This window comes from Sander lucioperca, chromosome 7 (assembly GCF_008315115.2).
Source record: "Sander lucioperca isolate FBNREF2018 chromosome 7, SLUC_FBN_1.2, whole genome shotgun sequence".
NCBI classification, from domain to species: domain Eukaryota; kingdom Metazoa; phylum Chordata; class Actinopteri; order Perciformes; family Percidae; genus Sander; species Sander lucioperca.
In genome coordinates, this window is record NC_050179.1 from 9,535,712 (window position 1) to 9,679,890 (window position 144,179).

Sequence of the window (144,179 nt, forward strand, 5' to 3'; positions counted from 1 at the left end):
TCTTTTTGTATTTATATAATTTAACTGAATCATGATGGCTACATCTTTGCATTGTGTTTTGCGTTTTAAAAATATAGTGTAAGTCCTTACAGGGGCGATAGAGCAACATTATAAACTAATAATAATACAGTTATAGGTTATTCATGTAGTTCTCCCCATGATTTGTATGTGCGAGACCGGAAGATGTCTGTGGTGTCTTGAAAGTAATACGGGATTGGCCAAAAGTTTGGCATGACACAGAAATAAAATTGAACTAACTAACTAATTTTAATCTACAGCGTAAAGTTATAAATAAATGTAGTGGAGTAAAATGTACAATACAGTGGTGCTCATAAGTTTATGAACCCATGCGGTGACTAAAAAGAGGAATAAAAAAAATCATCTTTTGGAACTTAATCTTGATGCCTTAATTAAAAAAAAATTGAAAAAATCCAACCTTTAAGGACATCAATTTTCTTTGTGAATGAATAATGTATTGTAAATAAAGAAATGTTCTTCCTTAAAAGACAGGGGGCAAGTAAGCACATGTTAAATTCCCATAGAGGCAGGCAGATTTTTATTTTTAAAGGCCAGTTATTTTATGGATCCAGGATACATCCTGATAAAGGAATTAAAATAGCCCCACATCATCACATACCCTTCACCATATCTAGAGATTGGCATGGGGTACTTTCCATAAAATAACATGAAATAACTGGCCTTTAAAAATAAAAATCTGCCTGCCTCTATGGGAATTTAACATAGGGGTGTACTTACTTATGCCCCCTGTATTTTAAGGACGAACATTTATTTATTTTTCCTAATTTTTTTAATTAAGGCATTAAGATCAATTTCCAAAAGATGATATTTTTATTCCTCTTTTTAGTCAACTTTAGCATGGGTTCATAAACTTATGAGCACCACTGTATTTCCCTCTTACATGTAGTTGATGCTCAACATTCTGTAGGCTATAGCCTACTTGGGTAAATGTAATTAGTTACTTTCCAACACTGCTACTAGGCTATAACTCAATGAGAGCTTGTAAAATCAGTCAGGATATTGTTTCCACATGGAGAGAGAGAGAGAGAGAGAGAGAGAGAGAGAGAGAGAGAGAGAGAGAGAGAGAGAGAGACACACACACACACACACACACACACACACACACACACACACATCTCCCCGGTGAAGCCTCCATGTCGTCGCTCTCGATGTGTGATCATCAGTTGGTGATTTCTCGTCAGTCTCTTTCTTTTTCTCGGAATATCGTGATTGCTTATTGTTTTCTGCCTGCTCCATTTCCACACACCGTCTGCTGTCTTCTTCTCACCACAGTTGAAAAGGCTTTGTTGGTTATTAAGACGAGTGCATCCCTCTCTGGTGATTTTTTTTTATTAAGGAGGATAACAGCGTTAAAATCTGCGGAATGTATAGGTATTTGAAATAAATGACAGGATACATGGAGACAACACAAGACTGCGCTTGTCACAAACTTGTTCAAGGTAAGAAAGCACAATTTATTTTTTACCCTAAACAAAGGCTTTTGAAATGAAGTAACTCCACATCTTGCTAAGGTTACACTCCCAGCTTTGTGTTTCTCACCTGGGATCTTTTGCTAAGGAGACACCGTTCACCAGGGAGTCACCTGCTGCTGCTGCAGCTGCTGACACCAATAGTTTAATTAATGTTGCTCCTCTGAACAGAAAAGAAACAAGACACCACTTTGCTTTGTGTCTTAACTCAGATGTTATTACACACACACACACACACACACACACACACACACACACACACACACGCACACACACAATCTTCTACATTCACTCCCAGCACCAACTACTTTTTCATAGTAGAGATGGTTAATGATGGTTTCTTTCAGTGTTGGAGAATATATTCATGTTCTTCACTTTAAGTAAAAGTAGCAATTTAAAAATACATTACAAGTAAAACCCCTGCATTTAACAAAATTATGAAGAAAAAAACATATAAACAAAATGTACTTAAAAATCAAAAGTAAAAGTACTCATAACAGAAAGGGCTATTATGTTATATATACTATTATATATCATATTACTGGATTCTTTTTTTACTGATGCATTCATGTGTAACTAGCATTTTATTGTTGTATTTAGTTGAGCTAATTTGATCACTTGTATATAGGCTACATTTGGATATATTAAACTAACAATCCATCAAATTTCATAGGCTCAGTATGTTTTGTATATAAACTCTTCATCTGTAAAGTGACTAAAACTGATTAAAACTGTCAAATAAATGTAGTAGGATAGAAAGTAGCTTGAAATATTTCAGTCAAGTAAATTGTACAGTAGTTACTAAATGCAGTGGTTGAGATCTTTTACTTCAGTAAAAGATGCAATACCACAGTGTAAGTATAAAAGTAGCATCACAATATACTCAAAGTACAAGTAAAAGTATCATTATGCAGCATGACCCATTTCAGAAAAATGTGTATTATATTATTGTATTATAGTTATTGTTGCATTAATCATCACTTTAATATTGCCCAGGATACATTTTATCTTAACATATGATAATACATCAACATCATAATTTATTTGTTGATTTTATTTTGTATTAATAATCTTAATCTGAAAAGTAACTATAGCTGTCAAAGATATGGAGGAGATAAGTGGAGTTAAAAAGTACATATTTGCCTCTGACGTAGTAAAGAATAAAGCAGCAGAAAAAGGAAATACTAGGTAAAGTATAAGTACCTCAAAATTGTACTTAAGTACAGTACTTGAGTAAATGTAGGAATTATATTCCACCTCTGATTTCTTCACATGACATTTAGGAAACCAGGGGGTCCCTGGAAAAGATGGCATTCTGGAGGAGAGATACTCACATTGGTAAGATTTCTTTTTCTCATAGATCCAAAATGATGTAGAGAAGAACAACAGAAAAAAAATGATTAAATAAATTAAATGAAACATTAAATAAAACTATACTCTAGTGTCTCTCTCTTTCTCTCTCTCTTTCTCTCTCTCTCTCTCTCTCTCTCTCTCTCTCTCTCTCTCTCTCTCTCTCTCTGTGCATGTGTATTATGCATATGTGTGTGTGTGTGTGTGTGTGTGTGTGTGTGTGTGTGTGTGTGTGTGTGGTGTGCATTTGTTTGTGATTTGTAAATCCACTGCCTCACACACATACTCAGATATTTCCATGTGTTTGAATGGAATTTGAGTATATTTAAATATTTTAAATTTCCTTAAAAGAACTGAGATGGAAGTACAGTTATTGTGTTGTCATCATTTTGAGATTTTTTTTTCTGTAGCTACAGAAACTGAGCATGTAAAAGCTTCCTGTATGGATGTTGCTCTCAGGAGGGTCTGAATTATTTCCTGAAGCATTTCTGAATCATTTCACTGTAAGCTGCCCAAACTTGCAGTCTTACTCAAGAAAAGAAAAAGCTCCTCCAGAAATCAGTCTGTTAAAAAAAAAAACGAGATACAACTTTGTGCTATAGAAAAACAATATTACATTTACACATCTTCTAATTAAATGTTTAAATAGACCAACGCCCTTCTTAATAATAAATTGTCATAGTAACTGATAGCAGGACGTGGCCAGTCTGTTGTGTGAGAAGGTATATCCTGTTGCAGCTCTGTGAATGTGCATTATGCATAATTCAACATAATGATTTAACCTCGTTTGGAAACAACAGATCTAGCAGCTGCTTTGGGCATTGCTCCAAGTTTAGAGTGCTTTGATAAGTTTCGTCATCTTGTAGATGACTGGCATTGTGTTGTGTGCAAGTGAATATATTACCTATTTTTTTGTTAAAAAAGCAATGACCGAGATTAATAATGAGCCTGAATGCATCACCTTGACGCATGAGCCATGAGAGGAATGCCAAAGCATGTAAGGGCAAGGGCAAGCTCAGACAGAGCTTACACATAGGCGTCGGGTGAGGTGGAGGTTTGGGTAGGCTATGGGAGGGAGGTAGATTCGGATAGCCGGCCGCATACACATGATCCGTGGTAAAACCAGAGACTGTTTAGAAAGGATCTTTGTTAAAACCGCTCTGAGGATGCGCTCATTGGGTATTCCTACTCAAGCCTACATTACCCTCCGCCCCTGCTCTTACATCTGAATCATACAAAACCTTCCAGACCTTTCTTCAAAGCGCTGCGGAGGATGGTCTGGCTAGTCCAACATTCCTGGATGGGAGAAAAACATGCTCTGGTTTATTGGCATTTCTTTAAACCAATCACAATTGCCGGACAAAGCAACGGTGCCTCTGCAAAATAGCCTAGAGAAGGAACTTGTTTTGGTGGAACGTGCTCGTTCAAAAGTTGTTTTAGTCATGCAAGAGAAAACTTTGATTGGACAGATTGTCAAGCTAGCTGTCTCGATTTACCCTGCAGAGCTCTGAGAGGCAGTTAATCCAAATATGGGAAAAGAAATGGAGCATGGATGGAGCTGAGGTGGGCCTTATGAAGCTTATAGTCTAGGCTAGCCTCCCTTGACAGCAGCCACCTTTCACTCAAAGCGACACACCCTTAATTATACATAACTTTAAGCCTTAATATAATTAAAACGGTTGTCATGAAGGGAAAAATTAGCTATAGAGACCAAAGCCGTTCTTTGTACCAGGCTTTAAACATGTTTAATTCTGCTGTAAAGTTGGGCATTTTAACATGGGGGTGTGTATGATATGGGGATTGACTTCCTTTTTGAGCCAGCCTCAAGTGGACATTCGATGAACTGCAGTGTTTGGCACGTCTGCATTGGCTTTATCGTTCAGCACCAGAGGTTGCCGCTTGGTCTGTCCACTGAATGTGATACTACAGCGAGGCGACATTAGCATGGCATAAAGACTGGAAACAGGGAGAAACAGCTAGCCTGGCTTTATCCAAAGGTATAACAAAATCTTCCAACCAGCACCAGCTCATGTTATAACACCTGGCAACCAATTTTGATCTGCTGAGTGAAATTTTAGATGTATGTCAAAGAACAGTCAACAAGTCCAAAAAGGCATACAAGGGTCATAACAAGACCGGATGGATACACTGTAAGAAAAGATACACCATATCTACTCAATAACAATGAGGCAACAGATTACAAACAATATTATTAATTAAATTTCACATGGTTTGGTATTGAGTATGAATTAAATGAGACCCTTAATAGTTATCCATTTAATATGAGTATATTCGAATAGAAAACAGTACAGAATTAATTATAACCTAAACAAAAATATTGAGTTGATTTGAAAAAGATAAACTCCCTAATGTGTAAATAGTACTAATAAAAATTAATTTATCAATGATATATAATTGAGTAATAATCATCTACATTAATCTGCACATCGATTTGAATTTAATCAATGCAATGAATTAAATCTAAATATTCTTTCTTAGGAATAACTAGTCTATGGCCCAGAAAGTACAGAACTTAACAAATACTCAAATAAGAATTTTATTAGCAATTCACTTTTGTGCTTTCAACTCACTGTAGTAGTGCTGGGCAGTATACAGATATTAATATCCCATACGATATGAATTTTTCACATACCGTAATACCAGTGCTATACCGCAGAGAACGCTATGGCAGAATTGATCTGTGAGTGATTTCAGAACGGGAGCTCTGTTAACTTCGTAGCCTTCTCACTCATGGTTGTAAATTTACAACGACAATTAACCCACAACTAACTCTCTTTAATAGGATAAAACACCATAGCACACAACTATTTGTGACTTTAACAATTTCTAACACTAATAATTTTACATTTAGCCTACAAATTTACACAGCCGAACGGCATGCTGGGTAACATTATAGCTGTTAGCTAGCTAGGTTGACAGGAAGTGCTTTTCAATTAACATTAGCCTGATTACATTGATTTGAATTAACTCAATATTTTCTCTATTTGGGATTAGATAAATATAATGCTTATGTTTTATTTAACTACAATGGTTGGGTTTTATTCCAAACATTTTTATTTGAAATTTAATTAAATATTTGCCTCAAAATCAAAAACACAATCATATTGAATATATTTTACCTAATACATTAATTCAAATCTACATGACCACAGAATCATTTCTTACAGTGTAGGAGAAAAGATGGGCTGGCAGGGAACAATGGCTAAAGAGCAGGTAGCCTACATATACTGTAGGACAGGAAGGGAATGGCAGGTGCTGACATGACAAGAGGTAGACCTACTCAAAGCCCGTCTACGGAAAGCCTTTTCACTCCCTATTTAGCCCCATTGTACCAAATTTGGTTGCAGTTCCACCAGAGTTCCACTGGGGGTGATCACGGTCCAATGCAAAATGAATGGGACTCTATGGAGCTATACGGCTAAATTTATCTCTTTCGCCTGATTGTCGTTGAGAAATCTCAGATTTGATTGTAGTTTTTGCAAGTTCAACATGGATTATAGGTTGAAAGTTGAATGAACAAGTACTTATGTCCTTTCAATTTCTCACAGATTGAGTCGTTGTTGCCCATAACACGCTAGCATTCTGCTAATGAATGCTGATTGGTCAGTGAAGGACTGATTACGACCAGAGATCCCGCTTGACGGCATCCGAAGCAGAACCAGAATGTCAGAGTGAATATTTCGGCGTGGTCTTTAAAACAATTAGCAAACCTCTTTGTAGCACGTGTATTGACAGGGAGAGTCTAATCTGTCAGCTGTGTTGTCGATGCCTCGAGAGGAAAAAGGAAGTGACTCAGAGCTTGCCGTAAAGCAGTATCTCTGGCTGTACAATGTGTATGACGTCATTGACATTTTAAAAGGCTTTTTAGAACAAAAAAGTGACTTTAAAAAAATCTAACACCCAGCAGTGTGTATTTTCTTTCCCTCCCCTTTCGAATACAACATTCAAATTACTAGACAAAAAATTATATCCTGAGAAAAGTGGATTTTGAGGGGTAATAGCTCCATAGACCACCATTCATTCTGCACTGGCCTGTGAGCGCCCTATAGTGGAACCAGAGTGGGACTGCAACCAGTTCAGAAGCCGGAAGCATCGAGAGAGTGGAACTTCCCTTATTAGAAATTCTTTGGCCTATTTTAAAATGTATGATTAATTCCAAACACCATTTTCATTGTATGTAAAACCCACTTATTAAAAGGTACTGGAAGAAAGGAAGAAACTTCATGCCATCTTCACATAAAGGTTAAAATTCAACTTGTGATGTTTCTGTTGAGACCCTCGGATTTCACCCCATAGTAAACAAAGCTGCTTCCTTTACCGACGACACTCTCTACTTCAGTGGATTCAGAGAAAAACCTTCTACTATATTGCAGTGGTAATTTTACAGTCTATGGTTTACAGTTTAAGGTTTTCTCAATGGCAAGTCTCACTGCTACTTTATACATAATAGTCTATATGTAAATAAATACTCAAAGACCAAATTTTGGTTTAATCCTCAAATCGTCCTTATTTGTTTCATCTGGTGTTTTTGATACGCACTCCTGCTGCTAACAAGAAAAACTTCCACTACAATAAATTATTAAATATTTTTATGAATGTGTGTCTTTTATTAACTTGTCTCTGGATAATGACCATGTGTTGTCTGTATGTAGAGAAGGAACGCCATGTGAAAGCCAACGCGCAGGACTACAATGACAAGTTCTCTTATGCAGTAAGTAGGCCTCAAAATGACACCAGGTTTGCTTTATTCACAAGTGTAGGCTGTGGTTATTTCATCAGTGCTGTTTCTGAATGTGTGATTCTTCAGGACAATCACATCAAAACCTCAAAGTACAACATCCTCACCTTCCTGCCCATGAACTTGTTTGAGCAGTTCCAGAGGGTGGCAAACGCTTACTTCTTAGTGCTGTTGATACTGCAGGTAGAAGAAACTGCATTTGTGTGGATATATTTGCTTTTTTGGGAGTTAAAGTGAAACTGAGTGAGCTAACAACCTGCTTTTCTTTTCTTTAGTTAATTCCAGAAATTTCTTCTCTGTCCTGGTTCACAACCATCGTGCCTTTGGTGTTAGTGCTGGTAATCACGGCTGTCAAGGACGCCACAGATGATTATGTAAGTGTAACTGTTCTTCTAACCCATCTTCTAAATGCTCCTCTTTTATCTCCCATGGTAAAATGATTACTCCTTTTTTTAAATTTCAGTTCAGACATAAAAGCGACCAGCAAGTCAACAACCGCCAGTCTCAGGTTCTCATCAGGGGAAGGTAATTTATCCTCTGTCTTTCTCATTTAGATGCTTTTTGTAACTGCTGAAAAGCCATACTACATATGACTATAGACTGTGTGTTCAAGGGCATTTATGTGGTTTAATTATGAGTTGTTTTTAATTCCAAGTATGCAGAGTGAGAAGTGGATGAACATTCGAGTGGGCGATATCATCAAACTAGAGAATAATCAGTTTGTTGCTGTGAGTAAAAATTCTGTAATTCAGTTTTTCCATTTTGTTGCCTCTGTGTCTCTCACGTTCACGTATAAGAGAGGTTGAGGTCAACAGTTAAAGGACTGACTTCTCTTGCAGGCTCAGTTGTGCATTTATTGCCTTTTCTCACCACTGACTGTTTCATATTGGTTTTACACACAGGCAGACATCCTCCTCCTCTGTAGTAGTGAGCCCTATGGACTGTGCTATATTGAGACTGCAGAGCTAGATGGGTAAGTGCTGCACTGGTTATGTAAAGTAAAGCTGAAGAAATCTGAACCGCAATCGGCCACTGTATCACATGTGTGAGGAAAGAAACTGTGAGATTATGATTGTTCTAGTTCATTGTTTTTGCAGAAATTTAAAGTGTATGTGACTTTGTTTTTTTAAGTAAACTGGTTTACTGTTACTTTTATACATTTATACATTTATACGTCATCATAGAAGACAAATTAGTTATTTCTATTTCTCCCCAAACAGAGAGACGAATCTGAAAGTTCGTCAGTCTTTGACCGCCACCTCAGATATGGGAGATATTACAAAGCTGATGGACTTTGATGGTGAGATGGCGCGAGAATTAGTTTATTCTTCCATTTGTGTAAATAAATCACTTGTGGACACTTCAGGCTTTCTATACTTTTTGTGTGAATGCATGTTTATGAATTCTCTCCTGAAATGATGACTCATGTTGGTAAGACTGTATTTGCTTTGTTCCTCAGGAGAGGTCATTTGTGAGCCACCAAACAACAAGCTGGATCGATTCACAGGCACTTTATACTGGAGAGACAATAAATACCCTCTGGATAATGAGAAAATGCTGCTGCGAGGCTGTGTACTCAGAAACACTGAGTGGTGCTTTGGGATGGTCATCTTTGCTGGTATGATTTATATTTTTATTTTGATGCTTTCGATCTCCAGATCCATTAGCCATAAACCCCTTTAATTGTTAATGTTCTTTCAACACTGATAGTTGTTTCCTCATGCCAACAGGTTTGCAAACCAAACTCATGCAGAACTGTGGAGGGACTAAATTTAAAAAAACAAGTATCGATAAACTGATGAACACTTTGGTTTTGTGGGTAAGTTGTTATGCATGGACACTATTATTAAACCAAAAACATTTTTTTACAGAACATAATATTATGATCTATATTTCAGATCTTTGCCTTCCTCATTTGTATGGGAGTTATTTTGGCCATTGGAAACACTATTTGGGAGAGCTGGATTGGCAGAAACTTCCAGGTGTTTTTGCCATGGAATGCACTTCAGAGCAGTGCAGTTTTCTCTGGCTTCCTTACCTTCTGGTCCTACATCATCATACTCAATACTGTTGTGCCCATCTCACTCTATGTCAGGTAAGGATAAAGTTTATTTCCAAAATGCTATATAACTATTCTGAAAACAGTTTATATTGTTGCTCTGCCAAGGTCTAATATTTCTTTCATGAAATCTAAAAGTACAACCAGTTAATAGTAATGAAATGTTTGGTTAAACCTTCTTTCAGTGTGGAGGTTCTGCGGCTCGGCCACAGTTACTTCATTAACTGGGACCGCAGGATGTACTGCAGTCGGACGGACACTGCGGCGGAAGCTCGCACCACCACCCTGAATGAGGAGCTGGGTCAAGTGGAGTTCATCTTCTCTGACAAGACGGGCACCCTCACCCAGAACATCATGGTCTTCAGCAAGTGCTCCATTAATGGACAGACGTACGGTATGATCTTTTATGAAAAATTACCTTTCAATTTAGAAATAATAAGAAATATTACTGAATATTTAAACAAATTAATGAAATAGACAGAGACAACTATATCAACTGACATCTCCATCATACCACTTAAAGACCACACTGATTGGTTGATGTCCTTCCAAAGAATATTGAATGACTTTACCAAAACAATTTTGTCAGTTTAAGTGAACTGGTTTATGATAGTTATATAATTCACTGATCATTAAAAAAAACATGACATTACATAAATAGGCCTCTAGCTCTAGAAAAAGGGAAATTACTATAATGATGTTTGCCATGAAAATTGTCATATTGAATGTATTAGATTTCTGGGCAAAACTTTTAGCAATCAGCGGTTTCTCTCTAAAGAAATGGTGTTAGTTTGAGCTTCAAAACACCCACTTTGTTCCCCAGTATAGAACTAATAACATATCACAGTGCTACATGTCTGATATCTAAGTCATTACTTTACCTTTTCTTTCTCTTAGGTGACGTCTATGATGAATTTAAGCAGAGGGTTGAAATTACAGAAGTAAGTGAGGTGTAACAATCACAAATTCTTAACTCTTAATAATAAAATAATAACTATAATAACTAACACTTGGTGGTTTCATGTGCCCTCAGAAAACAGCCTGTGTGGACTTTTCCTTCAACGCTCTCTGTGACACAAGGTTTAAGTTTTATGATGGCAGCCTGGTTGAAGCCATTAAACTGGAGGATCCTGCAGTACAGGAGTTCTTTAGACTGCTGGCTTTGTGCCACACTGTCATGCCAGAGGAGAAGAGTGAAGGTAAACTGTGCACACGGTCCAGAAGTAGCAGTAATAACAGAAATAACTGAATATATTGAAGTGGTTCTGATTGATGTTTCTGTTAACATGAAGGAAATTTGGTGTACCAGGCCCAGTCACCTGACGAGGGAGCCCTGGTCACTGCGGCACGAAACTTTGGGTTTGTCTTCCGGTCCCGAACCCCCGAGACCATCACACTGTGTGAGATGGGACGAGCCGTCACATACCAGCTACTGGCCATACTGGACTTCAACAACGTGCGCAAGAGAATGAGCGTCATTGGTTAGGTCTTCACTTATAACAGCACAACAACGCTCCCTTTGGTTAGGGTTAGGGTTAGGGTTAGTAGTCATCATGACATATTTAACATTTTTAAATAATACCTGTGACAATTAGTAATAAATCTTTATTTTCTAAGAATAGAATGAAGTTAACAGTCTTGATGTACATGCTTTGATCAGAAAAGTTATGTTGTGTTCTCTTGCTCATGTTTTATAGTAAGAAACCCACAGGGCCAGATTAAACTATACTCCAAAGGAGCTGACTCTATTATCTTTGAGCGTCTGGATCCATCCAGTGAAGACCTCATGCACACTACCTCAGAACATCTCAGTGTAAGTGTTGTCCGATTGGATAACATCCCTCAGTGACTATATTTTTAAATAAATGCACTATGCAGTACACTATGCACCTGTATTTAAAGTCTCATAAAAATCGATAAACCAGACAATGTACTAAAAACATCAGTATGCTTACATAGTACTGATGACTGCTGCAGCTTGTGGTGCAGGTAATGTTTGACAAAATTTCAGAAGTAGCTGGTTTGAGATTATATTTGTGTCTCTACTGAAAATATACTATTTAAGTTTTTAATTGTGTGTCCTTTGACACAGCAATGAATGGTCATAAAAAACTCTGTTCTTTCTCAGTGCAGTAAATAATTCATCCCACTTTTGACAACACGCACCGTGCACTGGTACAACTGTTACAGGTGTTTGTTTTTCAATCATGTTCTCTACAGGAATTTGCTGGAGAAGGGCTTCGAACATTAGCTCTGGCCTACAAAGATCTTGATGAAGATTATTTTGATGTTTGGACGAAAAAGCTTATGTTCGCCAGCACTGTAATTGAGAACCGCGAGGATCAGCTGGCTGTTCTCTACGAGGAGATCGAGCAGGGCTTGAAGGTAACATTGACATCTTTTTGTTGACATCCTTGAAGCAATCAAGCTCATTTAGCCTCTGCATACTGACTGCTGTCATCGTTGAAGCTTCTAGGAGCCACAGCAATCGAGGACAAACTTCAGGAGGGAGTCCCAGAAACAATCACCTGTCTAAATCTAGCTGACATAAAGATCTGGGTCCTCACAGGAGACAAACTAGGTAGCATAATTCACCTAAATGACCTTTTTGAACAGGACAACTGATGCTGTGAAAAGCTATCGAGATGTAAATTGTGTAAAACATTTCAGAGACAGCAATGAACATCGGCTACTCCTGCAACATTCTGCGAGACAACATGAATGAGGTGTTTGTTATCTCTGGCCACACACTGCTGGAGGTGCAGCAGCAGCTCAGGTGAGTTTATGGCCCCATGTGTGGAACATCTTGAAAATTCAGTGCCTATAAGTAATATTTTATCCAGTTGACAAAAAATATTCTGTCATTGAGTACAAGCTCGATAGAGCTTTTATTAACATGCTAAAAATGTATGTTTTTTCCTGGCTTTCCTCTCTCCTCAGGAATGCTAAAGAGCACATTCTTGGCCTGAGTCGAGTTGGCAGTGCAGGAGATGTTGAGAAGTCAGATATGTTTGCAGAAAACTCTGTGTTTGAAGAAAGCATCATTGCAGAGTATGCATTAGTCATCAATGGACACAGTTTGGTGAGATACTCAAATGTGTTGCATTATATAACATGGTCCACTGTTTGAATGATAATTTTATCCTCTGCTTGTTTTTATTTTGGTACTGATGCTTGCAGGTTTGTTAAACAGTGGCTGTGTTGCTATCTGCTGAGTCTGTACCTGCTGTTGTGACTGTGCCGAGTCTTTAATGAGCCGCTGTGCTGCTTAGGGCCCTCGGCTCTATTACAGGTTTTCATTAACATCCATTTCCTCACACAGGAGCTGCTCCCTCGCTGCGCCTTGAGCAGCACGCATGATGCAGCAGCAGCTCGGTGGAAATGTTATATTGAGCTGTGGCACGGTGTTGCCTCTGCAGGGGGTTGACGTTGTAGGATGGTAATGATAGGTCTAACAGGTGTGATGTACAGTATGTCTTCTCCCTGCAGGTTCATGCTCTGGAACCACAGCTGGAGCACGTCTTCCTGGACTTGGCCTGTTTGTGTAAAACAGTCATCTGCTGCCGGGTCACTCCGATGCAGAAAGCCCAGGTGGTAGAGCTGGTGAAGAGGCACAAGAGGGCCGTCACTCTTGCCATTGGAGATGGAGCCAATGATGTCAGCATGATCAAGAGTAAGTGTCAGTCATAGACCCAAAGCTACATAAACATTAGCTATGATAAGAAACATTTTTACAGCATCATAAAATGTTAGTAGCTTGATTTTGTTTTATTTTAAAGTGACATTTGGAGTACAGTTTGCACTTTTAATACACTTTGTGTATGTTTAAACAATGTTTAAATATTTATTTAATACTTAGTTTCAAAGGGAAGTACTGCGTGTTTCTTCCTCAGCTGCTCACATCGGTGTCGGCATCAGCGGTCAGGAGGGGATGCAGGCGGTTCTGGCATCAGATTACTCTTTTGCTCAGTTTCGGTTCCTGCGGCGGCTCCTGCTGGTGCACGGACGCTGGTCCTACTTCCGCATGTGTAATTTCCTGTGCTATTTCTTCTACAAGAACTTTGCCTTCACGCTGGTACACTTCTGGTATGGCTTCTTCTGTGGTTTCTCAGCTCAGGTAAGAATACTGTGATATATCATTAAAGAAAGTTGTTCCTGTATGTGCTGAGTTAATTGTGTACATCAACAGCTTTTGCAGCTTACCTCTCTTCTCCTCATTGGTCATAGCGGTTAGTCTGTAAGCCATCTCTAGAATTACGTGTTCTGTAGGTTCTGCTGACATTAGTCCTTTGACCGAAACATTCACTTAATGTCACAATTTTCACATTGTGTTACCTTTTTCTTTTTGCATCTTAACAGCCTTGTCTACTTTTTGTCAGTGTGCGGGTAATTTTACTCTAAAATGGGACACTATCCCTTGAAAAGCCTGGATTTAAAGGCACAAACCCTTTCACATTTTTATAAATTATGTATATAACTGTCCTCTCTCCACAGACTGTGTATGACCAGTGGTTCATTACCCTCTTTAATATAGTCTATACATCTTTACCAGTCCTGGCAATGGGACTTTTTGATCAGGTAATAATTATACGCTCAATATCAAATTACCTGAATCTTTTTAAAGAAACTCTTTATTTCTTAATTTATTTTTCCAGCAGTCTCCAATGGCAACATCCTGAGCCAACCCTTTAGTTTCCTTTTTGTTTTTCTTTTCAAGATACTGTCAAGTCACACACTGTTACTATAGACCTCTCTTTCACTGTGCCATGATATCTAACCCTACACTAGGTAAATTATGTGTGTCTAGAACCCTGAACCTGATTAACACATATCAATTTACAATATTGTATATTGTTCATCTATCATACTTTATATACTGTCTGTTATACAACTACCATTAAGCCCCCAATACTTCAACCTATCCCTACCCTTATACATATTAATCTCACATGACACACATTATATCTGTTTCCTACAGGATGTCAATGACCAGAACAGCCTTCGCTACCCAAGCCTTTACAAACCTGGCCAGCAAAACCTTCTCTTCAACAAACGCCAGTTTTTCCTGTGCACACTGCAGGGGATGGGTACATCATTCCTGCTTTTCTTTATTCCCTACGGAGCCTTCACTGTCATTGTGAAAGAGGATGGCTCCCACTTTTCTGACCAACAATCATTTGCTGTTACCATAGCAACATCCTTGGTCATCATCGTAAGTGTTCAGGTAAGAGTTCAAACAGACAAAAATAGCCATTGTTTAAAAAAATAAACACATGTTTATGATGCATGTATCTGCTCCTAGATTGGACTTGACACACACTACTGGACAGCTGTCAATCACTTGTTCATATGGGGGAGCCTGACAGTGTACTTTGCCACATTATTTGCAATGCAAAGTAATGGCATATTTGGCATCTTTCCAAGTAATTTCCCGTTCATAGGTAAGTTTAGTTCAGTTGGATACATGAAGAAATAATACTGATGCATGGAAATTAAATATAAATACCATGTGTGTCCTCCTCAGGCACGGCACGTAACTGTCTATCAGAGAAGAGTGTGTGGTTGGTCATTCTGCTCACCGCTGTGGTGTGTGTTGTGCCCGGCTTAGCAGTCAGCTTCCTGAGAGTAGACCTCTTTCCAACTCTTACAGATAAGGTACAATAACTTTGATGCATCTACAGCATTGGTGGAAGCAATGAACACTTAATTAAAATGTCTCCATGGCTGTATTTCAGTGGTGGTACATTTACTCAATCCCAGTGTTGAAGTAGTTGTACTTTACTTGAGTATTTCAATGTTACGCTACTTTATACTTCTACTCCATTACTCCACTCCACAAACAATCTATATTGTTTTTTAATAAAAGAACACATTGTTAAAGATTAAACCAGGGATTCCCAACCTTTTTGACTTGTGACCCCTTACAAAAAATGGCATAGAGTTGGGATTCCTTCTCACCTTTCAGATATCTGAGAGTTGTTAGCAGTTTCACCTGAGACATTTCCCCTCTAAACTTCCCAGATGATTTCATTAAAATGACTTTTTGAGACCTAAAGAGGTCAAATTATCAAATAGTCCACAAAAGAAGCAAACATCTGAAAAATCAAAATAACAGATCTGCGTAGCAGAACTTTATTTTTCCTTCTTTCCTGCCCCTTTAATCATCGTACGACCCCTCAGATGTATCCCGTGGCACTTTGGAGGGGCCTGACCCCTAGGTTGGGAGCCACTGAATTGAACTACCTACCTGTGCTGTATATAAAGCAGTTAAAACTATCTCCACCTCGACGGCTACTTTGATGCATCAGTATTAACAATCTAATAATGTTATATATTTTATCAGTCACAGGGGCTACTTTATGCAGAACATGTACTTTGTCTGCTTTAAGGACATTTTGCTGATAATACTTTTAAATGCAAAGTATTGACTTGTAATGGAGTATAAGTAAAGGATCTAAGTACTTCTTCCTCCATTGCTGTATTTTGACAGGTTCGTCATCTCCAACAGTCAAGGAAGAGACAAGGACCTCAGGAGCAGAACCTGAGGCGAGTACGCAGGACGAGCTCCCGCCGCTCTGCGTATGCCTTCTCTCACCAACAAGGCTACGGCGAGCTGATTACCTCAGGCAAAAACATGAGGATGAGCACAGTTTCCTCTGCTCGCTCCCCTGAAAGAACACCACAAAGCCCTACCTGGATAGAAAATATTTTACAGAAAAAGAACGAAGTCTCTGATGAAATCACAGGAGCAAAACAGACTCAACAGCAGCAGCACACTGACTGAACTCAACCTCTGACTAACAGATAGTGTATTCACTACAGGATACCATATGCGTGGTTCTCACAGACAAAGCACAATGTATGGGTGTCCTTTTCGGGCAAAGTTATGTTCAAATCCAACTACATAGGCGTACCTCATTTTTCTTTATTAGTGTGGATGATGTGGTCTCTGTTTATGTTAAAGGTCAATCAAAACATGATTATCTAGAGGAACCATTTACAAAAAAAGGCCAGCTGGTTAAAAAATTATAATGGACAAATGTTCTAATCTTCATCATGTAAGGTGTTCAATATGCAAACTCAGTCTGACAACAGCCAGTATATTTTAGGACATTATGCATTAGTTGCCAAAATTAAAGAAATATGTGTCTCCTGTTTTAACTGATCCAATTTGATCTGGTTGGTGCATTTATTCGATATCATTTTAATGGCATGTCCTATTTTGATTAATAAAGAAAGGTTGGGACATTTCAGCCTTTAGCTGTCACAAACATAATAAATGACAAAAAGAAAGGTAGCCCCGAGCACCAGTACAAAAGTCCGTCTATAAAGCCTATGCACTAAAAATCTCCTCTCAAATATCCAAAGTGCTAAACTACAAATGTTTCTGTAAATACTGATGTAAAGCTGCTGAATATGATAGGCACAACTTAATTATTGATTTAAATACATTTTACTGACTCCATGTTTTGCCAATATATATTTGTTTTCCCTGTGCTGTGCCTTGTATGGTTCCTGTTAAAGATAATCATTCTTTTTTTAATTTGATATTCAACGGTTCATTGGCTTTAGTTTGTTCAAAGCAATTGAATGCATGGCTTGAATCTGATATCCTCTTTATAATACCGATTTATCCCTTGTTTTAAACATTGTACAGTTGCTACAGAACATTTGACACACAACACATTTGAATAATCATCAAACTCCAAACTAGTGTCAGTTTTGGTTCTGAGGCTGCTTCTTAACATAAATTGAATAAAACATAAAAAAACATTGTTTAGTTAAAAAAAACTTCCAAGTATTTAAACTGACAACAAATATCCTCTTTTATCTATCTGGTTTTTATTCAATATTAGACCAGAAAGAGTGAAAAGGAAAACTGTGATTATAAAAACTCTGATCAGATTTTAATGCAGAATGCTGCAGTTGCATTAAGTACAATACAGTGTGCCTTAGACCGCCGAGCCTCCACCATCACTGCTCTCTAATGAAGTTAAAATTGCTCCTGTGCAGAAGCTCAAGCCCAGTGTGTGATCGTGTAATCAGGACTTCACTACCATGATTTCCCCATGGCTCTCTCAACACAAACCCGAAACATTTTACCAGCCAGAAGAAAGGTCTGAGTGATGCTGCTCCAAAGATAACTACTTCAACTGCCCATGTAACGCCTGAAAATATTCGGTTTATTTAATTCTTAAGGATTTTTTTGCCCTTGTTAAATTATGTTCATGTATAAAATGTAAACAAAAAGGATGGATGGATTTTATACAGCAGCACAAATTAAACAAGATTGCTGTTATTTTCTCATCTTTTCTTTTCCGAGTTAAACAGTGAGACAGTGAATTAGCTGCACAAAATCAATTTATTACAAAAACCTTCATGATTTAAAAACACAAAAAAACATATTCCCTTTGTAAGAAATAATTCACCACTGTCGTCAATTTTTGGCCCTTCTATTCCAGAATAATCTTAATAGAGTAAAGTAAGGTTTACATTTTGGATTAACTTGTCATTTGTAAGTGCCTTCTGAATCAAGTGTAAGCAATTATCATTTATTCCACTGCAGTAGTGTATTTGAATAAATGATTACATAAACAGATAACGGATGATGCATTTTACTCATCAAGGAAAATTGCAGCTCCCCCGCCCGGCTTTGACACAAACAAACTCTGTTTTTCCATCGCTGCTCTGCGTGGATCAGGGAGGTAGTAGGCCTCGCTCACTGCTTGTAAGAAAGACTCCACCTTCTCATCAGGAACCATGGAGACAGCACAGCCGCCCCAACCTGCTCCTGTCAGCCGGGATCCCACTGCCCCCGACTTCCTGTAACCAAGAGAAACAAGAAAAATCTGTTAAGTAATTAGTAGTTTAGTAAAGACAATATTTCTGAATCCACTGTATACAGTACACAGGGCTATATTTATTACTGACCAACTAGCACTAAATATACACATGAGGATAAAAGGTCCACACACAACATTCACTGCCAAGTTTCTTCTTATTTTCATCCAACTTGCTTTTCAATTAAAACAGCCATGCTGCTCCTGTGAGGCTGTGCTTTGGCACAGTGGTGTTTTGAGCTAAATGCTAACATCAACATGCTCCCATGCTGTTGTTAAGCAGGTATATTATTGCTGCGCTAATTAGCAATAAACACAAAGTACAGATGAGGCTGATGAGAATGTAAAAAAACCACAACTTATTTTTGAGTGTGCTGTTTGTGTACGATTCTCCCATAATACAATGCACAAAGGAAATGGAGGAGCTGCTGACGGAAAATTAAACTGAAAAAGGAAAATTTGTACGCTAATTTAACAGTCTTTGTTCTTTTTAGAGTTACAGTTTGATGTATGTCTGACAGTGCAAGTATTGTATCACTTTCTGTTAGTATACAGTAGTTTCATATGTTGATTTCTTGTTTACCAACAGCAAAAAACAGTATACTCTAAAGTTCAGTATATTAATACTTGGTAAGATTAGAATGTAGGATGGATTTTGAGCCAGCAAGCACAATACCTAAACCCTCAGTCTAAAGTAGCTAAATGGAATTCAGCCACACAACTTGAATAACACGTTGTTATTCACTTTTTTATAATTTAAGTCTCTAAAACGACATTGGATAATATTTCATTTTATCCCATTCTGTTCTGAGTCTAAATCTGTGATAGCAGTGAGTGAAGGGAGACGTTGCTGTACTCACAGACAGATGTCCACCAGTTGATCCAGTTCAGGGCAGCTGCACTCATACAGGTCTCTGCAGCTGGCATGGCTCTGGTTCATCAGGTCTCCCAGTAGCTGTACGGATTCGACAGGTTCGGAGTCACACACGCTCTTAAACCGCAGCACCCGTGCAGCTTCACCGTACACGTGCTTGGCTCGCTGGTGCAGCTTGAAATGTTTTACTAAGAGAGAGGAGAAGAGGCAGATGGCTGTCAAGTCATTCATCTGCTTGGTTGGGATGAGGTCCACATAGAGCTGGGTTACACAAACCAATTCAGACATCATGGTAGTTGAGTCATTTGTTGCTCTTAAGAGGATGTTTATATTACATATATATATTACATTATACATATATTACATTTTACTGAGCTAGAACAGATTAATATGGTTGAAAAGTTGTGTTGCATATAATTAGTATAAAGTATAATTAAGTCCAGCAAAATACAGATATCACAATATGACAATAGGTAAAATTCCAGATAATATTTACTCTCATATCACAATACTCTATTAATATTAAAAAATGTATTGCCCAGTTCTATGTCAAAGTAATAATGGCTGCAACTACCTATTATTTTTATTATTGATTCATTCGTTAATCATTTTTTTATTTTCACCTATAAAATGTCAAAAATGACAAAAACCCCACAATACATTACATTTAGAATGATATTAAAAAGAGAAAACAAACAAGTCTTCACATTGCAAAAGTTCATATTTGAGTTTGAGGAATATTATGAGATAACTGACTTCAAACAGCTTATCGATCAAAATAGTCATTGTTTAACCTTTCAATCCACTACTCGACTACTCAACTGTTGTTTCCATATTAGACATGATTCAGTTCTGACATATAAAAATTCACAGAGGTTTCTGTGTACTGTTGCTCACCATGCTGAGTGTTGGCGCTCAGCAGCTCTGTGGAAAACTGCTCCGAGGTGATGCCCAGCGCCTTGCAGATTTCCTCTCGGCTGTATGGCTCAGGATGCAACACCTCGACCACCAGAGCCAGCATCTCCTCCAGGGAGGCCTGCAGCTCCATCTGAACCTGCACCAGCTTCATAAACCTGCTCGAGTCCAGACCTCGTGCCTGGGCCAGCATCTGAGTTCACACCCGACAAGACATTGAAATGTGAGATTATTTACCTTCTCTTGATTCAAACTATATTGATATTTACACATATTTGCTGAAGGTCTATCATAAGGATTGCTGGTAAGAAAACAACATACTTTCCTGTTTCTAAGTAGTACATTGCTTCACTACTTGCAAAATCCTTAAATACATAGTAATTGTAACGTTAAAAGCAGCTAAAAGTGTTGTGAAATACAGTTGCAGGTGTTTACTTAATTAAGTCCAATATTGCAACAAGGAAAGTCTATGAGAAATGTTTATTCATGCCAGATGATGCTAAAGTTCCACTATAATCTGTTTTATAATATTTCTGTATTCAATTCTCGTTGATCTCTCCACTCGAGAAGATCTGCACCAAATCTTAATGCTTAGAAACCGCATTGAAATCGGAGAATTTTCATCGTGTTCATGGACAAAATATTTATGTTGAAAGGTTCTTGTATGAAAATTCAAAGAGCACAAGGTCCTACAGATTACTGTTTCTAAGCCTTTTTAAAAGACTACCATGAACATACCATATCATGACCATATCATGAAGTGTAATAAAAGGTACCAGCAAGTAATTATTTTACCTTTTCAGTTTGTTTGATTTGATTAATTGAGTGTTTAAGATTTGTGTTTAAGAAGCATTTCTAAACAGCAAACAAATCTGAATACAGAGACATTGTCATAAACTCTGTATCTTAAATTTATTTTGTGAAATTCTTAAATATTGTTCCTGCTCACTGGACTGGGCAGGATCACCGTACCTTTGTGGCGATTCGACACTCCACCACACGGATGTTGAAGTGAGAAGAAGCAGCTTTGTTCATCTCCATGCAGCAGTTGGAGATCACAAACACGGCTCCATCTGGAAGTTTGACATCAGTGGCCCGCAGAGGCTGGAACTCTATCAGCTTGGCCTGACAGACAATTAAGAAAATAAAGGTCAAGAAACAGGTCATAAAACAAGTGGTAACTGATGACTAGATGAATTTTTTTTAGCATTATTCAAGTGAAGTCATTACTTATAAGGTACTTTACACCTATCAAACATCTTGCATTCTTTCAGACATCTGTTCAGTGTATTAATAGTTTGGATGAATAAATGACCCTGATCAACTTGTTCCACTTGTTTGACCAAAAGTACTTAAAAGGAAAGTGACATACAGTTCCTCTCTCTGCCAGGAATGAGATGGACTGGTCCATGCCGCCTCCCTCTGTGCCAATGTAGCGCTCACTTTTGGCACATATCTCAGCCAATGCCACCTGGAGGATTAAAGAGTATAATAATGAGAAAAAGATGAAATAGAACATTTGAAAATGACAAATACAATCCTATATTGAGGAGTGGCATAAAAGACGAGCCCATTGAAGGCTATTTGCTTGTAAGATCGTTTATATTCTGCTGATGTTTATATTTTTCAATTTCATTTTTAAAATTTTTACTTTGTGAATTACATAGTGGAAATGGTAACACTCATTAATCCTTAATACATGGTAAATTGATAGTTACAAAACAAAACAATTACAAAACAATTATTAGCCACTGACAAAAGATTAAGTATCTAAATGTAACTAATTATTTTTATTTTACACTAAACTAATGATAAAATAAAATAAATTATAACATTACTTATAACAAGTAAACATTATAAATTATATTTTCCTTGTGTGTTAACAGAAAAATAACTAACTGAAGTTTAATTAACTATCAATCTACCATTTATTAATGTTGGTTATTATAAAGTGTTACTGTGAACATTGATTTGTAAAGCATTTTACCTTGGAGAGGGACTTTTGATTTGCCTCCATTGTTACGAGCCCGGCACAACAAACTAAGGCACTAGAACTGGACAGGCCGGAGCTCGGAGGAATGGTTCCATCTACAACACACGACATCCCTGCTAAATGAGCAAGCCCACATTTCTCCTATGAAGAAAACACAGCAGGAAGGTTAATTAAGTTGGGGGAAGTATCACTTTACTACGGTATTGAATACTAAATTGCCATGAATGAAGAAAATGTAGCTCTTACCTGAATACCTTTGACTCCACAGAGAAAATAATAATGCCACTTTGGATTCTCCCTGTCGATGGCAATGTCCTCTGAACACGACACAGTGAAATCCCTGCAAACAGATACTGTACATGCATTGCAAGCACAATGTAAATAGTCACCAATAATCATAGTTTCAAGCCTTACTTGTACTGTTGATTTGTGTTGGCCAGTGTGATTGTCCCTGACTTGTTCACTGAGACGGCTGCGAGGATATTCGGTTCAATGGCCATTGGCAGAACAGAATAGCCACAGTAATCGATATGCTCTCCTGTTAAATATCAGAAATTAACAAAGGCAGAAGCCATTCATCTACCAATTAATACAAACATGTTTTAGCATTGAACAAATGGTAAAAATGAGTGTGAAAAAAAAAAATGTCATCGCAGATTTGAAGAACTTAACATTTGTTTTCATAATATAACTTTGTTCTTGTACATAGACTGTAAAAATAATGGACATAGCAGCAGTGACCATTGGTTTGTGGACTGACGTTTTTTTCTGTTTAGTTATTCATTCACAATCAAAAAGACACATCATATTCTAGAGAATACAGGTTACAAAATTACAGGTTATGGAAAAAAAAAATCAAATATCACAATATTCTTGACCAAATACCTCGATATCGACGTCGGACAATATTGTAAGATTGACTATTGGTGCTTTCACAAAATATTCCCTCCATAAGATTTTTTTTTTTTATAGACATGTATTTATTGAATTATAACAGTATACAAAAATACATGTTGATACATTTAACAAAGCATATAACAGTCAAACTATAAAATAATCCACTCCCCCCACCCCAAAGGAAAAAAATAAAAAAAAATAACGACATTACATAATCATACACAGCTTGGCATCACACGGTTAAGGAGGTATCGATAGTTAGGGATATATCACCTTCAAGTTTCCAGAGTTTCCTCAACTTCACAGTTCTCCAAGAATGCAAGAAAGGGATTCCAGATCTCTTTGAATTCGGCAGATTTCTTTTTCATTGTGTATGTTAACTTTTCAAGGACAAGGCATGCTGATAGTTCTTTCAGCCAGCGACCAACAGAAGGGCTCTTGACATCTTTCCAACAGAGAGAAATCAAGCGTCTAGCTTGTACTAAACATAAGTCTGTAATTTTCCTCTCTTTGCTGTTTAACATACAGTCCTTGGGATACAAATTAAGAATGCAAAGTGCAGGATTGTCAGGTACTGGATTTAAAGTCATCTGAGAAATACATTTTATAACTTCATTCCAGAACTTCCGTATCTCAGGGCAGTCCCACAGACAATGAAATAAAGTGCCCTTTTCAACATTGCATTTAACACAGATATCAGGAATATTTGGATTCATTTTATTCAGTCTTTCCGGAGTAACATAAATTCTCATAATCCAATTATATTGAATCTGTTTGAGATGGGTATTTATTGTTAGGAGTTGTGCTCTAGAGCACACCTCTCTCCAGTCCTCCTCTGAGATATATTTTTGTAAGTCATTTATCCATTGAGTTTTCTTATGCTCAGTAGTGTCTTTATGGTTTTTCACCAGAATGTTATAGAGTAAGGATATCTGTCCCTTGCCAGTACAATTATTCACTTCTAGATTTTCTAACATGGACAAGTGGGGTTGCATATAGGAGTGTCTCTGTGCATAAACAAAGCTCCTTAACTGTAAATATTTAAATAAGTGTGTCCGAGGTATATCATATTCATTTCTAAGTTCCTCAAATGAAGCTAGTTTGCTTTCCTTATATAGATCCATAACATTACAGATGCCCTTTGTTGCCCACATTTTAAAACCTTGGTCTTTTTTTCCAGGAGAGAAGTTATCATTCCCCCATATTGGTGAAAAGCCTGAAAACAAAGTAGATTCACCAAGAAATTATTATACATTGTGCCAGACATTAATTGTGTTTCTCGCAAAGGGGTTATCAGTGAGCCGCTTCAGTTTTTTGACAGATGCAGAGTATAAATAAGTGTCAAGTCGCTGGCCTTTAGTGCAGATACTTTCAATTTGCACCCATGGTAAGTAAGGTTCAGGCGAAAACCAGTACATTGCAGCTCTAATTTGAGCAGCCCAAAAGTACCATTGTAAATTGGGTAATTGTAACCCTCCTCTCTTTTAAGGCAGGTAAAGAAGTGACAGTCTCAACCTTGACCTCCTGTTATTCCAAATAAACTTAGTAAATAATTGCTTCATTTTGGAGAAGAACTGTGGCGGCGGGGGTAAAGGGATGGATTGAAATAGGTATAAAAACTTTGGTAGTATATTCATCTTGATTATATTGTTACACCCTAATAGGGAGATTGGCATTGATGACCAGCTATTCATGGATTCAGTTGCTGTAGAAATCATAGGATCATAGTTACAGGATACTAAATCTTTAATGGTTGGGGTAATGGTGATACCGAGATATTTAAATCTATTTACCGCATTATTGAAAGGGTGGTTTATCACCGAATTTATTCGCTCCCGCTTATTCAAGAACATAATAGAGGATTTTGTTTCGTTTACCTTAAAGCCTGAAAATTTCCCAAATGTGTCAATTAAATTAGTCAGATTAAGAATTGAGTTACTTAGGTCTGTTAGAAGTAAAAGGGTGTCATCGGCATACATTACAATGCGATGTTCGGTGTCCGATACTTTTATACCTGAAATTGAGGGGTGCGATATCACCGCAATTGCAAGCAGTTCCATTGCCAAAACAAATAGCATTGGCGAGAGAGGGCACCCCTGACGAGTACCTCTTGTGAGTTTGAAAGGAGATGATAGTATATAGTTGGTGGAGACCTCTGCCATTGGGTCAGTATAAAGTGTCTCAATCCATTTTCGAAAGTAGTTACCAAAGCCAAAGCGAGATCCTCCATAAGATTTTTGATAAATAATCATCAGTAATGTGGATATAATGATTAAGTGGATAAAGAACAGCTAGAACAGTTCAGAAACATTTAAAACCAGGAAAAGACAACACTTATGCCATATTACGATATTACAATATACAAAATCTAAGATATCTAGTCTCATATCACGATTTTGATAGATATAATATTGATAAATTGCCCAGCTCTAGAAGTTTCGTCCATTATTTTTACAGTCTGTTCTTGTAGGTCCATTGTATAAAGCAACATCAGCCCAATATGCTAAAATTGACAACTGATCAACTAAATCCTACGCTATATAAAGTGAAATTACCTATTAGATTGACCCTTCCAGGTGCACATGCATAGAAGTGAGGAGACTGTCCATACTTTGTTTCAAAAGTATTTTTCAAGTTTTGCAGCCTGTAAAGAATTATAAATGAAGAAATAAAGTGAGTATCACATTTCTTTCCTCGTCCCTCTGTCTCACTGACAATCAGCATGGCTTCCTGTTACTCACCTTTCATTGGCAGTAATCGCAGTCTTTAACTTTGGTGGGTTTGTGGCCATTTCTACCCGTATAGAAAAACAATGAATGTACTTCTTGTCGTCAGACAGGAGAGCTCAAAGCTTTCTGCAGATCCTGGCCGCGATCAGCTGACTGTCACAAGAGGATCCCGGATGCCAAAACGCTGACCTGTGGTCAGTTCTAAAACGCGAATTCAGCTCTGTTAATAGATGTTAAGTTCCTGTTTGTAACAGAGGAGCTGACTCTGAAACAGTTGTTTGAGTCTGCAGGAGCAAAAAACACGGAAGTTGTCTGGAGGACAGGAGGCGTGGTTGGCACGCAGGACGATGACGTAACAATATACTCTTTCAGTTCAGGGTAAATTAAAAAAACTCCCAAACCTGATTTTATTATTTTATTGTCAAACTCCCGCAGACTGGTACCGTCATTAAATATTGAACGAACATAATTAAGCTTAGAAACATTTTTCATACTTTAGAATATGGTTTAATCTGAATTAATGGACCTTACAGGTGGTAATGACGGACCATATGGACCCATAAATGTAACGAATTACTTGATATTAACTGGCTTGCACAGAATTCACAGATGTAACCTATTTTGGTATTATGCTGTTAATACAGACGTTAAAAGAAATTGTATAGCAAATGTATTGCTATACATTGACCCAGGTGTTGTTTCCAAGACAAAATTTGTGTACAACATCTACACTACTTTGAGAAGAGAACCAAAGCAATGTAATATATTTCCCTCAATTAGAGAACATGTTTATGCACATATAGCTACTGCTTCTCTGATTATGGATGAACATGAACACACACAATGTCATATTTGTTTTACTTGCAATAATCACATTTTGTGATTTCATGTATCTGCAATTTGTATGGTCAAACATACGGATTGTACTTTTGACAAAACCTATGCAAGATCTATGCAGCATATGCTGTTTACACATTATTTTAAATAGGCCTCTCAGTTTTTTAGTAATAACCATTAGCCTATGTTTATAGTATATAACCATGAGAGATTGTTGCTCTGTTTTCTTCTTCTTTGTTCTTCTTGTTCTTTTCTTATTAATCAATGTTTGAAGAAACAGGCTACTTCTTTGAGTTTTGTCAGGTAAAAGCATGATTCATAACACTCGAAATGTTCTTTGAGGCCTGATCGCATGAGCAATAGGTCGTCTCCGCTTCGTTTACAAGCAAACACGGCGACTACATTTCCCACAATTCTAGAGACGCTGTTACCATGGAGGCGTGGATAGCTTTAGTTTAGTTCTGGGGTTGGGTCGGCTGTAGCAACAACAATAATGTTTAGGAAATTACTTTCTACCATGCATGTTTTGTTATAGCGAATGGTAGCTATATAAACTTGTATATGCCTACGTTAGTGAAATAATGTGGGCTAAGTTATATATTGTGTATATGAATGTGTTGTGTTCTGCCCGCAGTGGTTTGGCGCTGGTAATGCGCGCGAGTTTTCAAAGTGGGCGAGTCTGCGCCTCTTAAAAAGAGGACGTCCAACCGGCTAACCGGAGTTAGCTTCATTATACCTCACATTCTGGGCCAGATTACACGCCAACTGGTACTAAACGTTGTATCGGCTAAGGAATCTAATGTTACACCCTTGATCAAACGTATTCGGTGGAGGTTTTTCAAAGCACGACCAGGTCGTTTTTATTTTATTGCCGGGCTTGTTGTTGCTAAGGCAAGCTAAAATGGACAAGTTAACGCTACTGGCTAAGCTAGCATCTCTGCTTTGTAATGTAAACAGTCGTGTGGTTAGCAGTTAATAACGTCTCTTAAATAAAAGAATACTCAACTCACCAAAAGACACGTCTGTCCCATTTATGCCAACAGGTAAGCCAACGCTATGTGTCTGTTTTGGCTGGTTCATATCAGTGCTTTTAACTTTTATGCTAGCTAACTTGTAACAATGTTAGCTAGCTAAGTTAACAGTGACCATCCAATGCCAACGTCGCACGTAACAAATACTTTCCCTGGTTGTTTGTGATGTTTTGCACCTCTTTTCGCAGACCACCCTACAGGCTCTGCATCATGTCTATTGATTTTGACAGTGCTGCTCTTCAAACCCAGCATGATGAAGAAGAATACGACCAGGAGGACTATGCAAGAGAGCAAGAGGTATAACGCATAGCTGCAGCATCGTAAAGTTGTTGGAATAACGTTTGTGTTACAGTAACGTTTGTGTCTAGTTGTTGAACCTTCTTGCGTCACTTGCCACTGGGATTTTGTCAAACCGTAACGCACTGTGATTGCTTGAGCTCATGCTGGTTTCTTGATTGTCCATATTTTAAAACATCAGTTATCTAACATATCAGACGACAGCATATATCCAGTTGTTGTCATGTTTCAATTATAAAACAAAAACCTGTTGCATGTGCAGTGATGTAGCTAGGCATTACCTGTCTCTCCTTCAGTTATTACGCAATTACTATCACCATTGCAGCTTATCATGTTGACATATTTACAAAAATATGTATGCTCCTTTTTTTAGCATTACTTTTGCCGTCTGTATTTGTAGTTTTTCTTAGTTAGCTAATGTTGTTTATTTGCTAAAGCATTTGAGGTATGAATTTCACAAGCACTATCAGCTTCACAGCTAGACAGTCATGCTGTGTTATTACTCACGCCTACAATCTGTTGCACCATTAACCTGAGCTGTTATTGGCTCAAGGAAAAAGCCTCCTTCCAGGTGTGTCACACAGAAACTAGCTCTGCCCTAGGTTTCCCTACTTTCTCTCTATAGCTACCTTGTTTCTGTGCTTGGCCCCACTTGTACTTGCAAGCATGAAGAAACTGTCACTGAATGTCTTACCAGTGGGTTTCAATACTCGGAAGAATGTGACTTTAAATATTAATTGTCAAATGGATTTTTTTCCTTTGGTATAGTCTAATTAGTATACACAAGTTGGTCAAGTGGAAAATTCTGCCATCAGTAATTGGAATGTTTCTGCTCCAGTTAACCTTGCTATATGTTTTGTCTAAACGGAGAATGGAGTTCTTTGGGAGCAAACCACAGCAATAACGCAGAGAGCCTACAACATGCCAGGCACTTTTTGGATGTTTCACACAGAACGTCTTCTCTGCAGAAAGATTAGGCTAGGAGGTTATCATGTGGCTTCACAGCTGAAGCAGAAGTGCCTCTTCAATCTTTGTTAAAGGTGTAAGCGAGATAATATGGGTCCTTTGGTTGTGGACACAGTGGAGGATTTGAGGAATATTCAGCGGTCCTTGTGGGAAGTAAGTCCAGCTGGCTCTGCTTGTTCCATCACACATGGCAGGTTGTAAAGCAAGTCTGGTCAGTCTCTTTCTAACGAAGAGGTGGATGTGACTTGTTTTTGTTTCATTAAGAGCTAAGATGTTTTGTCAGAAAATACATTGTTATTTGTCAGTGTTGTGTTTCTCAGTTTGATTGTATGGACCAAAAGAGTAATCTGTGCATTCCATACAAAGCAGTACAAATATTAGGGCTGCAACTAACAATTACCTTCATTACTGATTAATCTAAAAACCTAAATGCGGCAAATCCTCACGGTTAAACCACAGAACAGATAATGTTGCTTGATAAATGACTTAAATGATTTATTGATATGATTACTAGCAAAACTCTAAAAATGTACCCCTGGCCCTGACACATTCTTTCCCTCAGACTGTCAGTAATTGTTTATCTGTGCTGTTTTTTTTTCTTCTATCTGCATTACTTTATAACTCAGTTGTGTAGCAACCTTGGTGACTCATTTCCATGTGCTATTTTTCCGCAGCTGCACAAATTGCTCACTGACCTGCCCGATGACATGCTGGAGGACAGCAGAGACTCCTCCTCCCCAGAGCTAGAGTACTCTCCCTGCAACAATAAAAACACTGGCAACAGGTAACACACATATTGCTGTTGACACTAGTAATCTCAGATTTGGAGAACTCTGGGTGTGGTTCCAAACAATCAGACATACCTGATTGCATTTTGATATAATTGTGCTTTTTTACTCTCTCCACTCAGTCCACAGTCCACATGGACTCAGCAATGGTCAGATCACCCAAGACCAACTACTCATGAACAGGTAGGTTGTTAGTTTTTTTTTCCACTGATAGATTTTTGTCTTCTGAACTTCCAAAAAAAAATACCACATCACTATCACTGTCAATGTCTCTCTGAAGAACTGTGAAGTTGACTATGATCAACGCTCCCATGATGAGTACGCTTATGAGGATGGAGCTGTTCAGATCAATGGATATCACCCTCAAAGTCAACCTCTGCCTCACACCTGGAGCCAGGATCATCCTTTCACCCAGGGAGATTATATATACACCAGCATAGGCACAGAAAAATCTACAGAGACTTCTCTCACAGACGAGTATGAGTCCAAACCCTACCCTCAAGTCACTAATACCGCTGTTTATAATGGAGAAGGAGAACACGGAGACAATCAAAACCATGGGGACCACAACAAGGGCAGAAAGAATTTTCAAGTGAGTAGAGTATGTTTGGTCTATTTTGTCATTGCAGGTGTTTTTATATTATATCATACATGTGACTTAAATGTATGTCATTGTGCATGAAATATTGTACATTTTCCTTTTTAATAATTTGAAATAAACATATTGATATCTGGCCGTCCACTGTGTGTGTGTGTGTGTGTGTGTGTGTGTGTGTGTATGTAAAGGTTTATTTGTGTAACTTTGACTTGGTTTATTTTTGAGTTATTGAACACAGTACTATTTTTATTTCTAACATACTGTGTTACTTGTGTTTTGATTTTCATAATTTAAAGTCTGGAGCATTGGACAGAGTGGATCAGCACAAGGCCAGCTACAATCCTCACCATCCTGCCCATCAGCCAAAGATGTTTAACTCACAGGCCGTCCACCAAGAAGGTCAATTTGACCATCTACAAAGAGAATTCCTTGACTCGACACAACGTGAGTCTTACAGTCTTGATTTAGTTGCCTGATTAATAGCACAGTACAGTGACATGTAAACCACAGTTATAGTTGAAAAGTGATCTTGTTACCATAAATGTCAATTTAGGAATTTATCAAATTTAAACAAATTTATCCCAAGTGAATAATCAGTAAGTGTTGTTTTGTTGTCACACTGCCATTGAGCAATCGATGAACTCTGAGCTGCTCCACTTGTTCTGTGGACAATAGTACATAACATTGGGTTGTTTTGACTGAGACGGACTGAGAAAGGGGAATTAATTAGAACATATTGAACAGTGTTTCCTTTAGGATTTTTTTTAGCAGTGGGGGCAGGTCTGTCCGAACAACAACCCCCCTGCTGGCTTCAGTATATTGTTTCTAAAGTGACTTATTTAAAAACAAAAACAAATAACAACTATCTTACATTATGTCTATTCTATGTCTGTGTCATAAAAAGATGTATTCAGCCAGACTGCATGTACTTTTAATTGCCAACTTCTGCCAACTTTTAATTGCCATTAGGAAGTAGCTTTAATAGCCTTAATTAGATGCCCTTATTATATAAAATAACCCCTCTCAAATGACATTGCTGAGAAATTAAAATGTCTTCACACAGTTTAAAGGGGTAAGTGATTGATGTGTTGAATATACATGTGCTGTGTTACAGAAACCGCTGATAGAGAGCAGCTTGCTCAGCTGCAGATTTTACACAGAGCTCAGCAGAGGCAAATCGAAGACTTGGAGCAAAAACTAGAGGATTCAAGGCGTAATATGAGATACATCGAGCATCAGTTTGCAATTGCCAAAGGTATGTTTCACAAACTGGGGGGGTGGGAATTGTTGTTCACTTTATTGCAGTACATAGTCCATGTAAAGTAATGTGATTATACTTAGATATTCAAGGTTTTGTTGCATGTTATGATTTATTGATCTCTTTTCAAACATGTATTTTAAGCTAAAATGTAAGCTGTTGTAGAAATTAAACAAACCGTTCGAACTTGGAAAGAATAAATAATAGAGCCCGACCGATAAAGGATTTTTAAGGCCGATATTGATACAAATATTTGGTGATTTAAAAATCCGATATATCGGCCAATATACACTACTGGTCAAAAGTTTGGGGTCACTTAGAAATTTCCATTCCACTCCATTATAGACAGAATACCAGATGAGATCAGTTGCATTGTTTTTTTAACCAGGGCAGCAGTTTTCAGATTACATTATGTGCTTACATAATTGCAAAAGGGTTCTCCAATGTTTTCTCAGTTAGCCTTTTAAAATGATATCAGATCAGTAAACAGAATGTGCCTTTGGAACAATGGATTAATGGTTGCTGATAATGGGCAATGTAGATATTGCATTAAGGATCAGCCACTTCTTTCTACAACTGTCGAGAACCCTTGCAATTATGTAAGCACATAATGTAATCTGAAAACTGCTGCCCTGGTTAAAAAAAACAATGACCCCAAACTTTTGACCGGTAGTGTATATTTAAAAAAATAAAAAAAATCCAGAAACGTGTAACAAAACATAAACAGATTTCCCTAACATTAGTTATTTGTAGTTATTTATGAGTCCTCACTAAAATAAAATGATAATGCAGTTTAAAAATAAACTTGTTTGTTTTATTGTCACAACAGAACAGAGGAACATAAAAATATATTCAAGTTCTGATATAAAAATACAAATTTAAGATATGAAACTTAAAATCCTTTGAACAAAAACACAATAACAACAACAAAAAGTCAGTGTTGCCAACAGGGACATTGTAGAGCGCCCTCTGGTGGACAAACTATGCAACACCAACACTCATAACATGGTTGAAGGGTGTTTCGTAAGTTTTTATTTTATTTTTTAAATATTCATTTATCGGCCATTATAAATGCAGATACCGATAGTTTGGAAAATGCATAATATCGGCCCGCCGATATATCGGTCGGGCTCTAATAAATAACTCTAGGCTGCCTTGAAGACTTATGAGGAAGAAATAGTTTTTCCTCTATGTCTGACCATTGTGTTTAACATACTTTCCAAATGTTTTGTTTTTGTTGATACACTATTAAAAGCTAAAGAGCTGGCTATCTGTCAATCTATTGCATTAATTGAGATTGATAGAAGGAAATAAAATAGGATACGTCTTCACTTACTTGTATATATGCCCCCTTGTGGCTGTTCAGAGGGCTTGCACTATCTACAATAACACTGGGTCCTGAACTGGTCTCGTGTGTCCTTAATCTGTTGCTGGATGTGCTTGTGGGAATAATAATATAATCTTATTTTCTATCATCAATAGATGAAAAGGAGGGCCTAGCAGTAAGCCTAAAGGAATCAAGTCAATTGGTTGAAGAAGCCAAGGAGAGAGAGTTTCAAATGCTAAACAAAGTGAAGGCAATGGAGCAGCAAGTACAGGCCCTTACTGCAAGAGACCATGAGGTAAGTTCTGCACTGACACACACCACTGTTTTCCTCCTTCTCATCTTCTTAATTGTTAAAATATCAATACAAGACAGTCTGAAATACATCAGGTTATCTGTAATTAAGGAAGAGACTTATAGAGTAGTTTTATTGTGTTTGCAGAACATGAAGAAGCAGAGGTTGGCAGAGGCTGCAGTGGACAGCATGAAGCAGCAGATGTTGGAGCTTTGTCGCTCTGACACTCTGTCCAAAACGCGGCAGCAGCATGACCGAGACCTTACCGTCATGAAGGAGCAGCATGAGGCTGCACTGTTGACACTAGAGCAGAAGCTAGACTCTACCTCTGAGGCTCTGAACAAACAGGTCTGTAGTGTTACTGTCACAGGAGATATAGTCGACTCCAAGTCACCTGCAAACATAGTAAACTCCTGTGTTGTTGTTGTTTTGTTGCTTCCAGGTTGATGTTGGTCAGAGGTTACGGGAACAGGTGAAGCAGCTGGAGCGCCAGAGAGAAGAAGAACAACTGGAGAGAGCCCGAGTCGTCAACACCCTCAGTCAGCGTCTGGAGGAGAGTCAACAACAATGTGCCAAACTGCTGCAAACAAGTGAGTTAATGTGGACGGCAACCACTTTTTTGTCTTTAACATACTTGCTAGAAACTCTGTCGAGAAGAAATCACAGAACATTAATGAGCAACTTCTATCTACGTTTTTTATTTGAGCTATTCCAAATCATTGTTTCTTCTCTGTTGCGGTTCTGTTTTCTTCAGGTTCAGTGCAGGAAATGAGTCAGATACAAATCAAACTACAACAGGCTCAATCAGCAAAGGCACTAAGCGAAAACATGAACAAAGTCTTACAGGTTTGCTCTCTGATTTTCCTGCCCTAGAATGGAACCACTCTCAAAACCAATATTATTAAAAAAAAAAAAAAAAAAAAAAAGATGTGCTTAAACTTGGTTGATTTAACTTTTCACCTTTTTATTTTTATCCTAAAGGAGGATCTGGCCGAGTTGAAGGAACAGATCACTATGTATGAATCTGCTGTGAAACACGGTGTTATTGCATTAGACCTGGACAGTGACTGGGAGAACCAGCTGTCTGAATCCTGTGTGGATTTAGGATTAAAGAAAACAAACAGGAAAAATGGCTTGCTTCACAGGTACACCATGATTATATATTATTATATGTATATTATATCTTTACACTGTCTTTTTTCTTCATGCCATGGGTGCTAGTATATACTGTGAAACTTTGTTAACTCGCAATGTTTCTACTTCATTATCACCACTCCCATCAATCAAAATCTAACTTTGCCTACTGTTTGGTCAGTGCTGCCCTGGCTCACCTGTCGGACTCCAAGCTGCCCAAAGATGAAGCTTTGCGGCTGCTGCGAGTGGAGATGCAGCGCTGCCTGGGTAGTCTGAAGGGGAAGCGTCAGAAGATCAGTCAGCTGCAGGAAGAGCTCCATCTCTGTCAGGGTCGAGTGACCGAGCTGCAGACCCAATTAGATGAAGCCAAGCTCTGCTCTTCGGTGAGGACTGCCTTCTACTGTCTATAACCAGACACAAGCTTTGATGTTGCATTGCTGAGCAAAGCATTTAAAACTGTACTGTCTGATAGCTAGTATTCAGATTGAGGTAGATTGGCCAATTTGATTTTTTGCTGGTAAAAAAAAAAAAAAAACAGAAAAAAGGAAAAACATGCAATTGGTTAAGGTAAGGTGACACAACTAACAACATATGGAACTGAAATGATTAAAATATAATATTCATTCATGTTTCCTACCAAAACTATCCAGTTGTGTTGGCATAAAAAGGAAACGGATGATCAAAGTTCTCATAAACAAAATGGTACAAGTATAAGACTGAGAGATTAAATGGCTCTAATGCAACGGTGATAATAAAAAAATTGCATCTGTGTTCACAGGTCAGAGAGACCAATCAGATGAAACATCCAGACGTAACTGGAGCGTCTCAGAAAGAGTTCACGAAACTACAGGAAGACCAACGACACTTGCAGGAACAAGTGGAGGTTGGTTGAAGTTTCGTCATGTCAGTTATTTTTTTTGTTTTTAGACTATATCATGAAAGACTGGTGATGCTCTATCCAAACTCTAGCTGTTAGAAAAGAAGAATAAGGAGCTGAAACAGAGTGAGGAGAAGGTGAGGTCTGCCAACTTGGAGCTTTGCACCAAGATGAGGCAGATGATCCAGGAACTGGACCAAGAGAAGCAGGAGGCTGCTGAGAGGTAAGGCACAGAGGAGGGAAATAAGATTATATTTCATTTTTTTCTCTACCAAAAATTATCATAAAGAGTGTATTTTTATTTATATACAGTGCTGCTCATAAGTATTCATACCCATGCTAAAGTTGACTAAAAAGAGGAATTAAAAAAATCATCTTTTAGCCTAATAGTTTGATTTGCATTGATATGGATCTTATCTCAGATCCAGATATGGATCTTATCTCAGCTATTAGGCTAACTGAAATAAAACCATGCCAATCTCTAGGTATGGTGAAGGGTATGTGATGATGTGGGGCTACTTTAATTCCAAAGGCCAAGGGAACTTTATCAGGATGCATAGTATCCTGGATCCATGAAATAACTGGCCTTTTAAAAATAAACATCTGCCTGCCTCTATGGGAATTTAACATAGGGGTATGTATAATTATGGCCCCTGTATTTTAAGGAAGAACATTTTATTTATTTACAATACATTATTCATTCACAAAAACAATTGGTGTCCTTAAAAGGTCGGATTTTTCCTCATTTTTTTTTAAATTAAGACATTAAGATCAATTTCCAAAAGATGATTTTTTTTATTCCTCTTTTTAGTCAACTTTAGCATGGGTATGAATACTTATGAGCAGCACTGTATATAATGTTTTTTCTTCATGGAGAGCTGAGCGGATTCATCAGCAGTATAGGGACGATGTGGTGGACCGGGTCAGAACCGAGATCATGCTGGAATACGATGCTCAGGTTGAACAGCTGACTGCACAGCACCAGCAGCAGGTCCAACAGTTACAGTGAGTCCTCTGCACCTGTCACTGAAAATTGCCATTATATGGAAACCATTGCAGCTTATTTACAGTACTTACTACTTCTTCACAGGACCCAGTTGTCTGAGGCTAATGATAAGATGTTGGCCGTGCAAGAGTGTTACCTATCTGTCTGCAAGGAGAAGGACATGCTTGAGAAGGAGGAGACTTTGATCAGAGTAAATGAGGTATACAAGATCCTAAAATATGTTTACAGATTGGACATGGTTTTTGTGCTAATCGAAAGGGAGAAATTAAAAGATCAAAATGATTATTTGGAATTGTTCTTTGTTGATTAATATTAGTAAGTTGGGACAAGGAACTTTACTATTCATATATGACTACATGCTGTATTTGACAAATCTTTTTTTTAAGTGATGAAGTTTCCTGTATCCAACATAGATTGCCTGTGGACTGAGAAAGATTTATGATTTTGTTCTCATTCCCAGCAAAAGATGACAGAAGAGAGTGGTACAGCTGTGGAGAAGCTGAGGGCTGAGCTTGAGGCTCAGCATCAGGCCTCAATAAATAAGCTCAAAGCTCTCTGGTCCAAAGAAAAGGAGACTGAGATCCAGCAGCAGGTGAACTCTCACGTAGCCTTGGCCAAGGCTGCTTGGAAAGAGGAACTACAAAAGGTATAATTTCCCATAATAACTGTCAAGCTCCTCCAACTCCCTAAGGTAAATTTACGTCAGATGGTGACCTGAAAGTTTTTACTGCTTCTGTGCAGGTGGAGAAGACCTGGGTCCAGAGGCTGGAGGAGGCCAGAAGAGAAAAACACAGAGAGACTACTGAGGCAACCTGTCAGGCAGATGAGATTGAGGCCAGCAGCGTGACAATAACTGTTGAAGAATTGGACTCCAGGCTCAGTGCCCAGAAACAGCAGCTGCAACTGGAGGCTGACAAAGTCAAACGCAAAGCTGTGGAGGAAGCCAGGAAGCAAGCCCAGAGAGAGCTGCACAAGAAACATCTGGAGGACATGGCCAAACAGGTCAGTGTCGTTTTTTTTTTGTTTTTTTTTAAATAATACTTCTGCTAGTTAGCCAAAGTGATTTACTGTACATTTTAAATGAGTGGCACCAATCAATTCAATGCCACTACAATTGCCATCGCTGTATTATTCATACACAGTTTAGATTTTTTTTCCTCCTTTTTATATAATTTCAGATTTCCCAGCTACATAATGATTTCCCTGGTTCATCCCTCCATATTTTGAAATGAGCAAATCAAATAGTGGTCCATCAAAATTAAATGTTGCACAACTTTTCTCCAACATACCTTGCTTAATTCCCCAAACATGTATTATGTTATCTTGCCTTCATCATGGGTTGCCAGATTTAGTGTTGGTTTTGTTTCAGGTTGAAGGTGCAGTTACCAGGGCCTACAATCGCTGGATTGAGGATTTGACTTCATTACCAGAATACCAAGCCTCTCTCCAAACCGAGAGGGAGAAATGGGAAGAACTACAAGAAAAATGCACAGAACGACAGGTATGACAGGGCTTTATCTTTGTGAGTTAACAAGTGTCACTGCTGTCAACTGGCTTTTCTTTTTCTGATAATGTATATTCCTCAATCTAAATGTGCCAGGTATCCCAGGCCCTGAGGGAGGCAGAGGAGCAGTGGCATAGGACGCACAGGAATCAGCTGGAGGAACAGATCACCGGAACGCAGAGGGTGGAGGAGCTCCAAGAGGAGGTGGCAGCTCTCCAGAGTCAGCTGGAGCAAGGCAGGAGAGAGCACGCTGCCCTGCTGAAGGCTGAACTGGCTGGAGCTAGAGCAGCCTGGAATCGAGACAAACAACAGGAGATCTCTGTCATCCAGGTCCGCAGCGAGCAGGCGTACCAAAGCAAGCTGCAAGAGCAGCGCAAAAATCTGGAGCAGGCTTTGCAGCAGGCCAGAGAGGATGCTGGTCTCCATAAGAAGGAGCTGCTTCTGCAGATGGAGGCCAAGCTACAGCAGACTCTGATGGCCCGAGAGGAGGAGTGGAGATGTCAGCATGCAGAGACGGAGCAGTCTCAGAGAAAGCAGATGAGAGAAGAATTACTAGCAGAGCTTCAGACTCATCTGGCAGAGGTCCAGGCACAACTTCTCAGGGATCCCAAAACAAATCAGCAGGGCACTGAAGACACCAGGAGGACCAGCGGGGCCACGTCAGAGGGCACAATAACACACATCATTCAAACATCCTGCAAAGACATAGTCAACAGAGCAGTATCTCAAGCCAAGAAGGAATGGGAGAGGGTGAGTTTTTTTTTTTTTTTATTGGATTATCTACTGTCTAAAGATAAAATAAGTGATTTTATCTGTTTAATGATTTTGGAGGACTTACTCTGCTCAATGATTAAATGTTGTTGTAACGCAATAAGTACTTAAAGCAAAAACAAAATTGGGTACGGACACATCAAACCCCAGATGGGTACAATTGTAGGACAAACCAACAAAGGAAAAGGAGAACACACTGGAATGTGCAAGTTCCCAAGTATTTATTAATACAATCCTTCAACCTACAAGGTCTTCGTCAAGTTGAAAGTCGAAACATTGCATTGATAAAAACTCAGGAGCTTGCATATATTAGTCCACAAACAGCCTTATCTTTTCCTTTTTTACGTGGTGGCTTGTGGCTCGGAGGTAGAGTGGTGGCCTCATAACCACAAGGCTGTTCAATCTCAGGCTCCTCCGGCCACATGTCAAAGTGTCGCTGAGCAAGACACTGAACCATAAGTTGCTCCTCGGCTGCTGTATGTATAGCTGCCTTCTGCTCCTAATACTTAAGATGGGCTAAAATGCAGTATTAGAATTTCACTACAGTGTGTATGTGACAATAAAGAAATGGCTATATTTAAATGCTGTAGCATTCAGTTAATGTGCCGTTTTTATTATTATTATTATTATTATTATATATATATATATATATATATATATATTTTTTTTTTTTTTTTTTTTTTGTCTTTCATGTGGTACAATGTTTGAGTTGCTTTTCCATTTAGGCTTTCATTTATGCCCCTACAGATAAGTGAGGAGAGACTGAGCCGTGTGTTAAAAGAAACACAGGAGCAGCATGAGAGAGAAATCGACAAAATGCAAAGTATGTAATGCACTCTTATCTTCAATAAGCAGGACATAAGACAGGGCGTCATTTGATTAGACTATAGTGTTTACATGACAATATTGTCCACCGTTTCCAGGCTCTTTGTCCCAGAAGAAGGAGCAGGCTCGCTGCAGGAAGGAGTGTGCTGAGACTTTAGGTAAGCTGCAGAAGAAGAACAAGGAGCTCCACAGACACTTAGAAAAAGCCTGTCGTCAACTCCAGCACAGTGTTCGTGAGCACAAAACTGCCTTGCAGAATCTGAAAGGTATTAAATGCATTTAAAATGTTTCTTTTAAACGGCATTTAAATAGATTTACTCAACATGCAGTGTATCTGTGTATTGTAGATGAGCATGAAAGCAGCTTACATAAGGCAAAGGAGGGACATCTGCAGCAGCTGGAGGAGGTGAAGAGAGCCAAAGAATCCTCAGGGTTTGTGTTGTTTTTAGTATTTCTTATCTTTAGTTTAAAGTCCAACGATATGAAATATTGTTTCCCTGGCTCTTTATTGTTGCTCTGTTTATTGTTGCATGCCACATAAATCAATTGTGAATCAAAGGTATACTTTTCTTTATGTCAAATGCCCAAAAAGATGTCAAACGATTTTGCTTAAGCATCTTGCATTTGGGAAGATGTCTAGATATTCCATCCAATAAAATGTTACAGATTTTTGGGACAACAAACTCCTCCCATTACAGTAAATATGCCAGTCTACTGCCATCATTATGATGACTAGCTCGAGCAGGACTTTTACTTTCAGTAATATTCAAATCAAGTCCTTCTAGTCATTATGTCCAGCCCCCAAATCATGATCCATTCAGAAACCACATAAAAAATGCATTTGATGGCTACCACTTTATACTTTTACTTACAACATATAGTAATTGTTAAATGTATAAATATTCTGTCTTAAGGCTCCATATGGTTTTATTTGTGTATAAACTTTAACTGTAAGATTCTGACTTATGAGTGAACAAGGCTGAAAAAGCCAAAAAAATTAAGGACTCTTCAATATAAAAAAGATTTCTATGGTTAATTTCTACTCTACTCTTTCGACCATTTATAGAAAGGGAAAATCTCATTGGGAAGCTTTAATGGTTAAAAATGTAATAATAAATTCCCTAAGCTACACTCTTTGTATTGGGTGCAAAACAAAATGGGTACTTTTAAAATAGCTTTTAATACACCAAGGTTCAGTTTGCTCTCACTATTATGATGGATAAAGTGCTCTGAAAAACGTTATGATCTACTGTAAATTATTTTTAGACATTAAGTTTTTTTGAAACCTGACTTTACTAGATAATAAAGTTCTGCTAGATTATGAAGTTCTGCTAAGCGTGAAACTGGGTATGGTGGTAGTAGCACTCATAGTGATAACAGTAGTTCATGAAAAATGAATTTCAATGATGGCAACAAATGAATTGTTCTTGCTTACAGGAGTTCTAATTACCAACAAAATGCTCATCAAGGCCTCGAGGAGATGAAGCAGCAATACTTGATGACTGTAGAAAAGATCAGAGGTTGGTAATGGTGTGTGTGTGTGTGTATATATATATATATATATATATATATATATATATATATATATATATACACATATATATATATATATACATATATATATACATATATACATACACACACACACATACACACACACACACACACACACACACACACACACACACACACACACACACACACACGTGTGGATTTAAAATATTCTGTATTCTAGGACACCATAATTGAATGTTACACGGTGGAGATGGTGCAGACAAAGCTAGACACTATGATGTCCTCCTGTACCATACTATGTGTTATGTCCTCACTTGTGAATCTGATGCAGGTTTTCATGATTATATACATGTGCATTAAACCTCACCATGTCATTTTCTTGTATATGTACCTAGTGAAAAGCACAGGTCATAATTGTGTTTTTTATGGCAGGAGACATGCTGTGTTACCTCAAGGAAAGTCGGGAGCGAGCAGCAGAGATGATCTGCATGGAGGTGCAGAGGGAGAGGCAGGACACTGCCAGAAAGATGCGGCACTATTATCTGACCTGTCTGCAGGAGTTACTGGAGGATGGAGGAAAGACTTCAGGGCAAGAGGCCATAATTGTCCTAATCTTGTTTGCTTGTTTCATCATGGTTCTTCAGGCTAATTGTATTGATCGTCTTGTCTTTTGCAGGGCTGAAAAGAAAATAATGAATGCTGCAAGCAAGCTGGCAGCCATGGCTAAAGTGCTGGAGACGCCTTTCAAAAGTAAATCTGGAAAGAACTACAGTTTACAAAGTGAGTCCTGTTGTGCAGAACTGTTTTACTGTATAGGTTTCTTTTTTGTTTGTTTCAAAATATCAGTGTGGCGTGAATCTGTGTTTTGTATTGACAGGCTGTTTGACGGCTGTGTCCACAGGTAGAAACGCAGGTTTCAGTAAGAACCCGCCAACACTAACTGAGCTTCCTGACATAAGGCAGGAGGAGAGATCCCACAGGGAAAAGACTTCTGCTGATTCAGAGCAGAAACAAGCTGCTGCAGCGAGGACTAAACCTTTGAGTCACCAGGACATTTCTGCATCTGGGAAGGAGGAGGCCTCTGTAGATTCAGTGCTGAAACCCCAAACTAATGCTCACACTCACCTCCGCTCTTACAAATCTTCTCAACAGATGGCTTCTCCATCCCAGGTGGATTTAGTTAACGTGTCTGTGAGAAGTAAAAGCAGGGAGCTGTACCTGCAGGGGGTTGACTCCAGCAAAGCAGACAACCGCCTCGACTCAGAGCGACAAAGTAAACTGTTCCTCATCCAGGAGGCTCCTGTCAGAGACGAGAGAAGGACCGACTGGAGCATGAGCAGCAGTGACTCGGACACAGGCTTCCAGGTTTCAGGACTCTCGTACTCGGGGAGGAAACTAGAGCCAGTGAAGCCCTTTTCTGTCTCTGCTGCATCAGCCAGTGACTCAGGAGAGTTTGGCGGCCTCACCCCAGATGTTTCTGACCTGACTGTCTATAATGAAATTGCCAAAAAGACACCTCACACCCAGACCTTGAACTTTCAGCATGCAAAGAGAAGTACACACAGAGAGCCCACCCCAGGCTCTGAGGCTGAGAAGCAGCATGGAGTTTGTTCCAGGCCTCTGTTCTCTGAGTTGAGACAGCGCCAGCAGGACAGCGGCTTCGACAGTCCATTCTACCAACATAAATGACAAAAGGAAGGGCAGGTATGACGTGAAGTAGGGAGACAAGCTTGAAAATGTCAGTAATCTTACCAAATAGTGCCTTTTTAATACAGTGTATAAAGTTTACATGATGTAGAACCTTTGCCTTCATGGCTGCTTTAAGTGTTTGTGTGTTGCATTAACATTGTTAAAGGAATAATTTGACATATTGGGAAATGCATTTGCTTTATTGCCGAGTTAGATGAGAAGATTGATACCACTGTCAGGTCTGTACGCGAAGTATGAAGCTACAGCCAGTAACCAGTTAGCTTAGCTTAGCATAGTTTAGCTTAATAACTGAATATGGGGAACCAACTAGCCTGGCTCTGTCCAACAGTAACAAAATCCACCTCCCAGCAGCTCTAAAACTCACTATTTAACAAATTGTATCTTTTTTGTTTTAATCTGTTCAAAAACTGAAGTGTAAAACTTTCAAATTGTAGTTTTAGGGAATTAATGTGCTGGACTTTTTTCAGGAGTATTGTTGTCACTGTGAGGTTGCCAGGCAACCCGCAGAGACTCCAGTGAGTCACTGATCCCAGCCATGAAATGCTAGCAAACAAGATTTATTGTTTACTATTGAATGAGAAGATTAAATAAAATTTTGACAAATGAGATTCAACTTGTTAATGAGTGAACTACAGAAGTGCTGGGAAGTGGATTTTGTTACCTTTGGACAGCGCCAGGCCAGCTGTTTCCAGCCTTTATGCTAAGCTAAGCTAACCGGCTGCTGGTGGTAGCTTTATATTTACTCTACAGACATAAGCCAGTTAGTGTATTTCCCAAAACTGACAAACTATTGCTTTAATTTGTAGTGTTTTCCAGTTTAAAAAGGTTCCATTTCGTACCTCTTTGTTGTGGTCTAGATGTCTTCTGAGGCCATTTATTTTGGCCTTTTATACATAACTTTTGAACATTTCAGTCTGTAGCTTTAAAAATGCAGCTGCATGTCTTAGTTCTAAATCTCCAAAAAATGGTTTACTTCAGTAATAAATAAGTAAACCGCTGTACTGCTTGTCAGCAAGGTGAATTGACTTTGAGGTGTTAATGGTGAGTTCATAGAGATTTCACTTCAAACAAAAATCGTTCTTTTATGCATGAATATCTTGGTGTCAGCTCATGAAAACTAATGTCCAAGAATGTTCAGGTTTTTCTTCTGCAGCTGTACGCTTGCTTGGAAGTGATTCTTACATCACAAATAAGTGCACCCGTTAGAAAATGTTTATAGGTCAAAAGTCGTAGCTCTGCCCACACTGTTGAACTTGTGAGTTCATTGGCCGACACTGCAGCTTACTGTGCCCTGACCTGTACCTACCTACCACAGACTACTAGATCGAGTGCAGCTTTATAACCTCATGTCACTCTGTTTTGTTTTCTCTCTCCGTCGGATTTAGATTCTAGTGTCTGTGTTTTTTATATTTTAAAATATTTTATATCACGTTAATGAGATATGCTGTGCATTGATTGTGTTTTTTTTTAAATATATTGATTAAAATCATTTTTAATAAATCCTGTTTTAAAAAAAAAAAAGTTTATCAGATTACTTTTGGTGATATCTAATGATATAAAGTCAATACAATACGTTTAACTACAGTTTAGTATAAACCAAACTTAGTTTCATTTTCAGGCATTTTATATGCTAATCAATTAATGGACAACATAATGAAATGTTAGTATAAAGTACACCAGCTGCAGGTAATGAATTACCGGTCTGATTAGTTAATATGTTACTTTATAACTAGTGTTTTAACATTTCCCAACCCTTGATATCTCGGTGATCCTCCTATACACACTTCAGTAGTGTCTGAGGAACTCGACGCGCTGCTGATTCAAGTTTCACACAGATCAACATGATTGTCTGGATGGTGATTGCAGCTGTGGTTTTTCTCGCCCTTTTATTCCGCAATCCGCACTTTTTCCAGGATGTCCAATACGTGCGGGATAAAATACAAGCGAGGCGTCGTGTCTTAAAATACAAGCAGACTAATTACTCCATCCTGGACCGGTTTTTAGAAGCGGTGAAGGCGCAGCCACACAAGCCGTTCATCCTTTTTAACGATGAGACTTTTACCTACCAGGATGCGGATGAGCTCAGTAACAAAGCTGCACGAGTTTTCCTGCACAATGGACTTGTTAAAGAAGGAGACACTGTTGCGCTGTTCCTCAGAAATGAGCCGATGTTTCTGTGGTTGTGGTTAGGTTTGGTAAAGATCGGATGTAACGCTGCTTTTCTCAACTACAACATCCGATCCAAGTCCCTGTTCCACTGCTTCAGCAGAAGCGGAGCCAAGACTCTGGTCGCAGCTGAAGGTAAGGATGCATACACTCAGTGTTCGAACTATACCGTAGCCTTTAGGTAGCCCACTTTTTTTTTATTTTCACCTGGGGGGTCGTGCGCTTGCGACTTACAATGACTTACAAAGATACATAACAGCTACAAGTGTATGCAGGATTTACCCTATTATACTTTATCGCCAGGAATTGATAGGTCAAACAGCAAGCAGCCGCCCACAAATAGCATCAGACTGTCTTTGAGATTTCACATGAACAACGGTTAAAGTTACTCAGGCTACCGAAGAATAGGCTACCATAATTCCTCCATTCAATTAGGCCTAAGCGACGCACCCCAAGCTTCCATTCGTTTATCCAGCAGAGCAGCGTGTTAGCATTTGAACAAAGTGCTGTGTGTCCACAGTGTGTGCAGACTGTAGTTACAGTATTACCTGAGGCCTTTTGGAGGAGCAACACTTAGGTTTTAGTTCGTGATCTCCCTGCAGGGGAAACTGATTCTGACATGTTCCGTTTGAGCTTCAACTTTACTCTGCAAACAAAAGTGTATTGGGAGTTGCACTTACACCTGGAATTGCCTATAGCCTGAAAATAGGCTAAACAACAAGCAGAGATGGCAAAAGCACTCACTTCCCGTACTCAAGTAGAAGTACAGATACTTGTGTTAAAAAATACTCTGGTAAAAGTAGAAGTACTGATTTAACTTATTTACTCAAGTAAAAGTAACAAAGTACAGGCTTGGAAATTTACTTAAAGTATAAAAGTAAAAGTAGCTTTGCGAATGACAAACATTTTTTATGCAAAGCTACCTGGACCACACAAATGTTACTAGAGTGCAAGCTGAGAAACTTCAGTGGACATGGAAAAAAGGCTCTTTATATGCCATTGCCTACATTTTAAATGGATGTCTGCCAATATGCCTAAAACATCACATATATGATTATTGTGACAGAGACTGGGACTCCAGGTTAATAAGATTCTGACTGAGTAGCTATTTATGAATTCAGTTGTGATTCTGTGAGAATTCACAGATCCAGTTTCTCTTTTTTTAATCTTCCCCTTAACATTTAAAGTAATCTACATGTATGTGTGTGCTCAAATATGGCTTCTGGAAAGAAAATAAAGGACAAAATATGAATTGCTAAACAGACATTAATTAAGATGTTCCCCATACTTTAAGAGTTGCGCAGCACATCGGCCAGGAGTCATTCTTGATGCCTACTATCTCAAACATCTCTCTCAGATAAGGCCAAGGATGTCTTGCTGCTTGTCTGCCGATTTCTTCATTTTCAATCATGTCGCCATCCATCCTACTATGTGCTAACGTTACTACCAGGCGCGTGTCTGCGCTATTCTCCGACATGACGACCTCTTGTACAAAACTAAAGTAACGAGCCAATTTTGTAAAATGTAAGGAGTAGAAAGTACCGATATTCATGTTAAAATGTAAGGTGTAAAAGTAAAAAGTCGCCACAAAAAAATATAGTAAAGTAAAAATATCTGAAAAATCTACTTGAGAACAGTAACGAAGTATTTGTACTTCGTTACTTACCCTCGAGTGCCAGAGGTTCACATTTTCACAAAGTGTTTGCAAGTGAGACAAAATAAATGGATATCACTGAAAACCTCACCAGTTTATGTGTAATACATGTCCGTTTAAGCATTATCCACACAAATACGACACATACTGTATGAACGGGAAAAAAATAAAACGAAACAACGCACTAGAGATCTAGCTGGGATTCAAACTTTGGATGTCATGGACAAAAAAGTTGACAGACTAGCTTTACATAAAAAATTACATTGGTATATGGTTTTATTTCCAGAGTTACACAATGCTGTAGAGGAGGTTCTGCCCAGTCTGCTGGAGCAGCAGGTCACTGTTTTCATCCTGGCTGACAGATGCAGAACTGGAAATATGGAGAGCTTCAAAGACAAAATGAGCCAGGCCTCCTCTGAGCCTCTGTCCAAAGATTTAAGGTCACATTTAACCTTACAGAGTCCTGCAGCCTACATATATACATCAGGGACAACAGGTAAGCTACTTTAGATGTTAAATGTTCAGGATTCAACAGTAAAAGAAACAGTACCCACTCTACATGTGCCTACCTCTGGCTTCTCTTTAACAGGTCTCCCTAAAGCAGCAGTAGTCTCTCATGTCAAACTGTGGAGCCTAGCTTGCAGTATGTCTATGGCAGGAGTGACCTCCGAAGATGTGCTTTTTATTAGTCTCCCTCTCTATCACACCACAGGTTTCCTCGGATTCATTTCGGTCATTGAGAGGGGTATGCATTCATATTTATTTTGATAAACTGTGATGGAACATTTTTTAACAGGATCAGTATTTTTGATAAGGAATAAGGCTGGTGTTATTTCTTATTGTCAGCATCTTCAATGGAAAGACCAAAACCAAAAATGCATTAGTCAGTCTCTCAGTACATTCAAACTTCCCTGCCTTGTGTGTGGCACTCAGGCCCGAGGCCATTCATTTCTACAGAAGACCTAAATCTGTAAAAAAAAAAAAAAAAAAAAAAAAAGGCAACGTAATTTCCTTAAACAGCTGGACACTGTAGTTTTTGGCAAACAACACTCAAACGGTAGTAAATTATGTATTTGTTGGGGACTATTTTCAGCTGCAGATCAATACACATTTAGTGCACTGATTTCCAACTGGGGATAGCTCGGCTATTGGAAAAAAAATGGAGGCTTTTCACCAGAACAAATAAACCACCAGCAATCACAGGCTGGTTGCAACAGGACCCACCTACCTGAGTTTGTCATGGATAAATGATTGAAACATGCAGCTTCAATTGCAAACTTACCAAAAGACCAAACAGTCTATGCTTAAAGTCCATGCTTAAACATTGACATATCCAGGAACAGTGTGTCACTTTTGTACAATTGATAGTGTTGAATAACATCCAGTTTAAAATCTGTTCAAAGTGTTGTGAATGAAGGGGTACTTGAGCTCAGACTGTGGAGGTATATCAGACAAAAATGTCAGGTGCTCTAGTGATTATTCATAGCAAAAATGTAATACATTTAAATGGAATATAGTAAAAAAATAACTAGTGTCCATGCCTTTTCATTGTAATGAAGTGCAACAGTGTCGCTGATTAATGTGTTTTCCATATTTTGCAGAAAACAATGGAGGTCTATGGCAAAGAGGAATAAGCCATATCAGACTTTGGCTACACAGATGATATTCATTAGTTGGATCAATTAATTGCTTAATTTGGTCTTTTCATGGATTTGTTGACAAAAAGAAAAATATTGAATATTGACTTAGGTTTTAAGATTATTTGTCACCTTGTTGCTGTGTGTAGGTAACACATTGGCTTTGAGGAGTAAATTTTCAGCATCTCAGTTCTGGGACGACTGCAGAAAATATAACGTCACGGTCATAATGTTTATAGGTGAAATGATGCGTTACCTCTGCAACACACCAAAAGTATGTATGTCACAGCACAAACATTGATGGTACTATCACATTTAAAGGTCACCAGAACTAAAAAAACAATGAAAGGTCTTGATTCTTTCCCAACAGAAACCTAATGATCAAAGCCACAAAGTGAGACTTGCGATAGGCAGCGGGGTAAGAGCCGATGTTTGGAGGTACTTCATAACCAGGTTTGGAAACGTTCAAATCAAAGAGGTTTATGGAGCAACTGAAGGGAATTTTTCTCTGCTGAATTACACCGGCAAGATTGGAGCTGTTGGCCGAGACACCTTCCTCAACAAAGTAAAAGTCCATATTTAATTCCACATGATGAAGTAAAAGCTATTAATCATCAATAAGCAATGTTTTGGCTTTTTTTTTTTTAATTTATCTTGCAGTGGGTTTTTCCATATGCTGTGATCAAATTCGACACAGAAAAAGGAACACCTTTGAGGGATTCTTCTGGTCTCTGCATAGAAGCTGCCAAAGGTTAGTACTAGGGCTGTAGCTACCATGTCCTCAGTTTTCTCTTTTGTTTAACGTCTGTTTATTGGTATTTTAGAGGATAAAGTATTGGACAAAATTAAGTGTTGACCTCTCCTGTATTAACTTTCCACAGGTGAACCTGGACTTCTGGTATCTGAAATATCAACAAGGGCTCCGTTCGCTGGATATGTGAGAGACCTGCAGCAAACTGAGAAGAAGAGGCTGCATGATGTCTTCAAGAAAGGAGACTTGTACTTCAACACTGGTGACCTGCTGTGCATTGATGAAGATAATTTCATTTACTTTAAGGATCGAGTCGGAGACACTTTCAGGTGAGTTAATCTTTCACTTTCAGCCACCTAATTCAAAGTGACACTTAAAAAAACGTTTATTGTTATAGATGGAAAGGAGAGAACGTGGCTACAACTGAGGTGGCTGACATCATCACACTGCTTGACTGCATCAAAGAAGCCAACGTTTATGGAGTCGAAGTGCCAGGTAATGTTCACTGTTCTTTGTTCTTTCCTGTCACAATTGCAGTAGTCTATATCATTGACGTTTCACTTCCGGGATTGCTCCGTTGCAGCCGGAAAATCCGCCAGATTTCACTCATTTAGGCCAGATATCCGTTGCCTTGGGCTTCCTTTGTGTTGGCATTTTAAACTCCGGTCGATTTATGAGGAATATGGTTAACCTTTTTCTCAGATCTCTGCAAGGTAATCCAGACAGTTAGATCTGTCCAATCTGAGTTTTCTGTTGCTTGACTAAAACAACTTTTAAACGTACACGTTCCACCTAAACAAGTTCCTTCTGAGCCTATTTTGCAGCGGCACCGCGGCTTTTCTCCAGTGCTTAGCAGCGGCTCTGTGCGGAGTTTAGCACCGCCCATGACGATTGTGATTGGTTTAAAGAAATGCCAATAAACCAGAGCTCGTTTTCCTCCCATCCCCGAATGCTATGTGGAGTAGCCAGACCCTTCTCTAGCGCGCCTTGGAGGAGGGTCTGGCAAAGCGAGACTACAATTGCAGCAGCAAAGTGTGTGGGCAGAAAGTTATTTTCATTACTGATCCATCTTGGAGTTATTTTCTCAATTAATCCTTTGGCCTATAAGATGTCAGAATGTAGGGAAAATGCCTTTCATAATGTACTAATAAAGACCAATATACCTTTGTCCAAAGAAATTAACTTTACATAAAACAAAGAAAAGAAACATATTGTTTCAGCTCTAAGGTAAACTTTATCTCGGGAAAATTAAAAACCTTAGGTCATCTTTGGTAGAAATAAATGTTGGCTTTATTTAACTTTTCTCATATTATATTTGTCTCCTTGCCTCTAATGGATTTTCAGCAGAATCTTAATTTTAAAGTGAGTAAACAAGTCCACAATGAATGTTGATGCTGGGTCACCTGTTAATGTCCTATGATTATATAGGGGGAGGGGGGGGTTGCCTGGTTCCCTCACCTGGTTGAGCGTTCGTCCCATGTACTAGGGCTCAGTCCTTGTAGCAGCGGCCACAGGTTTGGTTCCGACCTGCGGCCCTTTGCTGCATGTCATCCCCCTCTCTCTCCTACTTTCCTTACTTAATCTGTCCTATCAAAGGTAATAAAAGCCCCAAAGAAATCTTAAAAAAAAAAAAACCTGCATTGAGATCCGATCACTCGGACCACATTCATAGTGGTTTAGGCCAGATATGGCCACATTCTTATAGCAGTGTATACGTGTTATGTCCTGGGCCTCATTAGGATCGCCTACTCAACTGTGAACGGAACTACGTACTCATTCACACAAGTATTTCTCCTGTCACAAAAACCACTGATAGAGAATTGTGTGTTTTTGGATGCTATTATCATACTGTCGGTGATGTGTCGATGTTTTTGTTCCGGGCTGCCTGCTCTTCTATCTCAGGCTGTCTGGAGCTCTGTGCTCCGCAGTTGCCTATAAAAGGCAGCCGCCGGTTGACAATAACCTCATTTTTAGTTTCATAAAACATCCCAGATTTCACGAATGTGTGGGATATTACTACAGACAACCCTGCTCTTATGTCGCAACTTCTCATTTTGTTATTTAGTAGTCTTGCATTGCCAGACCTATCTCAACAGCGCTCGTAAGTAGACATCCCTATTTCGGCACACAGGCAAAGACTGTATAGCAGTGCTTTTCAATTAGTCATTGCACGTTGTTAATGAATGATTTATGTGAGATTAACAACTGTAATGTATACACACAACCCTAACACATACACACAGACACACACACACACACACATGTGCGCGCGCACACACACAACCAGCCTACCGGTATATGCCAATGTACATGTTTATTTGCATATAGCAGGGAAGTGAGATCCGATCACAAGTGGTCACTCGAGACACATTTGTATACCCATTCTACTGCCAGGTGAAAATACGTGTACTTAGAGCTGTCCACTTGTGATTGGATCACTCAGATCGGATTTTAATACCAGGTAGAAATGCGGCCTTAGAGAAAGGACATGCAGCCTTCTTATGCAAAGATTTGAAGCACAGAACTAGTCTATCCTTTGAAGCCTCAGCATCGTATATTATATTGTGTCAGTTGTTAAATAGAGTGTTCAGGTGGTTAAAAATCAGTAAATATCTTATAAACACATCATATTTAGCAGGAATTTGCACCCAGATGGCTGTGATTCTGTGGAACAATACAATGCGAGTCAGGCACTGTTTGCTAATGTTTGCTTATGTCTGGATATGTTGCAAATCAAAGGGCATTACAGGGAAATAAAAGTTTGGATACATTTACCATTAACCAGACACACGTTTGTCAGGAGTCGATACTCCAAAGAGACAACTCGTACCATAAACTCAGGTATCATGTCTCTTGCCCCAGTTTCACAGTGGTATTTACACTTTGCCGGTCAGTTAAAATCAGTGTCCTAGTCATAAACTTTGGCCAAAATATTCAACGTTACTAGTAGAGAGAGCTTAAATGCATCATTAGTCTCTGTGAGACAGGATGGGGCAGGAGGAGCAGGTTCATCCTGACTGAAGACATCTCACAGCTAATTCTCTGCAATGCAGACAAACATAGGTTTAAATAAACAGGGCACAAGTTGTAGCCCAGTGTAACTCACTGAATCCATGGCAACTTCCTGTTTACATCCCCCAAAGCACCCAAATTATGGGAACTGTAGTTCCAGAAGTTGGAGCATGATTATCCCCCATATACAAGTAAGACAAAGAGTAATAGTAGTAGGAGTGATAAAATGTACAAAATCCATTAACATTAATGTTTTTCGTGTTGCACTATCAAGCGCTTCTCGGTGACGGCAAGCTTTTTTCACCGTTCTAGATGGAGATGTTCAGAGCAGTGTTGAGACTTTAACTTTAGGTTGTAGATGTTCATGTTGTATGAACTAGTCTGAAGCCCAGGCTGAGATAACCTCTGCACCACATGTTCATTTAATCAATAATGTCTTACATCGGTAAACTAGTGTCATCTGATTTAACTACTGTTTACCTTTTTCCAGGTCAGGAGGGGAGAGCTGGAATGGCTACCGTTACTTTAAGTGAAGCACAGAGATTTGACCCTGCAGATGTTTTTAAACATGTTGTAAGCTTCCTGCCGGCCTACGCAAGGCCATGTTTTCTGAGGATTCAGGTATTTTTACTCTAGTCATTTTAGATTTTTACAAAGCATCTTGACAGTTTCAGCCTTATTTCACTGTCCTCACACTAACAATTAATTTCACTGTGATTGCAGAGCTCCTTGGACATTACAAGCACGTTCAAGCATATGAAGGTGAAGCTGGTGGAGGAGGGTTTCAACCCAAATCAAATGACAGACCCGCTCTACTTTCTGGATGAAAAAAACAAGAATTATGTCCCGCTTACGGTGGACATATTCAACTCGGTTACATCAGGAAAGATCAGAATTTAAAGTGGCTTTTATTGCCTATCCTGCTTGCACTGTAACACATCAGCCACCTGTGATGTTCAAGTTCAAGTTGTTTTGTGATGAAGTCTTGTAATTTTATCTTTATCCGTTTACTTTTTTGTACTTCTACTTCAGCAGTAATTTAATGCATATCACTAAATATATCACTTTAATTCTCCTCCAGGGAACATGTTTGAGCGTGTTGCACTGAGATGTAATGGCTTCACTTAGAAAGAAAGTAAGTTTTTTTTTTTTTTTCTATAGTAGAGAAAAATGACAGCTGTAAGCTCCTTATTCAAACAATGAGGTGTCGCTGCTTACCATTCTGATCTATTGAGGCTATTGTGATGTATGGTTGTTGAATGTTTGTTGGCAAGTCCCTTCCCTGTCTTTGGGGCTTAAGGATTTTAGGATAATAATTTAGATTTAAAATGATTATTTTAGATTTCTTTTTTTCTGATCTCTTGTTTTATATAATTTAAACTCCTGGACTTTATTTGTGCTCTACATAGTTTTAAACGATGATTTGAAAATACTTCATTGTAGCAATCACAAGCACAAATTCATCTTGTTTCTACTTAAAGCAGCTACAAGGAGTTTTTAACTGGTTATGAAACTCACTTTAATTCTGATGCCTCTTTATGACTTACATAAGCAAATGAGACCATCAGTGAGAATATTGGCTATTTTTTATATAGTTATTCTTAATGCTTGTCTTAAAATAATCACATGACTGGTTTATCACAATGAATGACGTTTAACAACCTGTTTCCTCCATGTACCTTTAAATAAATCTTCATTTATTTATTAATAAATATTTATTAATAAATAAATATGTTTATTTATTATATTTTAAAGCACAGCAAAGTGTTTCTGATCAATATGAGCTACCAGCTCCTGGGACAGAAACTCTTCTTTCAGCCTGTGTTTGGGTGAAGGGGGACCCAGGCCGGGGGGGATCAGCAGCATGGGGACACCTTGACAGGTGGACGGGCAGCTCAGGCAGATAGAACAACCTTATCAACCAAAAGGTCACTGATGTTAACAAGAGGATCAAAAAGACTATACAATCTCAAAATGTGTGAACTAATGGTAAATGGACAATCTACAATTATCACATTTTTGACTTTAACTTCATTGTCCTTTTGAGGCAATAGTCTGACGTTAACCAAATGGCTCATATCTTTCAGAGTTGAGTGTCCACTTGTGGTTCTCCTCTTGGCTTTTGCAATTGCCTCGTGTTTGATTTAGACTTATTAGTGGTGAAGCTTTAGGGATGTAAAGGCAGTCAGTCCTTCACTTCAGTCGACTTCATAGCATCACTAACAGGTTGGAACACTCCTGTCCTTGATAAGATGGGTCGATAAAAACTTTTCCTCTTGCTACAACATACAAATCAAATTCTAATTCAGTGTTTGTCAGTGATTCACCAGCAATTTATGTAGGCATTAAATATCATTAAACCATAATTACAAACCAAGCTTCACAGCAGTGTCATACGAGTGTAAGTTAAATTCCGCTCAGCCATATGTGTCATTTTTACCATTGAATTGTCAGAGCAACATAAAGCATCGGGCACATGTACAGACACTTGGTGGATCATGTAGTCACAAACATTTAAGTCTTAAAAAACAAATTTTATCACAATCAAATGACAATTTTAATTATTTATTATTCACTGATCAACAAAAATGCCAACATTTGCCGACTCCAGTTTGTTAAGTTTCAAATTACTCAAGTCCTTGAGGGCAAGTAATCAATAAATTGCAAGTCTTTCAGGTCTTTGAATGCTGCTGACCATTAAAGTGGCATTTACATTTTTTATTTTAAATCTGTTATTGGTGTTTTTTATATAGATCAGACCAAAAAAAGTGGGCCACATAACTCAAAAGGCAGGGTGTGTGGCTGTCTTATCTATTGTTCAGGGATTGTACCAAGTCAAAACTCAAGACTTTTATGTTCTCTTTGAATTCTCAAGTTATGTCAAATCTTTGCAGTTAAGTCTCAACGAGTCTCACAGAAGTGAAGTCTAAATTCAAAGCCTGAGGTTGTATGATTTCTGTCTCTGTGGTCCTGTATGTCCGTCAACCTACAGTTTAGGATTTGCCGTTTTTCTCTGTTATATATAGTTTTGAATTTAATATTTTTTGGAATTTAGGACTGTTGGTCGGACAAAACAAGCAATTTGAAGACATCACCCTAATGGTAATTGGTGAGATCTGATAAACATGACAATTTTCTGCAGTATTCTGACAATCTGTAGACTTAATATAAGAACGTTAGACCCTCAACACCGGAGTGGTTTAATTGATTAGGCATCCTGGACAAGGACAAGATGGTTTATCCTTCATGTCTTTCAGTGTGTGTGTGTGTGTGTGTGTGTGTGTGTGTGTGTGCGCGCGCGCGCAACAGCTCAGTTAAGGAGTGCACGCCTACCACTTGCTGCGATTGCGGATTGACGCGGGTTGCCATTTGCTTCTGTAGTGGATTATGACTTTTGGTATTAGTACAAATCATATATTTAAGTCACTGGATTTCAGTCTACATTCTGCCGCTGGCACTTTATATCCGTTTTAAAATATAAAATAAATCGCAAAAAAATCAAATGCAGTTACCGGCTGTAACCTGGAGGTGTCGCATGCGTAAATCAGTGAAAAAACGGATTTTCCTTCCTTCATGTTTGTCAGTTTGTTTAATACCTTTTCTCACTTTTTAACAGAATCAGGTTGTGCAGCATAACAGGAGAGTAATACAATATGAGGATAACATAAAAATTGATACAAATTAGTTAAAATCAGTTAAGAGTGGATGTGGGAAAAAAAAAAACAACACAATCTGGCAAGTACAAAACATTCCGGAATGAAGGAGGGGTCAACGGACCAGAGAGTTGAGCACCGCCCCGGGCTGAGTGGGTGAACTTTGTCACAAATTTGTTTCACTGACTTGCATAACAACATCCACCACTGCCTCTCGGTGACAGATGCGTCCTGCTGCCTAGTGCGCTCTGCAAAATGTACATCTGCTTCACCGTTATAGCCGGACTGGCTATTCTGTCCTTCTTCTTTCTCAGGACACGTTTCCCTTACTTAGGCGAGGACTGCGCGTACATCCTGAGGAGCATTAAACTCGGCTTCAGGCTCATCAAATACAAGAAAGTCAAACCTTTTTACAGCGTCTTGGACTGCTTCTTGGATGCAGCGAAGAGGCATCCGAGTAAGATCTTTCTGCACTTTGAAGGACGAGAATATACTTATGGAGAAGTGGATAAACTGAGCAACAAGGTAGCTAGAGCTCTGCAGGCTGAAGCCCGGCTGAAGAAGGGGGACGTGGTCGCCTTGTTTCTGGCCAACGAGCCCAGTTTCGTGTGGACTTGGCTCGGTTTGGCCAAGCTGGGCTGTCCGGCTGCTCTGCTCAACTTTAACATCAGATCCAAGTCTCTGTTGCACTGTTTCTCCTGCTGCTCGGCCAAGGTGATCATCGCCTCTTCAGGTGAGATACAGCAAGATGTAAAAACATGTGTCAGGGGCGTAGAAGAAGTAGGGGGTCGTCAGCTCTCTGTGCTTCTGGCTTCTTCCACCATTCATCTGTAAGCATAAGAAGGGCAAAATACATTATGAGGTACTGGTACTTTCAGTATTTCCATTTGTGTGCAACTTCCAGCGGTGCATTTGCTAAAATCTTTTTTACAATTTACAAGTAAATCCTTTTTGTGCTGTTTCGTTCCACTACATTTCAGAGGGAAATATGGCACTTTGTTCTCCACTAGATGTATTTGACTGATATCTACTTCACAATTCAAATGTTTACATAAACATGAACTTCTTAAATGCAACACTTAAAGGTTAAAACTAGTGGTTCACAGACATGTTGGCTTTTGACCTCCAAGGAGCAGTGTCTAGTTGGGGCCCCTTGTCATATTTCAGAAGTCTGTGTGAGTTGTTAACACATCATCCAAAGAGACAATTCCCCTCTAAACTTCTCACATAGTTTAATGGTTTAAGCCTCAAAGAGAAAACACAACAATATTTCACAAAAAAAGATTAGGAAATATTCCAGAAAAAAACGGTATATTTAAACTAGCTCCGCATGAACAGCTACAAAAGTAAAATGCTGCTGACACATTGATACATCAGTATTAGCAATCTGATAATGTCATATAATACTGTATTAGTCACAGTACATTCTGCTGATAATACTTCTGTTTTTATTCAAAATAGGATTTTAGATAAAGAACTTGTACTTGAAATGGTGTATTTTTACATTGTTCCATTGGGACTTAAGAAAAGGATCTGAATACTTCTTCCACTGCAAAGTTAGACTTGCATATAATAACTCAAAATTCCAGATGGATTTTTGTTACTTAAATTCATTGCTCTGGCAGCTGTATACAGCTGTAACCTTGCAGCTAATGATTGTTTAGGAATTACATTTACATACAAAGCATCTGATAGGCTATTAGGGCTGGAGTGACCTGCCATGTGGCCCTTCAGATGCAAACAGCAGACTGCACATGGTAGTTTCGGTGACACTTTACTTGAAGGTATCTACATAAGAGTGACATGACACTGTCATGAACACATGACACAGTCATGACACATGAACCCTAACTCTAATCCTAACCCTAACCCTAACTTGTCATGACAAAAACCGAATGACACTTGCTAAAAGAAGCGTTATGTCATAAACGTTTATGACTTGTTTATAATGTTTATGACACGTTCATGACAGTGTCATGTCACTCTTGTGTAGATACCTTCAAGTAAAGTGTAACCGTAGTTTCTTTATTTCGTCTGAGCCCCAGAAACCAACCAGTCCCGTAATTTATTTATAGCATACGCACCATGTTAACACAGTAACAACTGAAATAATAAAGTGTTTAGAACTTGATTTTGCAGTACACAAACAATCTGGACTCCCATGATAAAGACCAGTCCAATGTCCATGTAGGATACTGTGGTGCTGCTACTTAAAATTAATCAGATCTGATCTAAAACAGAGCTGAGTTAATCTTCCACCAGTAGATTACAACACAAAGAGATCTTCATTTTCACATCAGGTATCAGGCGGCCACATATTGCCAGTAATTGGGGGACTACCGATGAAAATTAGCACTTTTGAGCTAACTCGGGCACATTTACATTGTTTTAATGTTGATCAATGTTCACTGTCCCCTTTCAAATAAAGAAATAAATCAAATCAAATTGTAGGTTTGTGGAGGTAACAACTCAGACAGTACTAATCAGCGTTTATTAACAACTTTATCGACAAAAGGCTGTTAATGATTAGTTTGTTTAAGTCAGCATTAGATGAGAGAAGTAGGCTACAGGCAAAATTTAACATGATAAAAACTGAAATACATGTTTACTGTGTTGATTGAAATTTGCTATTTTGTGTTTTAGGACATTTAAATCCCAGTGTCTTGATATGAAGGTTTCGTCACAGTAAGATTAAATGGAAAGACAAAAACTGATCAAATTGAGTCACCACCCAGTCCTCATCTCTACAGGTATAAACCAAGATTTTTCTTGTCTAGGATTTCGTCCTAGATAACACAACAGTTACCACATCACATTAGTTAAAACGTTTTATTTCTCATATTTCTGTTGAATTCAATCAAACTCTGTTTTAGAAACAGCAGTGTAATTTACATACTTTATAAGAATATAGACAAGAAAATACATTTTGACAGGACAATTTGACGTCGGTATCTAACAGCTTCCTCAGCAAAAGTTAAAAGTTGAATCACTTGTTTTCCCCTCATGGTTTTAGTCTGTGTGCTGTACATTAAATCCTGATGACTGAGTTCACATGAGGCACTCTGCAAACTTTCTCTGCTCTCCTATTTTGGCGCTAGAGTTTCACCCCAGAAATATGCATACATTTAGGCTGAAGTGACTGCACCATGTGCTCGTGTCCCAGTGGGATGTGAGGTAACATGATACAAGCCTACATGTGCTGCATTGCGCAACACAGCGCTCTGACATATTGTGTAGAACTTGAATGCCTCTCTGTGTTTGCAGAGCTGCAGGATGCTGTGGAGGAGGTTTTACCCACACTGAGAGAGCAAGGCATCAGTGTGTACCTCCTGTCAGAGGCCTGCAGCATTCAGGGTATCAACACTTTGTCTGACAAGATCTCCCAGGCCTCAGATCAGCCGCTGTCCTGGGACCTCAGAGCCAACGTCAACATCAGGAGCACTGCTCTGTACATCTACACGTCGGGCACCACAGGTACACCAGGAAACTCCTCTGAACACACAAAATGTTTTATTCAAAATGATTTAATTCACTCTTCTAACTTTGTCCTCTATTGACGTTGGTTTTACCTTGCAAGTTGTTTTATGATGTTGTGTTTATGTACTTTTTTTTATTTATGTTGCCTGCTGTTGTTTATCTATGTATCGAGGCATACTTCACCCCATCTGCCCTGGTTGTAAAGCACTTTGGGTCAGCTTATGCTGTTTTAAATGTGCTATATAAATAAAGATGACTTGACTTGACTGATACAACAGTCCTGCAATAAATCATAATGTTCAGTTTTTGTTGAAGTTGTTGATTCAACTCTATGGTCATGTTGGAGTTTGTGGTGCTGTTAAATTGTATTGCATTCTACTAAGAGGTGTTTCTAATATTTAATCCACTGCAATTATACCAATGCGGGTAGACGTCCGATTACCAGTTGTATTCAAGAACCTGTTGTATTCTTTGACCCTGGAAGGTTTGCCTAAAGCAGCCGTTGTCACCCAGGAGAGGGTTTGGGCCGCTTCCTTCATCCAAGCGGCATGTGGAATCACATCAGAGGACATCTTCTACGTCAATCTGCCTCTCTATCACAGTGCAGGCTTTCTCATCGGGATGGTCGGATCCATCGAGAGAGGTAGGCTAATAATACCAGTCATTTTATGAAAAAAAGGTAGGACAAATTGCAACAGAAGCAAACTCAACTGATTTTGTATCCTCAATATGTCCTGAGTAAGGGAAAAAAAAGCCCCGAAGAATCCCATTAGGGGAAAGTTTTGAAAAAGACCCAAATATAGCCTATTCATACGCTTATTCATTCTTTTTCTCACAGGACTAGGGTAAAAATTTTAACCTTTAGATATCACCATGAAAATTATTGAGTTGATTACGTACATCAAGACAAACAAAAAATGGATTACAAGATTTTTTAAATTGTTTAACATGGGCAAACGGTGCATAATCTAATTACGCATGTGCTAATTTGCATAAATACCACAACAGATCTAAACATTGGATATAGCCAGGTGAAAATGTCTTGTTGAGTCTTGTTGACATATAACAGTAAAAGACTTATTGTTAAGGTCTGAATAATCTACCCAGAATCTCATCTTCATTCTCGTCACAGGCCATCTGCATTGAGTTTGTGCAGCTCACCAATAATAGTCGTACCATAGCTCAACACACATCCAGATGTTCCCAATAAATTGTAGTTGATCACCAGGTATGTTTTATTAATGTAGGTTGAATAATCCATGTAGGAGAAACAAAAGGAAATCTTTCTTACCTGAGTGACAGCTTAGTGACAGTTGATTGACAGTTGAGTGGACCTTGAATGAATGACTGAATCTCTGCCCCTTATATTGACATTTGTTTGCCTCTAAAGTCTTTTACTGTAAGATGTCAACAAGATTCAACAAGACATTTCCACCTGGCTATATCCAATGTTTAGCTCTGTTGTGGTATTTATACAAATTAGCGCATACATTATTATACACCGTTTGCTCATGTTACTAGAACATTTAAAAAAACTTGTAATACATTTTTTGTTTGTCTTAATGTAAGTAATCAACTCAATAATTTTCATGGTGATATCTAAAGGTTAAACATTAACAAACAGAAAAAGAATGAATAGGCGTATAAATAGGCTTTGCCCTAATGGGATTCTTCGGGGCTTTTTTTTCCTTACTCAGGACATATTGAGGATACAAAATCAGTTGAGTTTGCTTCTGTTGCAATTTGTCCTAGGTTGACCCCCATTTTGGCTTAAAATGACTGGACTATAATCCTCTTAACCCTCAAAAGCATTCACATACCTGTTTGGGCACTTAAGAAGGTTCTATTTAAGTGTACACTAAGCTAAAAGCTGTTATGTGATGTTAATTGCAGGTAATACCATCGTTCTGAAGAGAAAGTTCTCTGCCTCTCAGTTCTGGAGTGACTGCAGGAAGTATAATGTGACCGTGATGCAGTACATTGGTGAAACAATGCGCTACCTCTGCAACGCGCCCAAGGTAAGAGGAATCAACTTCCGGTTAAATTAAATTAACAGTGTTGTTCTGATGCAAGATATGAAGCTTTGCATCTCTGCCTTGACTCTGAGCCAATGTCACTTTTTGCAGAAAGACAATGAGAAGAACCACGGAGTAAAGTTCGCCATCGGGAATGGAGTCCGGACAGACATTTGGTCGGAGTTTCTGAATCGCTTTGGGGACATTAAAGTTAGAGAGTTGTACGCGGCCACAGAGGGAAACATCGGCTTTATCAATTACACGTCCAAGATCGGTGCAGTGGGGCGAGTCAATTTTGTCCACAGGGTGAGTAGAGAAACATGCCCGCTGCTTTTAGCAGCACTGCTTCAGGCCAGACTGAAATATCTCAATAACTATGGGATGATTTGGTACAGATATTTCCAGAGGATGAATCTTAATAACACTGGTGATCTCTGACTCTTCCTCTAGCGCCACCATGAGTTTGACATTTTTGGTTTTAAGTAAAACAACTATTAGACGGATTTCCATGAGATTTGTTACAGACATTCATGTTCCCCTCAAGATAAATTGTATTTATGTTGGCGATTCTTTAACTTTCCCTATAGCGCCACCATCGGGTCATAATAACGCCATTGTCTGAGTCCAGCCTCACAGAGCTGCTAGCGTGGCTGAAGACTCTCTGTCTTGTTAAAGGTGCTGTAGGTAGGATTGTAAAGATCCAGGACTTAGCCAAAAAATTTGAACATCGACAACTTCTCGGTCCCTCCCCCCTTTCCGCTAAAGCCCAAAACGGTCTCCTAAGCCCCTCCCCCCCACAAGGGAGAATGAATGCGTGTGCATGAGCAGTGATTGACACGCAGTTAGACACCCCTCTTGGTCCTGATTGGTGCATCTGAACAGGGAGCTGTGGATTTTTTGCAAATCACACTACAGGCTGTAGGTGTTCGCCAGAGGAGCTGGATTTTTTTTTAATTACCTGCTTCATGTAGTTCTACTTGAACATACGGTCAGTTTTAGCAAATATGACAGAAAGTTAGTTTTATAAGTCTTTCCTACTGCACCTTTAAACCAGCAAAGCTGAAATTCATCAACTGGAGGCCGTTCCATTATTCACAAACAATACACCTTTTTTAACAAATTCACTTTTTATTTCTTCTGTCTAGTTTTTCTTCCCATTTACTTTGATCAAGTTTGACATTGAGAAGGAGGAGCCAGTCAGGAACTCTGAGGGTTTGTGCATCGAGGCAGCCAGAGGTGAGTCTACATTACAGGTGTTTTCTTATTTCTATTTTATTGACACAAGAGCAGCAGTACGTCATTTGTCATCAGTGCTGAAACTATTAATCGATTAATCAAAATGAAATAAAACTAATTGATAACAATGTTTATAATCGATTCATTTTGTATTTTATTTTTTTAATTAATCAAGCAAAAATGCTTCCAGCTTCTCAAATGTGTGAATATACTGCTTTTATCTGTTTTATTTATTGTAAATTTGATATGATTTGGTTTTGGATTGTTGGTCAGACCAAACATGCAACCTTAAAGCGTCACCTCAGCTCTAAGGGAAACTGTGATAGACATTTTTTATGCATCTTTTTGTCAGGTGAGACGGGACTTTTGGTGGGAAAGGTTACTCAGAGGTCTCCCTTTGTTGGTTACGCTGGCAACCAGCAACAGACAGAGAAGAAGAGGCTTCGTGACGTGTTGAAAAAAGGCGACCTCTACTTCAACACTGGAGATTTGCTTCGGTTTGATCACATGAACTTTGTGTACTTTCAGGATCGAGTTGGTGACACTTTCAGGCAAGTAGTGACTCATTTTGTGTTGATCTGTTAGTTATTTGAATTCTCTTAAAGGATTATCTTTTGCTAAACGAGAAACTAAGAAGAGAAGATGTAACCGTTTGATCGGTGGATCAGATTTAAACGGCTTAGTGTGAAATTCTTTAGGGATCATGCATTGTAGCTGTGTGAAATTTTAAAGCTTCAATTTATTTTATTGTTTTTACATTATAAAAGACTTGCAGAATTGGGAAGTTACAGTTAAACGTCATAATTTCTGACTTTGCACGACCCCAATTTATACATCATAAGCTCAGTTCTTTCCAAACACATCAAGATATCTTTTCAGTTTTTTGTCTAAATTTGGTGCCAGTCAGGAAGTGATTTGGTATGAAATGAAGCAATTTTTTTCTTAATTTTTTTTCCTTCTGTTGCTTGTTTGTTGTTACAGATGGAAAGGAGAAAACGTTGCCACATCGGAGGTTGCAGACATTCTCACAATGGCTCCATGCATTTTGGAGGCAAATGTCTACGGTGTTAAAGTTGAAGGTAAAAACACTGATCGAGATGTTAAAGCACATTTTAAAACTGCTGTATTCTGTGATTTTCAGTATTTTCTATATGTGTTTAATTCAATTGTCTGATAAGGTCATGAGGGGCGGATCGGCATGGCAGCTGTCCTTTTGAAAGAAGGAGAAGATTTTGACTGTTTGCAGACCTACAAGCAGGTCGTCAACTACCTCCCAGCGTACGCAAGACCTCGATTCATCAGGATTCAGGTAAGGAAAACAAATTTGCTTTGCACTTATGTCTTACTTCAAGCCCATGCAGCCGTGTGCCACCAGTGGCAGGTAGAACATGACCTATCTACCAGGGCTTGTACCTAATTTTATACGACACCGAACCTCTTTGCTCAGTTCAGGTCACCTCAACTCTTCTGCATTTCTGGGTAAAAACAAAATCATTCAGCTGTTTTTTATTTACAGATAATTCTCCTAAAGGGAAGCTGGTGATCAATCAAAGTATAATGCAGAATATGAGTATCAGGGTCTATCAAGGACATTGTAGGTGATTATTGTGTTAGTGCATTAATGCAGCAATTTATGTGGCTTTTTTGTATACTTACATCATGGAAAGCATGATAACCAATTTAAACATGGCTAGATTATATAAATATAGAAAATAACATTTATCATGCATATACCTTTTTAAAATTTTGTCGCCCCATTTCTGAAACCAAATCTACACCCATGTTGATACCTTAACTTAGATATCAGTGCTCTTCTTTTCCCAAATTTAAAATCTGTACACCTCACTGCGTGGAACTGACTGGGATCATTTAATGTAGCTTAAGGCCAGGGATTTCTGTGGCAGTACAAATTGAGTCAGCTGCCTGCAAGTGTGAATGTAGCGGAAACACTGAATTTAAAAGGACATTGATGAAGAGACAAATGAGGATGTGTGACATCTGGCGGTTACCCGATCCGCTTATTAAGAGCAGTATCTGTGGTGCATCCCTAGAGTGTTGTTCCTCTGTTTGTTGCTGTTTTTCAAACGTTAAGTTGGAGAAAATATTTTTTTTAAATTCACAACATGTGCCTTGTAGCCCTGCCTGGAGATGACGGGGACATTCAAGATGAAGAAAGTGAAGTTGGTGGAGGAGGGATTCAACCCAGCCCACATGGAAGATCCTTTATACTTCTTAGATACTGAGAAAAAGATGTACGTTCCCCTGACTGAGGACATCTACAGAGCGATCGCTTGCAGGGAAATAAAACTCTAACACAGAAACGTTAATACTCAGAAATGAACCAGACGACCTGTTTGTTTACACAGATGTAACATCTCATTTATGGACCTTTTGTAATAGTCAACTAATCTCAGGGACAGACTGACTTTGAAACGTTACATCATGTTTTAACAGCCTTTTTTTAATTAACACAACTACCTTTGCCTTTACAGTTTTTGTGAATGTATTCCATAATGCTGACAAGATATGCTATACAGGCATGTCTTACTGCCACTGTTGTACTTTTAATAATTAAACTCTGGTTGTCTTTTTTCCCCTGACTGTTAATTTGTGATTCGCCAGATAAATTGTAGCATTTCAAATTTGTAGTTTTTAGGCAACAACAAAAAAAGATTGCGTTAGATTGAAAGAACTCATTCAGGCCAGATATTACACAGATGTACATAAACCTTTAAGACCTATATGTGTTACATATTTGTACAATCTGTGGTGGATTTATCAGTGAACCTTTGCACTGTTATGTACAGCCTGTCTTTGCTTTATCAGCTTGTGTGCACTAACATCACATACTGTTTGACTACAGCTTTATTGTGTAACGTAAGTGAGGGAGCGTTTGGGTCTTTAGGTTATTCTGCACCTAAATTCTCTCTAAACCTAGACGCCTCCGTAATGTGCTCCTGCAGCTGCGTTTATGGACAAGGCAACTTTCTGACTCTGGTGGGGTGGTTCACTCATACAACCTTTGACATACATTAATACTCAGACTTTGTCACAAGCTTAGTCACATGGCAAAAATGTTGAAATCAGCTGGTTTCAGAAAACTGAAAGTAAAGACATTTTTTATGTCTGAAGTTGAACTTTAGTCCCCCCCCCCCCAACACAATCAATAACATTGACTTGTCTCATTGTTACTTCACTTTATAGTCCAGTCATTTTATGAAAAAAGGTAGGACAAATTGTAACACAAGCAAACTCAACTGATTTTGTATCCTCAATATGTCCTGAGTAAGGAAAAAAAAGCCTCGAAGAATCCCATTAGGGGAACGTTTTGAAAAAGACCAAAATATAGCCTATTCATACGCTTATTCATTCTTTTTCTCACGTGAATAGGGTAAAAATGTTAACCTTTAGATATCACCATGAAAATTACTGAGCTGATTACGTACATCAAGACAAACAAAAACTGTATTACAAGTTTTTTGAAATTGTTTAACATGGGCAAACAGTGCATAATCTAATTACGTATGTGCTAATTTGCATAAATACCACAACAGATCTAAACATTGGGTATAGCCAGGTGAAAATGTCTTGTTGAGTCTTGTTGACATATAACAGTAAAAGACTTATTGTTAAGGTCTGAATAATCTACCCAGAATCTCATCTTCATTCTCGTCACAGGCCATCTGCATTGAGTTTGTGCAGCTCACCAATAATAGTCGTACCATAGCTCAACACACATCCAGATGTTCCCAATAAATTGTAGTTGATCACCAGGTATGTTTTATTAATGTAGGTTAAGTAATCCATGTAGGAGAAACAAAAGGAAATCTTTCTTACCTGAGTGACAGCTTAGTGACAGTTGATTGACAGTTGAGTGGACCTTGAATGAATGACTGAATCTCTGCCCCTTATATTGACATTTGTTTGCCTCTAAAGTCTTTTACTGTAAGATGTCAACAAGATTCAACAAGACATTTCCACCTGGCTATATCCAATGTTTAGATCTGTTAACGTTATTAACGCAAATTAGCACATACGTAATTAGATTATGCACCGTTTGCAAATGTTAACAAACAATTTCAACAAACTTGTAATCCATTTTTTGTTTGTCTTAATGTAAGTAATCAACTCAGTAATTTTCATGGTGATATCTAAAGGTTAACATTTTTAGCCTATTCATGTGAGAAAAAGAATGAATAGGCGTATGAATAGGCTACATTTGGGTCTTTTTTGAAACTTTCCCCTAATGGGATTCTTCGGGGCTTTTTTTTCCTTACTCAGGACATATTGAGGATACAAAATCAGTTGAGTTTGCTTCTGTTGCAATTTGTCCTAGGTTGAACCCCATTTTGGCTTAAAATGACTATTACTCCAATTGGTCCGGTACACTTGTTTGATGTGGAAACTTATACAAATAACAAAAAATACAAAACAAATCTACTGAGAATGGACTTTTCACTAAAGTAGGAGACATGTTTTATCTAGTTAAACTTAAATATATTTAGATTTGGAGGTAGAAGACATAGATGTGATTTTTAAGATTTTTCTTTGTAACTCAAATGATTTTTTGTTGTTGTCGTCAGACAAATTATTTTAAGCTGAGTGGCTTTATACTTATAGTTGCAAGTTTATCAGCTACACCTTGCTAAAGTTAATGCAGTCTAATACAGCAGTATGAAATAAATGCTACCGTCATGAAGGTTATAATGTACAGAGGTGTTGATTTAACTTTATCATTTTGGAGGCTGTAGTTTGTGATGCTTCTGAACTGTATTGCATTATGACAGTGTTTCTATTATTTTGTCCACGCCACTGGGGGTAGGTTAAAAATGAATCACCCCTCTGTATTGTATAACACAATACAATTAAAGGTGCTCTAAGTGATGTTGGGTGACGTTACTTCTTGTTGACGTTCAAAGTATTTTCAAACAAAACAAGACTAGCTCGCCCTCCCTCCTCCTCATCCCGTCCCCTCTCCCTCCCTTCCATGCTTCCGAGCACTATCCCCCCACCCCCACCGCCAAATCCTTTTTGTCGGTTATTGGCTGGAACACTGTTTGTGTATGCTTCGTGGTGCAGGTTGGCACAGATTGTTTTTGTTGGCGTTTGTGGACCCTGGGCTGTCTACAGAGACCGCTTTTTTTACAGTGTGTTCTGGGGACAGGCAGCTCGCGGATAGTGAGGAGATGTTTGCTGTATGTGACAAAAAATGTTGTAGCCTAAAAAACACGTGACATCGCTTAGAGCACCTTTAAACAACAATACAAACTACCAAAATAAAATAAAGTTGAGTCAACACTTCTCTACATTATAACCGTAATGACAGTAGGATTTATTGCAGGACTGTTGTATTAGACTGCTTCAGCTTTAGCTAGGTGTACCTGATAAACTGGCAACTAACATGTCTTAAAACACATGTAGGTTTTTTTTTATTATTATGCTGTTTGGCTTTTTCCTTTTCCTTTATAGTGTTATGTATCTTTGGGCTTTTTCACTTTGTAAACCTATAACATGCACAAAGGGAGTTACCATCTTCCAGAGAAAACACTGTTGACAAACTGCTCCAAACAGCTCTATTGTAGTCCAGCTTTACTTCCGTGACGACCGTGCGTCACCTTGTAACACACGTTATAATGCTCACCTAGCTGCTAGCGTGGCACGCCCTCATACTCTTCTTCTGACTGGCTAGTAGTCCTTACCTAGCTACTGCGCATGTGCGACTCCCAACAAAGATGAAATAGAAGTGTGATGCCTCACTCTGTAGCTAAAACAGAGAGCTCAACACACAGGGTGAAAAGAGGAGCTGCAGCAATGTGTAGTACAACAAAAATATGTTTTTTGAAAATTAAACCATGTAAACCTATTCTGGTACAACCTCATAATACAATTATGAACCTGAAAATGAGCATATGAGCACTTTAAAAGACAAAATGAACTTATTTCTGGCCTTAAAAATGAATTTTCTGTTTCTGGTTCACCGGCTGTTTAAGGAATATGAAATTATGTTGTGGTTAACATGCCACTAACTTGACTGTTAGCACTGGATTTACATTAATGCGAGAATAATCATCCACCTGACAACTCGGTTCACTGAGTTCACATGTGGAACAAATTGGGAAGCCACTGTGAATGGCAGAAGCGTTGCATAGTGACAATACAGTCGGCAACTTCACAAAACACAAAGGAGTCCTTGGAGCGGTTTGGCAGAAAAACAGTCTGGGTGTGTCGATATGTAAAACATCTGGAAGTTTAGATCAACAAGACACACTAATCGAAGCAGCAGTTACTTTGAAAATGAATTTATTTATTAATACAGTGGTATACTTAGAAATGTGTCGCAAAGGAAAAAAAAAGAAGTTGAACTTAAGAAAAATCAAAATAAATAAAACAAATGTCAGCCACACGGGAAAATAAACTAGTGTTGGGTTGAAGCAGTGTTATCATATCAAAAGAAAATAGTACTGATGTGCCATAATAAATTGTCTATTAGTACAAAAATACATTTCAGGGCACACAATACAGCATCCAGTATCACAAATAAAGGAAGGGACCACTCTTCACAGCAGACCCCCTCAAGTACATCTTTTAAAATCATTTAAACCAAGCACTTCTCTATTTTGTAAATAAGAATAAAAAGTTTTCTGACTGTTAAAAATGCCTTAAGTAGTGTGTGTAGATGTTGGTAGAAAAGTCAGACTTATTACTGCTTATGTCAGTTCCAAGGCTCAGGGGTATAACCAGAATACAAACATAACCAATGTAACTGCTTTCTCTTTTTAAACAAACGTTTTCTCTTTTATACAAAATAACAAAGATGTACAAAAGTTCATTTACAGAGAACCAAGGCCATATACTAGCAATATGTACAGCCACAATTTAAACATCTTCTAGCTTTTTGTATTTCCTCAGACTTCATATGCATAGCAGTAAAAGAAAGCATACCTTTTCATCAGCCTCAATTATTCTCGTGTGCTAAATCCAAGTTCACTGTTCATGAGAAAATGCAGAGACAACGTTTTCTTTCGTAGTGATCGCTATAACTGAAGGATCCAATGTTTTAAAGTTTCACTGAAAAGTTAATATGCAGATAAGGCATCACTGCTTGCAGTGTACGATGGGATTTTCATGTGTTGAACTTAGTAGTAGCAGGCTTCTGGACCTGAGTCATAGCACATGCATAGATCTCTAGACAGCAGGAGTTTGTAAAATCAAGTCAGTATATTTATCTACGGTAAAACATTGCTACAAAACATCAGTTTTAAACAGAGAGAGCCCCGGTAGAACAAACGGGCGTCTGATACTAATCCTTCATTCTTCTTTATTATTTTTTTCATCTTTGCGATGTCTACTGTACGTCTTCCTTCATGAGCCGGGCTCAGCATTTCTCAAGTCCTCAGAGATCCTTCATGAGTGAAACGCATGATCACAGAACTCACAAACAAAAGTTCTGCATATACCAACTTTGCTGTTTGTGAGTGTTATTTTTTTATTTTTATTTTTATTTTTTTACAGTACGCAAAAATCCCATTGCAATATTAAACGAGTTTCCAAAATTCTCCTTTTTCTTGCACCGCTCTGACCTTTTACAAAATTAGCTAAAAATGTCAAAACGGATTATTCAGTCTGTGGCACTGGTCATGCATTCCAACTTCAGTTCCTTTGTTTAAATAACTTGTTTTAATCTTTATTTTTTGCAAGCCTTGAAAGCACCGGAAAAAAGAAAGAAAGAAAAGAACAAGAGTACAGCGTTGGGGATGCTGGACTACTCCGACTCTCCTTGTGTGTGTGTAGTTTTTTTTTCTTTTTTAATTTGTGGGCACAGTAAACAACGTGAGAGTATCAGGTTCATACTTCATCGAGCACCCCGCTACGGTGGAGGGAGTACGGCAGGGGCAACTGAGGTCCCCTGCTTATCACATTCAGTAACAGGCCAGCTGTTGCCCTCTTCAGAAGTGGTCAATGAGCACAGACACACAGTTTGCACCCACCAGGTAGTTTGGGTCTCCAGGGAGAGATTTGTTCTGCCAGGTTTTGGGATCACCTGCAGGAAACAGAGACATGATATCAGCTGCTGGAGCACCTCCCTTCCTCTTAAAAACACAGAAAAAAAACAGTAGATGCTCAAAACAAAAGAGATTTTTTTTTCTCTGATAGATGTATCATAAATAAAATAAGTCTCAATAAGAACATGTGTGACTGATGATGATTTAATGCATACATTAAAGCAGAAAAGGAATTCCCGCTGCTTACTATGAGGTTATGCGATTAGTTAATGCTTAATGGATTATTTAAATTATATGATACCAAATTAGCTAGAATCCAGTTCCATAGGAAAAGGGCATCTGATCATCTCTGAAAGCACAGCAGCACTGGTTCTCATAAAAATATGTAGCTGCTTTTGGTGGTCAGATGCAAAAATCTACATGTTGCTACACGACACAACGGTCTTTGTTCATCTTTATGAGGCTGGTGGCTCGAGGCTACCTTAGCTGCTACTAGCATATAGTAACTTGAGTTGCATTGTGGGTAACATAAGCACCAGGTTTTGACAGGGAAGAAGAATGTGTGGAATAGAAAAACAACGTTATCTCTGCAGCATCATAGGTCACCATACTGTAGGTGTACCCAATAAAGTGATCAGTGAGCTTAAATAAGACGGATAGTTTCACACAAGATCACCATTAAAGTACAAGTTACCTGGTTCAATTCTGTCCCCTCAAATAAAGTCATGATACTAATTTACAGACAATTACTTAATGTATATCCACTTTAAGTATACAGTACATAGGCATTCATAAATGATTCACTAATCATATAAACCAATAGTGAAATGATAAATTCATAAGATATATAAATCTTATAAACCTAAACATGCTGCTGTTCAAAATACTTAATTGTCATGTTAAACAATAGTACACATGTAAAAGGCATTCAAGGCTGCAAGTAATGATTATTATAATTACAGATAAATCTACTGATTATTGTCAATTAATTGTTTGGTCTATAAAAAGGACAGAAAATAGTGAAAAATGGCCGTCACAAGTCACTTGATATAGCTTGTTTTGTCTGATCAACAGTCAAAAACCCACAGACATTCAGTTTACTGCCATATAGGACAAAGAAAAGTAGCAACAATTAAGGAGCTGGAAGTTACGTAATGTCTGACATTTTCTGTTGACTGGCACAAATCTATTATTCAACTGAATGTTTCTGCTCTAGTGGTATTGTACTGTTCTTTCATTACAACAGCGTGGAAGCCCACATTTTGAGAAAAAAAAGGCTCCAGTTTACATTATGCATTAAAATAAGAAAACAACTCAAATCTTCAAACAGCACATGCATGAAGAAGAAGGGAGGGGAAAAACAGAAACACATGAGATGATTAAAATGAGTCAGAAAGAAACTCTCCTCTCTAATCACAAAAGCCAGCCCAAAGACCCCAAAAGGACAGAGGACAGCGTACCCGACGAGGAGTCGGAGGATTTTAGAGCAAAAGACCAACCATCAGGGGTCATAGACGCACAGTGAGGTAAGCGCAGCTCCACCGGCTTCAGGAACTTGAGTCCATGGGGGCCACACATCACCAGCGGACTAAGCAGCGTTTCTCCTGCACGGAAAACACAAGATTTAAATTCCACGACTTAAACATGCAGGAATTAATCAGCACAAAGGGATTATTTATTACCCAATCAGGAGGCAAAATGGATTCTGTTCCCAGGTCTTCATGGTGAATGAGAATTAACTGTTAACCGACTTGCCAGGTTAATTAAATTACCATACTCCCCTGGTGCTTGATGTTAATTAAAAAAAATCCTCTAAATATAACTTTCTAACTGCATAACCACTGTCTTGCTTGTAAATCAGCTATTTATTTAGTTCTATCTCTTTAGGGCTTTTCTATCCCCCGTTCATACTTCTTCTCATAAAGATATGGTCATGCTTTTGTTTCATTGTAGAGCAGCATCAATGTGAAGTGTAAACTGTAGTTAGTCACAGATATATAAAATATTAGATCATGTAGGCAAAATCAAATCTACAATTAATTATCCAATAAAATGTACTGCTGAAACTTTATCCTGATGTAGCAATTCATTTAAAAAACACATGTACATGTATTAGGGGTGGGCCTCCTGATACAATATCATCACGATACTTATGTCACGATATGATATTACTGCGATTTTAAACATATTCTATAATATTCTATACATTATAAAATATAATATGCTGAGATACACTACCGGTCTAAAGTTTGGGGTCACTTAGAAATTTCCATTCCACTCCATTATAGACAGAATATCAGCTGAGATCAGTTGCATTGTTTTTTTAACCAGGGCAGCAGTTTTCAAATTACATTATGTGCTTACATAATTGCAAAAGGGTTCCCCAATGTTTTCTCAGTTAGCCTTTTAAAATGATATCAGATTAGTAAACAGAATGTGCCTTTGGAACAATGGATTAATGGTTGCTGATAATGGGCAACGTAGATATTGCATTAAAGATCAGCCACTTCTTTCTACAACTGTCGAGAACCCTTTTGCAATTATGTAAGCACATAATGTAATCTGAAAACTGCTGCCTGATTAAAAAAAACAATGCAACTGATCTCAACTGGTATTCTGTCTATAATGGAGTGGAATGGAAATTTCGAAGTGACACCAAACTTTTAACCGGTGGTGTATATTGCAATTTATTACCTTTTTTCCAACTTAAAATTTTTCCCAAATTTCAAATGATGTCCGCAAAAGGAAACTTTGTCAACATCTGTTTTATCTATTTCTCTGTTTGTTCATCTCACTTCAATTTTATTGCTGCAAAATGGGATTGTCAAGTAGACAAACTGACCAACACACATATAATAATAGATTGATACTTGGCGTCTGTGTATCGATACAGTATTGCCACGGAAAATATCGCGATACTGTGCTGTACCAACTTTTTCCCCCACCCCTAACATGTATGCAGTGGAATCCTGCATTAGCTCTAAAACTAGAAAGTCACAAACTCCCTTTTTTTTACAGGGGTTATTATATAACTTCAAGTGATTTTTTTTTTTCTCTCAGATGTAGTTTGTTTCAGGATATAAAGAAAGGACTGACCTTTCTCCTTGTCGAGGGGGGGCAGGATGCTGTTGTCCCGGCACACCTTGAAGTAAATCTCCTGCTCCACGCTCTCGGGGATGGCACCCTGGGGGATGATGATACTGACACCCGTCTCGATGGAGCTCAGGACCCCTCCATTACAGTTGAAGATCCCCCGGGCGGTGGCCACCACTGTGTGTCCTTCATCCTCATCGTCATCGTCCAGCGTGCTGGGGCTGAAGGACGGAGGCACAGAAGTCGGCATCATCAGTCAAAACAGTGTAGGCAGAGAATAATGCACAGCAGAGGACACGAGAACAAACCCCCTGTGAACAAACAAGTCTCTTTCTGTCTTTCAGCAGCTCAGTAATTACCCTCAGAGAACTTCCTGCTGCTGTTGAATGGAAAAATGTACGAGTTTCTCACCTTACAGGGATGGCCCTGGGGATGGCGTTGATGTTATTGTGCTGGTATTTGGGCCTGTTGTCCATAGTGCGCGTGAAGGTGTCCAGGCCACTGTCGTGATCGATGGGCTGTGGTGACAGCTGAGGCTTCCCACCGCTGTTGCTCACCACAGTGGGCTTACTGAGGAGGTCCGTCTTCACCTGTGTGTCGTTGGGCAGCAGGTTGTGGTTGAACTTAGGGCTCTCAAACTTGCGCTCAAAGGGCCGGGCTGAGCTGGTGTACGGCTTGGGGACGTAGCGGTTATAGCTAGTTGGAGCAGGAGCACCCAGCGTCTTTGGGGGTGCTGCATCGGTGCCGTTGACCGGGAATTTGTCGGGGAGGCCCCTCGGGGGCAGGTAGCCACCTGGTGCGGGTTCGTCCCTGCTGGCCGGCCAGAGAGCTGGGAGCTCGGGTTTAGGATTGGGTGAACTCAACGGCTCGGGTATGGAGTTCACTGGAAACGTATGAAGGAAGATAGTCACTTAAACACAGTCTTTGCCAAACTATTATATTCTTGCACTTTAGATGTTTGGATAAGGCTTTCGTTGTATTTACAGTAAGCACAATAAAACTGTATTGTTAACAGTGACAACATTATATATATATTTAATTATATATTATAATTTAAGGCTTCACCTTGGGCTTAAAGGAAATTGTGAAGAACATTTTATAGACCAAAAGATGAATTGATCAATTGAAAAAGGAACTGGCAGATTAATAAAAATATACGCCTTAGTCGCAGCCCTGAACAGTAGAAGCGACACATCTTTGTATCTCTACAATGTCAATAATGTACACTAGATAAGTACATGATGAAGAGAGTCAGGCAGGAAAAGTAGCGAGAGCTTACCGTCATTGGGGCTGAGCTTGGGCAGTGTGTTAGGTGGGATGGCAGACGCGGGGGGCCCATACTGTGACGATGGGCTGATTTGGGGCAGGGGTTCATATCTTTTTTCCACTGGACTAACCTTCTCTACAGATTCAACTCTGCAGTAGGTATACACAAACAATACAGTTAACAAAAACTATAATGAGTCTGCAGCTGGGGTAACTAAAGAGCTCAGGAGTTGTGTAGATCAGCAACCAGTGCTGACATGAGGTGTGCAGTTATACCTGTTGTATGGGTAGGATAGTTGAGCTGGTTTGGGCAGATCGTGGAAGCGGTTCATGCCAGGACTGGGTTGGCCCATGGCCTTGCTGTCAAAGCTACGGCGATCAAAGTAGGACAACTGCTTCCTGTAGTATTCCTCATCCTCATCTGGGTCATAGTGGTTGGAACGCACGACATCATCCAGGGGTTTAGAATGGGGCTTCTGTGGCTCAGGGGCCCTGGAGAGGAAGCAAAAAAGAAACAAGTAAAACAGCTGCAGAGATTTAAACAGTAGGGACAGACAGTAGGATTGGCCCGCTGGACAACATTCTGATGAAAGAAACCTCATAAATCCTAATTGCCATTTCAGTCTTGATGTTACTAACAGTGCGCTCATTTGAAGACGAGTCAATGACATGAAGTTATGTTTGAAAACAATCTGAATATCCCAGACAAGGTGAGGAGCTCACACAGACAATGTGACTAGTGCTGACCTTCTCACAGCAGGGAGAAACGAGGTTCCTAGTCTGGATCAAAGCAAAGGAAGTATATTGCCAGAATAAGCCTGACAAGCCGGACATCCAGCGTCCGGCTTTGCCCATTCCCTGCTGATATCTGTGTGTCAAAATCCCTTTCGCTACAGGAAACAACAAGAACAACCTCGGAGCTATCAAGCTCACGCCACAAATAGCAAGTTTGGAAAAAAATTGAATCATGCAGTAAGGCAGGTCTGCTTGGTGCTTTCGGGGAATGATTGTAAAGATTTACAAAGAATATGTTTACGTCATTTACTCTCTAACTGGGATGTTTTAAGACCGATTGTCAGGGATTGCTACGGACTAAGTTCACATTGCAATACACTGGTAAGAGCAAATTACATTATCCAGCTAATTTAAATAGCTCACATTACTGTACTGTGTGTACAGTTAACTTCATGTGGCGTTTTCTTTTGCAGGGTGCAAATGTTCCACCAAAACAAGTTCCTTCCCGAGACTATTTTGCAGTCGTTGTGTCCGGAGCTTAGCGCAGCCCAAAAGGATTGTGATTAGTTTAAGTAACTGCAAACAACCCAGAGCGTTTTTTCCTCCTTTCCTAGAAAGTATCTGTGGTGTAGCCAGACCTTACTCCACAGCGCTGTGGAGATAGGTCTGGCAATGGGAGGTTCCCAATGACCATGCTTGGCCTTTGGATGCCTTTTGTGTCTTTGCACACCAAACCAGAGTCTGGCATGCTGCACAGTGACTTGTGTCCATTAGGTGGAGCTCAAACAGCAATAAATAAATTCCAATGACTCCTTAGCAAGGATCTCAGAGTTGTTCTTCAATCACCTACTCTGCAGCCTGGGGTGCTGTAATGAGGACTACATACCTATAGGTGGATTTCTCTTGCTCCAGGTTGCTGAGGGAATTGGCTTTGAGGACTGGGCCAGGTGCACTTACAGGTTTAGGAACATCTGCAGGCTGAAAAGCAAAGGAAGGGCATCTCTTCAGTGCTTCTTGGATCTGATCCAGATTTTTGTTCACATGAATGGATTGCATGCACATATATATCTAGCACTGTGCCTGACATCTTACACAATTACAAAAAGTAATAGTAAGAGTATTTTACTAAAATAAGCTTGCAGTTTCAAGTCTTCAAGTCTCTAGACTCATTCTGCAGTTTTTTGACTGATGCATCTGTAGTTTGTGAAAATACCATTTGGCCTCTGTCAAGTAGAAATTGTTAAACATCTTTAACAGGTAAGAAAGGCTCCTTTCTGACATTTAACCTAACATGACCCATTATGGTTCTAGTTCATTTTAGGTGAAGTTTCTAGTTAAGCTTTAGGTATTTATGTTTTTATTATTCTATTTTCTTATCTACCTCTTTGAGTGTTTGACATGGATGGACTACGTTAGCATCTTTGTTAGCAATCCTTATAACTGTAACAAAGTTACTTTGGACTTTAGAGCATAAATAGCACAGGTTTGACCCATTGAGGTGACAGCTTTACACCTCTGTGAAGAACTTACCCTGAGTGCTGATTCTCCTCCTTCTTTAGCCCTGTCCATAGAAACAGACCGTTTATTCTCAAACATCTTGACTCTGTTCAGCACTGACTGCGGTTTCATGGCCGGGTCCTCGTCCAGGTCTTCCCGCGGCGGAGGAGGGAGGGGTTTGGAGCCCGGAGTGATCGCTGGCTCACCTGGAGATTGCAGGTTCTCTGGTTTAGGGAGGGGAATTGTGGGTTCAGAGTTCATCATAGGGTCATGCATCCCTGTCTTAAAACCCCGGTTTGGAGGCCCAGAAATGTAAGCGGGCCTCAAACCAGAGTCACTGTAATACTGCTTTGGGGGCTCCGGTGATCGAGGTGAATTAATGGGAAAGCCGTGAGGTTCTGCCTCATAAGGAGAGCGGGCATCATAGCCAGCTGGGGGCGGGGGTGGGGGTTCATCATAACGAATAGGCCCAGGTTTACTGTGGCGTCGTCTGCCATCGTAGCCCACTGGTGGGGCCTCATCGTAGCGCGGCTGAGGGGGGCTGTAGTCCCTCCCTGGTCCGTCGTCGAAGGGGGAACGTGGGTTGTAACCCATGGGTTGCTGGTGGCCTGGCTGGTACCCTGCGGGCTGGGAGGATGAGGTCTGCTGGTCATAGGGGGGCCACTGTTCGTTGTAATGAGGCACACGGTTGTCGTAGTGCAGGTGTGAGTCAGTGTTGTGAGGCTTTGGTTCTGTGTAGCCGCCTCCATCGTATCCATAAGGCGGGTGGTCGTATTCACGGTATGGCTGTTTGTCCTGGTACGGCGGCTGGTGACTGTAGCTCAAAGACTGCTTCAGGCCATGGTTGATTCGCACAGGGTCCTCCATATTGTACAGATCTTTCTTGTACATCTGTGAAGAAACACAGAATGAATACATCCATTATATCGACATTATTTTGAGCTTTTAACTATCACCAGGTTGGAGGACAGAATGCAGTCAGGGAAAATGCATTCCCAACACTAGATTAAGAATAATTTAAAGATTAAATTCAATACTGGAATATAAACTGAAACCTTGAAGAACTGAACATGTATAACATTGACCAACTCATTACAAAATAAACCCTTCTACCATTTAATTAAATAAAGGTAAATTCAAAGTGCAATTACACAAGCAAACCTTTGTCCATTATTCAAAAAGTGTTCTGAATGCCTGTTTGACAAGATGCCTCTCAAGAATGATGATAATAATATATATGGACACAACTGGGTTTTACACAATAACACATTTTATAAATAGTGAACTAACAAGCATTTTGCACATTTCTGAAAGGCCTCATTTCAAACATATGATGTGTAGCCTGTAGACAGCAAATTTAGTTAAAGTACTTCCTATGGAGGAGGATTCATTTGTTGAAAAAACTACTGAACTACTGAAAACTACTGAACAGAAGACACAATGCAGTGTGCTGATCTGCTGATGTAAGTTTGTTTTTCCATAGGGTGAAATGCTTGATAGAAATCATTACCAAGAGTACTGTCTGCAGGTTAGCTTTCATCATGCAACCAACATTCAGTTTGCATCTAGTGCAATGTCAAACTACTGGCACTACAACAGACGACACATTACGATGCCACTGTAAGTGCTACTATCGTTCATCTACAGAAGAGAGTTAAAGCTAAAAGGAACCCAAAAAACATTAGGAGCCATGCAAAGGAAGTAAAAGGCAACAGTTAGGGCTGGTTGTGGATGTCTTCACCCTGGTCAAAGACTCAGATGTGCCAGTCCTTCTGGTCTCCCAGCCCACTGTGGTGCATGTGGACTAGTCTGTCGCACATTTTCTCTGGGAGCCAGAGGCACACAGTGGGCTCAGTGAGTCACACAGTGTGGGCATGTCATGCAGAGAGCGAGTGGAAAGCATGTGCGAGAAGACAGGCAGTTAAAACAGCAGGCTGGGGCCCAGGCCCGGTCCGAGTGGCTGGTGAAACAGCGGGTACCTTTGGTTCTGGACCAGGCGGTCCAGACGGGTGGGGTTCATGTGGTGGTGGTGGGGGCTGAATAAGCTCAGGGGCAGGGCTGGGGCTGCTAAGTGAGTCAGCCTGAGGAGCTGCGGCTGCAGCAGGCGGCTCCTCGAGGTGCATACCCTCAAGCTGTACAGGCTGCTCAACAGCAGGAGGCGCTACCACCGTCGGAGGCAACGAGGGCATGGGCAGAGCAGCCTCATCTTGCTGTGAAGTATTGTTAAGAGACATTTATAAAACAGCCCACCTACGGCATACAAAGTACAGCTCACCGCAACACCATGATCTTCTTCCTTACACTGAATCAGTTTTACACCAGCCAGAGAATGTGGTTAGTAGATAACATACCAGTAGCTTCTAAAACATGTTTATTACTTAGCAAAGGACATTTAATCTTAACAAAGGTCAGGACACACCACTGAACACAAAGGAGCTATTCCTCAGCTCTGCAGTACTTTTAGCCATTCATCCATCTCTGAAGGATGCAGCCTGCAGTGGCCTGCCTGCCAAGCTAGATATGAACTTTACCTGTTGTGGAGCGGCCATCTTGAACCCAGCAGGGTCTATGCGACTGGCTGGGTCGGGCTGCACAGGATGCTGGTATCCAGGGTAACCAGGGGTGTCTTGAATTACAGGTGGGTCCTCTCGCACAGGCTCGGAAGAGCGGGTGATGGCGGGCTCCGTGGGAAGACCCACCTCGTCATTCAAAGTCTCGTCCAGTTCCTGGTCTGTGTACGCTCCACCCTCTGTGTCTGTGTCCTCATAGTCAGAAGTGTGGCGGCTGTCCGTGCTATACATGGAGTATTCACTACCTGGCGCCGACAGGTAGGACAGACGGTCGTCGTGGATGTCCAAGTCATCCTCTGTAGTGCCATCCGCCTTAGAAGAGCAGAGAAATTATCATCTCATGTGTCGCTCAGTCAGACTAACAGGAATCAAAAATATTGTTCAGTGAAATAGAATGAAAAAAAACATCTCTCACCTTGCCCTCTGACACCCACACCAACTGGTTCTGCTGTTGCTGGATTGTTTCTTTCAGAGCTCCATACCAGCCGTCATTCATATTGTTCAAGTTGATGGTGGCTAAAAGAGAATCATTTTTAGTCACAGTCACTTCATGAAGAATCAAACATGTAAAAAAGACAATTTACACTCTCTGCACACTCACTGGTGAACAGGTGGTGATTATTCTTCCTCAGTTTGATGGCTCTCTCATAGAGCTTCCTGGCACTCTTCCTGGACTCTGGACACAGTCTGGTCCTCATGTTCTTCACACCCTGCTTGGTATCGGGATTTAGGAAGACTACAATTGGATACCACTGAGCATAGTTCAGCCTGTCTACAGCGTTCGGCGTAATGTCCAGGACAGCATGTTTGTCCTTCATGAGATAAAGACAGGAAAGAGGAGGGATTAAAAATATATCTGTGACAAAATAATCTAAAAACCTACAATGCTGTTTATAAGGAGGCATACTCACTCTGTCAATGATCTGCTTGATGGTGTGAAGACGGATGATTCCTGAACTACGCTGGTCTGTTCCAGCATCTCTTGGCTCACTCTCTGGAAACAAGGTTAGAGGGATTTATGAAGAAAACATTTTTAAGTACTAAAAAGTTTAGTGTAAGATGTTCACAATCAACTGATCTACAATGTACTGTATGTGCAGTATAATACATACAAACATACTTGCTAGCTCAAAAAGATCGGGCTCTTCTCTGGAGAGCTTTTCTCGAGCAACATCAGCGATCGGCCCAAATATCACAACAGGTCTCAGGAAACCAGCTGCACAAACGAATAAAAATATTAACAGGCTCAGAATGCAGCTTCAGTCTCACACTGACATATTAGATGATTAGATTAGATGTTAGATTCCTCACCCTCTCTCAGTACAACTCTTTCATAAGCCGGGAACTTTGTTTGGACAGGCTGAGAAGAGAGGTCCTCTCTGCTTTTCCTCAGGTTCCTCTTTGAGCTGCGAAGACCACGAAACCTCCAGAAGTCAGCCCTGTCACCCCCTGCTGTTTTGGGGAGAGTATATTGCACACTGGACAGCTGCTCCGCTCTGTTGATAAAGGGCAGAAAGGGACAGTTCTTAATGTAACACAAGCTAATGGATGTGTCATAATTTTGGCACAGCTAACCTTAACTCTGCCAATACCTAAGGACAATACATGGCAATGATTATCATTCCAGATTTAATATAAATAGGTGGACTGACTGTCCACTGTTGTGACAAACATTTATCAAGCATGTCACTCTTTGAGATAACTGACGATTCAAGTCAAAGCAGACATGTGTGTCTGTCAGGATGCCCTCACCTGTTTTTGTTGGGGATGATGCCCCTCTCCACCTCTTGGTGGTTCTTGCCAATGCGAATAGCCAGCCAGGAGCCCAGTTTCCCGTTGTAGAGGGTGTCCACCACACGGAACACCTCACCCTTGTTAAAGCTTAACCCATACGGAGATTCCTTCTCATACTCAAAGTGAGTCCGAATGTAGAAGGAGTCGCCAACATCCGACTCCACGATCCGCCGATACACTGAACAGGAGAGAGCGAGTCAGAAACATTGGGCCAATGTGACTGATATAAATTAATCTCTTGTCTCATTTCCTTACTCACTTCACTTACCATCTTTCTTCTTCTGGGCCAGAATGGTGACCTCTTCACCCTTAGGAAGGTCAAGGAGGAACAGCACCGCCTCCTCTCGGATTATGTTTGCAAAATCTACATTATTTACCTGAAATTTTGGGAACAAAGAGGTTACTGCTTTATGCTTTTGACAAAATAACTTCCCTGTTGTTCTAAGCTTAAGTTAAGGAGTAGGCTCCATTGTTCAAAGCGTGGGTGACAGGAGGTGTGAATCTCCATTTAGAGAAAGGTTTACATAGCTCTTCCTGTTCTCAGTATTGCCTGGGTAGCTGCAGCTTTTACTGCACTGCAAAAACTCAAGCCATTCCTCTTTATACTTGGAAAAAGGAGGAGGTACAAACAGAGAGATATATGGCTTTGAGGAAATGGGACGAACACAGCGAGAGGAAACACGGTTTTCTGTGTGTGCTCCTTCGGGGCCATTGCTAAGAGACCAGCCTGGAGGTACAGGAATTTTGGAGCCGCCAGTGTGTAAAACCATGAATAAAAAAGGGAAGAGCTTGAGGATGCATACCCCATAAAACATGGCTGTTTACATACACTATCAGTTACCCATTGTAAAAAAAAGGAGAAGAAAAAAATGATCCTTTGTGACATTTAATAACAGCTCTAAGTTTAGGAAATGTAACTTCTTGTGAATAAATTGTTACAACAACTCTTAAATTCAAAAACAACTACTTGATTTCAGCTGTCAGGTTATACACTTGCTGTGTTAAAAATAAAGTATCTCACCCTGAGAATTTGGTCGCCCTCCTCCAGGCCCTCCTTAGCAGCTGGGCTATCCTCAAGCACTCCGGCTACGAAGATGCCCACGTCATTCCCCCCAGCCAGCCGCAGCCCCACACTCTCCCCCTTCTTGAACTTCACCAGCTTCATGCTTGGCCTGAGGGAGGGGAATAAAGACAATAGTTAGGCTGATTTTCTTTGACATGACAACATTTGATGGCATTTCCCTCCTTGCAATGCAAAATTCAATTTATGAATAGTTGAGTGACTCTTGAATGGAAGCCAGGTTTCTCTTTTGTTGGGACTGTTTACGCTTCAGTGAGATTACAGAAGATGTACAATTGTTCTGTAGAAAGAGAAAGATCCTACAGAACATTTTAATACATTTCAATAGTTTTGCTGAAGACAAAAATAACCACAGTAAACCGTTTGTCTCACGCACAAACACTGATAGTTGTGCATCCAGTCATATTCAAAGCTGCTTATTCAAATTGCCAGCAAACCAGTGAGTTGAAATCTATGCCTTGTGGGAGCCAAACTAGGACAGTGGCCGTTCAAAACGTGCCTGTTTGGTAGAGCTGATTGCTTGGCCAGTGGTATTGCTGCTTGTAGCTTTCCCCAGATCCATTGTACCCCAAAATAACTTTGGGGGACCCCAAAGCACTTAATATGCTGTATACTACTGACTTACTGTGTACTTCTACTTCAGAGGAAAACATTGTACTACTACATTTACCTGACAGAGAAATGTTACTGGTTACGTTGCAGATTTAGATTTTTTTACTCACAAAACTTCACAATTTAAATGTGGAGTAATCACATTTGCCTCATGGACTCATGGTGGTGCGCCATGCGCCACCCATCTGGCCCAATAGGAGAGCCAATCAGCAAAAATATGCATTAATCAACCACCAGAACCATATCTTGGCTCAACAGCATTCAGTGGCTTTATTTCAGCTACTTCAATGTTAACACAGTCACAGTTCAACAGAATGGCAGGATGAAAACGACATCGTAGTTTATAATGATTCTAGTAATGCATGCAACGTTGGCTAGGCCTGTAACAATTATTACATAATTGTTTAATCGCAATTATTTTACATAAAACGCAATTTCTTTGTTTAACCGCAATTAGTTGCTAACATTAGTCCTAATGACTTGTTGATGGTAATAGTCAATTTTATGTTCATTTAAGAAAACAATACAATGTTTTATGATAATAAAGAGGTGTGGTTTACTTCCTAGGCTGTGTACTTGTGATATTAATATTACAGATTACACCCAGTGGTGTAATCTGGGTCACATTACAGTGATATAACCAAAATATGTAACCTGGGGTTCATTCAAAACTATTTTTTGTTTGAAAAAGTAACTAAAGTATTTTTTAAATTTGACTGAAAGAGACAATTATATTGTTAATCGCAATTATTTTTGAGACGATTAAAGCTTTAGTGTGTAACTTTTTGATATTATTGAACGTCCGTTACATTTAAGCCATTGCCAAATGAGTTGCTACAAGGCTAACTAAGACTATCAGCTCCACAAAACTCTCTCTGTATTTCTCAGTATGGCTATGTTCAGAAGATTGTGTCGTCTGGCGACTTTCGCGCGCAGAAACTCGAGAGAAGATAATGACCTCTTCTGAAGAGTTTTGTTTTGTTATGTTTTTTTTAATCCTACGTGTCCTCCTTGGTTACTAGCAACTGCGTGGGGAAGGGGTAGGGGCTGTGCGCGATCAAGGAAGGCTTGTATCATGTGGAAGCGTGACAGTTTTGTTGTCATTACTTAGATTTCCTCATGGGGGCGACAGAAACTACGCACCATAGCTTTAATTGTACAGTAAAATTTGGAATTGTTACAGCTCTAACGTTGGCTTCTTGTAATATATCGCTCATATTTTCGCCTTGAGCTATGGGTGTACTTAACATCAGATTCAAATTATTATTCGCTTGTTTTAACGGAGGTATTAACATTACATAACAAGTTTTTAGTGGTGAAAGTTTGTATGGCAACCTCACACAAGAGTTGCAATATTCCTGTAGGCTTTCCGCGTGTGCTCGTAAACTCCAGGAAAGTGAAGAAAAATGTTGGTAGAGAGTCAGAGCTGGTGAACCGCAAAATCAATGAGCCCGCCAAGGATGTAGCAACCCCGCTGCTGTACAGAGCCTCGTACGACAGCTTGCTGCGTGTAACGTGTTTTGCGCTCAGATCGGTTCGAAACACACACACACACACACCTCAATTTATAGTTAGATAACTGAGGGAGCATTTTGAACACTGTGACCTGTTATTCAAAGATGTGCTGTTATGTAAACTGCAGTTAAAATTCCTCCCACACGGTTGCCTTCTCTTTTTAATGAAAGGAACTGAGAACTTATGGAGTGAGGCTTATAAAGGTCAGTGACCTATGTGACTCACATAGTAGTTTTTGTTTTGTAGATTTTAAGAAGACTTTAATATTTGATGGGTGGGACATATGATACTGTAAATATTACCGTAGGATGCTATCATCATGGGCAGCGCTTGGCACAGGGGCATCAGAGGGACTGACTGGCAGGTCTACATCTGGCTGTCCAGGCTGAGCATACACCGGCTTGGGCTCTGAACAAAAACACAAACTCAGGTTATTGATGAAGATAGATGATGAACATGTAAAACATGTTTAAAAACAAAGGAATACTCCCTCAAACACAGTCACAATCTTACAATACCACAGACACATGTTAGACTGAGAACAAGTACACTAAAGAAAGACACACACACAGGCAAAGTGTTATGGCACACACACTTGCGCATAAACGCACACACTCAAGGCACAGAGTGTCCTAAGCAGGGAGGTCAAACAGAAAGGCAGGAGAGTGCTGCAGGCTGGGGAGGAACGTCAGACACGATCAACTCATACGGTTTATTTTCACTTGGCTCCAGGCAAACTCAGCCAGCCTCAGCAGGCGTCTGGATCTAACTTTCTTTCTGATAGTCGTGCTTTTAAAAAGGGCAAAAAAATGACTGGTTCAAACAGGATTTCATTTTACTGTCATGAAATCATTTAATGTTGTACTGCTTATTATGGACAGGGAAACCCACACCAACATGTTGTATTTGCTCGCAGGTACAAGACACAAATTATAGGTGTACCAACATGTCTTACACAAAATGATTAATAGCTGATTTGTGTCTGACCTGGGAGTGGTGGGAGTGTTTTCTCCTCTCTAGCAATAGCTGACTCCTTCGGTTTGGGCAGAGGAACCTCCTCTGGTAGCTTCACTGGCGTTGAAGCCGGCTTCGAGATCCGGTCGTCATCACGACTTCTGTGACTGCAGACAAAAATAGATGTTTTTGTACGATTTATCTTTATAAAAGGAATATGTAAGATTATAAATAGTGTATTCTGGAGATGTAGAGCTTGGAGGCAACCGGGGAGCTTTAAGGCTACATCTTGACTACAGGCCCTAAACAACTCAACACAAAACCCAGACTGGATGAAATTTTCTCCTGACCTCAGTCAGAAAGGAAAAACAGGTAAAAGGAACGTCTCACGCCTGAGGCTGAATCTTAATCCTGAAGGTCACCACTTTGTCTTTCCACTCTTTTATGCTCTATTTTTAGAGCAGCTTATCTAAGGTGCCAGAGTGGATTCTGTCCTCCAGGTGAATTTTACTGTGTGGCTCTGGCTGTAGACCAGTAACGGTTTGACTTCAATGCCAGTTTTAAAACAGTTAGGCCACGTAAACTGATACACAGTGACCCTGGCCAATTACGAGTCAGTAAATGATGACAGAATTTCCTTGTGTTTTGATAAATGCTGACAATCCCGTTGTGTTTGAAAATAAGTATTCAGACGGGAATAGAAGTAGGCAAAGCAGCTTTTATGGCTCTGACTCACAAGGCTGCTCACTGGCACAACTTTACTGGCAAGATACTGCTTTTATTCACAGGCTGAGTGACCAAGTAACCATGCAGGACTCTGTTTGAACTGGCTGCAGAAGAACAAACTTCTTTTTCAACCTATCCAGGAGGAGGCCCTACTTTTAACTGCCAACTTCCTGAACTGAAAAAAAGGTCACAGGTCACAGATCCAGGTTCAGATAAACAATAACATCCTGTCCCAGCATCTCCTTTCTGTTAATTAAAATACTTAAAATGTGCTCCAGTAGCCTAGATGTGTCATAAATAAATTATTACAACATATTGTTGGTTTTGGCATCTTAGTGAATCTTGGTAAATATTGCCCCAAAATATATACTGCAACCGAAATAGAGCAAAATCAAGCCAGACATCCACAGACAGCTTACAAAAGCTCATACACATGTAAAAGGGGACAGTTGGTGACATTCTTTTGTTCCTTCATTGTTGGAGCCATATTGTCGTTGTGCCAAACGTGCGGTTTGCCAACCAAAACATTCAAGAGACACAAGGATCCTGTGACACTTTCACAGGACTCTGTCATCTCAAGTCAAAACAAGACGTGTCACTGAATAATTGATGCTGTAAAGCATCACTTCAGCAATATTCCATTAAGTAATAATTTGCTGTTATAGTCATCGTTGCAATAGAGAAATTATACATTTGAAAATTAGTGATTTGTTCGTTAAAGTCCTAACACCTAAAACAAGACCTACTTGTCTATTAATCTACATTAAATCTATTCAGGATTCACTACCACTATTATTAGTAACTACTCACACTGAGTAATAGTCACAAACTTACGGTATTCTCCAGCTGTTGACGTATAAAGGGAATAAAAAGAGCAGACAAATCTCATTAAGTGAGTGTCGGTGAGGCTGTTCTTATAAGCATTCTTGCTTTTTGCATTGCAGTTTTCCTGTGTTTGGCATATAGCTTCATCATCAAGACTTTTCCAGTTCAAACAAATTAGCAGTTTTTGAAACTGATGAATAAACTCACAAAATCACAGAGGACATTAAACTCCAGACACAGTAATATAGGTTGAGCAATGAACTTTTACACTAAGTAGAGTTTTGACCCTAATTTTGACCAAGAATGTCTCTTTTGCAACCTAACAGTTGACTTTTCCTCGGGTCAATAAGCAGTGTGAAAGGGGAACAACTCTGGTGCTCTATTGAGTTGAGATGAAGAATTAATGAGGTACTTTCAAACAAGGTTACAGTCACAGAATTACTGAATGGGCTGATGGCTGGTATTAACCCAAACATAAAATCGAAAATCCTTTACAACCGTAAACAAAAAAAGGCCTGTCTTAATAAACGTTGACAAATAGAAGCACATACATTATGACAAGATCAGTTACATAAAAGCTTTTTTTAAATATTAATATAGGGCTGAAAAAATGTATTTAACTATTAATTAATCTGCTGAATATTTTCTCAATTAATCATTCAGTTTAAAAAAAATAGTAAACAGCGCCCATCACAATTTCTAAAAGCTTACAGTGATGTTATCAAATTGCTTGTTTTCCCAAACCTAAAAAATAAGTCAATTATCACAACACATGGTGAATATTTTTCTGTTGATTGACTAATTGATAAATTGTTTTAGCTCTACATTATTGATATGGAAAACAGGGTCGACCTCTAGCTCACCCGGTAGAGCGTGTGCCCCATGTAGGCCGAGTCCTTGGCCTGGGTATAAATCCGACCCACGGCCCTTTACTGCATGTCATACCCTCTCTCTCTCCTGTCTATCTGTAGTATCCAATAAAAATGCATAAAAAAGGCCAAAACTTAAGGAAAAAAAAGTATGGCAATTTCAGTCACAAACATGGCCAATTAAGTGGTTATAATAACCTAGTTGTATTAATATTAGTAACATCTTAAGTGATAATTTGTCACTGCTGTGGTGTTTCTAATCAGTTTGCAGTCAAATAATAAGTTTTCCCTACTGAGACCTCAATTTGTTCTTAGATTTTTTAAAGTTGAAATCTTAATTATTGTTGGTACTCGATTGCTCCTTTTTATATCAAGTGGAGAGAGAAAGTAGCAGAAATAAACAAAAACTGAATCTATATGAAAGTGACCGATTATAATTTTACACTGTTGCCTAAAATATCAATTTGTGACGTATGGTCTTTACCTGCCATTGCTGATTTGTGGGGGCGAGTGTCTAGAGTGGTCTGAGGGTTCAGATCTTCTGTCTGGAGAGCGAGAGCGGCTGCTACGATGTCTGTCATGTGATCGATTGGATTGGTCGGATGCCATAGAATGGATATCTGAAATGTCTGATCAAACAAGAGCCACTGTTCAACGACTGAATTCTGAAATACACATTGACAAGTCTGGCTTTTCAGCTGCGCCCCATTTCAGCTGAATCCAACACTTAACACCACTCTCACCATCTCTGTCGGAGGCGTTGGCTGAAGGAATGCTGTCATCGAGGTCAGGGATGTTCAGCAGGGTCGCCCTGTCATCCCTCTGAACAACCATTTTTAGCTTGCCCTTTGACCTTTCTATGAGCTTCTTGGCATCTATCAAGGAGAGGTTCTCTGTCACTGTGCCATTGATCTGAGATAATCAGAGAAATAAGCTATTAGGCATGGCAAAACAAAGAACAGACAGATCATTTCAATTCAAAATAAGATACATCAAATAAAGAGGTCTTTGTTCACATTTGAACCCAATAAAATTGTCATATGAGAAGTTAAAGCACAAGATCACATGCAAATTAAGTGCAACAATGATTATATCTGTCAGATCAAATCAATTTGTAAGCTTCAGAATGAGCTATCCAGTACTAACTTGCACATCATTTTGACAATTCTTCCTTTAATCATTTGAGTAACCTTTTTATTTCCTAAGTGCTGGCTTTTAATGAAAGTAACATGACGTGTGAGAGGGCTGGATGTGAGAAACAATTGATTCAGAACAGCTACAGTTATGTACAAAAAGCTACATAAAGCTGTTAAAAGAACTGAGCTACATCAAGCAGATCAAGCTGCAACTATAAGTGCTGTTACGCAACATTAGACAGTAGAAAACATAGACTAATACATCAGTACAGTGAGTACTCGTCAATTCAATAACAATAACAATTCTTCTCTCCATCTTCATCAATACAAAATGGAAAAAAAGCTAATAATGTAATGTAATTTCAATCTTTTTATTCATGTTTAGTATTTTATGATATGATATGAAATGTTCACCAGGCTTCTTGTCTCCCTCTTCCTCACCTTCAGAACAACATCTCCTTCCTGGATGTTGCCATCCCTGGCTGCCAGGCTCTCAGGGGAAATGTCCTTGACAAAGATGTGGCTGGCCAGGCGCAGGCCATATTCTGCTTACAAAGTGAACGACAACAACAAAGACCATGTTAGCACAGAGTTCATGTGTCCACACCGCACTGACTGCACTTTACTGTCAAACTGCTGCTCCCACTTGGATTAACAGTACTGAGTAAAGACGATTAATTGCTCTTTTACTTAGATTTACTTGAGGAAACTTGGATTTTGCTGTGGCTGGCAAGTTTTGTTTACTCTGGCTTTTGACCAATGCTGATTTGGATCTCTTAGTCTCTCCTTAAAGGCTGGCTGTCTGGTAATAGTTGGTATAAAATGGCAGGTGATGTGTTCATGGATTACCTCAAAAAACGTTGCCTTCCTTTTTGTTATCCCCGACTTTGTGAGCCTCACCTTCATTTTTGCGGGATTTGACAAGTGTGACCTTTGCAGGACGTGGGGGCAGGTTGTGTGAGCGGCGGTCTGAGCGTGGGGAGAGACTTCTCTCCCGCGAGCCGCTGCGTTCACGTTCGCGGTCCCTTCGCCCGCTGCTCCGGCCGCTGCGCCTGCCCATGGCCCCGCCCACACCACTGTAAGCGCCGCTGCGTCCGCTCCGCGTCTCGTAAATCTCTTCATCATAGCTGTCCTCCTCCTCATCATGCTCTGACATAGTTTCCCTCTCCCCTAGGCGGCCCATGGGGACATGCACCTTCCTCTTCCGCCTGATTGTCTGGAAATGAGATATGAGATCAGTTACAGTAAGAAGAATCAATCATGTATATTTCTCCATTAATCAATTGTGAAATATATAAGAAATGTCTAAATGCCATACATGTTAATATACACGTGACAACACATTGTAGTTCCTGACTTTAGTTTTACTTTCAACAACTAACCACAAAATACTCAAAATAGTTTCCTAAAGGAATTCACAATGGGAATTTTACACTCACAATTTTGGCAATTTTCCCACTTTTACGAAGCTGCTGGACTGCATATGCGTGCTCCACATTGTCCATGGAGACAGCATTGACCATAACAACTCTGTCATTTTCCCTAGAGAGGGGACACAGAGATACGCGACATGCTGGAGTCTTTCTGGAGCAGGAAGGGTAATTTAATACGAATAACTAGCAATCTGACCGCACTTCCATTAATAGAACAACATCTTACTGCAGTAGGCCTTCTGCTGGGCCTCCTTTCAGCACATCTGAGATGACAATGGAGGTCTCGCCACTCTGAAAATGAGGGTTATCCCGACCTCCTGATATGGCTATCCCGAAGCCAAACCCTGGTGCCTGCACACAGAGAAACATAGATTAGGATGTTGATTTAGCAGTCTGTGCGGACTAAAATCCTGACAATTATACAAAGGTCTGACAGAGCTGACTGACAAAAGAAAGGTCAACTTGTACAAATGCCACTGAGACTCTTAATCAAATCTACAGTATTACAAAACATACACAAAATCAGTATTTTTTTCACTGCCAGCAAGCACATAGATTAATAGCCGTAGCGAGTTGGCTTCTTCGGAGTGGTTTGTATGCAAAACATGCACAAAATGCAGTTTATGTGTAGGTTTTTTAGGCTCTACAACCAAAAACGTGGAAGAGAATCATGCAGAAGAAAAGCTCTGTGATAACTGTTAAATCTGCAACTGGGAACAAAGTAAGCCATTTCCTACATGATGTGATCCTGAAAATAGGAGGGGGGTGCAAGCAAAGATAGCATAGAGATACTGGGACCAGGACAAGTTTCAACATGGACCGATGTAAAGAGCATCTGAGGGAGGATACCTACCCTGTGTAGTGTTACTGTGTGCTGTTCCCAAATTACAGTCTCCTCCATTGCTGCGCTCTGGAAGACAGAGACACAGTACAGTGCGATTAACACAAGAAGTCGATAAACACAAGAAATCCAACCGAGTTTAGATCCAAAGACGCAAAATTAGGCAGCCAGAAAAACTGATGTCGTCTTATGACACACAGATTTAGTCATTCACTGTAAATTATGTTTTGAGCAAAAATGGCAAAAGCTCACTGGTTCAAGCTTGGTTTTCCAAGTCTTCTAGGATGGTAAACTCAATATATTTGGGGTTTGGACTGTTGGTTAGACAAAACACTGCATTTTAAATAGGACTGGAAGTAATGATTACTTTTATTTGCGATTAATCTCCAGACCATTTTGGTATTATTTTTTTCTATCAAGAAAAAAAACAAGTCACAGACCATATAAAAATTATTATTCAAATTAATAAGTTGCAGTCAATCTATCAGTGTTCAAGCCAGTTTGCTCCTGAAATGGATTTACACAGCAGCATTCCACCAGAACTGTGAATTTAACCTTTTATCTAGTTCTGCAGAATGGCCCATCATCATCTTTTTCAAGTGAATAATGTGGATGTTATCAGCACAATCTAGCTAATTGCCTTTCTAATGTGTGCACTTGTGCTTCCAGGCACAGATGTACAGTCAGTGCTTCTGCAGTATAAACATTATCTTGAGTTATGAAAACGAATAGCCATCTGAGGAATTTTGGTTTTATTTTATGATTTGCATCACTCCTGCACTGCAAATAAAGGATGGAAGACATAATGCTTAAAGAACAAAAGCCCACACAGAAGAATTAAGTAAAAATGATAAACAGTCAACAGTCTAAAACTGTACAATTGACTGACTCCCATTTCCCCTCTACTAAATTAAGAGTTTGTTAAAAGAGGGAAGCAGTCTCTGTGTTTCTGGGCTTCTCACATGCGAAATCTAGGAAGGATGCAAACTGTCACAGCCACTATACACATACAGGGTCGCACACAGCCGGTTATTGAGTTTGTTTCAGGTTTTACACTGTTACCTATTTACAGTGATACAGATAGCACTGTGTTGTGCTTGGTACACTCACACATCTTGCCAAACAGACCACACAATATCAACATGTATCTACAGTATGGTAGATCCACAGTATGAGGTCCCACGTTTACAGTGCATTGAATACAATTATACAACAAAGCAATGATAAAAACAATGCTAGATACAATGAGGCCACGCTGACAGTACGTCTTTGATATTAAAGCACACCCTGCATCACATTAATAACCAGAGAGGATAAGATGAAGGTCGACTCCTTCAGCTGTTAGGTCAGCACTGTCCTCTGCCCCCCATAGCTCACTTCTTATCTCATCTCTTCTTCTCCAGCATTTTACCTCCACCACAATCTCACTTTATACATTCAATGGCTGCCTATAAAATACTATCAGGTCCATCCCTTTGAGGGAAATTACAACCCACATCACAGCACCTAATGCAATAATCTCCATTCGTCATGTAAATTGATCCGAGGAGTGTGACCTTAATAGGTGAGACGATTACACATTTTCCCTTCTGCTTTGCTGGTAATTTCTTTGACACCTCAAACACTTACAGTATGGCCACCTAGGCAGAGGGCTCATTGGGAAGAGCGATGTCATGTTGCGGCATATACAACAAAGTGTGATGACAGATGAGCGAAGGGAGATGAATCTTACATTAAAAGCAGCATCGGTTTCAACGCTTGGACCCTCAGCTGACATCGTTGCCACCTTGTTGGCAGCTTCAAACCCAAACCATCTAGTAAGTGTCAGTCCAGCAGCTTCATGTTGAAGATTCCTCTGCACCACATCATTATGACAACCTGCCTAATAGCATGGCTATACATTTCCCAAAAGGTATAATGAGCAACAGGCAGAATGCTTAAAAATTAGAACAATGTCTTTTTTGTTTTTGTATGATACAAAAGTGTAAGGAGGTAATTTAGCCAACTGTCTCTGCTGCCATACTGTTTATTTGTTTTACCACCTAGGCTTCCTTCAACACATCGTCCTCATGTCTGTCGTGACTTGTCGGCCAAGTGCCAAATGTTAGCTAGTGTCTGGGAATACAGGCAGCTGAATAAATCGCCACAAGTGGCCCCAGACGTTCTCAGCTTGGCAGCAACAGTCACAAACTCCTCAAGCAGCTTATGGTGGGACTCACACAAGGAGGGGGAACAAAGGTTTCAACAGGGGAACTCGCCTGGCATTTTACATTGAATACACTGCACTAGAAAGAGGAAAAAAAGACATCTGAATATAAACAAGACTGCTGAAAACAGAGGCATGAATTCTCACTGGAAAGTCTGCTCTTTGGGGAAGAGGATTTATGCCTTGTGTCTTCTTGATCAGCACTGTGAAAACGCTGATGCAAAGAACTCGAACATTTTGTCTAAATTTATAGATGGTTGCCACTAAACTGCAAAGTTACGGGAGGTACTTGACATTCTTACTTTCAGAAATTCTTTATAGGCATTTATGCAGCATAACAAAAATGCACACACAAACGTATAACGTTTAGGCTCTGTGTTGCAGCGGGGTTGTGAGAAATGTGATTTTGTTGTCTGGAAAATATGATTAGAGAATGCTTACTGTGTCTGATCCTATACAAATAAATCACCATGAACTTAATGAAATGTATAATCCCAAATGGAGCAAAACAGAAAGAATCTAAAATGGAGTAAAAACTGAACGGAATTTAGGAGGAAAAAACAAAACAAAAACAAATTTAGCAGAGTCCAGCAGTGAGCATCTCTCCTTCTCCCAATCCCCCTCTTTCCCACACACACACACCTTTCACTTTGAAGGGATGTCATTTTGCTTTCTCTGCCTATAGAGTGTGTTGCTCTGGTAACAGGGGGAACAGTGCGGTGTTGTTCAAGTGGCCTGACATTTTCAGGCCGCGTCTGAAGGTTCCTCTCAACCGTGGGAGGTTTAAAAAAAGACACAGCTGAATTAAATTAGAAACAAAAGCTTTCTTTGCATTTTAGATGAGCACTCTATATTTGTTGCTACATGTACATCTAAACACAGTCTGCACTATTGGCCTTTGTCAAAACCAAAGACCTCAAAAGTGCTGTTCTTTGTAGGAATTAAGAATGATAAAAAATAAACACTTTGCAGGAAAAAAAAAATTTTGTATGCTCATGGCATTTTGTCTCACTACCAAAACAACATGTTAGTGCCCTTTTTCAGAGCCAAAGACTACTCTCAAAAGTCAAGTAAACATAAAAGAAAGACAAGGGAAAAGTCTGAGTCAACTCTCTGCTGCTCCTGTGTACAGTTTGTACTAAAGTCGGGTCAGCATCCACGGACTGATGAGTTTTTGTGGCACTGTTGTGTACACCCTTTATGGCCACAAACAACTGGTGCCAACAGAAGAGCTTCATGAAACAAGCCAGAGCCAGGGCTGGCAGCCGCTCCACAGCGGAGACAGACTATGTCGGTTGGGTCAAGCTTGGGGGATTACAACCAGGCAACTTGGGACCCAGCACTACAACACAGATGGACTACAACACAGATGGACTACAACACAGATGGATCACACAGCTGAGTGGAGAAAGGACAGGAAAGCTGTGGTCAAAGTGGACTGTGTGAAGTCAATACACAAATGGTAAATGACACAATTCTTCAATAAGCCCACTGTGCTTTTATTCCTCGGCAAAAAACTGTCTGTCAAATAAATGCTCTAACATTAGCCTTTTAAGCATATAAATCAATTTGCAACTGATTAATTTCCTAAATTGTATAGAAGAAATGATTAGTGAATTGATCAATAAGTCGATCAACAGAAATAATAATTTTCTGTAAATTATGTTTTAAGCAAAAATGGCAAAAACTCACTAATTCAAGTATAAATATTATCGGTTTACTTTGTTTTCCTATGACAGTAACGTGAATATCTTTTCGGTTTTGCCCTGTTGGTTTGAAAAAACACTGCATTTTAAGTAGGGCTGCAACTTACATTTACTTTTATTATCGATTAAGATGCAGACCATTTTTTGGATTAATCATTTGGTCTATAAAATATCAGAACATAATAAAAAATGCAAATCACATGAGTGAGTCCAAAACCCCAAGATATTCAGTTTACAATTATATAAAACAGGAAAAAACCATTAAAATATTTTTTTGGGATTTTTGCTTAAACAATTTGATGCAGTATGTAATATATTTACTGTATTAAATCCAAAAATGACCCCAATGCGTCATCAGATATTAAGGAAAAATGCTAAGTTGAAATACTGTCGTTTTGAAATTTATGTTCCGTGATGGAATTTCTGTTTGTGTTTTGGCCTGTGTTGTTTTCAACTGCCCAGTTTGTCAGCCAGGCCGGGTTGCCAGATATACCTGTAAAAATGTAAACCCAGCGCACTACAGCTGTAGCACAGCCATGGAAGCAGCAAACAAACGAACGGGATCAATGGATTCTACCAGACCTAAAAACAACTTGGCATGTTTTTAACAGTTGCCTGACCAGAGACGTAACAAACCCTGGGTAAATATTGGAGATGTATTTGAAAGATGGAGACAGCTTAGAGCCCAAAAGGACGCAGAGTTGGCGAATATCCTCCTGAACAGGTAAGCATTAGCTTCAGGCTAATTTATCACGGCTACTAGGGACGGGCATTTTATGTCATTTCAACATTCGTGTACTCAAATTGAATTATATAGTACTCGAGTTGGTTATTCGCAAAAACAACTGAGACACAGCCAGTAAAGTGATCCCGACTTGTCCTGGCTAACGCCGCCATGCTAACACCCCATAACTGCTAACATTAACTAACGTTACCGGAGGACCAGGCAAGCGGGCCACGGCTGTTTACAACATGTAGCCTGTTCAGCGGCCGTAGCATACAACAGTGTTATTTTAATCCAACAAAGGGGGGCTGTAAATCGGGAAGAGAGGACTGTGAGTTTGTGGTGTGTTTAGTGATTGTTGCAGTAATTCTAAGCCAATAAAGTGTGTATTTCAGTCGGGTGGAAAAGGATGGCAAGGTAGTGGTATTTTTAGCAGTTTCTACTGTAATTCTAAGCCAAGGAAGTGTGTCTGTCCGTCGGGTGGAGAGGATGGCGAGGTTGTGGGGGTTTTAGCGGTTCCTACCGTAATTCTAAACCGAAAAAGTGCGTCTGTCAGTATGGTACAGAGCTCCGCATGAGCACAGCCTTTTATGACTCTCAATATAGCCAGCGTCTAACGTTAGCTACTCCGCTGTGCTGTGGAGTAATGTCTGGCTATGTGAGACAAGCATCTAGCAACATTGTTGTGGATGCTGCGGTCTCAGCCTGGCAACCTCCATGAACTTCGAGTCTGGGGAGGAGGGGCCGGGGAGACGACTCTCTCCAGTATTTTGAATTTGGACTGCAGTAACTATTTTAAACGCTAGCTGTCAGTATTACATATTGCACCTTTAAACAATGCATCAATTATCAGAATTTGCAGGTTAACTACAAACTTGACTAATCAAGTAATTGACTAATCGTTGGAGCTCTAATTTTAAGACTCTCCATGAGCTCTGAGAACTTGTATTTGGTATTTTTGGCTATTTGCTTACATTCTATAGACCAAACAATTAATTGTTAATGACTGATAAAATTACCAAATTTGGCTGGTTAAATAGTAAAAGGAGCTGCTCTTTGGGGCTGCATTGCAAGTCATTCTTCACATCTCTTTCTTTCCTTTCCAGACTCTGTACTGTAGCTACCACAAACACAGAAGACAGTCAACCCTAACCCTCCCTAAAATGATAATTTCCTAACTGATATAGCCAATTCATATGTGGTAAGTAAAAAATATGCATCATAAAAAGAAGAAGAATATCTCCACTTGGAGACAAAAATCCTTAATAAACAATAAGTCATCACAATACTAACCTAACACAACCCATGAAGAGGGAAGCTAAGATGGTGTTTCAGTTTGTATTCCCTTTGGAGTATCGTTTAAATTAAAGAGTGCTGGCTCCCCAACTCTCTATTCAGCAGAAAAACAAAATCATATTTCTTCCAAAGAGGGAGCAGAAGCAGTATGGTGGGGCGTTCAAATCTCTGACAATAGATTTTGTGCTGTAGTATGGTTTAGGGGTGAGGCAGAACCTTACTCAATTTTGACCGCTCTGGGACAAGAGTAGCTAAAAATAGCTCTTATTAATTCTGCCGTTGTGATGCTGCAACATAGTGATTTAAGGGAAACTTTCAGCATGAACACTGGAGAGCGTTTAATAACCTCTTGTTATATTAAATGCCACGGAGTGACTGGAACAAATGATGCAATACAGCATAGAAAATACTTTTACTTTCTCTCTAGTGACCATTTTTTGAATTTGTTTGTAATGCGTGAGGAAAACAAAGAGAGGTAGTTCATTTTCACAAAGCCTTTGCAGTGCCAGTGCAGTGAAAATGTAGCTATTGCAACAAGTACTACAACAGAGGATACTTAATGTTGATGTTGTGCTACTCACATGTTACAGAGTGGTACTAAATGAAATTTTTAGTTCTGAATTGTGCTGATTAATTGAAACAAAACCAAATTAGGAAAATTACTTTTAAATAATTTAATAAAACACGATAATGGTATGATACATTTCTTCCATTAAAGGATACAGATAACCACATCTCATCTTTCGAAGACCCCCCCTTAAAGCTTTAGTGCGTAACGTCCGTTACATTCAAGCCATTGCCAAATGAGTTGCTACAAAGTTAACTAAGACTATCAGCTCCACAACTCTCTCTGTATTTCTCAGTATGGCTATGTTCAGAAGATTGTGTTGTCCAGTGACTTCCCCGCGCAGAAGCTCGAGTGAAGATAATGACCTCTTCTGAAGAGTCCATTGTGTTTTTTGTGTCCTCCTTGGCTAGAATTCCTCATGGGGGGCGACAGAAACTACGCACTATAGCTTTAAAAATTAGATGATTCATCTCAAGGGGTTTATCCTTCTAATAAAATACTCTTAAAATCTTATTTTTTTATTTATATTTCTAGTATCAGTGTGAGATCCTTATTTGGGACCCAAATGTACTTCCACAATCCAACTACAGATGGTTCACCAAATGATAAGAGCAGCAATAAAGCTAATGAGGCTCAGTCTCTCCAGCAAGGAAAGAAACAACTCTCATTTGCTCCAAAGTTCTGAGTAGTCAGAGCAATACAACCATTAAATCAAACCAGAAATGACACTGACACAAAGACGAGCATGCCAGCAATGAACAAATTGCTAAGTCAAAACGAGGATACTTTCAGGACACTGTGCAAGTTGTACTGCGGCCAAAGACAGAAAAAAAACAACAGGATCACACTCCACTGTGGCTGCTGGCAGTGAAGCAGGAAACAAGTAAAAGAAAATGATTGATCACTTCAGAAATTGAAAATGATGTGCAGGGGAGTGCTGACAACTGCTAAAACTCCCCTGCCTCGGAGAACATATTCAAATGCTAATGAGGGCCCATGCCTTAGCACCAGTCAGCGGGTCCCCTGAGAGTTTAGTGACACTCTGCACATACAGCACGGTTAGACACTGTACTGTGGATCTCTAATGGAGGGGAAGAGATGCAGCAATGCACGAGTAATAAGAAGGTCAGATGAAACATATCAACTCGGACATAAAACTTAATTACCAACCATTACAAACATGAAAGACACACACTTGCATTATTTAAAGGTTACAGTAAAACAGACCTCCACCTTATTCCCTTCTTTTTTTTGATTTGTTGCTTCAGTATTCAGATCAAACTGGATGCATACAAGCTCAGAGGTACTTACTTCAGTTCATCCTGGTCACTACAGAGGACACAGAAGAAAACATCTCCAACCTCCAGCTACTCCTCAGTAAATCCAGCAGACGCACATCAGCAGCCTCAGTGCATAACCGCACCAATCAGTGCTAGGAGGGACTTGCCCCCACCTTCCTTTCCTTTCTCTTTTCTTGTCTTTGGAGCAACTGAAATTATGAACACAGGTGAGGGGTTAAGAAACACACCCTGCAGTTACACCCTAATGCTTCCTCTGCCCCGCAAAGGTCTCTTTCCTTTTCCAACATCTTTCTTCAAAATGTATCCCATTCCTCCAATTCTCTCCTTACACGCTCATGGGATCGAAGCAAATCCCCTCTGGCTTGGCAGCGATCTGTGTGGGATCTGCAGTTCCGCTACAGCATGGGACTCCTCTGTACTAGCGAACATCCATCCGCAGTGTAAACTGCTGTATCGGACTTAACCCCTGAAGTGCTGGTTGAGCCAGAGCAGAATTCATCAATTCTCTTTGCATGTGGAACATTATTACGCCCCTCCTCCCCAGGTGTGCTGCATAGCATGCATACATTATGCTCAACATGTCAGTGACATCCCATAGAGGATTCCTGACCATCAAACTGATAGTTAATAATAAAAAAAACATAAGGACATTATATTTAGGTTTTTTTTACACTGCATCTGAAGACAACACAAACACCATTATATTGTACCTCCAACAATAACATTTGCTAAAATTAGCAGGCTGCTAATAAAGCCGATTCAACTAAACTGAACAAAAAAAGGGAAATCTGAGAGGTGGAGGCAGAATGAGGAGAAAGCAAAGAGGCACGTGTGTAACATCCCAGGTTCAATGAGGAAGGTTGCTTAGGAAATTCTGACATCTGTAGGGCAACATATGTTTAACAGCCAGTTTATTCTAGATTTAATTTTCACTTTATTATTTCAAAGCAGTTCAATAAATTCAACTATTCCATGGGAACATGAACTCAACAACAGCCTGCACTTAATATCCCCTTCAGGAAATGTTTATTACAAACTACAGCCCAGGTTATAATGGTGTTATTGACAAAATAGCTTACTGCATTGCAGTTTGCAACAAAACTAAGAACATTGTTCTATCCTGTGGAAAACATTACTTGTATCTAATCAAGCAGCATTGCGAGGGCACGGTTAGACAACTTGTCAAAAGTGTTTATATTTATTTTAGTAATTGAATCATTTCATCCCATTACTGTTAAGACTTCTCTGTTTTCTATAGAGTGGCATACTGCATGGTTGCACACACATGTGAATTCACCCTAAGGCAACTTTAAGCATCTGCAGTATGTGCCAACCACATACATACTGAGGCATTCCTTGTTGTCTAAGGACTGCATTTTCCATCGCCACCAACAGGAAATACATGGTAGACAGAGTTGTTATTAAAGGCTGGGGCTATCCTTCTCTTTACAATGCAACTTTTGTTCTAGCTCATATTGAGAAGACAGGTGACACAACGGCAGAAACTACTGTACTTCTATATCAGACAGATGTAGCAACACTTCACTGTGCACTTCATCCTAATGCATGACATGATCAGTAAAGCAGCTCAAGATGCTTTAGTTTAACATAAAACATCTACTCACCCTCATGAACTTAAACATCCCTTACTGCCTGTAACAGACTGATTGTTCCTCATCAAATTCCTGACATCTATGAGATGGTTATTACCGATATTGCTTTATGTAAGGGCATCATTTGCATACACTGTCTATGTCCTGTTCTCTGTGAGCATGAGGTAACCCAGCAGTGACCACTGACATGTGCATCCAGATAAAGTAAATCAGTGACTCAGCTAAGAAAGGATTTACATTGGCTGTTACAGATTTGATTGTGAAAGACAAAATGCATCACAGTAATATCCAACAAATACACAAAATGCAATGACATAAGGAAGATAAGAAAAACCTGTGATACAGGGAAATTACAAATTGGCAAAGAGGAGCATCCAAGGTTGAACAGACTTCAACACACACAAAAACACATTTTTACAAATATTTAGCCCAGATTCATCATCAAGGTAGAAAATGGATCTAACACCAAACCAAGGCCATGTGGGTCATGACATCCCACTTATCAGTCAGGATAATGAACGAGTTGGACATGCCTGACAGACACCCAGGTTAAATTTACATCCCTCAGAGCAGAGCCTGGGAGTGGTGAAAGATTCCACACATAGTTTGCTCTCTCCACCACCTTCTGCCTACCAGGCAGCCTCCAAATTAATTATTTCTACATCAACCAAGGGGCATGTAGGGATCCCAAACTGCTAATTGCCTCAAGTCAGCAGTTGAGCCACTTTTAGATCTTCTTTTTTAATACATTGAGGACAAAATGCAAAGGTGTGATTACATGCTGCAAATTAAATAGTCTTTCCTCCTTAACTCAAGCTATATTTCTTTTCCCAGCACATTTCATACTTAATTATTTCAATAATCAAGAATATCACAAGAATTGTGGTTCAGACAACTGGACTTAACCATTCAAGCTTTAAAGCTCTTCTACTGTTGCACTCAAAAATTCTGTGACTACAGATAATTTACAAATGTGTTTTTTTTTTTTAATTTCTATAACACAATGCACATTTTGATGGGACATTATAGCGATACTTTCAACTTCAATCTGTAATTTTATGTTGATGTTTCTTATTCTAAATAAATGTTTGTTATAAAAAAGTCATATCTTTCTATCCCACACGTAGTGGTTATGTCTAGGGAAATACACTTGACAAAGTTAGTGGAGTGCAAAGATTTTTGTGCAGGATTCTCATAGGCAGTCCATGTGACAAATGGACATAAAACATTGAATATGACTTTAACACATGGATACCCAATGAAACCTGTCAAAGCTGCTTTGCACTGAGACAATGCCTCAGTACTTTTATCTACCAATGATTGGGTTTCAGTTTCCAAAATGGAGGAAGCCAGCAGAAAAACCTTATTTGATGTGCTTAACATTGAGGATGACAGTCAACACTGTAATTAACAAGTGTTCAGATTAAATTTGTGTTTAGACAGTATGACCAACACAACATCATGACTTTGCGTAAACATACACGCCACTTTCCTAAAGCCAAGTGGCGTGTTATCTGTACGCATTTTGAGCTATCCGCGTGTATGTCTACGCCCTATTGACAATGAGGACATACGTCATGGTAGCTTGCTGTGACGATTTGGGAGATGTCTGAGCCATAGACAGTATATAAGAATGGACCAACAGATCCCGTTGCTCTGGACGGAGACCAGTGAAGGATATTAGAAGCACTTTTCCGGTGATGGCTGAGCGTTAATGCGCAGCCTCCAACTGACAGAGACGACTTAAATGTGCCGTGAGCAACGTGTCTGAAAGTTGTAAGTCTTCTGGTAGCTGTGCCAAGAGAAATCTCAATCATTCCGAATATTGCAGAGACGGAGAGCGTAGGTATATGTAAGGAAATAACATAGGCACAGGCTAATTACTGCTAACTAAAATGCTAGTTAACATTAGTAATTACACTTAAACAGCTAATGTGAGACGAAACTGCCTGCGTGCTTCTCCTGTACTATACGGTAATTCCTCTACTGTGCGACAGTAAGTCGCGGTTATGACACAATCGTTAGCCTATTTTTACAAAAACGTATACTACGGAGCCATAACGTGAGGTACAAGGTAATGGAGCCTTTTATACATTGTCGTGTTTCTTTAGAAATAAACAATGGACAAATAGAGTCTTTAAACACTTCAAATGTAAAGTTATTCTCTGTCAAAGTGGCGCCAAAATGAATGGCAGTCAATGGAATGCTAACGGGAGGTGATGGCTTGGTAGCATCAAAATGGCGCCATAGGAGGTTCGCGGTCCGAGGAGAAGCTTACCCCCTTGGTCTGAGCCCACCCACCTTTTTGGAATCCTACGCTATCGGTTGCCAGGGGAAACAGTGTAAGAGCGACACAGAGACAGAGCAGGAAAGACAGCTCGAGGAATTAGCAAAGTAGCGAACGGGTTGGGTTTAAGAAAACAATAACGGGGATTTTTGCCCTTCATACTACTCGCTACGGCGTAAATTCACACGCAATCGTAAGGTAATGTAAGTCAATGGAGGCCAAACGGCGTTGATAAACACGCTAAAAAGTGAGTATGCGTCTTGATAACACGCCAATAATGGCATACGAATTGGCATGTCATACATACGGCACTTCATGAGATCAGTCTGGTAGGACAGTGTGTTGTGATGGAGAAGGTGTTGGTTGAATGAGCACATGCTTAAGACATCCTATTTAATGAAGAATTCCTAGGTGTAGTTGCTTAAATGAGTTTGCAATCACCACAGATAGTCCGGTAAGGACTGGAGATGATGTCCTCAAATGGTGCTTTATTAACTACTACACACATAATGCAAACCACTCTGTATTACAGAGTTCAGATCAGTGAAGTGACGTGTGGTTTCTGCAACATAATGAAAGGTAGGAATAACATGCTTTAATTATCATAGTAATTATGTAATGTATAACTGCTGTATAATGTGTACAACAGTAACATATTAAGCAAACAGAGAACTTACTCAATTATGAAAGCAAGTTACTGCACCAAGGCCCTTTAGCTGTAATCGAGTTAAATCACACATACATTAAATAAAATAAATGAGGATTGTACATAGAGTGTAGACCTGGTACATGCTCCTCAGACGATACAAGACACATCCTACTTCATTAAGGGCACATATTGTATTGCTGGAAGTCTCTTCTTTTGTCATAATAACACATCTTTACATTCCAAGTCAAGTTGTGTTGAAATCATCAAAAAATACTTTAATCCAGCACGAGTGGTCAGGCTGAGTTACATTATTACATGTGGTTTTAATGGTCTCCACCATATTACTCCTGATATCTGGCTCCTTAGCTGCTAAATGCTCCACTATGTTCACCTACTGTTAAGTGTTGAGCAGGTAGTGTACAGTGGGTCTTTAGAGCCTGTACACTGCCTGTTGTGGCTGAAAGCAAACCATTTTATTATAAAAATATTGATTATAGCTGCTTTTAGTAAATATATGACATATCTTGGTATATGTAGATATATTTAAGTATGCAAATTATGCAATAACATTTTTAACAAAAAAATGCATAATTTAGGAATCTGCTTTGAGTTTTAGATTTCTACAGATCAATGAAAAAAAGTAAAATAAATTGCATTCAAACCTTAGATATTCACTCTCAGGGATAGTGGCTCAGTGTGAGCAGTCTATTTCCGGGCTCCACAGCTGGAGTCAGTGATCATAACCAGAGCCTGAGTGTGTCCTAAAGACATGGAGCAGGAAATCAGCCCCTGAACTCAATCAGCCCTGTGGAAGTTATCAGCACCCAACACAGAGCACATAAGAGGGCAGGAATGTGCTGATAAGCTGAGCCACTGACCTGCACCCCGCCTCCTCTCCGTCACAGTGATTGAAACGAGGATGACGGAGCCAATGAAAAACACTAATGATAAGGGATGTTTCTGCACTATAAGAAAAAGGAGGTTCACGTTGAAATGTGATTGATGAGAGATTTTGCAAGCCTCTTCATCCTGATAATTCCACACCCCTTTCAAATAGGGATTTACGATTGGACTTGAGTTATACAAGCAAGCTTCTGTATAACTGGAGCTATAAACATAACGAAGAAGGGGCCATTTGTTGAAACGGAGACTTACTGTTCGATGGGGACATGGACTTTAAAGTCATATTTTAAGAGGCGTTTACTAGGAAGTCTTAGCTTCGCCATTTAACAGAGAAATTACCTTTCAATGTTCACAGCACTCATCAATTCACTCACACCATCTCCAAAAAGTAGCCTAAAAATGAGGTAGTATAAAATCTCTAAGAAGCCAAAGAAGATAGATACCAACTATTTAAAGCCTGGCCTTTGAAATGTCATTGACGAGGCCTATCAGTACGTGTAGTACAATATACTATGAATTAAATGTTGTCCATTGATACAGTTGGTTGTGAAGGTTGACAAAAACAGACAACACAAAAAAACATTATTACAGTAAAAGATCTTTACTAGCTGAATGTGTCCCTTTTTAGCATTTTTTTTAAACTCTCTATTGACACCAGTTACATTATAATTACATTCATCTCGTGCCAATAGAGCATGCAGAGTAACATTTGAGTGGACATAAAGAGGTGGATGGGATTAAACTGGGCTGCAGTTTCTATTGAAAAAAAGGATGACATCTATTAGCTCAACCAGAGGGTGGCCCTCTCAGTCTGAAGTCACACCTCTTAGTGGATGAAAATATCACAATGATACTAATTATAAAAAAAGAATCCATAGTGTAAGCAGAGATATAGTACTTCAGGATAGCACAGGCTTACTCATTAAATCATTTTTTTCTAGTGGCACCTCTAGGCTATCACTAACACTGAAACATGGCTCTCTCCAAAGTCTCCCACCATTTTTTTGGCATTGTTTTTCAGCACCCTCTCTCTTCACAGTTAGACCATTACTCTCTTCAAAGAAGCACCTGAGGACATCCACTTTGTTCTCTTTTATATTATTTTAAAAAAGCCATTTGGTTTGGCATTAACCAAGCATTATGCCAATGCATACCTACGGTTTAAAAATATAGAAAGTGTCCACACGATATTAATACAGTAATGCAGTCTCATCGGTACATCTGTTGTCATGTAGGTATGTTATAACCAGCAACGGATAAGCCCCTTATTCCACAGTTTCTACAGATACACAGTACTACAAAACTGCAGTCAAATTTAACGTAAGTAGGCACAATATCGGATACATTTGTCCTTCCAAAACCACGATGACTCAGGTGACTGCTGTTCCCATGACAGCTTAGGTCAACATGATTTACAGGCCAACATGTATGGCTGCCCTTGAGCAGCTTAATATTCTCTTCGTCTCAAGCGACATGCTTGCCAGAAACATCCGCTGCACAACACTGCCATCTGAATTATTTAAAAAAACAAAACGGTTTAATCATGCAATAAAAAAATCTAATGGCTGCCACAAATATCATCTGTATTGTGCCTCCCCCACTTCATTTGACAAATCTGTTTTCCTGCCCAGCTTCCATTTAATATACCCATGACTATCACGAGGCCAGTGATGACATGTTTAAGTCATAGACCCAAGCTCCGGGGATGTGTAGTAATAATTCATCATACTTCCACTGAAAGATATACCAATTATATGTTGTGTTGTACATATGTTATAGTTAGAGAAGAAATGTAATGTATGCTCTCTAAATAGTCTGTTGGGAGCATCCTTTAAATTCAAAGTCTGTTATCATTATAGAAACTTGACAAATCAGAGACAATACAATTCTATAACAGGACTAGCCGATCTACCTTTTACAAAGTGTTAATACATTATGTAATCTAAGCTAAGATTGTGAGACATGTTTGTGAGATATGTTGGCCAACCAGGCAGAGGCCATCATTGTTTATTTCCCACAGCAGCAATGAGTTCACTAATTACTTATCCCTTAAGGTGTTTTATTAGGATAAGGTAAAGAAATGCAAACCGAATCATGATATTGTGATAAAAAGAATCCCACATAATATCTAATTTTACATCTGATATATTTTTTTATCTCCCCACTCAACATGTTTTAATGTTGCACACCAGATAAATGTAAATGGGCAGTGTACAATGTTATATGTCCATATACTAGCTGTAGTTATGACTAGTTTACACCAAATGTAAACTTACAAAACAGACGATAACAATCTACAAAACGATAATGTCCAGCGTTAACAATATTCAACAGGTGATGATTGTTGCGTTTAGTTCATGTTAGCAGCAGTAACTTACATCCCTTGGTATGAAAAGGTAAATAGAGAGTTGGTTAGACGGGCTAAGCTAAGAAAAACGCCGACTGTAGCGCACAGGAAAGCCCACAAATACAGCTGACATGACATTATTATGACAGCTAGTACAGACACCAGAACAGGCAAGCAGGTATTTAAGTGTCACCAAACTAAAGCCAGCTAACAAGCTAACGTTAGCCAACTGTTACCTAGCTTTACCAAAGCCCCACTTTGGTTTTACAGACAGAACATCAAAACAAGGTAAACCACCGCTTGACCTTCCCTTTATTTAAAAAAAAAAAAAAACCCGATGTCATATTTCTAGCAGCCTCACGATACCACTCCCTCTTTGCCTCTTGCAGTCTGACACTTTATTAATCATCTGACACGTTTATACCCTCTTGGTCAAATCAACCCCTAGCTGGCCGACATTTTGTTCCAGCAGCTAGGCTAGCTCATCCCAGCTAACGTTACCTGGACGCTCTGCACACTTGACGTGCGAACAACCCGTTCACCCGATGACAGCTCGACCGCAAGGCATTTTGTGACTTGACATTATCGCTTATGCAAGCTCAACAAAAATAGGGCAATGAGCATCGTTATTCATGCTTTGAACTAGAAGATAACGTTAGCATGTTGGGCAACTAGCTAAGCACTTAGCATACCGCGTATATGCAGTTTTGCTAGCAGTGAGGTAGTTCAGTTACCTCGGCTTGCACCGTTATCGCTCGCTCGTACCCGCAGAGGGACACACATCCAGTCAGCTCCTGCGGCTACAGCGAAATACACTCTCCCAAATAACGTACTCACGGATAGATCAAGAAACCCATTCACCTTTCGTAAAAGCAATGATCCTCGCGGCGTGCTTGTGAAAATCTTACAGAAAATGAATGGAAAGGTCTTCCTGGTGTGGCTCCAGAGCAGCAGCCGCCGCACTGCAATGGCAGGCAGTGGATGAAGCCTTCCTTCTCCCACCCTCTGCTCTCACACTTCGGCTGCCGTCACCGCCTCGGTGACAGTGACAGGTTCGCCTGCCTGGAAGAAACCATTCCGATTTGTCCGCGAGGGGGAGGGGTAAGGATGCAGAGAGGCTGTCCGCCGCCGCAGCAGCTTTCCAGCAGCTTTCCAGCAGCATCAAGCGCCATTCCAGCGTGAGAACAAGCGGCCGTCGATGTGGGAGAAAATACACCGAAGAAGCTTTATCAGTTTTTCGTGAACACAGCAGTGCCTAGTATATGTTGTCATAGATGACAAGATGATATCACCCGCATCCATTTAAAACTAAATTTTAAATAGATCTATTTAAAATCCATGTTTCAGAAAGCCTACATCAATAAATAAGTAAATCACCCTGACTAAAAAATACTAATTCAAAAACTGTCCAGAGGTCTACTGCATTGCTATCAGATTAAAGTCCCAGGGTATAAATATAATCCTCATGCCAATGGCATTCTCACTGCAGGATATTACACTTTTCCATATTAGACCATATTAACAAACCCTATTATTAATAGGGTATATTATTAGTTTTTACAAAATAATTCGACCAACCTACAGTATTTTTAATGTATGGACTGATGTCAGGAATCATATGTTTGACATTAACAATAGGCCTATTGCCTATTGCAAATAAGAAATAGATGTGCTTGGTGTATTTTGCTGAAAGGGGGTTTAGCCTCTACAAAAACACCTATAGGCCACTGCTTTTGTCTTGGTGTTGATTGGTTAATCAGAAAAATAAATTGGAAGAATTGACAGCTAGGCTAGTATCTCAAAAATGGATTTTGATTTTATTTACCGGTAGGTCTAACAATTTTCATAAAGATAGCCTATATATGCCCATAAGAACTTTAGAATGTGTTCAGCAGAATAAAACTATTTTGAGAACCTGGTACTGCAGCAAGGCAGCTTAAAACATAGTCGTTATCTCTGTTTTAACTTTGTATGAGCTAGTACAATAACTTCCTTTTCCAATATTATTGAATAATATTAGTATACAAAATAGATTGAAGAAAACAATACTTGACCATTACAGAAAGGTGACCTGAATATATTAATGGGTATGTATACACACAGTGCATAGTTGTATTATTGTAAGTTACTGTATGACTTACAATTTTTGTATGCTGTATATGCATAGCTATTTGTTTTTTTCTGTAATAATATGATATTGTAAAGTAGGGGCAGGACTTTATAAGCATTATGCTTCTGCCTGCTCCTTCTCGAACTCATCCTCGGAATCGGATTGATTTGTATATGATTTTGTTTTATCTATGTGTTTATTTGATTTTTTTGAAGTATGTTGATTGTTCGAGATAAATAAATAAAAAACAGGTAATAAGATTTCGCTATTGCATCAGCAGTGCAGTATTTACAGGTAGACTGCAGAAGGCCTAACAGACCTTTGTGCATGCAATGCATAAGCTTTGCCTTTGCTGCATGTGACGTATGGGTTATATTTGATCTTTAAACATCTTTTAACAAGCATTCGGATCAAACAGAGAGCTAATTAATCATTGTGAGGATGAGAGAGCTATTGAGAGCTATGTTTGTCGTGAAGAGTGAAGCTATATTGCCCTCATGCACCTTAAGAGAGGGGTGTTTACAATTGTGCTTTATATTATAGTTTTAGCTTTGTTTGCACAATACATTTCAACCAGGTGCTGAGCAGTACTGCAGTACTACTAACCAAGACTTTCCAAGATACTTTTAAATTTTTTTGACAAACTATACAATAGGGTTTTTATACCTGGTATGTAAACATTCAACAGTAAGATACAGTAGATTTCATGTTAATGTTAATACCTGTACACCCTGAACTTCATATCCAGATGCATATTATCTATATGCCAAAAGAAAATTATATGAGAAACTTCTCACTTCATAATATTTATATGACAAATTCAATTTTAAAAACCAAGTGGTTTAATTGATTAGGCATCCTTTGAAACAAAGGACAAGATGGTTTATTCTTCATGTTTCTCTCTCTCTCTCTCTCTCTCTCTCTCTCTCTCTCTCTCTCTCTCTCTCTCTCTGTGTGTGTGCGTGTGCGTGTGCGTGTTCATCTCCATAATCAGGAAAAACAGCTATTAATATATAAAATGATAGCTTTCTGCAAAATATGCTGCTGAGGATGAAGATTAGAGGCCCTTAATGTAGAACATATTTCACTTTGATGTTATATTTTTTTGAATGCGAAGGACGGTATAAAAAAATCTATTTGGATATCACTTTTAACTACCGCGAACTTAAACTCTTTACAGGGAAAGCTGAGGTAGGCTACTTAAGTAGTAATGACATGCTGCATAAAGCCATTTAAAATGCAGGGGATAGAACTAAAATCCACCCTACAGTCACGATGCTCAATACTCCTTCCCATGGGGTATACAGATTTAATCAATATACAGTAGAATGTAAATTGTGCACTGCACCAAACTCCACTCTTAAGACTCCATCGCATGCACTTTAGTTGTTTGTGCTGGCTTTTCCAGAAGTACCTAATTCTCTGCAGCACCTTCTGTTGTGCATTTTATCACTTTGAGATTGTGTGACTGTTCTTGTCACCTCTACCTCTGGCACTAATGAGCGCAAGAGAAGATAGGGGCTGAATGTAATGCTGGAGGAGCACAGAGGTCCTGCAATGTTGCTGACGTAGGGAGACTTGCCGCAGATTCCATTGGAGGATACGAAGGAGAGGGAGGGAGGCGGGGGCATCTTGAATGGAAGAATGTGAGTTTGACAAGGTCATAAGAATTAGATAAGCAGTCATATACATTCTGTGGAAAAACAAAATATGATTAATAGCAGTCATAAATATAGGAACAAGGAAACTGCACAACACAGTAAATGTATCTGTGACCTGCACCTCTACAATGTCCATTGATAGCAATAACATGCAAACCTTTGGCAGTATGTCAGGATAGTATATGTCACTGAGCATGAATGACGGTTAGATGATGGCATCTTTAGCTATCATCATGCATTACGGTATTAAAACTAGTGAAAGTATTAAAGCAGAAAAACTGAATCAAGCTACCAAACCATTCTGGAAATGCATGAATGTAAACTTTTTGTCAGTCTGCATGCGATTGAATTGGCTCTGATGTGAGCTTATGCTACTTAATGTATCTCTCTTGAAGCCCTTGAAATACCCTCTGTTAATGCTACGACAATGTTTGCATCACTGGCTCCAACAGCACAGAGGGAGTTTCAAATGCCATGCAACAAAAGGATGTAGCCCATCTCCCCCCATCAGCACATTTAGACACACACAGACAGGATCCGAACCAGTGTAGAACTGCAGGAACAAATCACACGAGTGGAAAAGCAAATTACAAATTCACAGCAGGCTGGCTTTTTGAGTGCACTGCCTCTGACGGTGAGTGAGTCACCTCTCTGCTGCACAGGTCAGGAAAACAGCCTACCAAGCAAAGGTTGGCGTGGCTATCTATGAGCTTTAATGACTGCAGCTATCATATGACATGACGTTAAACATAGCACTGCAGCAGAGGAAAATAAATGCATTTTGTCCAATAACAGTGTGAGAGAATAGATAATATGTGACACTGTCATGTTGTCAAAGCTGCAAGAAGATACTCAAAACGTTGTGCTTCTTATCTTGTTATCCAGTCTTTGGTTTTACAAATTGGAGTACATCAATATAATCTCACATTGGAGTGAGCTGGCTACTGTACAGAGGCTTGCATTTCTGTGTTGTCCTCTGTCAGTATCATTGACCTCTAGTATGAGAAAGCAGCACACTGACTTGACAGCCAACCCATTTGTTCAGGACAGAAATTCCTTACACAATGTGTCATAATGCCTCACGATTATGTGGTGTATCACATTTAGAGCTGAGGAAAGAGACAATGGTCCATGATCTAGTGAGCACGAGATTTCTTGTAAAGTCAGCAGTTGAAAAAAAACACTTATCAAAAGGTGCTTTATAGAGAAATTAAGTGTGACCTCGGTGAAGCAGAGTTGAGGATGTATAGCAGTAAAATGCAGGTGAACCATGCATGACACAGAGTTTGGCTGCAGCCTCCTGATCTCTGTCCAGCATATTAGCAGCTGATTTTACAGTACGTGACTGTAACACTTGTCCTACAAAAGAAGAAATATCTCATCTTTCATCTTCAGTATAACATTGACATTCTGCATTAGAATATAGAGATAATAATGCAGCTGACTTTGCTCTTTGGGCTTTTGTGTACTCAGCTTTTATGCAACAGCTAACTAAAGCAATTAACCAACAGATTTTGTAGAGGACTAATGTAGTTCTTTGTGATTTGCTTCCTTGTTCAAATGAAATTAGTAGTTTATATATTTGTATATATAATTAGACAGGCAACTACCAGGAGATGCGTATTTGACAATTTTTTTGTGTTGCACTGGCTGCAGTGGAAATGCTGCAATTAAATAAGTAAATCAATATAAATCATCAAATAAAAAAAATATCAGTCTACTGAAAGGTGTTTACAACATCCAAATCAGTCCCACTTTAAAAGGCAGATATTTCATGGAATGGTAAGAAAAGTGACGTACAGTAATGGTGTCGAGCTAGAGGCAGTAACAAAAGGAGACAAATGCCATATTATGACACTAAAGGATGTGATTGACAAAGCACACATCTGGATTTACTGATGCATACAATTGATAAAATAAAACCAGAACCAATGCACAGGGAGGAAATACATATTTTACAAGATTCCACAATTGAACCTATAATCTCCATCTAATATTTTCCCACGAACAGCTGAGAGCTCAGACATATCAGGTGACATGAAATGACCTCACATCTCCGGCTCTGTGGATCATGTGACAACAGGCCACCGACATCCAAATCCTCTCTGGATCAAACTACAGCATCATGTACAGTTGCAAAGAAGCAATCGCCTAAGTATGTTTATCCAGGAGGGGAGCACTAATGCTAATAAAGATGAACAATTCCAATCAGTTAATGTGGATACGTGTATGAGAGAGAGGTCTTTAACAGCAAAATGGTAAGTTAGGAATTATTTTGCTTTTGAAGACTAGATCATAGATTGCAGTGCTAAACATGAAGCTGAATTCCTTGAGGGAAATACAACCTTTTAAAGCAGCAGGATCCTGATCAATCCGATTGTGATTTCACGGACAGCTGGAAACTGTGACGGCAGATTAATTATCTATGTTAATTAACCGACAAATACTCTGCAGCTCTTCTCACATAAGCCCTGGGAGACTCACTTTTCTCAAACCTAAGATGTTGTTCAAAAATGCAAGATATAAAATGATTTTACAGTCAGAGTGGAATCACCTCACACACAGTGTGACCCCTGATGTGACCTACCAGTTAAATTATTAATGAAGTGGCGGTATTTTTTATTTTCCATCAACCACCAGACCTTTAAATTAGTTGGGATTCATACAGTAAGAAGTTGTCTATATATGGTTTTTCCCAAGAGAGCACCATCGCTCAGAATGAGAGTAAAGCAATTAGAGGCCTTGGTGGTGTGGGATCAGGTACTCCCTTCGGACCAGACCGAAGGGGCATTGTGGAGGGCAGGTGATGGGGGTAACAGAGACAGGGAAGAAAAAGGAAGAAAAATCACCTAGGGGTAATTTACCGCACTGCGGAAAGAAGCCAGACAATGCTATAAATCACAACCGCTTCTCAATTCAACTGGAAATTAATCTGATCACAACTACAGATTCATAAATAAAAAAACACAATTATTTTTCTTTTAACAGAGGGAAAGGTGCAAGGTTGCCCCCTGTGCAATGCATTAGGTGAGTGGGAGGATAAACTGTATGATTTCCTGCTTGACTTCACCAACCACATGAGCATCAAGAGTCCTCATACTAATAACTCTTCCTATTCTAGGATTCCTATTCTGCACTGCCCATATTTATCTTAGCAACTACAACATTTCTATCACCACATGTGAAAGCTAAACATTCATCCAAACCCAACATCCCAACTGTACATCCAACCTCTACTCTATATGCAACATGGATGTTTGACTGTGTTCCTGAACATATAGGTAGTAAAACTCTGCCCTCTGCAGGACTTCAGCTGAACACTATTTATCTGTGTCGAGCATGACTGTCTCAGCCTTGCAAGAGGAAATCTATATGAAGAATTTTTCATGGTGCGGTGAAAAGTGGATCTGTGTGATTTCAACCCCTGTTGGCTGATGATGCAGGCGTGAACTGATGGAGGGAGACACAAGAAGGAGCCGGGGTTGGATGCTCCTGAGTCTAAACAGCATATGGTGCCTCCCGGGGCATCAACACACATCCTACATGTCCAGCAACACAGCAGGCTGTGTGATACACACACACACACACACACACACACACACACACACACACACACACACACACACACACACACACACACACACACACACACACACACATCACTGACACAGCAGACACTTATGCACATTTCTTCCTTTCATTCATTCTCAAACACGGAATAGACATTTTGGCTTCATGTAGGAAATGAGAATTAAAAAAAATGTATTTAATATGTTTGTGTGTTTATTTCATTGCAATGGAGCTCTTTTGTGTTGTAACATGTTAAATCTCACAAAATTTGAACCAGTATTGTGTGATTTGAGACTAATAAAAGGCTTTTATACATAACAGTGCATGCTTTAATTCAACATATTTCAGTGAATGAAGGATAAAGTCATTGAATTTTGGCAGATAACAAATAAAATGAGTCAAATAATAAAATAATAAGTCAATTAATCCAACAAGTCTCAATTATCCATCAGTCGATAAAATTGTTTGAGTAACAATTTCCTCAGTTTCATATAATTAAATTGAATTTTGGTTTTTGAACTTTTGGTCGGACAATAATTAGCATTTTCTTTTACAATGTTCTAACATTTTATAGAATAAACGATGAATCTCTTAATCAAGAAAGTAATAATCAGATTACTGAAATAGGTAATACAAATATTTTGTAGGTGCAATCCTAATAAATAATTAACATTAATTTATATTCAGGGCGTTAACGAAGATATGTACATGACTATTATGTTATACTGGTGTTTGACACATGCAGATAAACACAAGTAAATCCAAAGTGTATTTGCTGCCTGTAAAATCTCACTTTTGTACATACAAAATAACGTCTCTACAAAACAGTACATGTTCGTCTTATAGTCAATCAACAGACAATGTAATCTGCAGAGCGAACACAACCGTGAGCCTCAAATCCTGCGATTGATTAACTTGTCTTGGGACAACCTTCTAGTGTTTCATTCTTCATGCTTGACTTCTCCATCATGGCCACCATCTTGATCCCTACAAACATTACATCATCCTGCTGGTTGTCCTTCACTTGACCCCACACTCAATTGCTCAAATGGGGGGAATAACATGGACATCAAGTCCTCCTTGAAAATAAGCCAAAATGATGATGAAAACTTGTTATTGTGGTATAGACTGTATTTTTGGAACAGAAAATATTGTATGTGATGTTAGTTTAGTGCTACATTTTCATTAATCCTCTGCTGCTGATGGTGCTTACTGTCCAGGTCTCTTCTCCTGACATACATCATGTGGGAAAGTCAATAGAGCTGTTGGGATTTATGTGGGTTTGAGTCTTCTCTCTTCAAAATGATTTGTTGTAGATGAGGGACACGAGCCCGACCACAAAAACAATTCAGAAACATGAGTCATTTTCTTCAAACCTTCCACTGACAACCAAGGTCCCTGCTGTTTATAATCCCATCCCATTCTTTAAGAAAGGAACAAGAGGGTATTTTGGTCCAACTGTGTACTGAGAGCTACAGGAAATCCATTTTAGGGCATCTTGACTCATGGATATAATATAAAATTGAACAGTAACCACGGAACACACTTAATAATCACACATTATATAAAAACATAGCAATTATCCAGTTTCAAATGTGTCTATTTATTCTGCTGCAGAGGCTCTAAAGTCAACATATTTCAACAATATTTGTCTCATAATGCTACAACATACACACAGTGCATGAGTGCCTACAGTGACTTGCCATATGTCCCATCAGATGACACATAGGCAGGCCTTGCTCATGAATCACAGCCTCCAGAAACATACCCAACATCTGCCATCTCCTCCACGCAGCCTGTGGGATCACACACGCAACCTTCACATGCATCCCACATGCTGCCAGCTCCACCTCAGTGTCACATACAAACCCCCTCCATCACCTCCAACCATCCCCAAGGGCTTATCACCTAAAGAACAGAAAAAAAAAATCATCCATTCGACTCTGTTTTTACATAACAGACCTGTCCTACCTAAAAGAAAATCAGCAGCTGCCCCAATCACAGCCCCCCTTCCCCCTCCTTCCAATAAGGCCTCCTACAGTGTTAGTCGTGATAAATCTCCTGTGCCCACCCCCCACGCTCTGCTCCTCCCTCCCTCTGTCTCTTTCCACAGCCCTTGTGGTGTGTCTCACTCAGGTCCAGTCCTCCGCTCCCACTGTGCACCTCTACGCCTTCAACACACGGGAACAATCTCCCTCTAACAGGCCCTGAATATGCAGATTGGTTAATTCAGCTGCAGTTGCTCTCTCCGTAAATGCATCTGCAGCACTTTCCAATGACTGAGCAGCAAATAAATGCTTACGCTGGATCTTTTTTTTTTGGTGGTGGTTAGGGGGGAGTGCCTCTGTCCACGGCACACTGCAGCCAAGGATGGGATTTTAGAGGTGGGATGGGGTGAGCAGAACTAATAAGAGATTAGGACTTTGACCAAGGCAAAGCTCAAGGCCCAGTTGGTGACCAATCCTGATCTGTTAGGGAGTAATTCATTTAATTGCACTTTTCATCTTGGCTTAGTTGCATCTGCTCCTGCTGATACCATCTTAGTTTCTCTGCAACTCACCTGGTTATAGCCTCTGCAGCAAACATTCCTTTAACATTTTCCAAAACAGCTGAGAGGGCAGGAAAAATACTGCATTAAAAACAGATCTTTCCCCAAATCGAGGCACATGGAACAATAAACAGCAACCTCAGTTTAGCATCCACACTGCATGCACACTGTGTATGTAAAATAAATGTTTCCCATTGTCATGATGAAATATAATGCACATAAGAATAAGCTGCATATTCAGAATCATCTCAGCATTGATCCACATATAACTCACATAGAGACTGCAAAAGGTGACAGTTTACTATTTCTCATTATTAATCACTGAGGTTGTCTTTTTTAGAACAAAGAGAAAAGTCACAAACTGTTTGGATATGTGTGACTAGGGATGTAAATAATAAAGAGAATACGATTTTGTGTAATACTAGAACAACAGATGGACCAATGCATCTCCCTAAAACATTAAGAAATGCTGATGAGGTGTTGTTGATGAACGTAGAAAAAAAACTCCTGCTCTACATAAAGGCAATGGGTGCATAAAAGACTGTAGTTTTCCCCCTCTCTCCATCTCTGTTGTGCTTTCTGCAACCTTAGCACTAAAATCTGATTCAAGCTTTCTGTGAACAAGTGCGATGCTTGCCAACACAAATGACAGTGGGAGTGGGCCAGGTGCCAAAGTCCTCCCCTGACTATCAAGAGAGAAAAGCAATCAAAAGAAGCAATCAATATAAACAAAGTCTTAACTACTATTGAATATTTAGCTATACGCTGATGGGCAATGATAGTTATGGACCTAAATTCATACACTCAGTTGATTAATATCTTCAGTTTTCTGTTAAAACGGCCAATCAGGAGAGATATTCTGTTAGAAAACGACCGCAGATCACCCAACGGCTCAGAGGCAGTGTTGTGTCTGTTGTGACATTTTAGTAGGATGCAATGGAAACTGCTCCTCGGCTCAGCATCCTGCAGTCTCATCACTCACTATAAGGCGGACCGTTACTTCCATCAGCTGCATTCGAGTTTGGGCAAGTCAGCAAGTTTTCCTCTAGTGCACACACAGCCTGTACAAAAGAAATATACCGTGGAATGGCCAGGAGCCTTTAGCTAGGCTCTCAGTCTCTGGTGAGATAGTGGCCTCCTGAGCCGTTCAAAGCGTCCTCTGAGTGGCATGCCATAAAGTCAAATTACATTGATGTGGTAAATCGCTATCTATATGACTTACAGAGCAGGAAAGGATGTTAGAATACAGTGACACTACACTGCCTTTTTTCCATTCAGATAAAGGCTTATGATTGCTGTGTATGGCTCAAAATCAAGGCCACCACTAATCTGTCAATTACAGCCTAAAAGCATCAAATGTTCAGTTCAATAGACAGGAACTGAATGGTTATGTTGCAATAACTTTTCAAATATAGGTCTTTTGCTATTCATTTTTTGATTTAGACAATGCACATTATCATGCTGTAATACTTTCACAGTTTTTAGCCTTGTTAGTTGCATGGTTATAGGGATGGCAATGTCAGTCTGTCAGTCAGTTGGTTCACCACTTTGGATCAGACTGAAATATTTCAAAAAGTATTGGATGGATTTCCATGACATTTTGTACAGACTTAACGGTGTCCAGAGGATGATTCCAGCAGTAATGACTTTGATGATCCTCTCCAGATTACCACCAGCAGGTTGATATTTTTGTGAAATACTGTATCTCAACAACTAGTAGACACACATATTGCCATTGCTTTTGATACAGATATCCATGTTACCCAGAGGATAAATCCTACTGACTTTGGTGATTCCCTAACTTTTCTTCTAGTGCCACTAGCAGGTCCAAATATTCACGTACCTAAAATAGCAACATCTACTTAATGGATTGGCACACAAATTGGTACAGATATTTATGGTGCCCATTTGGTCCCCTGATTTTTCCTCTAGTGCCACCATGAGGTTGACATTTATGGTTTTGAGTGATGTGTCTCGACTATTGCCATGAAATTATATTCAGACATTGATATCACCCTCAGGATGAGTTGTAATAACTTCAGTGATCCTCTGACATCAGCACCATCGTCAAGTCAAAAATTGAATGTGTCCAACACTTTGGTTTATGACCAAATACCTGCAAAACTAACACCATTCCCATCAGCCTCCGCTGTACTTAGTGTTTAGTGCTGAGTAGCCAATATAAGCAAGCTAACATGCTAAATGATGAACATAACAAACATTACAACTGATTAACATAATTGCCATTGTGAGCATGTTAGCAGCCTCACAGAGCAGCACGCATGTTTCTCACTCTTTGCCTCGTTAATAAATCAGCATGTCAAGAGTGACGCAACGCTTTGTGCAACACACAGCAACAACTAAGCTGAGAGTCGTTACTTACACAGGAGGTACGTAAAGATAAACCCTCTGGGTACACTAAATGATATTTCAAACTTTTTTCTAAAAACATAAAATACTAGTTTAACATGGTTTTAAGTAGCTGTAATCAGCAAAAACAGCCGTAAAATATTTCTTCAAAAACTCCTGTTCTCAACAGCCTAAGTGACCATCAATAACTTACTAACCAGCCTTACTGTAAATGACGTGAAGCGTTTGAGCTGAATTCACAGTCAGGTAATAGCTGAGCTGTCAACACGATATAATTCTCCGGAGTCACATGCTCTGTCTGGAAACAACAAAGTACATGTGTGTATTACAACTGTGTTTGCTTTGATTAATGCACATCAGATCTCATGCTCACACGCTTTGTGAATTGATATGCCTTTTGTATCTGACAACACTCATACCTGAATGTGATTATGGATGAAAGATGTGCGCGTGTGTGTGTGTGTGTGTGTGTGTGTGTGTATGTGTGTGTGTGTGTGTGAGTGTGTGTGTGTGTGTGTGTTTGTGTGTCAATAAAATAGTAAACCAAATTTCCTCTTAGATACAGTACCAATATAGTGAATGTTGAACTTGAACAGTTACCTTTTTAATGCATTTGAGAACACCACAAGAGTTTCATGAAAAGATCAAACCCTCTCATGTTTGTGGGGTCAATATGAAGCTACAGCCAGCAACCAGTTATCTTAGCTTAGCACAAAGACTGGAATTAGGGGGCCAACAGCTCTGTCCATAGGTAACACAATACCTACAATACCTGGAGTGTGGTGCAACAAAACCATTTCAAGACTGCTTCAAACAAAGCATTGTCATCATGTCTAAACTGTAAGTATGAATCTGTTTCACCAAATTTGCAACATGCAAGCTGCAATTTGCAATATCATTTTGCAATATCCGATTGCTTACATTTTGACAAATTTCACTCATCAAAGCAAACTCCATACCTGCAGCCAATGAGAATGCAAGAGCCCTGTAGGACTTACACAGTGATCTGCAATTTGCGAGGGATGATCATTCGTGAAATGTGCCACTATTTGCCACCTGTGTGTAAGCAGCATTATGTGTTGTGTATCTCACTGCTTTTATGTTTTTACCCAAGACAAATAGATCCTAACTTGCTTTGTACAAACTTTTTAGGTGTTAGATTTGGTGTATGGTTGGATTTACTTAAACAATGTCTGTAGTTTTATTTCAGTTACTCAAGCACAGATATATTAAAATGCATTGTCCTGCACAATACCTGCATAAGTCCTAAAAGACTTCTTCACTACTGAAACATATTCCTGTGGGACATGTTTGTATTCATCAGTACTATAACCAAATATATCTAATGTCAGGATGTTGTTTGTTCGGTACATTTTAGTCATGCATTATAGTGTCTGTGGTTTGGTGGTACAGCTCATTAACGCATTGGCTTAGCCTTGGAGACAGTTTACTTACATTAGAGTCAAGGAGATCAATGCTGTCCAGGCTCTTGCTCCTGTGAATGCGGCCCTTGATGCGGCGGAGTGATGGTTTGCCCTGAATGGTGCTCACTGAGGAGGCTGCTGTGATGGAGCCAGCAGTCGGGCTGGGGTGTATCCTGAGGTCAGCACGGAGGGATCAGGAGGAGGAGGACAAAGAAAAACAACAGCACTACATCAGGGCAAGTAAGAACACATCCAGCATGGTTGTATCATAGCAAGACAAAGTGCCATGGGCAAGACTGAAGAAGAGGAGGATGAACACAGTGGTCAAGTTTTCTCTTTTAAAAGGCCACAGTCCCCCGCTGGATAAAATGACATTTAAAGAAATCTATAATTGGATTTAATGTCACAGAGGCCCTGTAGGGGAGCTGGTTGGAGCTCAGGAAGGAAGCACTGCAGCTTTAAACACAGAGGGCCTGTGCAGCTCTGTGGGCCACAACTAGCCAGACTGTAGCTGGGTCATGGTGAGATGTGGGGAGGAGGCACACTTGGCTGACCTATCACCAATACTCTCAGGAAATGTTTTACCCTTCACAAATGACATACTTAAGCAGCACTGTTGGAACCCTGCTGACCACATTAAACCCTCTGCCTCTTATTTCCTTTGTGTTTCTCATGTTTGTTGCTTAATTGCTTTGTAATGTGCTGTGTTTGCCACAAAATGAATTGTCCCTGTAGGGATGAATAAAGCTGAACTGAACTGGGAATTTAGTTTAGCAATCCATCTACAGCAGGGTTACTTTTTGGGGCCAGCTACCTCATCATCTATCTCCTAAACATTAAGCATTTACATTATATCGGTACCACCTTCTAATAACATACCCTTTATAAAGGGTTTAAAGGTTGCAACTAACTATTTTACAATCAATTACTAATGTTTTCTATATCAGCTATAAGACTCAAAAGATTCAAAAGGTCAGGTTGTGAAAAATATCTCTGGCTGGTGTTTATCTCTTATAAATATTGGTAATCTATGAATAAATGATTGTGGATTTCACACTTTCTAATGTGTTGTCAAGTCTACAGTTATACATGTTAACAAGATGTTATTAACTTCATTTTGGTCCAAATATCTGTAGGTTTTCTTCCATTTGCAGGTCCATTAGCTGATTAACTAAACACTATTTAAAAAAGACATACTAGGTGTCCTGTGGCAACCCAAAAGTTATTCTTATAAATGGCTTATAACTGATGTATTTAAAGTGTTAATAAATTAGTTATTAACCATGTATAAATGCTTTAGTTACAACTTTTTTAAATAAAAGTGCCCTATTAGAAAGTGGTACCATTATATATATATATATTACATTATACTAGTTAGTAAAGCTAAAACAATTAATCAACAGAAAAATAATCATTAACTATTATGATTAATCGTTTCTAGCAAAAATGCCAAAAATACATTGGATCTAGATTTTCAATTGTTAGGGATTATCTGCTTTTCTGGATTTTATATAAATGTACACTGAATATCTGACTGGCCAAACAACATCTCTTTGATATTTCATTTACTATAGAAAAAGCTGTTTCTCATTAATGTGCAATGTTCAGCACAGTGTAGCTCAAATTAGTACTATTGTCACTGCCTCCGTCATTGCCTCCTTCTCTTCAGTCCTTTCTCTAAGTGCAATGGAGGACAGTCACTCTTAATGAGGATTTACCTAACACAATATTCAATGAGGAAAAATCCTGTCTACACAGTGCGGCTCAGGGACAGTAGATATCCATTAGCGAACTCAGCAGCAGGCCCAGAGGAGCTCCCGAGGTATGGAAACTCGGCGAGGGGTGATTACGATAGAAAGGAATGAACAAAAATGGGAGGAAAGAGAAAATCACCTTCTACTTTCTCTCTGCATTAAGTCAATAGTTGCCTGAAGCAGTGTAAGGTGCTTACTGGCTGGAAATGCAAGGTAAAAAGCATTCTGCGATACGTGCAGTCAATTACAAGCAACCTCAGATTGTTCTCATAAACAATACAATACAGCAAACATAACTAGATGTTGATTCTGAAATGGATTTCAGCCAAAACACTTCAGGGCACAAAGGCAGAATGTAACATAGTGCCAGCAACTGTGCCGACTCGATGTGCAGTGAACGATTTCATATTGCTTTTGTGATGAATTCTTCTTCTCTATCAAATATGCAGGTGTAATGTGTTTCTCCTGAGGTTTGAGAGAATACATTAAACTGTGAGTGAATGTTAACATCTCCTTTTCGCTTTATCACGGTAATAGGTACATTTTAAACTACACATGGATGAATGCCATTTGGCATATGAGTCCAAAACATATTATGGAAAGTCAAAACCATTTACCTTTGTACTTTTTATGACACAATTTCATGAAATAGGACATACTCTTAAAGGAATAGTTTGACATTTTGGGGAACATGTGTATTTGCTTTCTTGCCGAGGGTTAGATGTACGCTAAATATGAAGCTACAGATAGAAGGCAGTAGCTTCATATAAGCTCACAGATATGAAATGCGTGATTAGTTTGAGCGCAAAGACTGGAAACATGAGGAAACAGCTAGCCTGGCTCTGAAATGGTAACACAATCCAACTACTAGCACCTCTAAAGCTGACTAATGAACACGCCATACCTTGTTTGTTTAATTTGTACAAAAACCATGTGCCGGACTATTTCTTGGCTTGGTGCAGAGAGAATCTTGTCATCACTGTTGTCACTGATCCCAGCCAAGAAATATTCCCAATAGTAACTCCCCGTAAAACCACAACTTGTCAGTTTTAAACTTTGATTTATGTACGGATTAAACAAAGAAGATATAATGTGTTAATTAGTGAGCTTTAGAGGTGTTGGTAAGCAGATTTTGTTACCTTTGGACAGAGCCAGCCTAGCCAGCCTAGTTTCCAGTATTTATTTAACAGACACACATGAGACAAGAATGCAAATAAGAGCATGTTCCCAAATGTCGACTTATTCCTTTAGGGCAACCGTGAAGCAGAGAACAAAATGCAAAACACTTTGAATTACTGTATCTTCATTCTGACTGAGCTTGTTATAATAGCTTATATGCACAATATCATTGAAAGGGCAGTGTGTGATTTTTTTTATTTTCTGTTCTGTTGATCTCAGACAGCAGTGTAAAGACTGGGAAATCAGTATCTTTATCATTAATGTGCTAAATAGAAACCTTGATCCTTTATTCACTGTTTTGTTTCAGCAGGTGTTTGATGTGTGGCGAGTTCACAACACAATAAATGTCTGCTTGACCCTGATATGATGACGGTATTGGAGTCTTTTGCAGTCTCTGTGGAAAAAAAAGAATCCACTTCAAAATAAAATGGAATAAGATCAATGGAAAGACCCCTGATGGCCCGCAGTGTGATAATGCAATTCACAGATAAGGTAAGGTCAAGCAGATGCCTGATGCTATTACAAAGAAAGGACAAGGGACACACACAGGACTTGATGCCGTCCCTCTGTTCCCTGTGTGCCTGGAGGAGCCATCAGGTATGATTAGTTTGAGCAATAACGGCTTCTGCTTAATCAGCAGGTCAATAGGCAATGTTACGCTTCATTCCTCCCATCTTGCCCACTACTAATATAACACTTAACGAGGAGAGCAATCCTGACCAGTGTCTGGTAGCCACACACAGACACAATAAAACACACACTGTAAAAGACACACAATATTAGATTTAACTGTAACCACACTATCTGTCTGTTCTTTTTTTTAGGAGGTTAAAAATAAGAGGAAACATTACATAAACACAATAGACTTGTTGTAATATCCCTGCAGGCTTGCAACAGAGTGTAAAGTTCATTAAGCCAGGTTAATGCTAATCTTTGGCTGTGTGCAGAAGGGAATGGGTTTTAAAGACTGCAGGCAAGAGTAACATCTGTTTGCAAAGACTATTCCTAATTTAGAGAACTGCTGCTGCTATTTTTCAAAGGCAAGCAGAGCTGTTCCTCCTCTGATTTTGGGAGAATGTGATGCACATGGCACACACGGTCTCTGCTCGATGGATGGCGTAAAAGTGTTCGGGCAGGGCGGTGTGTGTAATCTCACCGCCACACGCTGAGAGATCAGCAGAACAGGAAGCAGCTCTGACCATTTGACCAGATATGGCACAGAATTAACGCAGCAATTATGTAAAGAGCTACCTAAAAACAAGATGCCTAAATGTTGTATTCAAATGCAATAAAGCGTATCCGTGTATCCTCTGTTTAAATCTTTAAATCTGAAGTCTTTCAGCAATCCTGTCGTACATCTGTATGTTAAATGTATTTGTGAATGACGGAAATATAATCTAACAGCAAATACGTACTGTGTAGTGCCTTTTCAAATCCTTGATAGGGAGTCTATGGAGGTGACAGATGCAACATAATAATTATATTTATGGAGGTAACCTATCATATGTATATATTATTATTATTATAAATCTATTCTTTTATTGCTCAATTAATTGTTTATTCTAGGAAGTAAAAAATAATGATCTATGGTGATCACAAGATACCAGCGCTCAATGAGATTTCTTTAAATTGAACACAATTTACAACAATGATGTCAAAGAGGAAACCTGCTAATACTGTTGGAAGCTTTAACCATAAACTACTTGATAAAAAATAATCAATTATCATGCCATTTATAACTGCCATAGATTCATTTTCAAATAATAGCTTCAGTTTCAGCTGAGTTTATCTGGAGTATTTAGTTTTTTACTTTTGTATGGAAGTATGGACACAGTGTTAATGAGTATAGAGCAGGTCACTTTAATCAAGTTATCAATATCATTTGTGAAAAAAGGTTACACCAATAGAGAAGATGAGTGACATTTGTTTTTCACAACGTTGTTATGTAAGAATATGAATTACAACTAAAATATGAATCAGTATGCAACCCATGGCTTTCAGTTGCAATAAATCTTAAATCTTTTTTGTACTTTACATCTGATACTTATAAAGAAACTTGATGGATACTTACTGGCTTTTAGAAAACTAAATGCAGGATTCATTGAGTGCTTGTGAATCATGTACTTCACCTGAAACTCGCCAATTTTGGTGACAAAGTTAAGCTATTGAGTGGACGATATCACTATGCTGCATTTCAGTAAGGTGGACAGATTACATGTTTTACAAGGTCTCTATCTAAACACAAAAACACAAGCCTATTAAATGAGGACACTGCATAACACTGCAGGAGTGGAATAACTATGACTTAAATTTACACACATTCTGTAAATGGTGTGTGGCAGCTTGAGCCACAAGGAAGGCAGTTCAATAGTACTACCACTGTTATAGTTAAACTATTACTTGGACTATTATTTGAACTACTAATACTACTACTACTTTTACTGATGATATTAATGACAATAATAAAACTAAGGATGACAACAAGGATAAACATTTACCATGAATATTAATTCCAGATTCTGTGTTTCATGTGTTTTTGAACTATCACCATGTTCTGTACTTGTTAATATTATTGGTAAATATGATATAAAACAAACTGTAGCTGCTGTTGTCTCATTGTAGTCGACAAGCCTTTATGTTATATTACAATATTAGTTCTTAGGCCATATTATTAAGAGATTTTCCTACTAATGTTTATAGAAGGGATGTATACCAGTGTTTTTGCCAGTTTTATGTCCTTATCTACAAATGATGCACTGTATACTTTACTGTTGACAATTTTTACATAGCCTACATGACTTTTACATTACAGCTAAACATTCTGCAAATCATTATTATTATGGTTTCTGTATGATATTACGGAATAAGCGAATAAGTGAATTAGCCAAATACGAATTAGCATACCCTTGAAATTTGCTGCAGACAGTTAATCTAGTTAGTTAAATAAAACATAAATAAAAAATAAAAAAATCTGTCAAAGATTTTTATGTTTAAATGCAGATTGGTTTAAAAAGTCTCACACCAACACTGCAATGATATTCAGTGTTGTAAATTACACCACTAACACAAATTTAAAGTGGAATATAATGTTTAGAAACAAAAATATCAATTATGAATCAGTTAGCATTTCTAATGGATTATTCGAGGTGCATGAAGATCTCAGCATTTTCACTCCATCTCACAAAAGCTGGGGCTGCTGATTTTTTACTCTAACTGAAAAAAAGAATTCAATTGAACAAGGTCAGAGCTTGCTCTAAGAATTAAATAACTAGCGTTTTGAAGGGCACTGCTGTAGATGAAACAAAAAGGGCTCCTTCCAAAGTCTACTCAAATATGGAGAAGTAAGTAGCAAAACAACAATGACAGAAGAAACATTAAAGGAGTCCTCTGTCTCAGTTAAATCCCTTATCTTCTCCTGGGGGGGGGGGCAATTAGGCTAATAAGAGGATGACTAAGCAATATGATTAGCCAAAGAGACCAAGAGATACAAAAGCTGCATGTGATATGTGTCTGACCCCTGATGAGGTTACAGCAGCACTTTGACTTAAGTGACATCACTCCTCTCAGAGTTTATAACACATGTTCTTGTAAATGTTTGAATACAGATAAACACCTTATTACGAAATGAATAATTGCAAACTGTAAAAACATCCTGTTGTACACACACTATTTGTATAATGTAAACTTGGAGGTAATTTCACATGTTATGAAATTCAGGTTGTGGCTGTGTGTCTGTAAATCTCTTTTCATCATGATATTCTTCAAAACAATGACGCTCAGAGATTTTCTGCATCAGTGTTTTGTCCTTGCTTCAGTCACAGAAATGGTTTAGGTTGGCTTTAAAGAGATGATGATAATAGGAAAGCCTCTCACACACTGGAGCCACGCCAATGTAACTGCATTATGTGGTTAAATGATCCACACCGTGCAATAGATTTTGAGTTTGTCTGAGACACTTGTTATCAGAGTGCCATTGAGACTCCTAATTAACCGTCTTCACTTTCAAACAAGATGGTAATCCGGTGGTAATTAGGGATACTATGTCACACACGTTGCAGCCTCGGCAGCAATCTGCTTACAGCCAGGCAAGGAATGAAAGGAGGACTGTCTTAAAGTAAACAAATGAACGAGGCCGCAGGAAAAAGAGAGACAATGAGAGGTGGTCACTGCAATAAACTGTAGCATACAGACACACAGAGTAATGAGGACACTAAAGAGGTGGATAGACAAGACACAAACACACATGCTGAGAGCAGATGGGTAGAACATGTTTAATAGATATGACAATGAGATGTGTACAGAGGCCTGGCTGCAGCACAGGAAATAAAAACAGGAGAAGATCATGTTTCATGCTTTACATTTTATTAATTAGTTACAACACAGCAGTGGGGATAAGAGAGAGGAAGGGTGATGATTTACCACATGGTTAGCTTGATGATGGCATTTCTAGTGACAGCAGCAGTGCAGTGAAGGCCATACAGTCCATTAAAGCACATGAAGTTGGGGGGCAAAGAAACAATGATGAGGCTATGACATCATCCCTACGCATTCAACTTTACAAACTGATGGAGAAGGACATTGCTGGCCACTGGACTAGGTGTCACACACGCGCACGCACGCACACACACAAACTCTCAGCATGTGTATCGACCATAGTAGGTTTGTGATGCTTGCAACATGGTGCAGACTGGCTGCAGTGGCTGAAAGGAATATTATGTCATTTTGGAGAGTGAGTGACCCGCTCATCTTTTGACGAGATGTGGGAGGCGACAGCTCGGCTCATCGCAGCCCCCCTTTTTTTTTCTCTCAACCTGCATCATCATCATCATCATTATTATAATCACCATCATCATCCGCAACAAGATTCATACTCACCACATACGCTTCCTGGGTGGAAGACAATGTTCTTTGTTGGAGGCGGTCACCCCCAGAGCCAGCTGCATAACAGTAATGTATTTCTGGTAATTCACCATGGTACTGTCCACCGCTACTAAAAATCCAACCCAAAGAAAAGCACAGGTGATCATATACTTCTTTATTCCCTGGCATCCGCCTCCGCTGCGTCTTCCATGCTCAGCATCACAACGCCATTTCCAGCGCTGAAGGACTGACAGTGAAAACACTCCCCAAGGAGCTGAGCGAAAGGTGCCGTACTGCTGCGACCCATGTCCGCAATGACACTCTGACCGTGTTTTAGCGCTCGCAAACAGATCGCCGATCCATCCGATTTGTAATTTCTTAGTGTTTCTTTTTTTAAACGGTCAGGATTTGGACATTATCTCCTTCCTCCTGCCTCCTCCCTCCTATCCAGGGCTGGAAACACTCTTAAAAACGCTGCAGCGTCCAGGCGTCCGTGTGTGTGAGGTAGGGGAGAGAGTGTGTACAGTGTAGTCAGAGGGGAGCGACTGGGAGTGAGGGGAGGAGGAAGAGGAGAGGGGGGAGAGGGAGGAGGGGAGGCGAGGGACCGATTCATTTGGAGGGGTTCAGTTGTAGCATCTGTTTAGGAAGTCTACAGTTTGTCTTTAATTGGGCTACTTGTTAACGGGAGCTTATTTAGAAAGTCGAGTTACACAATAGCCTACTTCCTGGAACAAGTAATGACTAACATGGGCGGAACTATAAGGTCTGAGCCCCCTTCCCCCTTTTCTTTGGAGGTGGGGGATATTTTTGTGCGCATTATCTGTTCTGTGTCGTTTTTCACAAGACATTTTGACATGCGCAGGTGCAAATAATAAAATAAATAATGGTTGAATTCATAGGCGTGGGGGTGTGTGTGTGTGTGTGTGTGTGGGGTGTTACAACCCCCCCAATAATCAAAACTGGCCAGTGCAGCCCACCCCAAAAAAACTATTATAAATTTTCTTTACATGAATAAAGTCATTTGCACCATAAATTGAGACAGAAAATGCATAAATTGTTGCAGAAAAATTCACCAGAATGTGTGATGTTCAAAATTTCAATTTTGCTCAAAAGTAGAGATCTCAAACCCCCCCCCAATGTTGAACCCCAATTTACGCCCTTGGTTGAATTCCATTTCGTTGTTTCGGTTTATAGCACACATTTTAACAGAACTTCAAGAAAATGGTCAAATGAAAATACTAATTAATGCGTGTTTCCACCACCATGAGAATATTAGGGGAGTTGGTTTATCGACGTACACAGTAGGGGGCCCAATTCCTTAGTTGGGTACCATTAAACCACTGCAGAAGAAGAGGGGGCAACAAAATGACATAATTAAAAGAGCGCCAGTCACACCTCAAACTAATGAAAAATAATGTGTAAAACATGATGTTAATGTGACATTTATGTTTGTTTTGTGTTATAATTTAAGGATGGTTACAGTCATCTCTCCACATATTTATGTGTGACACAAGCAAAATGGCAGATGGTAACATGATACAGTTGGTGGTTAATTAAACTGAAATGTCACATTGATTGAAATTGGGGAGCAGACTATGGAAAGTGGTACCATCCTTCTGTTAATCTTGTGTTTCACGCAACATATGTCCCATTTTCCTGAATGATGTGGCCAGCGAAAGTTTTAATTCTGTACATCACACACATGATACACCCAGTGTTACTGATGGCGCCTATCCCAGCTCACATTGAACAAGAGGTATACGCTATAACATAGAGACAGACAGCCATTGACACTCACCACCACACCTACAGGTGTAAGTTTACTTCACAATATATATTTGGACTGTGGTCGGGACCTACAGCTCCACACAGAAAGACAGGGCACAGCTGGTCCATTTTGAATGAACTGGACCTCATTGTTACATAGACATTTGTTGCACTCAGTATATTTTCTATCACCTGAAACTGCAAGTTACAATGATCAAGTTTCTCATGGGAACGAGCAGCAAATATTATTGATGTTTAATGTTACTGTACAATCATCTTATATACTGCGAGAGAAAGTAAAAATCTGTGGCATTTCTCTTGAAGTTGGATGCGTCAGAAAAAATGAAAATTATGCCAAAATCACCAGTTTCATGTCTCCCCACCTACCTGACACATGGATGTGAACACCATATTAATTGTAGCCCAGTTAAAAATATGCATACATAGTTGTCTGTGAGAAATAAATAAATAAATAGGGTTTGTTAAAAGAATATGGTAAAAAAAAGGCTTTCTTTTTCATTGTGTGGTAAAATGTCAAGTTCATGGGTAAAATGTTAAGAATGTTAAAAATGCACGTGCTAAATAAATAGAGAATATAATATAATAATATTTGTTTGAGAAGTGTATCGAGTCATGTAAGCTTTTGCTCGTTGATTGGCTTATGCGTGTGTGGTGTGCATGCAAGGGAGGCAGGATTGTGATAGGAGAAAAAAAGAGCTGAGAGGGATTAACAAGGGAGAAGTTTGTATTTCCTAATGTCTTAAACTATCAACTCGATATTCTGCAAGAGGACGTGTTTTTGGAGCAACACAAAGTTGACCTGTATGAGGCTGCTTGTGAAGTGAGTGGTAATTAGCAAGGTGAACAGACTTTAGGCTGCTGCTAGCTAACCCAGCTCGACATGGTAGTTTCGTCTGCACTGCTTCCGACCATTAAACGAGTGACAACAACCAGATAATGAATTGAGCTACCAGGGAATGCGCACAGGTCCTCTGGCAACGCTGGATAACCACCAGACACCGTGAAGTTGCCCCATGCTGCCATCCTGCCCATGGACATCTGCTGAAGTTTTTAGTTTTATAACTCTAAAAAGGTACCACCCTGTTTTATGTGTTTTGCTACAGTTTGAGTGAAGTAGCCTGGATCAACAGAAGTACATTTCCAGGATAATTGCCTGACATTGTGCCAGATGTATCTCACCTTCCGCTCTCTGTGTGTTGCCGTTTTCAAACTCTGTTCGCTTCGGGAAACAACAACAAACTTCGAGCTAGCAAGCTACACGCTGAAAATGGCAAGTTTTGAAGATAATTTGGATTGTGCAACAAGGCAGGCCTGCTTCGTTGTTTTTGGGAATGATTGTAAAGATTTACAAGTAATATGTTTACGGCATTTACTATCTAACTGGGATGTTTTGGGACTGATTGTCGGGGATTGCCGCGGGCAAAGTATACAGGATGATACACTGGAGCAAATTATGTTTAACCATGTAATCAACTAATTTAACTAGCTCACTTTACTGTATTGTGTGAACAGTAAACTTTATTTAATATTGTATATGAAGTTTTGTTTTGCGGGGTGCAAATGTTTTACCAAAACAAGTTCCTTCCCGAGACCATTTTGCAGAGCCAACATCGCTGTGTCCGGAGCTTAAGCACTGCCCAAGACGATTGTGATTGGTTATAATATAGTGTGCAACTATTCTATATCAATGAATGTCCGTTACATTCAAGCCATTGCCAAAAAACCCTATCAGCTCCACAAAATTCTTTGTATTGCTCAGTATGGCTATGTTTACAAAATGATGCAGTCTGGGGACTTTCACGTGCAGAAGCTCCAGTGATGCGTTTTATGTCACCAGGACAACAGCAGCATTCAGCTTTGGAGACGAAGAGGACACAACAATAACAAGATTATTTCCTCTTCTGAAAAATCCATCATGTTTTTTTTAATCCTCCGTGTCATCAGTGTTGTTGTCATTACTTAGAATTCCTCATGGGGGAACAGAAACAGAAACTATGCACTATAGCTTTAAAGAAATGCAAACAACCCAAAGCGTTTTTTTTCTCCTATCCTGGAATGCATGTGTGGTGTTAGTCTTGCATTGCCAGACCTTACTCTACAGCGCTGTGGAGATAGGTCTAGCCATGTGAGACTAGAGTGAAGTGGCCGCTACGTTTTTGGTCTCTACGTTTGCAAGCAACGAATCAGGCCTTCAATTATTTTTATTTTGGTTATATTTTGCTGGCCTAGCATAGAGTGATTATTGTGGGCACATTGTGTGTTTGGTTAAAAATGTAGCATAACTCAAGGGAAAGGTAACATATTTAGTTTAGAGCTAGAAAAAGAGAAAAGGAAGATGGTGTAAGAGATGGAAGTGATGTAATCTGAAATGCTTGTTTGAGAACCGAAAGTAGAGAAATAAAGTAGAGAAGTAAAGAAATTACTTTTAATTTTTTAAAACTGTTTCTGGGTGTGTTTATCATTTCAGAGTAGAAAGGACATATATAGAATACATACATTGGACTGTGGTGCTTATATACTGTGTTAAAGGTTTAGTACACTCACATATTTGCTATACGGTGGTCTCCTAATATTTAATATTCAAGAGGTATAAGTTTCCTAGAGCAACACAAGACAGATTACACCTCTCTTAAACCTCCATAAGTGACATGTTTTGATAGCCTGGCTCCGCCCTCCTACGTACATTTTTCATTTTCTTTCAGTACACCATCTGGGTTTGCGGCATGGGCGATTTTAGACCCTTTTTAGGGGGGCTCAAGCTCCCCTAAATTTCATCTCAGCCCCCCTAAAAATAACAATAATAAAAAAACTTTTTTTTTTAATAAATTTTGGTGCTTCAAGTGAGAGTTTTTGAACTTGTCTGTTGGTGACAGAGGACAAACAATTACAGGTTCAAAAGGCTTTAACATGTTTAAAATCCTGTGTCGCTGTAGCCAATGCTATGCATCTGTAACTCCAGATTTCCACTGAATGCAGAACGTCTGCGGACCGGCTCCGCTGCGTGTCGGCTGCATGCTCCGCCGTCCGTCAATACCCACTAGGTCCGGATTTGTTGCAGCACGGCTGCGGCCATGACTGACAGCTGTAGTCACGAGGACCCCCAAGATCTCACGAATTCACATAGAATAGAACCACAAAACCAACAACAGTGGCTGTTTCCATCCAGAGGAGTAGAGGGGAAACATCTCTGTGCTCTGTTTTCAAGGTGTAGTGCAGGGAAATATGATCTGCCGTGAGCACAGTGTATTTTATTTTGAAAATTAACCAGATGTTTTATTTTGTTTCTGTGCTCGACTTCCTGTCCTGCACTATATGAATTGTGCTAAATTGCTGCGGAGCTCTCCGGTGTCCGGCAAAAATAGAAGCTCTGCGTATCTGCTCCGGAGGGCTGCGACCGCCGGAGCTGGGACGCAGTCGGAACACAGCCGTTCCACAGTCAGTGGAAATACACACATTGACTTTAATGGAAACCTAAGGCACTGCATCCGTGTCACATTCTCATTAGGGACTGAGCCCCCCTAAAGGTCTGATCCTAAAATCGCCCCTGGTTTGCGGTATATTCTTGGGTTTTCTCCGGCCAAATCTTTACCGGTCTAATCAGCAAACAGAGGGAGTGGCTGAGAACGGTGACATTGAGGTCGTGCGCTAGTTTGAGTTTAGTTCCGTAATGGCGGCGGAGAAAGATGCGAGCAAAGCCATTCGGTCTGTTGTGGCAACGCTGCCGAATATCCAGAAGTTAAAGCCAGAGCAAGAACAATCTTTGCTGAGGTTTGTTGATGGCCATGTTGTTGCCCTCCTCCTCACGGGGTTCGGGAACAGTTTGATTTTCCAGCTCGCTCCGTTAGTGGTGAAGGAGTTGGCTAAGGCGAACGCTATCGATGCTAAGCCGATAGTTGTTGTTGACATATGTCACGACCAAATGTTAGCGATTGGTTATGGCAGACCCACTCTGGGCAGATCCAATAGTTTTAAACTTCAACAGAGTACCTGCCTTCAAGGAAGTTAACACTTGTCAATGGAGAGTGGCCAGACTCTCTGTACAAATGAAATGTACGAGAGTCTGGTAGGACCAGGCTAATGTTTTGATGCTTGACACAGAAAATATGCCTCTTAGTTCTGCTGCAGATTATACAGTGATTTAGTGTTTGTTACATTCATAGAGGTGCAGTACACAGCAGTTCTTTCTCAGTGCACTGTGCCCACACAACCTGCCATTAGCAGCAAATAGAGGCTGGCGTGGGTTGTTTTTCAGTCAATAGACTGACACACTGGTGCCGTTATAAGCTTCAGAGTAAGTCGATTAGTCTAGACTTTGAAGTCTTAGAGGAATAGAGAAGTGCTCACCTGAGTAGAGAAGTGCACTTCCTTACTCTCACTTGACCAGACAGACTTAAACAATGCTGAGCAGTAGAAGAGGTCTGAGGAGGCCAGATAAATGAAAGCTGAGGATCTTATATTTATCTGCCATGACCAACACAACACTACAATAGCTGTGAATAGCTGCCAGTGATAGTGGAGCGAATCCCTCTGTGGCCTACGTTGCTAAAAATGTATGCACCCATGACACTGTAGTGCTCTAAGGATGAAACTATCCTCCACATAGTGTGCATTATACTAACCTACAGTACATATAGTGTAAACCTCTCTTTGGCAAATGTAGGGTAAACATACAGGACTGCCTGTTTAAATACACTACAGTGTGTGGATATGTAAAATGAAGTCATTGGTAAAAGTACCTATTTATAAAATAAACACCTAAGTTTATATAGCTTATGGTATTTTATAAATTACATTTACAACAGAGCCTAATATAATATGCAGAGAATGAACATCAGACCTTTTCTGTTATTTAAAACAGCTCTTTTTGTGGATGCCAGTTAGTTACTTCTGGGTGACTGGAAGCAGAATACCCTTCAGGGCATTAAGAGAACCTAAATTCATCTAGTGCTCATATGTCCAAAAAAATCTCCCATGCAGTATCTGCTGGTGAGAAGGCTTCCAACCTTATCTGTGTACTGAAATTGAAATTAGTTCATTTTGAAATAAACAATAATACACAAGCATGGATTCTACAAAGATTTTGAAACAGGGTTTGAAACAATATGTATCATAAAATCAGTACAGTTATAGTCTTGCATTGCCAGACCTATCTCAACAGCGCTGTGTCAGCACTGGGGCATGGTCTGGCTACACCGTTTATCCATTAAAAAAAAAAAGAAAGAAAGAAGCTATGGCTTGTTTGTATTTCTTGGCTAAGCCCCGAATGCAGCAACAATTCCCTTGCAATAAAAATAGCGGAGATAGCACAAGGGGAGGGACATCCGTCACGTAAGAGATGCGCTGGATGTAAGGCTTTAACCCAGCAATGTACAGCCATTGAGCCAGACTAGTAAAAAAATCATGTAATGTCATGCAATAAGCAAGAGTGTAGCTACCATTGAGGACGCATATCTTTTCTGTGAAATTTGGTGGTTTATCAAAGTTAAATTTACACACTGCAGTTAAAAACACATATTTTGCATTTTTTCAGTTTCATTACTTTTGGGCCAACAAAGTAAATTATGAGATTCAGTGTTACGATGGGAAATCAAATGGTAACGCCTTAATTTACAGGTCCATAAGTTCCTAATTATTCCTTAGAAAGAATTATGTAATTTGGTACTAACTAAAGAGAAAAAAGAGACTATGTTCTGAGACTTAAGTTAGTTTAGATAAATTTAGTTAGTTGAGTTTATAAGCATTTATTTTATTTCTAGAGGATTTTCCTTGGCCACTTGGGGGCAGCAGACACAAGTTGTAAATACAACATTGACCTACATATATTAGGTAAGTTGATATGGCAAACATTTTAGCAATCAGTTGCTTATTACTAGGGCGGTCAAAATTAACACGATAATAATGAGTTAACGCAAATTTCTTTTAACATTACAATTTCTTTTATGCACACGCGTCCTGTCATTTGGAACCGATGCAACCATAATGTGCTCTTTAATAACATCCAGGGGATCACCAAACCGCTGTCTGGCTCGCTGCCGCGGAGTGAAGTGCATCTCCAGTCTGATCTACGAGGAGACATGTGGTCTGCTAAAGGTGTTAATGGAGAACGTGATCCGTGATGCCATCACCTACACCGTGCACGCCAAGAGGAAGACAGTGACCGCCATGGATATGGTGTACGCTCTGAAGAGGCAGGGCCACACCCTGTACGGCTTCGGAGGTTTAACCTAATCCTGAATCACAAACAGATAAAAAATGTGTGATTAATTTGCGATTATTCGCAAGTTAACTATGGACAATCATGCAATTAATCACGATTAAACATTTTCATCGATTGACAGCCCTAGTTTAAAGAAATGCAAACAACTCAGAGCGTTTTTGTCTCCTATACCAGAATGTATGTGTGGTGTAGCCAGACCATACTCCACAGCACTGTGGAGATAGGTCTGGCAATATGTGACTAAGGTATTCCCCATACAAAAAACATCTACATTGAGGCTTGGCTGAATGCCGGCAGTGGCGTCGCTGCTTCCTGTTAGTAGCCTCTTAAATCCAGTCAACACTCAACTAATACACCGCTAATGGAATCATCAGAGCAGCAAAAAACCTAGCAGCAGCGCACTCTGTCACCTCCCATTGACTAGGGACGCCATTCAGATATTCATTACAGGGAGCGAGTATGGGAACCAGTAGTAGTGTGTCAGTGGGGAAGCATTGAGACAGCAGTGGGTCAGTGGTTGTGGTGCAGTCTGGAGCTTGCTGCATACCCATGCACACTCCACTGCAGCACTTTGATCCCCCTCTCCATCTCCACAGTAATGGCTCGGAGCAGCCTGCCCCATCATTACCCTTCTCACATGAGAACCCACTGCTGACATCTTTTGTTGTACGCCGCACACTCACACACACAGACGCAAACACATTCCCACAGAGATGCAAAGGCACACGTGCACGCTAATAACACACTAAAGTACTTTTTTTTTTTCTCCAGCAAGTAAATAGGACAGACGGGGCTGCCCTTCTTTCTTGTGTCCTTAGCCTCTCTTGTCTATTTTATTCTGTACAGCAAATCAAAGCTGGTTTGTAGGACTCAGAAGCTGCTCCCAGAGGAGACAAACCTGGACGAAAGCCCTAAGAACCACTACCGCTGTAACACAGTGATTTATTACTTTTGCACCAACAAAGAGAAGTTCACAGAGAAAGTCCTCTTCACATGAATGCACTGCACCAAGAAGAACAAGAGTAATGAAACACATGCACACACGCACGCACATGCACGCATGCACGCACACACATGCACACACACACACATACAGTCACACCTCAGTGCTGTCGCAGTGCTTTCTCTCTATGTGCTGTGAGGTGAGTCATCAGCACAGAGAAGCATAACCTCACAGCTCCAGCTAATCTATCCTCTCCTCCTTCTTCACTCCTCCTCAACCTGCCAGCATCTCATTTTCTCCACTTATGGATGAAGGCATGGTGAATTAAATCATCGCTGCAGCCTCACATGTACGTATAAGGCCATGGATCCAAACACATGGCCAACACATCCTGGTGAATCACACACACATCCTCTGTAGTGATATATCCTGCAGCAAAAAAACCAAACAGCTATCCAATCAATAATTCTGCGTAATCATGCATTTAATGCACTTAAATTAGCACTTTAAGAGTTCAGACTGAGATGATTGCTCAAGATATTTTATATGCTGGTTTAAAAAACAATCCAAGTTCCTTCCCGAGGCTATTTTGCAGCGGCACTGTGGCTTAGTGCTGCACATGACGATTGTGATTGGTTTAAAGAAATGCCAATAAACCAGAGCACGTTTTTCTCCCATTCCGGAATGCTGTGTGGACTAGCCAGACCCCCTCTGCAGTGCTGTGGAGGAAGCTCTGGCAATGCAAGACTAGCAGGATACTGACCAGAGGCGGACACGAAAAAAGCCAAACTAATAAAAAGTGTCTTTTTGAACCCATACAGCTGACAATTAATCTGCTCTTCTGCTGTGGATTAGAGAAAGTGTGCAGATCTGAAAGGTGAAAAAAACACACACATCTTCTTGCGGAGATACAGTTCATCACAAGGAAGATATTCCGAGGTTGTTTCCACATTTATAACAAGCACGGCTGCGGACATGCTTCACTCTGTCACACAGGGACACATGCTGGCACACAAATTCTGAAGCCGAGCATCCATGACTTAAGGCAGTTTCTGTCCTACTTCTCCTAAGAGTGAATAAACAACAGATTATGCTGTTTTTATCTAGTGATATATGCAGCCAACCTTACCCCACACTGTATTTTAGCCCATCTGTATTACCAGGTAACACACATGCAGGAATACATCAAAAGACACAAGAGCAACACAAACATTCTCTCTAAGTTGTACCCTTTCTAACATCAACAGATGTTAGCATCATCACATACAGCTGTATTCAGTCTTAGACATAGGTTCACATAAACTATCTAACTCTGATATTACATTTTAAGAGGACTTACATTGCTTTGTTAGCGTACTGCATCTCCTGTGGAGGCTCTGTGACTATTCTGGCTTTGTGCTGCTATGCTGTGTTGTGTGTGTTGGTCTGTTTCTGTCAGCCTGCCTGTCTGTGTGTGTGTGTGTGTGTGTGTGTGTGTGTGTGTGTGTGTGTGTGTGTGTGTGTGTGTGTGTGTGTCAGTGCCCAGGGCAGGACCACTGGGATAGCTGTCTCCATGCTGACTTAGCTGTCATACATTAAAGAGGCCTTCTTAACGGTCTATGGAGCATAGCTTGTCTGTCCCGTCACTTCAGGCATCACATCCAAGCATGCACTCTACCTCACACACACACACACACACACACACACACACACACACACACACACACACACACACACAGTCACACCTCAGTGCTGTCACATACATATATACACACTGTCGACTGTTCCCTGCGTCTCCCCTCCCCCTGCTGTGTTAGCTGGGCCAAGGGTACTCTCCAGGGGTCCACACACACACACACACCCAGAAAGACACCAACAGTCAGTCATGATGCATTCACAGGGCCTGACACACAGTGACAAAAGCAGCCTTGCAGGACTCTGCACCACATACCGGACTGCTCTGGCCGCTCTCTCGTATACAAAAGAAAAGCTCAGCAGATGTCATTTTATGCTCCTCTTTTCTGTCATTTCAGTATCGCCATTTTCAGACATGAATATAGTGCTGCCATAGCCTTCAATTGAGTAGGATCATTTCTGCCAAATTAGTAAACTTACAGATGGGTGGCAAATTAAAGGGAAACCCAATATAAATGAAAGGAAAACCCAACATAAAGTGTTGTAAGTTGTTGGGGCACCACAATCTGCTTGTATCGGCTCAGTGCTCCTTGGCATAGATTGAAGTCTCTGGAACCATTCTTTCAAAACATCCAACACATCTTTTCATGTCTTAAAGTTTTTTATGTATTTGTATTTGTAAGGACAACACACACTAATCAACATTTTTGTAAATGTGCCAGTAATCAGCCATCTAATTTTCAACTGTAGTCCTTATCAAAATGTTCTAAGACCAATGCAGTAAGAATGAACACAAAAGCAACATCAGCATGCACAAGACAGTGCAGAAATCACGCAGCAAAACATTGATGCAATGATACAACAAAACAACAACAACAACAACATCCATCATTCAGGTAATGCAGGCATGCACAGCAGCATAAAGCAACAGAACACAAATGAGCAACACTGCCACCAACCACATTTTGCACACAGCCATGCAAAGCAATAGTAATAATAGACATAGATGGATTAAAATATACAGCGTTACAAAATTTCCCATCGGTGCTCAAATTGGCTGTGATCTGGTGACTTGAAAGGCCATAGCAATCATTTACTCTTCAAACTATTCAGTGAACCCTTGTGTTATTGTTCAGAGCAGACGGTGGCTAGGAAACTGCAGGGCAGTCATAGATGCCTGCTACTGGTTTTCTAGACGCAATCAACTAGAATCAGAAGAAGAAAAATTTACTATTTCTGATGGCCCCAGGATTTGTGATTATCATCGTAAGGGTCAAAAACATTTGTAAAGACTCTTTAAATACACTAAAGAGTAGTTTTGAAATGCTCAGCTCTTAGATTCTAAGAAGCCTTAGATTTATTCTCATCACCAAGATTTAGTTTATCTAATGTGGTTTGGGAACAACTTAATAACACAGGGGTGATTTTATCAACTCATATGACATTAAGTGATCCAGCATAAATGAAAGCACTCTAGATGTAAGGCTTTCACACACCATCAGTGAAATGTAAAGTGTCTCTCACCTGGAGTTAAACACAGGGTCAGTGTACATGGGAGGGGAGCACAGAGGTTGCTCTCCTGGACTGTTGGGGGGCACAGGGAAGCCCCTTTTCCTGCCCTGTCCTGGAGCCCCATCTGTAGGAACAGATTAATGTATTAGCCACTTTTTATGTCTCTGCTAATTCATATGTCTTCCCCTCTGACTGGGTGAGTAAGTAGAAGGATTCACAGGTTCATAATTGTGCGATTTTAGCCACAGATAACTCTGAGCTGTAAATGCGGCTCATTTTATTGAGTACTCAGTTTTATGTAAGTGTAAGTAAAGCATATTGATTTGAAATAGTACAGCATAGACAAGGCCCTGCAGACTACAGCCACATTGAGGCCATATGTTGTCAGAGGCTAGTTAGGAACGCCGGCAGCTCAGTAATCCCCTCAGCCATCCAGATTTAAGAAGCTATTTTTGCTGGCTCTTAGTCTGTGGTGCTGGCTTACTGTAAAGCAGTTTTCTTCCCTTGCTATTGTTTTTTTTTTTTTATTTCTAGCAGAAAATAAAATGCAACACAAGATAAGTAAAAATACTGGACAAATAAGTGGAACGCAGCTACAGATCAATGAGCTTAACTCTGTTTTGTTCTGATGCATATTGAAATGTTTTTCAAAAAGAACATCAGCAAGCTATGACCTTTGTGTTGGTCATTATGTAATTAGTGGCTAATCAATGCATGTACCTTTTTCATCCAGCAGAAAGGAGGTTAGCAGGTGGGGACACACTTCCTCCAAAACAGAGCAGAATGAGCAGAATGCAGCAGGCCCCTTTGAGGACAGATAGTCCAAGAATATCTCTGTCCGTTTCTTGCTGGACTCCTGTCCCAGTATTTCCTTGTACTCCCCCAGTGAGAAAACCTTATCATACACCAGGTAGGGAAGCACCGTGCTGACATCCAGCTCGCTCAGGATCTTTTGTCGGTGCTGTTTGAGGATCTTAGCCGCCCATCTCTTTTTCTTCCTGGTGCATGGCCTCCTGCCAGACCTTTGGTGCTGCCTCTTCTGCTTCTTTACAAACCACTTTTTGGTGCCGCTCCCAAACATCTTCAAGTTGAGGAGACCCACCAAAACTTCTTCCACGGCTCTGTCAACACAGTTTCCCAAGGAGGGGAGGTGCATATTTCATGCCAGTGAAGCGACCATGCCACATATTTCCTCGAACCTCGCTTTGTTGTTGTCTGGGGCAGGAAGAGACAATCTGGACAGTAGCTGATTTCTAGCTGGGTGCTTACCGACACTAAGAAGATTATCAGACTCGTAAGTACACCAATGCAACTGCTCACCACTGCGCAGACAACATATTTTACATTATTTTGCCCAGAAGATCAAACATTTGAGCTATACTTAAGTTGTCATTTAATCACCATATGCCCCCTTTAATTAAAAATGTGTCCAACTAGTTTTTCTTTTCTGTTAGTTCCTTGGAGGTAATTTAGAGCAACCACGTCACAGGCCCCACAGTTATTTTAGGTAATGCTGACTTGCCTAAAAATCATCAGGGAGTTACAAAAGAAGGCTTGTGGGGGGTTCAAATCCACTCCCCATCTTGGAAACGTGATATAATTGAAACAAGCTGCCCCTGAGCAAGGCACTTAACCTCAAGCTGCTCTGCTGACCAGCTCTCCAACAACAACTCACCTTCCTGGTTATTACTGTGAATGTGACACCTGATTAAAGCAAGATTAAACCATTTTGTCATGGGCATTGACCCGTTACATCGAGATGTCAGGGTTGCATTGAGGAAAAGCATTAACATATAATAGAATGGAACAAGGGCATTTAAAGGGGAGCTTAATGCATTGTACTGAAAATCTAAAAAAAGAAGAAAAAAAAAGAATAATGCAGCACAAACCAGCATGACCTTGAATCACATTTGATGCAGCTGCTGTGTAGAAGGATGGAGGATACTCTTTACCAGAAGAGGGTGCCATTTGATCAGTGAGTATCACATATACAGTAAATCATGTGGTGACAGTGTATATGTGTATCAATTGACCAGTACAACCAGTCGGCTTTAGAGACACACACCAGTGTCATCACAGTGTGTGTTTTAAACTAAATTAGCTGCTAACAATCCCTCAACAGAGAAATTCAACTGGCAGAACATCTTACAACAACTTAAAATATTTTTTTAAGAAAAGCTAAATCTTAACTAAATACAGCATAAGTGACCATGAACTGGAGGAAAAGAGGTCACTATCTGAAATCATGGAAACATCAGAGGAACATATCTGTAACTGATATCACCAGGAAACTGAAACACAGATACATTTCCTCTCGATGTGTCCAACATGAAACCACTTAGATGGAATGGAAAGACAGACAAATAGCAAATAATCTGTCAATTTCTTTAATGGCATACGAACGTGTCTAAATATGAAATTAACATAAATGGAGCTTCAATCCACTGCACGACACTGCATGCATGTGAACTAAACCAAATTAAAGGTCTTTTTTTAATCAAAATTCCCCAAACAGTATTACCTTACTGAGCTGAAGTGGAGGGAGTAACACAAAAAGGATATTTTGTAGCAAAAATACTGTAACTTTTGGAAATACCTGCTTGATTTGACTTACTCAGGCTGCTGAAACGTTATATTGTCTTTGAGTGCTGAATTTGACAATGCATAAAACAAGGTGGTTGATTGCTTCAGGGTCAGTACGCATCAATAATCCACATTGCATCGGGACAATTTCCTAAGAATTGCTGAGTCACAGAAGTTAAACTTTATCTTAAACACATTCTTGTGGTCGCCTCCTTTCTATCAGTGCTACGATTAGCCCACATACAAATATATCAAATAAAAAAAGAAAGTTTGTCTTCTGTATAATTTTTAATCAAAGCCTCTTATCTCATTGCCCAAGCATTCCTTAATATTGCAAAGTACCTTATAAAGGTGTGATTGTATGCACAACAGCTGTTTGATATAAAAGGGGAATTATATCAGGCTGGTTCAGTGTGTCAAAGATCAGCAGAAATTATGTGACATAACTCTGAAAGCTGTTCCACAGATTTGGTTAGTTATTTCCTCACAGCTTGTTTAATTCAACTAATAAAACATTATCTATGGCAGTAATTATGAAAATTGCATAAAAAGAAATGTGTTAATTCTTATTGATACAAGACCAATGTGTTCCTTCTGACATGAAACAGTACCAGACTGTCTACAGTGTGATGTATACAACATTAAGAGGACTTTCAGCTTTACATCATATTTTCTACAACATGATTTTCTCTCCTCTCCCTCTGCTAGGGCACTAGCTGTGTCAAGGTGAATAAGGCTGTTTTAGAAAAGAGAGATAGAGAGAGAAAAGGTCTCAGACCGACCATTGCAGAACTTGAAAGCCGAATCTCCATTTTCTAAATAATTGACTCCATGTTCAAAGCATCCCATGCTGTGGATGGTGCAATCCTATCCACACACAAAAGTCAGTTTTGGATAAAATATGTTTAGTGACAATACCAGTGTTATTTGTATTTTTTTCCAGCTATTTAGTATTGCACTTCCATAAAGTTAAGGGGGACTTATAAGACAGCTCTTTAAAAAATGAGGGTCAAAATCAGAGTAACAGAGGCTGAGCTATCCCTGACTTTCTATCCCTATATGGATCAAGCTCCAAAAACACTGAATCCAACACTTCCCATAATACAACCAATATGTGATCGATCTTTTTTGTCAAATAAGTCTTTATCATAAACAACCTTATTTCAAACAATAAAGTAGTCACCTTTTTAACTGAGATTTGGCCAGATTAACTAGTGTTGCTAAAAGATAACTAG

General features: G+C 39.5%; 6 protein-coding genes and 1 long non-coding RNA gene across 21 annotated transcripts; 4 read left to right on the forward strand and 3 right to left on the reverse strand.

Annotated features, from left to right (window-relative positions):
* Nucleotides 1-1,124: 1,124 nt before the first annotated feature.
* atp8b4 (ATPase phospholipid transporting 8B4) lies at nucleotides 1,125-18,054 on the forward strand. Of its 2 annotated transcripts, XM_036003266.1 has the most exons (29): nucleotides 1,148-1,205; nucleotides 1,312-1,478; nucleotides 2,791-2,846; nucleotides 7,532-7,590; nucleotides 7,687-7,800; nucleotides 7,893-7,991; nucleotides 8,081-8,142; nucleotides 8,273-8,345; nucleotides 8,520-8,590; nucleotides 8,838-8,917; nucleotides 9,077-9,235; nucleotides 9,348-9,436; nucleotides 9,516-9,712; nucleotides 9,862-10,070; nucleotides 10,574-10,617; nucleotides 10,710-10,875; nucleotides 10,969-11,157; nucleotides 11,374-11,489; nucleotides 11,897-12,061; nucleotides 12,146-12,257; nucleotides 12,347-12,452; nucleotides 12,617-12,758; nucleotides 13,166-13,349; nucleotides 13,570-13,793; nucleotides 14,171-14,254; nucleotides 14,655-14,900; nucleotides 14,979-15,117; nucleotides 15,201-15,331; nucleotides 16,167-18,054. In XM_036003266.1, exons 3-29 carry the CDS (start codon nucleotides 2,816-2,818, stop codon nucleotides 16,458-16,460), a joined length of 3,585 nt encoding a protein of 1,194 aa, XP_035859159.1. In that variant the 5' UTR covers nucleotides 1,148-1,205; nucleotides 1,312-1,478; nucleotides 2,791-2,815; the 3' UTR covers nucleotides 16,461-18,054. The 2 variants fall into 2 exon arrangements, with proteins under 2 accessions (XP_035859158.1, XP_035859159.1); XM_036003265.1 differs by having other exon boundaries at nucleotides 1,125-1,478.
* Nucleotides 14,787-16,382, reverse strand: LOC118495454. Its single transcript, XR_004897882.1, has 2 exons — nucleotides 16,139-16,382; nucleotides 14,787-15,317 (listed from the first exon to the last, which is right to left on the reverse strand). It is a non-coding gene; the product is annotated as an uncharacterized LOC118495454 (long non-coding RNA).
* Nucleotides 17,839-26,238, reverse strand: galk2 (galactokinase 2). Its single transcript, XM_031283135.2, has 10 exons — nucleotides 25,937-26,238; nucleotides 25,751-25,839; nucleotides 22,713-22,836; nucleotides 22,545-22,638; nucleotides 22,293-22,439; nucleotides 21,678-21,776; nucleotides 21,278-21,430; nucleotides 20,288-20,498; nucleotides 19,377-19,578; nucleotides 17,839-18,499 (listed from the first exon to the last, which is right to left on the reverse strand). The coding sequence occupies exons 1-10, from the start codon at nucleotides 25,984-25,986 to the stop codon at nucleotides 18,292-18,294; spliced, it is 1,377 nt and encodes a 458-aa protein (XP_031138995.1). The 5' UTR covers nucleotides 25,987-26,238; the 3' UTR covers nucleotides 17,839-18,291.
* A 911-nt stretch (nucleotides 26,239-27,149) lies between these two features.
* On the forward strand, nucleotides 27,150-42,992 carry cep152 (centrosomal protein 152). 3 transcript variants are annotated; one of them, XM_031282681.2, is made up of 28 exons: nucleotides 27,150-27,804; nucleotides 27,981-28,089; nucleotides 29,730-29,839; nucleotides 29,966-30,026; nucleotides 30,124-30,435; nucleotides 30,738-30,885; nucleotides 31,556-31,696; nucleotides 33,182-33,321; nucleotides 33,466-33,666; nucleotides 33,761-33,908; nucleotides 34,073-34,164; nucleotides 34,300-34,463; nucleotides 34,634-34,835; nucleotides 35,231-35,335; nucleotides 35,422-35,552; nucleotides 36,206-36,334; nucleotides 36,420-36,534; nucleotides 36,796-36,981; nucleotides 37,077-37,337; nucleotides 37,705-37,836; nucleotides 37,936-38,589; nucleotides 39,358-39,433; nucleotides 39,534-39,701; nucleotides 39,783-39,867; nucleotides 40,873-40,955; nucleotides 41,383-41,539; nucleotides 41,627-41,730; nucleotides 41,828-42,992. In XM_031282681.2, the coding sequence occupies exons 2-28, from the start codon at nucleotides 28,003-28,005 to the stop codon at nucleotides 42,637-42,639; spliced, it is 5,004 nt and encodes a 1,667-aa protein (XP_031138541.1). In that variant the 5' UTR covers nucleotides 27,150-27,804; nucleotides 27,981-28,002; the 3' UTR covers nucleotides 42,640-42,992. The 3 variants fall into 3 exon arrangements, with proteins under 3 accessions (XP_031138541.1, XP_031138542.1, XP_031138543.1); XM_031282682.2 differs by having other exon boundaries at nucleotides 27,151-27,804; nucleotides 41,852-42,989; XM_031282683.2 differs by lacking the exons at nucleotides 27,150-27,804; nucleotides 27,981-28,089 and adding an exon at nucleotides 28,708-29,208.
* A 1,426-nt stretch (nucleotides 42,993-44,418) lies between these two features.
* On the forward strand, nucleotides 44,419-53,574 carry LOC116038357 (very long-chain acyl-CoA synthetase-like). Of its 2 annotated transcripts, none has more exons than XM_031282687.2 (10): nucleotides 44,419-44,961; nucleotides 46,767-46,976; nucleotides 47,070-47,225; nucleotides 48,267-48,391; nucleotides 48,488-48,682; nucleotides 48,778-48,868; nucleotides 48,999-49,197; nucleotides 49,266-49,363; nucleotides 52,371-52,453; nucleotides 52,604-53,574. In XM_031282687.2, the coding sequence occupies exons 1-10, from the start codon at nucleotides 44,502-44,504 to the stop codon at nucleotides 52,778-52,780; spliced, it is 1,794 nt and encodes a 597-aa protein (XP_031138547.1). In that variant the 5' UTR covers nucleotides 44,419-44,501; the 3' UTR covers nucleotides 52,781-53,574. The 2 variants fall into 2 exon arrangements, with proteins under 2 accessions (XP_031138547.1, XP_031138546.1); XM_031282686.2 differs by having other exon boundaries at nucleotides 44,425-44,961; nucleotides 52,371-52,501.
* A 2,094-nt stretch (nucleotides 53,575-55,668) lies between these two features.
* On the forward strand, nucleotides 55,669-64,855 carry LOC116038356 (very long-chain acyl-CoA synthetase-like). Its single transcript, XM_031282685.2, has 10 exons — nucleotides 55,669-56,266; nucleotides 58,798-59,007; nucleotides 59,495-59,653; nucleotides 60,904-61,028; nucleotides 61,137-61,331; nucleotides 62,171-62,261; nucleotides 62,614-62,812; nucleotides 63,243-63,340; nucleotides 63,440-63,570; nucleotides 64,398-64,855. Exons 1-10 carry the CDS (start codon nucleotides 55,789-55,791, stop codon nucleotides 64,572-64,574), a joined length of 1,863 nt encoding a protein of 620 aa, XP_031138545.1. The 5' UTR covers nucleotides 55,669-55,788; the 3' UTR covers nucleotides 64,575-64,855.
* Nucleotides 64,856-69,737: 4,882 nt separating this feature from the next.
* Nucleotides 69,738-141,616, reverse strand: tjp1b (tight junction protein 1b). Of its 11 annotated transcripts, none has more exons than XM_036002824.1 (31): nucleotides 141,082-141,616; nucleotides 140,374-140,485; nucleotides 120,526-120,667; nucleotides 91,224-91,280; nucleotides 90,597-90,721; nucleotides 90,377-90,479; nucleotides 89,838-90,153; nucleotides 89,379-89,482; nucleotides 88,545-88,713; nucleotides 88,286-88,430; nucleotides 86,942-86,953; nucleotides 85,415-85,548; nucleotides 84,730-84,835; nucleotides 82,241-82,391; nucleotides 81,488-81,596; nucleotides 81,178-81,397; nucleotides 80,737-80,921; nucleotides 80,546-80,641; nucleotides 80,337-80,419; nucleotides 80,027-80,237; nucleotides 79,841-79,941; nucleotides 79,387-79,737; nucleotides 78,835-79,065; nucleotides 76,889-77,746; nucleotides 76,245-76,336; nucleotides 74,900-75,115; nucleotides 74,637-74,773; nucleotides 73,769-74,246; nucleotides 73,361-73,578; nucleotides 71,725-71,868; nucleotides 69,738-70,302 (listed from the first exon to the last, which is right to left on the reverse strand). In XM_036002824.1, the coding sequence occupies exons 1-31, from the start codon at nucleotides 141,515-141,517 to the stop codon at nucleotides 70,208-70,210; spliced, it is 5,937 nt and encodes a 1,978-aa protein (XP_035858717.1). In that variant the 5' UTR covers nucleotides 141,518-141,616; the 3' UTR covers nucleotides 69,738-70,207. The 11 variants fall into 11 exon arrangements, with proteins under 11 accessions (XP_035858717.1, XP_035858716.1, XP_031138483.1 ...); XM_036002823.1 differs by having other exon boundaries at nucleotides 89,379-89,485; nucleotides 141,082-141,615; XM_031282623.2 differs by having other exon boundaries at nucleotides 73,769-74,240; nucleotides 89,352-89,485; nucleotides 141,082-141,615.
* Between the last annotated feature and the right edge of the window lie 2,563 nt (nucleotides 141,617-144,179).

Bases quoted from the DNA above. Each gene is read 5' to 3' on its own strand.
- tjp1b (XM_031282623.2), bottom strand. From the start codon at position 141,517: ATGCACCTCCCCTCCTTGGGAAACTGTGTTGACAGAGCCGTGGAAGAA. The intron at 74,774-74,899 runs GTATAACTGCAC...TACCTACTGCAG, and splicing joins CTATCCTACCCATACAACAG to AGTTGAATCTGTAGAGAAGG. The intron at 71,869-73,360 runs GTCAGTCCTTTC...TTTTCCGTGCAG, and splicing joins CCCCCTCGACAAGGAGAAAG to GAGAAACGCTGCTTAGTCCG.
- cep152 (XM_031282681.2), top strand. From the start codon at position 28,003: ATGTCTATTGATTTTGACAGTGCTGCTCTTCAAACCCAGCATGATGAA. The intron at 29,840-29,965 runs GTAACACACATA...CTCTCCACTCAG, and splicing joins AATAAAAACACTGGCAACAG to TCCACAGTCCACATGGACTC. The intron at 30,886-31,555 runs GTGAGTCTTACA...GCTGTGTTACAG, and splicing joins ATTCCTTGACTCGACACAAC to AAACCGCTGATAGAGAGCAG.
- LOC116038356 (XM_031282685.2), top strand. From the start codon at position 55,789: ATGTACATCTGCTTCACCGTTATAGCCGGACTGGCTATTCTGTCCTTC. The intron at 59,654-60,903 runs GTAGGCTAATAA...TGTTAATTGCAG, and splicing joins GGTCGGATCCATCGAGAGAG to GTAATACCATCGTTCTGAAG. The intron at 63,341-63,439 runs GTAAAAACACTG...TTGTCTGATAAG, and splicing joins CTACGGTGTTAAAGTTGAAG to GTCATGAGGGGCGGATCGGC.
- atp8b4 (XM_036003265.1), top strand. From the start codon at position 2,816: ATGGCATTCTGGAGGAGAGATACTCACATTG. The intron at 9,713-9,861 runs GTAAGGATAAAG...ACCTTCTTTCAG, and splicing joins CCCATCTCACTCTATGTCAG to TGTGGAGGTTCTGCGGCTCG. The intron at 12,258-12,346 runs GTAGCATAATTC...AAAACATTTCAG, and splicing joins CCTCACAGGAGACAAACTAG to AGACAGCAATGAACATCGGC.
- galk2 (XM_031283135.2), bottom strand. From the start codon at position 25,986: ATGGCCACAAACCCACCAAAGTTAAAGACTGCGATTACTGCCAATGAA. The intron at 21,431-21,677 runs GTATGTCACTTT...ATTGTCTGTCAG, and splicing joins TCCTGGCAGAGAGAGGAACT to GCCAAGCTGATAGAGTTCCA. The intron at 18,500-19,376 runs GTGAGTACAGCA...TCTTGGTTACAG, and splicing joins CAACTGGTGGACATCTGTCT to GAAGTCGGGGGCAGTGGGAT.
- LOC116038357 (XM_031282686.2), top strand. From the start codon at position 44,502: ATGATTGTCTGGATGGTGATTGCAGCTGTGGTTTTTCTCGCCCTTTTA. The intron at 44,962-46,766 runs GTAAGGATGCAT...TTTTATTTCCAG, and splicing joins GACTCTGGTCGCAGCTGAAG to AGTTACACAATGCTGTAGAG. The intron at 49,198-49,265 runs GTGAGTTAATCT...TTATTGTTATAG, and splicing joins CGAGTCGGAGACACTTTCAG to ATGGAAAGGAGAGAACGTGG.